This window comes from Eretmochelys imbricata, chromosome 1 (genome assembly GCF_965152235.1).
Source record: "Eretmochelys imbricata isolate rEreImb1 chromosome 1, rEreImb1.hap1, whole genome shotgun sequence".
Taxonomy (NCBI): Eukaryota; Metazoa; Chordata; order Testudines; family Cheloniidae; genus Eretmochelys; species Eretmochelys imbricata.
The window spans coordinates 227429707-227573885 of NC_135572.1; the positions used below are offsets into that span (position 1 = coordinate 227429707).

Sequence of the window (144179 nt, forward strand, 5' to 3'; positions counted from 1 at the left end):
ACAACTATCTTCACTGAGATAAGTGGGTGTTATCCCCATTTTACAGCTGGGGAATTGGGGCATAGAAAGATTAAGGTAGAAAGTGCTCACCAATTTTGAGGGTCCAATTTGAAATATCTAGGCTCTGGTTTTCAGAATAGTTAGCATTATATAGCTCTTCTTGTGTTCAAAGCACAGCTCCCATTGACTTCAGTTGCAAGTGCTCAGCACTTTTGCAAATGAAATATCAGAGTCTCATTAGTGGACACTGAAAAAATGAGGAACATACAACTAGTGACTTCCCGTGAAAAGTTTGGTTTAAGTGACTTTCCCAGCATTACTTAGGAACTCTGTGGCAACAGCAAGGATAGAATACAATTCTCCAGGGTAGCATTCAACTGACTTAACCATGCAGCCATCTTTTCTCTTCCTGCAATCCCGTCTCATTCACGAGGCACCCTCCAGCTTCTGCGACAAATAAAGAAGCAGTCCCATAGACAGTCTTCTTCACTACACAACCCTAATTCATTCTCATCGTGCAGAAACTTTCCATAAAAATTCAACCCATGGCAGATACCTGCCATGGGCAGTTTCAGTCTGAACAGTTAAAGTTTGGCAAAGTTATAAGAAACTGAAAACAGGGGCTTATAATGGGAACACTCGGAGAACCTTATGTTCATGTAGCACTATCGGACTATAGTACTGATTTGTTGATTGGCATTTGTACTAATCAAACATTAACTTTAGACACTCTACAGTAATAAACATACAATTAAAAGTTTGGACAGCACCTAGCACAATAGAGTACTGTCCTGGTTGGCTTCTAGGCACTATACACAACATGAATGTTAAATAATAAAAAGCTGCCCTTAACAATACAGCAGTAATAGCAGGCTGCCATAAGAACAATAATAATCCCGTCTCTGACCACTCTGTCCCTCAACTCCACCCCCTTCAAAAACACCTAAGAAAAATACTGTTGCTTGCAAAATCTTACTTGAAAATTTTAATTTAACTGCTTGGAGCGGCCCTGCCCTACGTACTGTTACTTGGCTGAAAGACAGCAAATGATGGGCAAGAGACTGTTAGGGGTTTGTGCCTATTTAGGAGGAAGATGCCCAGGATCAGTATTGGGTCCATTCTTATTTAAGATCTTCATTAATCAGTTACAAGATGGAGTAAATGGCACAGTATGACTTTGCAGATGATCTACCTTAAGATGGCTGCAAATACTAGCAAAAGCTAAAGAAAAAATACAAAGACTCACAAACATGGATGGAAAATATCAGAGAAAGGGAAAGTGAGGCAGCGATCTGATCACACAATGAAAGTAAAGGTCACTCAGGGACCTAGGAGAAGACGTGGTCATCTTTCAGAGAGGAAAGCTCCATTGCATGTGCCACTTGAGGAAGCACACAAAGGTTAGAGTGGACATAAAGATGGGTTTCTTCTCCTAGAAAGTGATTGAGATATAGAGCAGCTGGCTAAGGTAAGGTGATATAAAAACTGTGTTCATCTGCCAACAGCAGAATGGAGTTTGTGGAGCTGACGGGTCTCTTCATCCTAACAATTCTACATAATGTACTTTTGTAACAAGGAGCCTAATAGTGAGTAGGAAATTTTAGATGTGTAGGGTAAGTAAAGTATCAATAAAGGGTTTTCCCCCCTTATAGTTGGATGTTTATTCTTTGCCTCTTTCATCTGCAATATTGAAGAGTAACAGGCTCCAGAGTAGCAGGCTCTGCCTCCTGCTAGTTCGTAAACGCCATGAGAATGACGTTTCTCAGACCACTCAGGGCATGCCTGCACTTGGAGCTGGGGGCCATCGAGCGAGCGTGATAAACTTAATAGTGTAGCTAGAGTAGCGCAGCCAGCAGTGAGTGGCAGCCCAGGGTAGCTTTTATATAACTTTATATAATTGTCATTGCTACCAACAAAGTCAGCCAGCCCAGTTCAGCCTGATGTACGTGGATAAAGCTCCTATATACTTCAGTGGAAGTCCCGCCTGTTTATTCCAGGACTAAATTGGGTCTAATGTTGTAGGGGTTTTTTTTTATAAAGTAAGGGAAGACATCATATTGCCCTCAGTGTCATTTTCTTCAGCCGCCTTCTGTCTGTGAATTTGAAAGCCGTCATTCCTCTCTTGAATCCCTTTCTTCTCTAGCTGTATCGTCATGGTTCTCTTTTGGGGACCCCCAGCTTGCTGTTAGAGGCATCTTCTTCAAACACCCCCGTCTCTTGAGTACCTTTGAGGAGATGACATCTTTATTACTAGGTTTCAGAGTAATAGCCGTGTTAGTCTGTATTCGCAAAAAGAAAAGGAGGACTTGTGGCACCTTAGAGACTAACCAATTTATTTGAGCATAAGCTTTCGTGAGCTACAGCTCACTTCATTGGATGCATCCGATGAAGTGAGCTGTAGCTCACGAAAGCTTATGCTCAGATAAATTGGTTAGTCTCTAAGGTGCCACAAGTCCTCCTTTTCTTTATTACTAGGAACACCATCTGTATTCATTTTGGTGCCTCCACCAATCACTTAATGGAGTTACTGGCCCTTGAAGTTAAGTACAAGAAGGAGCATTGTCTACTGGCCTATCCTAGATAATTTGTAAGGATTAGAAGTTACTTCGCCTTGAGGCTTCAAGAAGAGGAGATATTAAATAGACATAGGCCCTCGAGTCATTCTAAGAGGGCCTCAACGAGAAGTTTCCAGGTTGGTCCCAGCCTTTAGCAAAACAACGAAGGAGGACAACCCTTGATAAAAGTACATCCTAGCATCATAGGATAGCCAGGAACTCCTGTATGCCACATTACGGTGATTTTTAAGGAAAGCCGCACTTTAGTACATTCTACCCCATCAGGTAGGTGAAGGAAACAAGGAAATAGCCATTCAAGTCTAACCTCAATTCTTGCCTATATTTTGTGCTACTGTTTTTCTTTTCCCTCTTAACTAACCCAGCAGTTTAAATCCAAGAAAAAATAGAAGTGAAAGTCAGGCAGAGGAACAAAGACTGCAAAAAACAACCAACCAACCAACCTATAAAATTGTTTCTATTGAATCAAAGGAGAACCACAACCTTAAATACCCCTCTTCTTACTGAAAGCTACCAGAGCCTTCTAGGTACTCACATGACAACTGGGAAAAAAGAAAAGATAAGGAAATAGGAAAAAGATTTTTTTTTAAAAGTTGTAATTTTGTTATTCTAGTAAATAGCTAAATTAACTAGCAATATATTAGGACAGCCCTCTTATTGGACTAATCACAAAACAATAGAGGAAACATGACCCTGTGCTTAAGACACTAGGCTGGGTCTCAGAGGATCTTGGTTCAATTCCAGTCTTTGTTACAGACTTCCTGGGTGACCTTGGGCAAGTCATTTAATCTCTTTGTGCCTTAGCTCCCCATCTGCAAAACAGTGATAATAATACTTTTGTCTCTCTTGTCTATTTAGACTGTATGCTCCTCAAGGAAGGGACTGTTCCTTACTGTGTCTGTGCACAGTGCCTAGCACAACAGGGCCTAGATCTCAGCTGGGGCCTCTAAATGCTACCTTAATCCAGATAAAATAACAATGATACTGAAATTAAGAAGCTGTTGAAATTTTTTGTTCTCAAACTCAGTTAATTTTTTTTTCTTCCCAAAAAACCATCAACATCTATCCCTTTCCCTTTACAAGACTCTATAGCTCAAGCTCTACACACTGTGGTGATTCATTTCTTTCTTTCTTTCTCACCTCTGTCAAACACACCAAAACTATCTAGAGCATTCAAATAGTCATAGAAACTGATGATAGAGACTAACACGGCTACCCCTCTGAAACCTAAAGTACCAAAGTTCAATGTGTTGGACAAGCAAGTAAATTACCAACATACAAAGTAACAAATGGTTCATGCTGGAAGAAACAAAAAAAAAAAATAAACTGTTTTTTAAAAAAAGCACTCCAAACTTACACTCCAGTTTTTAAAACAAAAAAATTTGCTTTAAAAGGCAAAATCCACACAAACAATATGACAGAAGAGACTTTAAACAAATTTGCTTTAGCCTTGGAGCTTAAACAAACACAGCTAAGCAAAATCAGGGACAGACCTGACCCTATGGGAACCTTTCTAAAATGGCAAGGGTTAAGCACCGAGAGAATGGGATATCTGGTGATATTCACTGAGATGGCGCATGGACAGAGCGTCTTAAAAAGACGAAGTTTCATTTGAATTAAAGCTTATATACCAAGAGAGACTTAGGTGGATGTTTAGGTGGATACCAAGAATATGTAGTAGATACTGAAAAAAGTTTTATGAAGGTTATAAATTTTCATGCTTTGGGATATGAGTCAATCTCTAATTAGTACGGGTTAGGAGAAAATTTTCCAGGGCATAGACTATCCCACATTTGCTTATTACAGAGTTTCTTGTATTTTCCTCTGAAGCTTCTGGTGCTATATCCTCTCCCAAATAGCAGTCTGGACTAGATATACCATGGGCTGGATCATGTACGATAATTTTTATGTTCCGAATATCCGACTGAAATAAGGGAGTTGAGATTTTTTTTCTCACTGTACAGCTCTAAAAATGGATAAATCTCTTTAATATAGCTTTAATTAAAATGATTTAGTTAAAAATGTAGTTAGAGAGAGAATATAAATCCTTACCGTCATTATACCATACCACTTTCTAGTATAAACTTCTATGAGCTAGATCTTCACGTGGTATAAACCAGTCCAGCTCCACTGATGGCACTGAAGCATTGCTGGTTTACACCAATTTAGGTTCTTGTCCTTTAGGCCACGTTTTGCTCTCATTTACACAGCTGTGTATCCAGTGATGTCAGTCTAGATTTACACAGGTGTAACAGAGCAGAATTTGGCACAGTTGTGCTAATTCAAACAATTATTGAACAGAAAAACAACAGGTCAGATTCTATTGTTAGTTACACTGGTATAAATCTAGGATTAATCTCCTTACTTTGATGGCACTACTCCAGATTTCCTTAAGGAAATTAAGAATTTGGTGCATCACATTTAAAGGTATACTGTCAATTTAATACTGTTTTTTTTTCTGAAAATATTGTGCCTACTATTGTTAAAAGTAAAATCTCTGATTTCTATAAGTGAAATAAATTAATCTATTTTTCATTAATTCTTCAGTTTATTTTGTGTATTTGGAAGCAACGTTTGCATAGTCCAGTTTCAGAGATTCACAGTCAGTTTCTCCTACCCTGTTTGTGTGGGATTTTCAAACAGCAAGAGAAAACAGAAAAATGTCCTGTTTCTTTTTAAATAAGAAATTTTTACTAAAACCACAAAAACTGGCAAGACAGCTGAGCAGCATTTGTCACGTCTGAAATTATTTTTAATCAGAGCTGGGTGAATAATGGATTTTTTAGGTTTGTTGGTAATTTTTAAAAGTCAAACACAATTGTCATTTTGGGTTGAATGGACCATTTATACAAAACAAGCGTTCTGTTTTTATTTCAAACATTTTTTTAAAATATTAACAAAAAATTAAAGGAATTTGGAAATGAAAAGTCATTTCAAACAAGTAAATTGAAACATTTTGTTTCAAAATGTCAAAATAATATTTCAATTTTAAAATTGTCTGGTTTTGAAACTATGTGGCAAAATAATCACAGGAATTTGCCATATGTTCATCACTGACTGCATTTTTGACTGAAAAACATTTCAGTCAAAAAATTTCTCATAGCTCTACTTTTATTTCTTTTTTCATATACTAAGTTTTACATTGACGGCATCCTTTACATGTCCTTTAGAACATGCTTGCTATATTTACAGTACTACAAAATGCTCACAGGTTAAATATTTCAGATTCACAAAGGTTATTCTGGTTAGTAGACCTAGAATCTGTGAAGTGAGTGCTACCTAGATGCACTGAGCAGGAATGGACTACCAGAGATTCTCTCCAATAGTTTTATAAAAAGTGTCCAGCTACTTAACCACTTTGAAAGCAAATCATTTAAGTGACTCAAAATGAAGAACTCAAACAGGAAAAAATAAAAAGGAGAGCTAGTATCACCGGGCTTGATTTGCTACCCCCCCCCCTCCACCCTTAGTGCAGTTACATCAGTGTGCGACTTTAATGGAGTTACACCAACATGAAAGGAAAATCATGCATTTGCAAAATAGGCTTTTAATGCATTGGACACAAATTATGGGTCTGATCCTACAGAAATGCAGAGTGCCCTTGACTTCCTTTGACTTGAATGGAAGTTGAAGGCCCTTAGCCCGTCTAGGGAGGTACTCTGCACTTTTATAGGATCAGGCCCTAATTCAGAAACTCAGGAAAAATAAATCTGGAGGAAAAAGTCAAAATTTTCAAATTAAAATCTAATGGATTTTCCCCAAAACAATTTCTGTACAGTACAATGGGCTGTTTTTTTATTATTATTATTATTTATTGGTAGGGGAGTGGAAAGCTTTCAGATGTCAGAGTTTTGCAGATGACATTTGAAGGCATGATTAGTTTTTGAGAGCTGTCTTTAGAAACCTTACATTCCCTCCAGAGATCCTACGTGCATTCCTTTTCCCTGGGTCTTTGAGGTCTCACGACACTCCTAAAAATGTTGCTTTGACAAAACCAAGGATGTGGACAAGTTTTTCCTGTGTGATGTCATTCAGCTGTCCTTTATAAGCCGCTGCAAAAAGTAGGGAACCCATCTGAGGATTCATACTCCAAATATACACAGAGACGGCAAAGAGAGACACACACAGGAGGAGTGAGAAAGTATCAAGTTTCAGATAACTGCACCAGCCACTAAGGAAGGAGCACCATGTCACAGCCCTGTCAGTGCAGCCGCCTGGACTTCATGCTGTTTGTGCTATGCAGCTTCAAGGCTATTGTTGCCTTTCCCAACTTCTCTCCACTGCTGAATCCCAGCTGGGGAAACACAGATAGCCTGTTGCACCTGTACACATTTACTGAGAAGAACAGCTTCCATCTGCAAATCAACCCCGATGGTTATGTTGATGGCACACCTCACCAATCCATTTACAGTAAGTAGTGTACTAGTCACGCAGCCCCCTTCCAAACAGGGGAAAGAGCTCAAGACTTTTTATTGTACAGGGTCTATGGAAAAAATCCTAACTCGGGTTAAATGGGGAAACCTATAACTAGCAACAGGAGACTGAAAGTACACTGAGCTAATATTAAGACCATATGCTGCAGGTGTATTCAGACAATGATAGCAAGGATTAATGAAATGGTTGCATTGCCCCCAAGTGACAAATCAAATTCAGTTAAAATCTTTGTTTAACAAAAGTTAAAGTTGTTTAAAAAAATGTAAACTATGGGATCATTTAAATAGTAATAATGTACTACCCATCCTAGTACCTGTAGCGCTCTGCAGTCAAAAACCATCAGCAGCATCTTCTCTCCAAGATATATCCTTAATTTATTTTGGAGGAATCCAAATTTAAGTCAGACGGTGGCATGTTCAGTGAAGCCACTTATGCCTCTAAGGACCATATTTTTCAAAGAAAAGCACAATGAGTGAATGGATGCAAACTGGTTGTGCCCACAAAACCTGCATTGGTGGACACAGAAGGAGAATTGCATCTATGCAACTGCCTGCCTAACTGCACATTTGCAAGGGCATCTGTGGTTCCTTTCTCTGAAAATTTGCTCAAGAGACAAGTTTTAGAAGTGGGCATCTAATCTGTGTGTGTGTGTGTGTGTGTGTGTAAAGCGCACTTTTGCATATAAAATGGGTAGTTGCACATGCAACTGCAAATTAAATAATGGGAATCTGAAAATGGTCAGATGGTGACTGGTGAGCAGTTAAGTCATTTGAGTTTGCCTCATTGAGTTCAATGCTGTCTGGTGGGACTAAAAGGTTCACAATTTGGCCCAAGGAGATCCATTTTTCTTCCACAATATAGGTACACTTCTTTGGTTGTTGAAAGGTTAACCCTAACACCATAGCTTGTAGAAACCAAAGCACTTTATTCAGGTGTCTTTAATGCTATTTTAAAAGTGCTTTGCCCATTTCAAAACAAACTCTGATCTGCTAGGAATATTGAAGATTGTTTAACATATTATTAACTCATTGCAATTCTACTCATCAAGAATGAAAATCTTCCTATGGACAGGGCGGGTCGGGGGGATGGGTAAGAAAGAGAAAAATTTGTTTTCTGTTTATATAAAAAGTACTGTTGCATAAATTATGACTGTTTTGATAAAACCAGGAAGCAGAATGATTGTATGTTTTTAACTCAGTTAGGACTTGTTGATTAAAGCAGACACAAAAGGGCCTGCATCTCCTCTCTGTTATGCCAGTTTTATATTGAAATTATTCCATAAACTTCAGTTAGTTACATGGCCATAATACCTGTGTGACCAAGTGGAGAATAAGCCCCAATAAGATTACACACTTTGTTAATCTTTTGATAACAAAATTCACCTGTAGCAAGGAGGTGAGCAGAATGGAAAGTGACAGTAAATATTCAAGATGCTGCAGTATCATTAAGATATAATGATTTCCCCTGGGGTGAAATGCAAGATGTACAAATTACCTTTGCAGCTGTGTTGTGTGCATTCAGCCAAATGGATCTCATTGCCACTACACTTTCCTTGTTATCATGGCATAAAAGCGTGGTGCATGCTCCAGAGAGAGAGAGAGAGTGGATCTCCCACTAAGGGTAAATACTAAACAGCCGGAATCCAATTTGGAATTTGCTCAGAAAAAGGGTTCAAGAAATATTTACAAAGGTAAAGCCAAAACAAAACTATGGAAAATGCTCTGTGTATTGGGCTTAAATTTTTAAAGATTAAGAGGATACTTCGCAAAACTGTAGTTAAACTCCAAACACAAGAAGTGGATGCAAAGAAACTGTCAGATAAATTAATACTAAAAGGATCACCTATGCCCCATTTAAGACACCTTCATTTTTCTAAACAGGTGCCCTAATGATCAAATCTGAGGATGCCGGCTATGTGGTGATAACCGGTGTAAAGAGCGGGCGCTACCTTTGTATGGACGTTAAAGGAAATATCTTTGGATCGGTGAGTGCTCCTAACTTTACTAAGACTAAAGTGAAATGCAGAGCAGGTCTCTTATGATTATAGGGCCAGCTCCTCAGAAACCTGGTATAAAGTTGCATACCTCAAGTCAATGGAGCTCTGCAGATATACAGCAGTTAAGGACCTGGCCCTTGTTCCTTTTAGTCATTATACTGAGCTTCACTCTACTACACGGTGCAAGTGAGATCTCCACAAAAGCCCCGGGTGTTACAGTGGAGTAAGCAAGGTCAGAATTAAGTCAATAGTGATTGGCCGGAATTTGCTGTTTGCAGTCAAGGCTGGGAACTGGCTCCGACATGAGAGCCTTCATAAAGATCGTAAAACGTTCATCTGACTTCCCCCCTATATCTCAGAGTTCCTGAGACGGTTTCAGCAAAGATCTTTATTCAAATAAAACTACGTTGTTACCTAGTCTCAATCAGAGACTGGTGAGAGATAAGGGTCGGATCTTGCAATGCACTGAACACATCCTAGAAGGCACCAAGCACGTCAGCTCCCACGAGAGCCAGTGCGAGCTGTCCAAAACTTAACAGCTGGCCCTCCACATCTTGCAGGATAGGGCCTTAAGCATAGCGCTAGGCGCAATTTTTTTATTTATTTGTTTTGGATAAAAAGGTGCAGATTCAATTGACCCAAATGTTTTATGAATTCAGGTCAAATTGTTTTTTGGGGGGGTTTATTGGAGGGGGAGGTGGGATTTTTTTTTTAAATCAAAATGTTTGATTTTGACAGTTTCTAAATTTCATGTTTAAATTTGAAGCACCCTGTTCATTTTGAATTTTACTGGTTTTATTTTTTTAAAAAAGGTTAAAAACACAAAAACAATTTTTAAAAACTCTTCGGTTCACCGAAAAACTTGAAAAAAAAATGTGTTTTGGGTTGACTCCATATCATATTTTCTCTGACTTTTTAATTTAGCCATCAAACTGGACAATCAGTTATTTGCACAGCTCTCCCTAAGGCCCTTGTCCAAACTGAAAGGTCCAATCCTGTACTCCTTTCTCACACAAAACAGCCGGTTCAAGCCAGTGGGACGACTCCCATGACCAATTGTTGCAGGATCTGGCCCATCGCCTTTGCATTTTGTATTGACACTTATTAACAATTAAATCCGTCTGTTAATGATTGTTCTATTTTTGTTTCCCAAGCATTACTTCAGTCAAGAAGACTGCATGTTTAAACAAAGAACACTAGAAAATGGATACGACGTGTACCAATCTCCCAAGTACAACTTTCTGGTCAGCCTGGGCAGGGCTAAACAAGCTTTCTTCCCTGGTATGAATCCACCACCGTACTCCCAGTTTTTGCCCAGGAGAAATGAAATCCCTCTGATCCGATTCAATACACCTGAACCCCACAGGCACACTAGAAATGCAGACATTGATCCTCTCCAGATTTTGATCCCTCGGGGAGAGGCCTTTGACACAGGACCTCAGACTTTGCAGACTCACTTTGCTCACCTGCCTAGAGAACCCATGAGAATCAATCCAAATGATGTGGTCAACCCAGATGACCCACTTGCAATGATGGATGTCAGAAGGAACGGAAGTCCGCGCTTTTACAGTACAAGATAGCCAGGGTCACGCCTCTGCAGAGAGGAAACACAGGTGAATATGTTAGACAGAGAGAACTGGCTAGTATCCTAAAATCTTTTATATTCAATATCTAACGTTCACAAGGCCTATTAGAAACCTGAAAAGCATTGAAAACATTTGAACTCAAGCTTTGTTCTTGTAGATAACGTTACAGGAACATGGAATTGTATGTTATTTTACAGGTGGAGCTTTATTTTACTTGAAATAAGCTGCATTAGCAAGGTAATAACACCAATCAAACATTTTAGGGTCTTGACTCTCCTCTAGCGTACATTAGAGTTATTCCACCGAAGGCTGAGTCATTGACATTATGCTACTGACACATAACTGAGAGAAGAATCAGGTCCTAGAATTTTTAGAACTCTAATGTAGGCAGGGAAGTTTGCTTCTAACCTACTCTTCAAACTCTAGGTCAGGAGGCTGCACAAGCACAGCAGTCTAAATTAGTGATTGTGTATTATACAGAGTACTTTATTACGTACAAGATTAGAGCCTGAGTCTCCTCTCATACCAATGAGACTCAGGAGTAACTCCATTAAAGGAGTTACGCTGGTGTAAAAGTAGAGAAAATGATCAGAGAATTTGGTCCTAATAACTGACATACTAGTCGGGATACAATAGGAACTGGCTCAAACTAAACCCAAACTGAAATTACTTTGAGGTTTGGAAAAACTCAGGTAGCTTTTCTACTTGTTTTGTTCATAGCTCCGTCTAAACTATACAACCAGGTGCCAGAACAGAAGTGCACAAATACAAAGAGAAGAGTTATATTCTTAGAATTTCCAACCAAGAAAGAAATAGGAAATACCAGAAATAACAAATTGTGATAATACTACATTGAACAGATTAGCATATTTGGTGGGCGCACCAAAAACTTCTGTTAGAGAGAATCATAGCTGTCCACCTATGTTTCATAGACCCCATAATGCTAATAGCTAATGGAGATTTTCCTCTAGCTGGAATTGTCAGGGTGGGTGTTTTAGGAATAGGAGGACCTGAGTTCTATCCCCACTGTCTCCATTATGTTCTGAGTGATCATGGGGTGCTCTAGAGTGACAACAGTGAAGTCCCTACATAGCCCCGTGTTTCTTCCGCTTAAGAGCTCCAAGTATTAAGAAAAAAAGCCAACATAATTCTAGACCAGAGAGGTCAGTATACATTATGGATACGCTTGCTCATTGGACTTGAACATCCATCCACCTTGAGTTTTACTCATCTTTAGTTAAGATGTGGACGCACCAAAATCCGTAGCTAGTAAATTCAAGATGAACGCACCTCAAAAGGATCAGGGGGTTGATTGGGTTTAGATAAAGTCTGGATGGTGTGTCTGAATTTTTATTGTAATTGTCCTGTGGCCTTCCAGGCTGGAAAACTCCCCAAACCAGGCTCTTTCATGATGAGATTGTCTGGTCGTCCCAGAATCTGGTTAAAGTAGAAGAGCTCTAAAATTAGTGTGGAAGTTCAGCTATGGGCCCTGAAAGAATCAAGATCAGAGGAGTGAATATATGGGGACAAAAACGGAAACAGGGATTCAAACCTCCAGAAAGGCTGGACTTTGGGTATGGATGATGGATTCAAGACTGTTCTTATTTTATCAGAATTCTGCCATGGGGAAGCCTGCCTAGACATGCGACAGGAAAGGACTCAGCTCCAGCAGGCGGCGTTTCCTTTCCTGACTCAAATGGCAACCTGTACAGATGAGGGAAGCACGGCCTGATACTGCTTCTAAGTGTCTTCTGTCGGACAGAATCAAGTCCCTAGCACCGAATGTGCAGACAGATGTGGAACAAACCATAGCACTACCTGCTAAAATACCAGGAGTGTTTCAGGAAGTTTCTCAGGCCAAATTAATCCATGATATAAATAAACTGACTGTTATAGCAGGGATGAATCTGACCCTGCATCTTTAAACCTAAAGGAATCCATGAGATAAGAGCATTGACTCTAAGCTTTGCTTTGCTTTCCTATTGCTACTTCAGCCAAAATGTCCACTTAAGAAACGAGGCATAAGGAAACCAGAATGAAGTCATCACAAGATCAGCAGCCTTGCTAGTGCTCATCATCAGGAGCTTGTTTTCTGTCTTTGGAAGGGCCTTTGCATGAGAGGAACTGCAGTGCAGAGCTTTTCATTATAGATTAAAGGTCTGATCTTTGGTATAGCTCCACTGACTTCAACAGAGATAAACCAATTTGCACCAGCTGAGGATCTGGCCCAGTGTCTACATATAGCTATTTTCCCATCTCATCATTCTTACTGGCCCTGATTCTGATCTCACTTACATGGGTTTTAAGTCCATGTAACTGCATTGGAGTTTCTCCTGATTTACACCAGAGACAGATCAGAATCAGGCCCAAAGTGCCCTGCAGAAGGGTCTAATGTAATGGATGTTTAATGTTGTTGTTTTTTATTTGTGCATTTTCTCCTCCAGATGCAGATTTATCTACATACTATATTTATTAAATGCATTTAACAGCCCTTTGACATCCTAATAACTGTATAATAGTCTAGACTCTAGGGGAATCTATAAGTTATAGCTGGCCTGATTCTGATCTCACAACTGTGAGAATCAGAAGTTAACTCCATTGAAGCAATGGAGTTACACCGGTCAAGTGGTATCAGAATAAGGACCACTGCTTTCAGTAGAATTGATCTGGATTTACAAGTGAGCGCATGATCTGTCCTGCTGCTGTTTTTTAAATTAGCTTTTACTTTCTTACATGCCTTTACCATAAAGTTTGAGCTGGAACAGACATTGGGCCTGTTTCTGCTCTCTCAATAGTTTTACCCCTGATTTCACTGGAATTACTCCAGCTTTAGACCAGTGACATGAGAGCAGAATCAGGCCCAGCGTACCAAGACTAGGAAAATCCTTTAAATCCACAACAAATACAATTTAGCTTCAAAAGATAAACTCAAGTCTAAAAGGATGTTGGAGAGGTTCTTACCATCTAAATTTTAGCAGGACTCTCTTCCATGCGTCTGTACAATGGGCAGGTATGACTATGTATATATAATCTTTTTAGTAATTCCACTTGATTCCTGTACCTTTCTGATTGGACTTTGCTCCCAGCGAACTCGGGACTGCAATAGTCATTCTGAGACAAAAAATACATGCACATTGGTGCTTTTCCAGAACCTTTAAGTGGAATTAACACTTGCAATATCCTAAAGGAAAAATCATTCTCCCTTAGTGATTTAAGATGGACTTAGAGCTGAGCGTTAAGAATAAATGCATATTCTCATAGGGCCCAGTTCTCCTCTCATACCAATGTAATTCCATTTGCTTTAGTGGAGTTACTCCTGATTATACCAGCGTACGTGATGAGAGAATCAGGTCCATAATCTAAATTAAGGGCAGATAGCGCAGTCCATAGTCACATGAGTGATCCAGCTGAACTTAATGGGGCAGACGTTTAGCTGTGTAAAGTGTCTTAGCTCCGTTGACTACAAGGGGGTCCTCCAGGACTTGAGTCAATGAGTGTAAGGACTCGTGTAAGTAAGGGCTGCAGGACTCCACCCTTGTGTAGTACTACACTACAGTCATACCCACAAGAAATGGTGGGGTGGTTTTTGGGATGGAGAAAAAAAGGGTTGTTTTAATAAATTATTCTCCACCGATAGTCAGGAAATGTAGAATGGCTTTTACATCAGAGCATATGTTTAACCATACAGAACTGAAGTGGGATTTGAGAGTTCGTTGTTCGAAGGAGGTGCTGGCCATCGCCAGCTTTTAAGAAGAAACTACTTGTTTATATTGCAGTATTTATTTATTTATTTGAATGGTTACACATGTAGCAGAATATTTATAATGTATTCAAAGACTGTTTCCTTTTATAAAAATTCCAATAAACTTTTTTCTCAAATGACAGCTAGTGCCTTTTCTTCAAACTTCTGCTTTCATAAGAATCAGAGGTCTTTCCCAAAGAATAAACAAATCTATACGTAGCAGTTGTCATACATGCAATAGCCACGGATCCAAACACCTCAGGTAGAGGTGCTGGAACTAGGGGTGCTGACGCACCCAGTGGTTTAGAGGGTTTAGAGTTTGATTCAATGGCTCTTAGCACCCCCACTATACAAATTGTTCCAGCACCCCGATCTCAGGTCTCACTTTTGACCAAAGACACACCCACAGAGGGAAGGAGTGTCTGTGGGGATTAGCAAGGGGCTCCAGAACCTTTCACCTCTGCTTTGCCAGAACCCTTCCAATCCTGCCCCAGAATGACTATAAAACTGACCAGCTTTTGTGAAGTGCTTTGAGATCTTTGGGTAAATATTAATTTCAGGCACTGGTCTTGCCATCTCATTGCTACCACTGGCCTACATGAAATGAGTTGGGAGTTCCCAGCCCAGTTCCCATGGGATATGTATCCACATCATAAAACCCATTGTAATCCTTGGCAGAATGACCAAGCATAGATAATAGATCATGGAGGTTAAACCACCCACACACCCTCCTCTGAGATGATCCCAGGGCCAGATTGTCCATAAGGCATCTGAGGCCATTCTTAGGGTTCAGAGTGCTTTAAAGCACCCCACCTGAAAAGCTGTGACTGTCTCCATCTCCTTGGCCCTGCCCCAAGCAATCCAGCCAAGAGCTAGCAGGGAGCTCCAAAAAGGCAGGCAGCCTTTGGCCCTAAAGTACACCTTCCTTGCAGTGTTGGTGCCTCTCCTTCCCGCCCCCACCCTAGTTTACACTCTGTACACCACTTGATAGGTACAGAGCATGAACAGGAGAGAAAACTGTTAGTGTGCAGGGTTGCAGCACTTATGTAACTGCTCCTGCCACTCATCTCCCTGACTAAAAAAAAAAAAAAAAATTTCACAGGCTGGAGAACTAAAGCCCGGAAGAAGTGGCTGGAGTGAGCCCAAGAGAAGGACAGAAAAATGGACAGATGTGGTTTTATTTTTTTCCTTTCCCTGGTCAGCAAGTTCTCTCTGTTGTTTTGGTGTGACATGAAACATATAGATCTTAATCTGAGGCCGGGAGTACACTGAGCAAGGAGAGATGCTTGAAAAGCCTGTACTTTTATGGATTGGTGAAGCGTTATCAAAGGAGTTATTTCTGTGGAGTAACCCAAACTATGGGCAGATCATCAAAAAACTACGTTAGTACAGGGTTGTTGAAGAGGACTGTATGTCGGATTATGCCATAGAATGATCAGTGAGAGCTGGAACCATGTTGCTGGCTCAGGTGCTCTCCTTGCAACAGGCATCCCCTATAAAGTGATGCACATGTAAGACTGAAGCCTTTATCCCTGGGAAGGGGGTGTGACTCCTAACCCTAGACCAGAGGTAGTCTGGGAAATGTAGTTTAAGAGCCACATGGCTATTTTGTCCTAGATGTGTCTGTTTGTAATTGGCTAGTTACAGAATGTGATTTTAAGAGTTATTAGGTATAGTATTCAAATGGCAAGATGTGGGTACAGGGGTGACTAGTTTATTAAATGAAGCAGACATTTAACTCTATTAGGTGTGGAGATTGTGTGCAAATTGTAGCAACAAATGGTAGTACCAGGCCCATGACCGTTATGGGTAACATCTGCCTATAAAATAGCTTGAGCTGAACAGTTAGCTCAGAGCTCAAGTTTTACTGAAGGGGACGTGGGAAAGGGCAAAAGTCAGAGTCTAGCTGTGAGGCTCATACCTCTATGCTTGTTTGTGATACAATCAACAGGGGAAACGATTTACTTCAGATCTTATTGGGTCCCCATTAGCACAGTATCTGAGTGCCTCACAGTCTGAAATCTTTGTATCCTCACCACATCGCAGTGAGGCAGGGCCGTGCTATTATCCCCATTTTACAGATGAGGTACAGAGATGAAGTGACATATCCAGGGTCACACAGGAAGCGTGGGTCTCAGGCTAGCTCCCCAGCCACCAGTGCATCCTTCCCATCTGCCCCTGGGTGCTGGCTTCTTCCCACCTTGCATTATTGAATGGAAAAATTAAAAGGAGAAATTAACAAAAGTTCTTATGTTCACTTTCCCAGGTTCCTTGATGAGATTTCCCAGCTTCTTGCTAAATTGGAGGGAGCAGAAAAGCTGGAGAGATGAGTGCTAGTTTGCCAGCAGTCAGCTTGGAGATGGACAGTTTATTCCTCCTGATTCTCCATTGCCTGTACCTTGCATAGGCATTTATACCAGTGCAAAGTGGCTGTAAAATGTTACCAAGTCAGAATGACCACTATCCTCCCACTCTGCACTGGTGTAAGTGAATACAAAAGGTGTAGGGCAAGAGAGACTCAGGTCTCCAAGAATACTAGCATCAATCACCTAGGATGGATTCTAGAAGGGCAAAGGGAAGACATCACTAATTTGCTGGCATTTCTCTTTTCTTTTTTAAATGTGGTTTACTTAAATTCATATTGTTGATTACTTTGGTTGATTAAATAGTGTTGCCGTGGTGAACAGCTTCTTTTTCTCCTCAGCTTCTTTTTCTTTCCGAATGCAAAGAGCACCCACAGCTCCAGTGGACGTCAATGAGAGCTGCAGTGCTCAGCCCCTCAGAAAGTCAGGCCCACGGTGTCTCGGGCCAAGCATCCAAAACCAGGAGGCACTCAAAAGCAGAGGCAAATGGCAGAAAAGTGAAGAAGGCAGGAGTGGAGAGTGAAGGAGCCATGGGGCAGGGAGGGGAATGAGGCAGAAGGGGAAGCAGCCATGGAGGGGAGGGAGGAGAGATGGGGAGGAAGTAGAGGGGTAATAAGGAAGCAGCCATGCAGGGGGCAGGAAACGATGGGAGAGGGGCCATAAGAAAGAGCTATGGGGACAAAGGATAACACTTTTTCAGGGGCAATTTTCCAGTTAAGCTGAGGCCCTGGGATGAAATGGAGGGTTTTCTGTACATTCTGCAGTTTTAAGGGTATTTTTCCCCTGCCTTTTTCTAATTCAAAAATGACTTTAAATCCATCAGAATGTGAACATGACCCTCTAGAAGCTACCCCAGCTTACCTGGGGAAACATCTGACAAATTTCTTCACATAGGTTTATAACAACTATAGAGACCTAGAAATTCACTGCTACTCCCCTGCTGACTGGGAAGTGGGGCGGGAAAAAATATCCAGCCGCTTCCCCCTTCCCCTGGTTTGTACAGACAAGAACCCTTTGGCCTTCCACTGTTATTGATGGGTTAAGAGAAATTCCTGGCCAACACCAGTTACGTAGACCCAGAGATGCCCAGTGATTCTGAATTGTCTCACCCAGCTCTGCTGCACTGTTCAGTGGGAGTGAGTAGGTGAGATGGAGTGCTAAGCAGAACAGAATGGGACAGAGTGGAAGAGCGAACTTATTGTGGAGTGCAAAGAGTGCAGATGGCATAAGTGACAAGAATGGGAATAAAGAAAGTACAGTAATCAATGGTGAAGGTGAGAGAGAAAGCAGGCAAGATCCAAGGGGAGACGAGAATAGAGCAAAGGAGAGAGAAAAAGGAAGGAAGACAGGGGACATACTGTAAATGTTTCATAAAACACACCACTTAATAGATATTAAATATCTTGACATTAAGCTAACTCAATCAAAGGGCAAAAATAGGAAGCAGACACACACAATATGCCACACACCCCTACAGCAGCTTACCGATGGCAACAAAATGATTTGGCCTACACAGTTGACAGATAGTTAAATGCTCCTCAGCCCTCTACAGCTATCTCATATACCTAATAGTGCCAGGACACATTTTTCAGTAGGTTTGGCTTGGCAAGAGAAAACTGTAAAGGAAAACTTATCTGCCTTCCAACCACTGAGTATTTTGCAGAGAGAGCATTCTGTCACCAAGACTGGGAATCTGCAATATATCCCTTCTTTCAAGGCTCTGATGAGAATTGCATGGTAAGTGATTCAGATGAGGAGCCACTGCTTTTTGAGCCAGTAACTGTTTGTGGGTGTTTGATAGGCTTAATGACCTCAACCTGTTACTTCAGGGAAAACGTTCAGTGTTGATGGTCCTGACTAATAAAATCAGAACCTTCCAATTGAAGTTGGATCTTTGGTGCCATAAGTTGGACACAGACACAGCATGTTTCTGACACTTTCCTCATTCAGCAAAGAGGAGGAAGTCAACATTGATAGTGCTCTCAAGTCAGCGATCAGTGAACATCGAAGAGCCCTTCATTAAGAGCTCTCGCACTACTTCCTAGTGCTACCAGAAGCACTTCATTCCCTGGTGGAGAACCCTTTCAGTGTGACGGCTGAGCAGTTACCTGCTGAAGATATTCACGTACAGGAACAGTTTGTCGATATGATCATTGATGATGGAGCAAAAGCAAAACTCACACAGCTGCCTCCAAACCAGTTCCTGTGCTCAGTTGCAAGTGAATACCCACTGGTGTCTGAAATGGCCCTAAGAGTCCTTCTGCCATTCCCCACTACCCACGAATGCGAGAGTGGGTTCTCCAGCCTTCCCACAATAAAGATGAAATCCCAAAACTGGCTTGATGTGAAGGACGACATCAGATGTGCCCTTTCTAACACAAGGCCAAGAATAAAACTTCTTGTGTCAAATAAACAGCATTATCCATCTCACTGATTTTCTGGCTGCAATGATTAATTACTGTCAAGTATTAAAATAAATTTCTACTTAACAGTAACTATTGATAAGCAGAAAAGTTATTTTTAACAATAATTTGATAAAAATGTGTTGTAGTCTTAATTTAAAAGTGGTGAGAAAATTTAAATTCATTTTAAACAATAGAGATATAAATTTAGCATTTAAAATAGTGTTCAACATTAAAAAGGGTGTTTTTAATTTATAAGGGGGGGGTAGGGTCACACTCAGAGGCTTGCTGTGTGAAAGAGGTCACCAATACAAGAAGTTTGAGAACCATTGCCCTACTGCATAGCCTCTAATGCAGTGGTTCTCAAACTTTTATACTGGTGACCCCTTTCACATAGCAAGCCTCTGAGTGCGACCCCCCTTATAAATTAAAAACACTTTTTCATATATTTAACACTATTATAAATGCTGGATGCAAAATGGGGTTTGGGGTGGAGGCTGACTGCTCGTGACCCCCCCCCCATATAATAACCTCATGACCAATGTTCCCTCTAATTTTTGACATGCCGTGTGCACAAAAAATTTCTTCTGTGCAAATTGTTGTGCTTCTGTAAAAATTTTTGTGCACACGGTGTTTCGCCATGTGTGCAGGGTTTATGCTTAGAGGGAACAGTGCTCACGACCCCTTGAAGGGTCCCAACCCCCAGTTTGAGAACACCTGCTCTAACAGGACTAGAACCACAAATACTTCACAAGATTGAGTCTGTCCAGCAGAGGGCAGGGTTGCACATAAACATCAGCCAGCGCATTAAAAACTGCCTGTCAACTTTTCATGTGATTCCCTCCACAGCTGGGTCTGTAAAGTTCTTTTCCTTTCTTATCTATCTGTCCATATTCCCGTCCAAAAACTAATCACACAAAAGGATCTCAAATTTCCCTTTGGCCTCATGCTCTCAGTGTTACATTCACTAGTCCTCCTTCATAGTATCAGTTATTGATTCTGGATTTTTCACTTGCTTTCCACTAGCCACTCCAGCTCACAGCAAAGCCCAGCTATGAAGTTGCTCATAGAAAAACTTAGCACAGCTATCATCTAAGTCTCCGACACTCTCCTACATGGAATTGTTCAGACTGTTCACTGTTGCTTGCCGCGATCCCCATAACAGCATTCGTGACCACATTGCTATGTGGATTTTGATTTTATAGATATTCTTTTCATACGCGACTATGACTTCAAAGGAGAGAATAATGGGAGAAGAAAAGCAGGACCATAGTTTGTTTAATGCGTCTGAATAATGTTTCTTTTGACTTTCCCATATATCACACCCCTCTTAAGACATAGCTTATACAAGTGAGCTCTGATATGTGAAAGGGGCCATTTTCATGTTCGTTGTGCATGAGTAGCTACATGCTAATTATATGACATGTACACATTACACAGAGTGCAAATACCTGAAGTTACCAACTCAGCCCCCCACTAGCCTGTGTCTTACATGTATGGCTTACATACATTTTTGTTCTGTCGGCGCAAATCAGGTCAAAGTCATCTGGTTTGGGTTCTCGTTACAAGCTTGAAATAGCCCAGGTTCATTCACAGGTTCCTTCTTAAGGTTGCCAGGCGTTCAGTCAAAAAGGGGCAGCAAAAACTCTGGAGCCAGCCCTGATGACGACACATAGGACACAGAGTGCAGAATGAAGACACAAGTATGTAACACCAAGAGTGGAAAGCCGTACAGGCTCTTGATGGGGCTGATGGAAGGGCCTATGATATAGGGAACTGATGGGAGGAGCTTCTGTCACCACTCAGGCTCCAGTTCAGGTCCAGGAAGGAGCACTTATCCACACATGCCTCGGGTGCCCTGGCTTCTCTGAAGACCAGTGACCAATATTTGAGTAAAAATATTAGTGTGTGATCATAGGCCTAACTGCTGAGCTACTATAGCATAAATTCCTAGGTAGATAGCAAGTATGGGAGGGAACCTGGGCCAACTTTCAGTTTTGTATTGAAACAAGATGCAAGTCTAGGGAAAAGAAATAGGTGAAAGTTTGTATTTTGAGCAGAGACGTCAATGACAGTTTTGCCTGAGTAAGGAGGACAGGATCAAAACCTCAGTTTTGCAACTAATAAATACGTCAGACATTTGCAAAGCAGTGAAATAGACTGGGCTGCTTCTGTCACCTTCACTGGGTTTTGAAATCACAAAAGCTTGACTCCTCAGTTTATCCTCCCACCGCATTGAGCAGCTGCCCTTCCAGGGACACTGTCTTCTTCAGCATCATCACATTTAATTATCACTGACGTAAAGTCACAGGCTGAGGAGGCAACTTCAGGGAACAGGCATTCTTCTGGTTGTTGTTGGACTTTGTCCCATGCCAAATGCAAGCCACTTCATTATCTGCATCACGCAGGTCATGATTTTGCAAACCACCCATGCACAGAACTCCCTTTGACCTCAATAGGTGAAGGAGGCCTTGCAGAATCAGGTCCGTAATCACCAAGCCAGACCTAGCTCATCCTTCACTCTGCCATGTACAGCAATACCTAACAGTAGTGAGAGGGCATACATGAAACTCAGAACCAGTGGATTTCTACAAAGGAAACTTCATTGAATTCCCCCCCAACTCCTCACCACAGATTTTTCCTGAGTAGGGATGCTCTGGCGGCTGTTAGAAAATTGGCTGCTACTTGGTAGCGTTGGCTCTTCACGGCCTTAGGCACAATGGAAAAATTGACAGCCACCCCGCCCCCTACCGAATACCTAGACACCTACACACCCTCTAAACAGTTACTGAACTTTGTGCTGGTCCAAGCAACCACCATTTCTTCTGTTCTGCCCTCTCCATCAATGTTGTTTGCAGCCAGCTGCCCCATCCAGTTTTTTCCTTCATAGGTGCCCATATCTTGCACATCAGAGAACTTAAAAAAAAAAAAAAAGATTTTTGGCCTGATTGCATCCTTTTTGGGAGATAATGGGCCCTCATGGAAAGTCCCTGCTTATGTGAAGAGGCAAGGGGCCGACATGGATGATTTATGCTGAAACAGCAAGACCAACTATCTTCTGCACTTGTTTCACTTAAATTCTCATGATTCCCACATGGATGAATGAAGCTTTATTTTTACGAGTCCGGTGCATTTGCCTGCAAGGCATGAGACCAGGGTGGAATGTCAACCACAGCACTCACAGACTGGGGGGGAGAGGAGCATTCTAAAGGCACAGATGGGCTGTAGCATTAGATAGCATAGAGAGCGCTGAATTTACTGGCTTGTGTTAATTAGTGTACTCACAATACAGGAAGATAGGATTTGCCATATTGAATCAGACCAGTGGTCCTCATCTAATCCAGTATCCTGTCTCTGACAGTGGCCAGCATCAGATGATTCAGAGGATGGTACAAAAACCCCTGTGGCAGGCAGTTATGACCCTCTGAGGAGGATTCTTCCTGAGTCCTATGAACTATTCCACCTTGTCTTGTCTTCCAAACAAGAGTCTGGGAGTGGGCTGGGCAAAGCTAGGTAAGAACTGATTGGTTTTGGAAGAGTGTAGAGCTATTTTTACAAAACAAAAAATTGTAAAATTATCAGTTGTACTTAGGCCTCAGTTTTTTCATCTTTCTGGATTCATTGCTCAGGGCCAGCTCAAAGGTCTATGCAGTCCCACTGAAGCCCTATTTTGAGGATTTAAGCAGGGCACAGGACTTGTGCTGACTCTCTGCACAGAAGTGAATTTCACCCCCACTGAGCTTCTTCTGCTGAACCTCTAAGGTGAGTAACATCCCCAGGGAGATGCAGCCTAGAGACAAGAATTACTTACACTTTTCCTAAGTGTAAAAATATTGTGCACGCAATCCAAAGACTACCTGCATGTAAAACAAGGACACTAACTACTTCTCTGGTTGGATAGCCAGAGCCACAGCCACCCCCTTCAACAACTCCTTATGGGCTTTGTAATCATCAAGAGGTGGAGCAACAGCCTCTATCACCACCTCATCGGGGAACAAAGAAGAGGAAGCCAAGGGTTGGTGAGGCTGAACCTCCTCCAGTTCCTCCAGGGGTGACTCCTGAAAGCTGGTATTCTAGAATATTCTATTCTATATTCTGGTACCATGGGTGGGTTGACTCTGGTGCAGGTGCTCGCAAAGTGCAGCTAAAGAAGTGGGATGTGACATGTGTGGGGATGGCCTAGAATAAGGAGGGAAAGCTCAAGGGTTCCAGAAAGGCCACTGATATGGCACTGGACCCCAACTATGTCTGGGCCATGAATCCTTGTGACATGGGCCATGCTTAGACTGCAGCCGGTACCATGGTAGATGGGCATTTCACAGGAGCTGTTGAAGTCTCTGAGCTGTGACACAAGCACCAACTTTGGAGTCCAGTGAGTGTCTGCCTCTTCTGACAGGGGGAGCTGACCCCTGTAAGTACTGGGAAGATAGGTTCAGAGCCTGGAAATGGAGGTTCTTCCTCGCGTGATTGCACATGTGTATTCCATTCTCGGTACATGCACAACCCAAGCACAGCTGCCAGAAATTTTTCTTTCAGTGGTACCTGTTGGGGCGGCTTGAGTGCCCTCTGGTGCTGCACGTTCATAGTGCTGGTATAAAGGGCCCAGCCAACCCCACGCCGCCTCAGTTCCTTTTTACTGCCCGTGATGGTCGCTGGAACTGCTATTCTTGCTTCAGCGAGCTGTCTCTCTCACTGGTTTTCCCAGTTACATATCTGTACATAGTTAGTTTTAGTCTGTTTTCTCATTTTTAGGGAAAATTTTAAACTTAGAGAGTTAGCAGAGTTGTCATTAATTACCCAGTGCCAAAGCATGCCTCAGTCACCAGGCTTCAAGCCCTGTGCCTCCTGCAATAAGGTTATGCCCTCACACTGAAGTTGCCTGAAGTGCCTGGGAGAAGCTCATGTTGGGGACCACTGCCAGATCTGCAGGGACTTTAAGCCTCACACAGAAAAGGACTGGGAGGCCAGGCTGAAGTTTTTGCTCATGGAGGTGGTATTAAGAGCTCCCTGCGAGCCAGGCCGGTCTGATTCAGCACAGAGTGCCTCAGCGTCAGTAAGGAGTGCTCCTTCTACCGTACCAGAGTCCCGGCACCCTTCACCGTCCCCAGTACCTGGAAAAGGCACATGAAACAACTGGCCGAGAGGAGTTAATCCCTGGCACCGAAGACGGCCAGGCATGGGGACCAGAGTAGAATGCAACCTAAGTCAGGCCACTCCTTTGCTTCAGTACCACAGAAGTTAGTACCTACGCAGGCACCATTGAGTCCAGTATCGGATGGACCATCTGTGTTACAGCTCAGTACCAATACTATCTCGATGACAACCGTGCGGGATAATAATCAAGTGGGGGTTCTGTCTCCAGCTATCCTGACAGCTCATTCCACAGATGTCACAAGCATCCCAAGCAGCATTCGGAGTGCAGATCCCTACCCAGGACATTTGTAAAGCAGTGACTTGATCACCAGTGCCCACGGTTTCCTCTTCTTACGCCATCACTCAGCAGTCAAGATGATGCCAGATTTGGTCAATGTGTCCTGCAGTACGTGTCCATGAACTCTGATCCTTCCACCTATGCAACTGCTCGGGAGTCACCTGTAGTGGAATGCAATGTGTAATCACTCAAAGAAAAACCTGTTACTAACTTCCTGTAACTGTTGTTCTTCCAGATATGTTGCACACCTCCATTCCACGACCCTCCCATCCCTGTACATTGGAGACTTCTGGAAAGAAGGAACTGATTGGGCACAGAGTCAGCGGGGCCCTTTATACTGGCGTGGCTTCAGAGGGTGCCTGAGCCGCCCTGACAGGTACCACTGAGGGGAACATTTCTGGCGACTGTGTTCAGGCTGAACACACACTTGGAGCGGAGTGGACATGTGCAACACCATCTCGAAGAACAACAGTTACAGAAGGTTAGTCACCATTTTTACTGGTAAGATCCTTGGTGTTTCTCCTCATCAGTACCAAACTAAGAGGCATGCTAATTGTCATGCTCCTGCCCCAGGTATGGACTGGCTACAGAGCTTCCTTCTGAGCAGATTCACACCAGATGTGTTCATCACAAGATCCTTTCATGCTCTGCCCGCCTTACTGAGATTAGCTGAAATAAGGTTGGCTATACACAGTACCACCTAGTGGGTGAACAGTATAATACAGTTTAGCATGCCATTCCAGTAACTGGCAGGTACCTTGTCGAAGCTGGAGCCCGAACAGTAAACATTGATAACCTTGGCACTGGTGCCGGGTGAGAGTCCTGAGCGCACTGAGACACCCCCACCCCCAGTGGCCACTGAGACATGCCAGTCGCTTCCGGGAGCAAAGTGGCGCGGAGGGAGGGAGGCAGAGCAGGCAGGGAGCCGCCTTAGCCCTGCTGCTGGCACGTCTCTGCACGCCCCTTGGGAGGAGGGGGCAGTGGGTCTCTGTGTGCTGCCTGGGGTGGGCATGCAGAGACGTGCCAGCAGCTGGCCACTTCCGGGAGCAGCTTGTAGCCGCCGGTCACAGCATGCAGGCAGCCTGCCTGACTGAGCTCTGCTGCGCCGGCAGCCGGGACTCAGGGGCAGATTGTCAGATATGTGTCCTGCATTTTGGGGGCCTCCCTGTTGTTGGGGGCCCCGTGCCACCGCATGGTTTGTTTCATGGTAAATCTGCACCTGCTAGTGGTCACATAAGCCTTGGGTATGGACAGCACTGGGAAAGACTCTTGGTCCCAAGATACTGATATCTGAGCCAGTGAGGTTGAGAGAGAAACTTTGGAAGTTGGTCTTGACAGGCCAGGTCCTTCTTGGAGCGGGGCTTAAACCCCTACAAATGTTAAATTTTCACTGACATAAGTTTCACGCAAGCTCTTAAGACAGAGGGGGGATGGGTCATAGACAGGCATTGTTGGTACAAAGGCAACTGGACTTGAAGCCTAGAGACCGAGGCATGACTCCAGTACCAAGCACTGGTACCCAGGCAGGGAGTGGCCCATCCAAACTAGTAATCTAATCCCAATATTAAATCTAAACCATGCTAACAAAACTTCAAACTATTCTATAATTAACCAATGGGTACTGAATACAAGAAGAAACAAAGGACTTGTAAAGGCAAGAACAGCAGCTGCAACAACCAGCATGGTGGGGTGGGGGGAGAGAAGGAACTGAGGGTCTGGCGGGGTCTAAGGCAACTTTACCCTTTGTACCTGTGAGGAGTAGCACAAGGCAGCAGAGTGTGCTCAGGTTTCCCCAATGAGTACCATTGAGGGAAAAATCTTTAACAACTGTGCACTGGGTACACACACACATTACAGTAGAATGGACATGTGCAATCACAGTGTACTTAGATTTCCAGAAAGCCTTTGGCAAGGTCCCTCTCCAAGGGCTCTTAAGTAAATTAAGTTGTCATGGGATAAGCGGGAAGATCCTTTCATGGATTGAGAACTGGTTAAAAGACAGGGAACAAAGGGTAGGAATAAATGGTAACTTTTCAGAATGGAGAGGGGTAACTAGTGGTGTTCCCCAAGGGTCAGTCCTAGGACCAATCCTATTTAACCTATTCATAAAAGATCTGGAGAAAGGGGTAAACAAGGAGGTGGAAAAGTTTGCAGACGATACTAAACTGCTCAAGATAGTTAAGATCAAAGCAGACTGTGAAGAACTTCAAAAAGATCTCACAAAACTAAGTGATTGGGCAACAAAATGGCAAATGAAATGTAATGTGGATAAATGTAAAGTAATGCACACTGGAAAAAATAACCCCAACTAGACATACAATATGATGGGGGCTAATTTAGCTACAACTAATCAGGAAAGAGATCTTGGAGTGATCGTGGATAGTTCTCTGAAGACGTTCACGCAGTGTGCAGCAGTCAAAGAAGCAAACAGGATGTTAGGAATCATTTAAAAAGGGATAGAGAATAAAATGGAGAATATCTTATTGCCCTTATATAAATCCATGGGACGCCCACATCTTAAACACTGCGTACAGATGTGGTCTCCTCATCTCAAAAAAGAGATACTGGCATTAGAAAAGGTTCAGAAAAGGGCAACTAAAATGATTAGGGGTTTGGAACGGATCCCATATGAGGAGCGATTAAAGAGGCTAGGACTTTTCAGCCTGGAAAAGAGGAGACTAAGGGGGGATATGATAGAGGTATATAAAATCATGAGTAGTGTGGAAAAAGTGAATAAGGAAAAGTTATTTGCTTGTTCCCATAATATAAGAACTAGGGGCCACCAAATGAAATTAATGGGCAGCAGGTTTAAAACAAATAAAAGGAAGTTCTTCACACAGCGCACAGTCAACCTGTGGAACTCCTTGCCTGAGGAGGTTGTGAAGGCTAGGACTATAACAGGGTTTAAAAGAGAACTGGATAAATTCATGGAGGTAAAGTCCATTAATGGCTATTAGCCAGGATCGGTAAAGAATGGTGTCCCTAGCCTCTGTTTGTCAGAGGGTGGAGATGGATGGCAAGAGAGAGATCACTTGATCATTACCTGTTGGTTCACTACCTGGCATTGGCCACTGTCAGCAGACAGGATACTGGGCTGGATTGACCTTTGGTCTGACCCAGTATGGCCATTCTTATGTTATGTTCACTCAACGAATCTTTAGATCCACCACACAAACCCCTGTCACTTGAGCTAATGGAGTAACTGGTAGCAGTAGAAGGTTTAGTAGTAGGTTGTGGGTTTCACAGACATTTGCTGATAGCAGAAGAATGAGGAGACTCAAATCTTGAGCTCCCTTCCAAGAAAGTGTGCTCTAATGTGCACAGATTCTTCTGCCCACTCCCTCTCAAGCTTGACCCAATCTGCTCCAACCTAGCCTTGCTACAGTCCCGTTTCTTCCCCAGCATTGACTTCTTGACCCAGTCTCATTCCTCTCACCAGGACACTTTCCCCCAGTCCTGCTTCTAGTCCCAGTTCCCTTGCCCAGCTATTCCAAATGCCACCCCATCCACAAACTTTGTCCCCAGTCTCTTTGCTGAGCTGGTCCCAATTCCTCCCCCACACCCTATTTCCTCATGAGACTTACCTCCCTACACACACACTTCCCATTACTGGCTCATCTGATTCCATTCTCTGCTCGACCCACTGGGTCTCATTTCCCAACACTCTGATGGGAGACTATGTTCAACAAAGGTTACAATGACTTGTGGGATACAGCTGGTTTCTACTTGGGGCTTCCATTTGATAAAACCTTACCTGTAAGAAGTGGCAAACTGATAACTCACTTACTTGTGGCATCAAAACACAACACAACATGCTGGAAGAAAATAAAATAGACCTGCTGTCAACTGGTGGCTGACAAAATATAGGACATGGAAAAGCTCAACCTATTTAAAGCACCAAGAAGGAAATTCTCTTGATATTTGGCTACTAGTAAAGATGATCACCACCACAGACAAGTTTGAGTCTGGATTACCTATTTTTGAGTAACTGTCTTTGTATCAATGTGTTTTTAAGATGGATTTTTTTAGAATGTAATTTAAGTTTTTAATAAAGTAAACTGAAAAAAATGTCCATGTGGAATCATACTGACAGCTCAGCTAGGTCATCTGGAAGGTTCTAGCCCACAGAACAGACCTCTACCAGTTGAGTAATGTAGCAGTAGTAGGCCCTTATATCCTCTATGCAGATCAACACTAGCCTGGGAAGAGATTTTTGTCAATGTGTTTCACAGCTATTTGCTAGACAGCAAAGGAATGTTCACACTCCAGAATCCTGGGTTCATTTCCAGGTTTTGGAAGAGATTGCACTCTTGTGGTTACAGACCTTTCTGCTCATGTTCCCTTCCACCCTTATCCCCTTTAGTCTGAGTCTTCCTCCCCACTTGGTTCTATCCCAGTCCTTAGCCTGACTGGAAGAGGGAAGTTATTTCTTTCTCAGTGCAGCCTGGGTACCACAAGGAGCACCACTAAAAGCACAGAAGAGACCATCGCCATGCTCATTACCACAGCAGCCCTTAACAGCCAGTAGAAGCTAAAGTAGAGAGCCCTGCTCATCCCCAGCATCCCTGGGATGGAGAATTCTCAGTCGCTTCATGGGGATGACACACGGCTGTCTGGTCTACCCAGGGGAGCTCTGTGGGGATGAAACACACTCAGTGCACACAGAATCTTTGGAGAATTTAGTTGCCAGCCTCTAACAAACTTATTACTTAGCATGTGCAAATTGCTATTTCCCCCCCACAGAAGTTATAACTTAGCCAAATTCGGGAGGGTTTTCATAGGGACAGCAAGAGACATCCCTTACACCAGGGTAACCTTCTCCATCCATAAAGGTTCAAGTCTCTGCTTCAAAGCATGGGTGCACGAGAACTTCAATGAAGTCGTTGTAAGAATTAGAAAAGATATGGGCAAAACAATGTATTTTCCTTTAATTTCATTTGTTGAAATGGCTGCATCTAGTTTAGATGAAACTTTAAAAAAGATTAGACTGAGCCAGACCCCCACCTTTGAAATTTTCAGCCCAAAAAGTTAAAGTTGTAAGCAGCTTCAATTTTAAATATTGCAACATTAAACAAATTTCTGTGTTAATGCTTAGGTGTTGATCAGTAAAGCACTTTGACACATACAAGGCCCCTTTAAAAGACAACTTGACTAACATGTTAGAAAGTAGCTCTGTTGGCAGTTGTACAGTCAATCCGAGAGACCACCCTCTAATAGTTCCAATATAAGAAGATACTTATTCTACAAGGCTAAGCACAAATCCTGTATCAAAAATAAACCTTGGGGATGACATATGGCATGCTGAAAATCCAAGAAATTCTACACATAGAGCTTTAATGATTTTATTTACAATCTTTTAAGATATGCAAATTGCGAGCATAGTTTTACTACAACATATACAGAGTCATTACATGTGCACTCATACATGTGAATAATAAAGACACCCCAAAAGGTGGAAGAACATACAGTATTACCAGTAACCACAAGCACTCATTGAGTGCTTATAGCAGCCTAGACCCTGCAAACGTAACCACTCATGAGAGTCCCATTTAAACCATTGGGACTCTAGCTGGACACAATGTTCCATGTGCAAGAATTCCTTTTCAGGACAGAGGCCATAACTTTGGCTATGCGCAAGTTAGCACTCCTCACCCTACTAACAGTTTTAAACAATCAACACTGCATTTTTACAGATGGGAAAACAGACATGGAGAGATTAAGAGACTTGCCCAGGGTCTCACAGCTAGTCAGTGGCAGAGCCAGGTCTTCCCCAAAACACCTACTGTTCCATGCTCTTCCCACTAGACAATGCTCCCTCTACTAGGTTATACTATTACATTAAAATAGGAACACATTTACATTTATAAAAAACAACTTACATATATAAAGTTATAACACAGTAGGTTGGAGAAAAAATTAACTTCCTTAGTTACAGTATTTCTAAACTCTTTGTCATGTAATACCTTTGAAAAACAGCTGATGATATCCATAACATTTTTGATAGAATGGTAAAAAGATATAAAAAACACTATAGCAACAGATATCCAGGAGTCCTGAATAGTAATATCTTTAAGTTCCTGTTCATAAAGAATACGTTTTAGTATAATTTTTACAATACTGAATTACTATCAAGCACTAAGGTCATCTTACTGTGTATATTATTGTAAAACAGGTTATTACAATTCTTCAGAATCTTGCAGTACAGTGCCAATAACTGAATTCAAGTCAACCCAATTAACTATTAAGACCAATTTTCCAAATATAACATGAACTTAGTCAAGACTTCTTTGCTAATTAAGAGTATTTTTTAAAATAAATTATTTCTCATGCTTAAATAACTTGACTAAAAATGCTATAAAATACATTTAATATTGCTAACATTTTAATTGTTTGAACTACACATTTTCAGTATTCACATCTGCTAAATGATCATCTCGATTAAGACAAATACAGCTGATTTCAGGTTTCATCACATCTCCATTTCCAAGGTTTATAATGAAGTGACTCACTCCAGTATTAGGGCTCACAGAAGATAACTGAGACTTTTTTAAAGCTGATGGTAAAGTGCACTTTAGATCCAAAACAAAATAACCAAACCAGTTTCTCATGTATGCCCCATGACTCACCACCAATATATTGGGATTTAACATTTTTGTATCTTTGTCAGTATCAGAATTAAGTTCAAGTCCACAGCAGCGGTTTCTCAAAGGGAAAACTGGTTTTCCTTCCAATGTTTCCAAGCCATTGTCTGCCATACCCAGAACAGCTTGTTCTTTCTGACACTCTTCTTCAATAGAAAGTTGACACAGAAATTCAAAGAAACTCTTTGCACGTGCCCTTACCTAAAAAGTGTTAGGAAAAAAGAATATATTTGTGATGACTGCAATAACTCTGTCCAGTGAATTTACTGGTTGCTTTTTAATGGCTTTATAATTTCACTGTCAATTATTTTACGACACATATAAGTTACGTAACCCACAAAGACTGACTAGAAAACTTAAGTAGGTGTATCAGACAAAGGTAAACGAGCTTCCACATGGCAGTTACAGTAGCAGGTCAAAGTACTAAACATGGAGATGATTATTAGTTCTCAGCCCTCTAAATCCAAGGAGGTTGACGGTGAAGATAATTTCTCATTTTCATTAAGATAATAGACTAATTTATCATACAGCTATCCATGGGCTAATTTTAGATTTAGGGGAAAAAAACCCAAATCAATTGCCATTGCCATCAGGTCTAGTTGTTTCAGGTTGGATGATGATTTCAGGATGATGTAGCCCCCCCATGGAATAGGACAGAAAACAAAAACACAAACCCAACTGCAGTGCATACACACTAAAGGTACCAAACACAAAGTCAATTTTGAGCTCAACAGGTTTCTGTACCGATCACTTGGGACACAAAGCTTTTTAAATTCAAATGTAGCCAACTGACAGCTATCTGCATGATGATTCCAAATAAACATATCAAGACTAAAGGAGAATAGAAAGACAGTATTTAAATCCATTCTAGTAAAAGGGAACACAGTAGAATGGAACTGATAAAAGACACTTCTGGTTGAGCTATGCCTGCAATAGAAAAATTTACTCCTGAGGGCATTCTACGCCAAAAGAATTAAAATTTGTGCACAATATTTTAAAATTCTGCAAATTTTATTTGTCAAATAAATGTGGAGGCTGCAACAGGTTGAACAGCACTCTCACTCCACACCAAATGTCTGAAGAGGTCTGTATTTGTGCTATTTCATTTAGTGTTAGTTTCTCCAAATAAGTCATTTTAAAGTAATCATGCATTTCTAATTTAATTGAGGAGCACAGGACACTGGCTGCACAGAGGTGGGTGAGCACAGTGCAACTTCCCATGCCCATCCCCCCCTGGGGTCATGGACTCTGCGGTGAGGCTGCATCCAACCCTGACATAATACAAGGACCGGGCCTGCCCCAGAAACACCCCAGTGCCCTGCCCCTCCATGCCAGACGCACCAGGTGTGGGAGGCAGGCTCAGTAAAGCAGGATCCAAATGTGGAGGGGCTTAGTGTGGGGTGATCCAGGTATGCAGGCAGTTCAGTGGGGAATCCGGGTGCAGAGTGGATCTGGATGCACAAGGGTTTGTTGTGGGGTTCTGGGAGCAATGGTAATGGGACTCTGAAGGGGATTCAGGTGAAGGTGCTTGGGGCTCAGCAGGGGGGAGTGGGTCTCAGTGGATGGGGATCCAGGTGCAACTAGTTGGGTCTCAGTGGGGTGGGGATCTGGGTGCGGGTGGCTCGTCGGGGTTGTGGTGCTCATTGAGGGGGTCTGAGTGCAGGAGGGTGAGGCTTGGCGGGAGGATCTGGGTATGAAGAGGTCTGGATGTACAAGGGTAGGACAGATGGGGGAGCAGCTTCCTAAGCAGGGATACCTGAGGAGTGATGGGTGCAGGGGGGAGATGGGGAGGAGTTTGAAGAGCTTCCTGTAGCCAGGGAAGAAATCTGGAGGTGGGTCTGACTCGGCCCTGGATGCAATGCAGGGTCTTCCCCAGTCCCACCTCCTGCCCCACCTCCTGAGTGATTTACCTCTGAGCACCCAAAACATACTGCTGGGGAGGGTCGCATGACTGCTCCTGTGGCTTCCTCATCAGAAAGCCATTTTTCTGCAGGGAAGCAAAGAAATCTGCAGGGTACATAAATTCTGCACCTGCGCAGTAGCAGAGAATTCCCCCCAGGAGTAATAGCAGCATTCTTTCATTAAAAATACAGAGGTGTCAGCACTAGTATAAAGAAAATGTGTAAGGTAACATGGAAAATGGGGCCTGAACAAACAAGTGGTAATACCATACCTCATCTAGTGTTTCTCCTCCAGATGGTGTAAACGAAGGACATTGCTCTCCAGCAGCCTTTGCCATTGCCTTTAGGTCACTCAATGGCCTTCCTTCAGCAATCCCATATTTCTAGAAAAGACCATTTATAGAAAAGGATTTACTAAATATTAAGAAAAATTCAGTCATACAAATTCAAACTCAAACTTCATTTAAAGAGTCTGTTCCTGTTTCCCTTTTAATATAGGCAACAGGTTGAACAGCACTCTCACTCCATACCAAATGTCTGAAGAGATCTGTATTTGTGCTATTTCATTTAGTGTTAGTTTCTCCAAATAAGTCATTTTAAAGTAATCACGCATTTCTAATTTAATAAAAGAGCCAACATTTGAAACATTAGCATCTACCTGAAATTTATCTTGGGCTGTTCTTGGTCTATGTGCCAGAATTTTTCTATCATTCTTGGTCACAAAATCCCAATAAAGGTTATAATGACCTATGTAATGTTATACTGTAAAGGTTACAATGTAGTGTTATAATGTAAAGGTTACAATGACCTATGTCATCACTTGTTTGTAATATAAACCTTCAAAGTCCAAATAGAAAGCATTGGGATTCTGCTGTAGCTAAGTGATACTCAACATACAGGGACATTTTCAAAAGTACATATGGTCACCCAACTGTCCTCTTATGCCTTTGAAATCTCTCCCATAATTCACAGAATAAAAATCAATTCAGAAAACTGGTCATTGGGATTTTGTTCAATATGAGCACTCTAGCTGTTAAAAATACTCTTGGAGCATCCAAAAAAAAGGCTATATTTCACAGGTATGGGCAGGTTAGTTTGGGTTCGTTTTTTTCTTAAGATTAGAAAAAAAAGTACTTTAATATATATTTTTAGTTCTCTGACCCTAAGAATTTGTAACCATGTGTTAATTATAATGAGTTGGCTGAGATTATAAAAGCCTCAAATGCTAAATTCACAGCAGAAAATGCAGACAGAATCCCAAGCACATACCCCCTTGTTTCTCAGTGAAACAGACCAAACGTCTCATTGTAAAAGTAATCTTTATCATCTTTATCAGATGTTGCATATAGACATTCAGTACACATTGTATTATACACCTTATATTTATAGAGCATCTTTCATCCCAAAGGACTTTACAAACAACACAGGAATCAATTCATCCACCCCAAAGGTGGAATGCAACACCACCACATCCCCACACTACATCACAGTATGTGAGAACAGATAATATATTTAAGTGAAAGACAGGTTTACTTCTATGTTACTAGGCATCATGATGGTGAAATTGCTGTAGTAATGCTTACTATTTTGAGAAAACAGGCAGGGGATGCTATACAGTTAAGAAAATGCACAAATGTATAATCCCTCCCTGAGTTATACAAATCCCTGCACTCTACTTACATAATCCCTACAGTGATTTCAATATCCATACAGTGAACAAGCAAATCTCCATTACTTACTATATCAGCTCTTCTCTAATTTATTCCCGTACTCAGAATTGAAGTTGTTTGTTAGCAACAAAAGGTACCTCAATATCTTACCCCCTTCAGCCGAAGCTGAAAGGCTCAAAATTGTCCATGAAAGAATTCACAAAAGCAAAGAAATCAGGGTTCTGAAACTTCTGAAAAGGAAGACACTTTACAAAGCCCTTTAAAAAAAAAGCCTTAATTTTCTCCTTCCTCTCATTCCCTTCCCTCCAGTAGGGCTTATCACCGGAACAACTGGTATGTGTATTGTATATTTGAAGAATGCAGCCTCCGGAACATGACTGCATTGCAGCCATCTTCTAGGGAACAAAAGCCTTCCTGATTCTTCAAGGAAGAAGAAAGAGAGGGGGAAGTGAGGAAATGCTACAGCTTTTTCCTTCTTTTAACAGGGTTACCTTTGGCAGTTTGCTATCTTTTTTTTTTTTTGGTAGTGTCTCCTTTCATTTAAAATTAAGCTGAATGTACCAGTACTATAACAACTTGAGTACACCTTCCTGTTAACGTTGTAACAGCCATAACTTAGGTTAAAACATGCCTCAGACTCAGTTTATTCTGTTCAAGTTATAGTTAAACTCATACAAGAGGTACAATTATGCATTTGTGTAGACCAAAAAAAAAAAAAAAAAAAAGATTAATTGGGTAAGTAAAAGAGTCTGCAGGTGATTATATAAGTTAGAGTTAAAGTCAAATTCTGCCTAGTATGAATGCAGAAAGCACTGAAGCAAATGAAAGCCTCCGTATACCTGATGGCAGAATTGCAACTTTCATAATTACAAAGGATGAATTACCAAGCTACCTAAGCATTCACATAAAAGAGAAATTTAAAATATTTGTATCATAAGTGGTAAGTTACATTTACAAATTATTCAGTTTAAAGACACGAACTAGTAACTTGGCACTTACCCTCTCTCGCAGTCTTGCATCATACTGTATTACAATATCTTTGCAAAACTTATTTTTTCCTATAATTGTGGATGCAGTCTGAAAAAATAAATGTACAAAGTCATATAAAAATACCATTTTTGGATGTTAAAAGGATCCTCAGGGAAAAAAAATAGTAATTAATTGTTAGGAAGGAGGTGGTTAAGTGATGTAGACAGGTTCTGCCACACAGCAGGAGTTGCTTGTGATACTAAGTTGTGATGTACCAAGGAAAGCAAACATTATACATGACATAACCAATATATTAAGATTGCAAAGTCAAGCACTCAGAAGTTAAAAAATGCCAGAATTATGGCTGCCTGTGCATCTGCATTATGATACCGTCTTTAATTACATGATTGCATTTTTTTTCATGGCCACGAATTTGGTAGGGTCCTATTAATGTGCAACAAGATCATACAAGTTAATAAAGTTAACCTATACTACAACCATTCAATTTCCTTTATTTGCTATCAAAGAAAATAGTTAAGTTGGTTTAATGTTATGTTTTTGATTAACTTGTGGGATCTACAATTTTTGTTTTCCACTAAGAGCACAAATATTGTCTTGTGAAGCAACCAGGTATTAAAGTTAAGCTTGTTAGACTAACAAGGTCCCCCCTTCTCTTTCTCCTTAAATAGGCATTAATGCATGTTAGCCTATTACCAGTCACTTGGGAATTCAGTCCATTCTCCACAAGTTCTCAAAGATACCTGGCAGTGGTTTGGATACTTAGAGCCCTGCAGAGACACAAAATTTATGTCCGCGGATGCAAGTATCCATGGATATAAATCGGTATCCACAGAGCTCTAAGGGCTCTACCTGGAACCACAGAGGTGAAAGCAGCAGCATGTCAGGCCACTGCTCCCAGGAGCCAGCAGCCTGTGCTGGCAGCTCCTCCGGCATGGCTGTACCACCCTGCAGTCTCACCCCCAGCCCCGCTCACTCGCAGACACCAGGCTCACCGGCAGCTGTCCCTCGTCAAGTTAACGTGTGCAAGCAGCTCACATGCTCCCGGACAGCAGTCCCTTCCATGCAGTGGTCTGAGTCTCCTAACCAGGAGCGTGCAAGCTGCTTGCACACACTAGCATGATCAGGGACAGCTGGCAATGCGGGGTGCTGGCTCCTGGGAGCAGCGGCCCGATGTGCTGCTGCTTTTGCCGCTGAGATTCCTGGTACAGCCCTGCAGCTCTGTGGATACCAACTTATATCTGTGGATATAAATTTTGTATCTGTGCAGGGCGCTATGGATACTATTTCTACTAAATCCTTTAGAGAGTTAAAATATTAATTTTGTTGGGTCCTACTGTCTTAATACCTTCAAATTATTTCAGTACTGTTTATTTTTTACCCTTCTGTTTTATGCTTCTGACCTCTCCTCTTTCACCATTTTGTTACTGTGTTGAATATCCTCTATTAACCATATTAAGTAAAGATGGAAGTGTCACTATTAAGCTAAAAAACTGATGTAGTTTTTAAACCTAAACCACTTCTTAGCATATTTTTAGAATTAATTAAAAAAGATCTTAGAAGTTCCTATATAGTGGCAGCCATTGCCCCTGAACTTTTTGCTTCTGGTCTCTCTCAGTTAATTAAAAACTTAATGGGTTACTACTGGCAATGTCAGCTGTTGATCTTCTTATAAACAGATTTTCCTTGAACATTCACCATCATCACAGCCAGATTCTCTTGAGCTCCTATCACCACTACCTGAGAGGAACTTATGTAGCAGAATTCCATGGTTATGTATATTGAAAAAATACCCATGACCCCTAATGTACAGTGTTCCCTGAAGATGCAAGTCATGGCTGATGTATGTTAACTCAGTGGTATCTTTTAAGCTTCCTTCATTCTTTGGAGAAGAGCTCACCTTCTACATAAAACATTTTAGTTCCAAACTTACTCCCTCCTTCAAAATTGCCACTGCATTATATTGCCCCAGCCCCACAAAGTACTGAGATTTAGATTTACTTTCAATTGCCTGAAAAAGTACTTGCCTGCTTTGCTCGAAGGAGGTCACTTGAGAAGACATGAGTAAACTTTACATTACTAAGAAATATACCAGCAGCATCTGCTTGTCTGAAACCAGTTGCAGAAAGGGGCTCATCCACACCTTGTCCTGAAAAATAAAATTTTCCCAGACAATTTAACATTTGAATTTTAATTAATGTATGATTAATTATATGTAATGCAGTAGCATTCAGCAAATCCTGTCAGGATCGGAGTGCCATGCAAACATGAAGACCATTTCTGCCCCATTTCCCTTTACTGTGAAACTCAGAATTCAATCATCATGCAAACTAAATGGGAAAGAACAAAAGTAATAACTCTAGGAACACACAATGATTATTGGTAAAGTGATTATTGGTACAGTATTTAAATTACAAAACAAAAAAGTTAGCTTACATATATCAAAGTAAAAAACATGTATGCAGAAGCCTGATTTTTCAAGAGTGACTAGTGAATTTGAGTCCCTTGGCATCCATAATCAGTAGCTATTTTTAAAAATTTAGGCCAGAATGTTCTTGAGACAAAGCCAAGATAGTTTGATCCCCCTACCTCCACACCATTAAAAAAGATTATTCAAAGTTGTTTTCCTTTATGTATTCTGTAAATACATTATACTTCCCCTGCTGTCTCCCACTCTTTCTGACACCAGAAATCCCCCTTGGGGAAGAGTAAGAGGAGGTTCCATATCTGAAGAAAGTAGCCAATAAGTGTGTTAAGATGACCAGAATGATCTAAGGGGGGAATTTATAATGCTATGGGGAGTGGCCTTCCCAACAACCCCAAGCCTCATCTCCTTCTCCCCTGGTCCACATTCTTACCTGAAAATGGCATTTGGGGTCGAGAGGCCGGGGTATGTGTCTTTCCTGTCAGATCAGAATAAGTGGAGAACAATGCTACAGAGGTGGTTCTCACGCAAAAGAAATCCACCAAGATTTCATCCTCTATGCCTTCAGTGGCAACACAGGCAACAGGACCTCAAGAGATTGCAATTTGGTTTCTAAATATCTGTATACCTGTATCTGGCCAAGTGAGAGCTTATGATTTTCATTTCTTTGCAATTTTGATAATTATCAATTTTTATTTAATATTTTCTGATTGTTAATTTTGATTTTTACCCTTGCAGTAAGTTAAGTGGGAGTAGGACGGGGACAGGATGGTGCTGACAATGGGGCTGCAGGGGGCTCTCTGTGCAGCTGAGGGGCCCAAGGCATCAGGGTGTAAGGTGTGAAGGCGACTGCAGACTTCGCCCAACAGAGCAGACCCCCCACCCCACCCCTGCAAGGAGGAGGACAAGACCCTGGCTGAAGGAGAGACCACCTAACTGCTGAATGGTTCCTGTCCAGGGACAGCTCCTGCACTCCCAGCTGGTGAGTGAGTGGGGCCATGACAGTGGAGCTGCAAAGGGCTCCCCACATGGCCAGTGACGCCAGATCCCTACAGGTGCAAGGGGAAGTGGTGGTCCTGGCCTGATGCAGCAGAAACCCCCCCATCCCCCAGGAGTATGAGTGGGAGACCACACCACTGCAGAATGGCTCTTGCCCAAGGACTGAGCCATTCAGTAGTGGGAGGGCCTTCCCCACAGCCAAGGGCTCTTCCTCCTCCTCACAGCACTGGCCAGGGGTCTCTGCTCTGCCCCGCCAGTACCACAGTCTTCCCCACACCTTGTGCCTGCAGGGATCAGTGTCACTGGCTCTGCCACAGTGCAGGGAGCCCTCTGCAACCCTGCTGTCATGATCCCGCTCTCTTGCTCCTGTGACAGCAGGGCTGCAGCAAGGCCAGTGACACCAGATTCCTGTAGGCACAAGATATGGAGGAGAAGATGCACTCACCCCAACTACTACCAATGGAATTTTTTCCCATCAATTTCAGTGTCAGATGAAACGGATGTTTACCAACCTCTATCGACTTAAAGTGAATCCTGCAAAACCTAGTTATGGCCACCCTGTAGGTTTTAAATATTAAAAGATTCTCTTTAGTTGCATGTGGGAAGGGTACCAAACAACAAAGTGGTAATATCCAGTATACAATTTCAAACTAGTGAACAGTAAAAAGAGGTAGTCTAAAAATCAACTGACAGATGTGGCTGGAGACAATCAACGTGCTATTAGATAGTGCCTCAGCTGGTACGCTGTTTCTTTTCCATCAAATATCTATGAAAGTAATCTCATCAGCAAATTTTTGTGAGCAACTTAAGATAAAGTTCTTACTAAGAACATGAGCATGATGAATTATATTTATATTATATACCACATGTTACAAGAACTTCACAGTTGCAAAGTAAAACATTCAGAAGTTAAGAAATGCCAGAATTAAGGTTGCCTGCACAAGCTTAATTCAGCCCCCCTTATTTGCATGCATTATGATAGAGTAATTACATGATCACATACTATTTTTTTCCACCAAATCCCTTCCTCAGAGTACACAGAATAAACAATGCTCACTTACTAAGCAGCTATAGAATAGCTTGTTTTATACTCATTGGTCAACATGTAGATCCATGCAATGTTTACTGTACACTATTCAAACCCTTCTCTGAATATAAAATTATTCCTTTCCTCATGGGTTTTTCTACAATGATCATATCTGAGTGCTTCACAAACAGTTTATTTTCACAACACTCCTGTGAGGCAACAGGGTATTATATCCCCATTTTACAGATGTGGAGCTGAAGCACAGAGATCAAAAGTATTCACTAATTTTGGGTGTCCAATTTAAGATGCCTAGGGCCTGTTTTTTCAGAGTTGTTACCATTATATAGTTCTTTGTAAGCTCAAAGCACCACTTCCATTGAATTCAGTTGCAGCTGTGAATGCTCAACACTCCTAAAAATCAGACCTCAGGATCTCAGGTTGTGCATTCAGATAGCCAGAAACACAAAGTTAGCGGTCACTGCTGAAAAGTTTGGTTTAGGTGACTTATCTAGCATCATGTAAGAACTCTGACCAGGGACAGGATCCACTTCTCCCGGACAGCATGCAACTGCCTTAGCCGTAAGACCATCCTTTCTCTTTCTGCAATTGTCCTCCTCATTCACTATACACCTTCCACCTTGTGCAACAAACAAGGCAGGGGTCCTACAGACGACAGCCTCCGTCACTACACAACCTTTATTCAACATCCCCAACCCTGCAGTTCCTTGCCTAGCCAGTCCCAGTATTCACCCCTCTGGGCTCCTCATCCTACACCCAGTCTCTCCCTCTGAACTCCCTGTCCTAGTCCCAGTCTTCTCCACCCCGGCTCCCAGTTCTCACCACCCTCCTCATCCAAGTTTCTCTCCTTGATCAGTTAATCCCAGTCTTCCTAACTGCCCCTGCCCCCACAATCTCAGAATATCAGTCGCTTCTCCTCTCCCGCTCCCAGGCTTTTTACCTCAATCTACTCTCTCCACCAACACATCCCTTGCACTGTCTGGATCTAGTTGCTTCTGCATTCCAATCAGGCTGCTTCCTCCTTCACTGTGCCTGAATGCCTACAGGTGAAGCACCCAGCACAAGAGTGTTCCTGCTCTCAGTGCCTGGCACCACAGCAGTCAGAAGAAGCAACTACAGGGAGCCTTACTCAGCCCATGCAGCCCTGGGCTGCAGCATGCTCGGTACAGTTAGAATCTTCAAAGAATTTAGCTGCCAAGCTAACAACTCTCTGAGCACGTGCAAACTGATTTTTTTCAAAAAAGCTCATAACTTGGTGTTGCCATTGGAAAGAAAACAATCCTCCCAACTTTGGCAGAAAGGCACATCCCGAGCACAAATTCAATTCCCTTACCAAATTTTAAGCCCTTGTGCCAAAGCATGGAGGCAAGAGAGCTTCTCAGCAAACAGCCATAAGAATTTTTAATATAAGCAAAACAATGCTCTCTCTCCCCTCAATTTTCTGATGAACAGTATAGTCACATCTCCAGAAACTGTTTAAAAAAATTAGCCTGAGACAGACACCTAAGTTTAGTACTTTTTTGCTAACCAGGAGGATACAATGCATCTATACACATTTATTTAAGTAATTATATGGCTTAAAATAAATTTAATTTTTACATTCATTTTATTATGCTGCAAAATGGTGAATGACATTTACTAGATGATTAATTCTTTTTTAACTCATGATTTGCCTCAACCTGCATTTGGGTGCAAATTGGAATTCAATTAAAAATGCATGAAAACAGCTTTTTGTTTTAGTTAAACCACCTTAAATGTGCTGGATACATATTAAAATAAGTTGATCAAAACATGTTTTGCATTTGAAACTAAATGATTTTATTAAACAAAGGATGTATTATCAGTTGTTTGTGAATTGAACTGATTGTTTATGATCACCATGATCTTTAAAACTTCAGAACAAGTAGAGCTCCTCTCACCTCATTTTTATTTAGTCTGGGAGAGGAAAACAAGCTTTTCTGCTTTTTCAATTCCCAATCAGCTTCTCAGCTTTGAAGGAACCAGTAAGTAACTGAACTGAACTACATACACTGAAAAGAAAATATTCTCACTGCACCTGCAACAGAAACTACTACTGTTACAGATGCTTAGACAGTTACTTCCACTAGTTTGGTGGTCTGACTTCCTTTAAAACTTGGGCTTCAAACATATACTACTTGTACTTTTTTTTAAAATTTAGTATATATTAAAATTGTTTAAGTTACGCTTAGGCCTTAATATAGATCATCATAATTTCAAAGTTAATTTTATATAGGTTTATTTTTTTAAAGAAACATGTACTTAATTTAAATATTTAATTTTTTTTAAGTCATCCATTTTTATCCATCCTGATATTGGTAACATTTCAGTTAACCATAGGCTGCCCTCTTGCATAGGTATATGTAATTATTTAATCTCTAACAACCTAATGGTCATAGCAGGATTGACACTAACCTTGAAGTATCTTGTCTTTGTTGTATCTTGTTTCTCCACTGAAAGACAGAAATATTTCAGACAAAGAAGAACAAACTTGTCTAAAAATAGTCAGTCAAAATTTAAAAACATTTAGATACCAGACGTAAACACCTCATCAGCTCAGTACTATAAGGGGACCACATTGCTGTAAGTACAATATCTTGTTTCAGTAAGATGTGCTTAAAGCTCTCACAGTAACACTTCAGAAGCTTTTTAAAATAATTAGTTCCAATTACTCCTTCAGTGCTCATTAAGAAAAAGCTTCTTTGGAATCAAGGTAAATGTAGTTGCTTAATTTCATAGTTAACTCAGCACTATTTAGTTATCTATTAAAACCTTATCTCCATCCTAAGATAGTCATTTTATGGAAAATGCACACCATTCCACTTTTTTCAATCAGACACCTATGCTTTGAAAGTGAGCCTATACAAAACATAACAATAAATCTGAAAGTATGAAAACCAAAGAAGGAAAATAATTTAGGGGTACAAAAGGTGGAGGGACATAAATAGAATTAAAGAAACAGAAAGGAAAATAAAAGGGTTTATCTACACATGAAAATTAATCCAGAATAAGGTAGGGTGCGAATTTGAAGCAAATGTGTGGATGCTCTTATTCCGAGGCTTAAAATACCATAAACAACACTTTCCTGATAGTGGAGCCGAAGGAACCCTGCTTTGACCACTTAAATATACTGGACAATGCTTTTGAGTATTTTATGGGTAATCTTGTTTTGGCAGAGGGACAGATTAAGTCTTTCCATTCTCCTATTTCTACATTTTTTACTGAGATCTCTGGATGGTTTTCAAAATAAAAGAGATGGAAGCAGAAGTTTGAATCATTGCAATATAAAGCTGACTTTATTCAAAGGTACAAATAAAGCCCCCCCATCATCCAGACAATAACACTTAAGCATACTGTATTGACTTCAATGGACCTATCACATGAGTAAAATGACATGCCTTATCATTTGCAGGATTAAGGCCAACGAAAATGCTGACTTTCCAAACAAAGAATTATTTATTGACAATGCTGTAACAGAGGTTCTCAAAATGATCTGGACAGATGGTTGGTCACACATAAGGCTGGCTATTTCTCCTCAATAAATTACACATAAATACTTTCCACATAAAACAACTGCTGTAATTGCCACAGAGTTTATGTGATTCTAAAAAGGAGGGCATCTGATTCAAAAGACAATCATTCTAATAAAATATGGTCAACACTACAAGACAGCAAGAACTCCCCACAATAGCACATACAATAAGACTGCCAAGTAGACAGTGAGGATGGGATTTTCAAAAATGCTCAGAATCAGCCTAAATCTGTTCCCATTGAAGTCCATGGAAGCAAAGTCAGGCCAATGCAGAGTACTTTTGAAAATCCCACCATAATATTTCAAATTTTCTAAAGAGAACCGTGGTTTCAATCTGATGTATTTTCCTACTGACCAAAAAGGGAAGACTGCAGCTGGATCACTAAATCAGTGGATTTAGATTTTTAAAGGAAAACAGGAATAATCGAAACCAGAGGAAAATAATTAAAATCCACATTTGGGGTTGCATTGTGCAAGCATAAAACTGTATTATGCAAAGTAAACAAAGATTACTTTCCCCCCAATATTTACAAATATTTTGTTTGAAAATAGCCTTTAAACATCTGAATCAGGGGTATGGAGGTGAAATTTGATTTTGATTTCTCCACACACATGCCCACACTAGACAGTACACTATTCATATTACACAGAAGTCTTTTCACAGAGATCCACTGTGACTGAGAGAAAAAGCTAAGGCTATATATTTTGAAGAAGTCAATGATGTCAGTGCTTGTTTCCACAGTACTATCTTATTACTAAATGAACTCTCTACCACTGCCAAGTCAGAGTATTTTTGGCAAGAGGTAGGTCTTATGACCAACCAAGCTGGTCTATAAATAGCCTTAACTAGCCTCACATGCAACAGTGCCCATTATGCAACATCAAAAATCATTGATATAATCAGTCTTTATCTTAATGGGTTACTAAAATACAGAAGAATAATTTCGAATGTTTAGTTCTAACAGAATATTTACCAGATGCAAAATTTTCAACAAGTATTTCCCAGAATGTTACCACAGATGTGTCACAAAATTTGTTATAACAAAGAATTATGTTAGGTTTTATTCCAAAACAGTTAATAGGTTAAACTACTACATCTCGTGAACGTTATTTGAAACCACGGCATGTCATCTTTCTGTATCACAACATTTTATTCTTGATATGCTGTAAATAGAGAAAGGCAGACGTCTGCATTTCAGTCCCTTCTGTAGTAACTTTTGTTAAGTTTTAAGTGCTTAACAAAATAGAAGTTATCAGGAAAAGTTCAAAACCAAAACTCTTTAGAATTATAAAACAATGTACATTTGATACAATCAGAGTAGTTTGTAAAGGAAAAAACTCCAAAAAAATGATGTCAAAGTTGCTAAAACTTCTGCAAACTTTAGCCAAAGTGCTAGAGAAGGTAACATCTTTAAACAGGCATTCTGTCCTTAATGCATATATTTTTTCTTACTTTTGGCCTGGAGTTTAGAGGTTAGCTAATAACTGCACCTAAGTTTGTGTAGGTGGAAGGGTCCATTATTATATGAAGCTTTCTTTTAAATGCCTGCTATATTTGTTAAAGTTCAAGACTTAATAAAAGAGATGTGACATATATACAATACGTTCAATTTTATGGCATTTAGACATAGCTCTCAGACCCCAGCAAGTTGCCAATGCCATCTTCAACTGGGAAAAGTTTGGGGACAGATGCTCTAGCTGTAAATTAATTTTAAGAACAAGTCTCAACTAGGAGATAAAAGGTGTCTCTCAGAATACAGTTTAAGAGAGAGGCACAATGATAATCGTTTCACTGCTATGTCGCTATATTGTTACCTTATAGTTAGAGAATAAAAGATCTCTATTGGGGTTTGAACAAATGTTCGTTTTGTTATTTTCTGATTTAAGTGCCTCACAGTGGAAGCTTCACCTTTATTACATAATGCAGTTCCCCAGGTATTTAGAAAGGAAAAAAGATGGAGGGGAATTACCTACATGTTTCTCTAAAGATATAGTTTAATTAGAATCCTACCCTTGGGTCTTGTGCTTCCCTAGCACTCAAACATTTTTAGACTTTATGGTGATTAATAGTTATACCTCCTGAACAGATGAAATGTCATTATCTTCAGAGTGATAGATTATAAAGCCAGAAAGGATCACTGTGATCATCCTCCTGTATAACAGGGCCAAAGGACTTCCCTGAATTGATTCCTGTTTGAAAACATTCCCTTCAGTTCACTGATGAGAAGGATGCAAAATGCTCCCTAATAACTATATGACAACTATCAGAAGCTGTAAAGTAATTTTTCACATCCCACCTCTAACAGTGGGAAGGTAAGAATCCACCCAAATACCTCAGTATTGCACGTGTCCATATATGAGCTTTGCACAAAGCATAACAAGCAACAGCACAAGAAATATCACGCTTTCAATTAGTTAATAGTTGTCCCTACCAAAGACTGAAGTAGAGCTGTAATTGTTAAGGCCAGAAATGGAAATTGCCTCCAAACCATATTAAGATAAGAATCTCAAGTGATTCAAAAAGTCCCCAAAATAATTAGCCAAAAAGTTTTAGTTTTCCGATAGGCAGGGGTAGTTGGCCTAACATCCTTACTAGCTCACTCACATTTAGGTTAGCATTTTGGATCTTCTGCCCACCCTGCAGCACATCGTTACTGAAAGTAGTAACATGTCCTTGGGTGCATTTCATTGAATAATGGATGTGACAGCTATAGAAACAGCAAGAATCTATATTCCAAAATTTAGCTTATCCACAAAAGAAGAAGCTCCAGTGTTTATAAAGTGTAGAGAAATCACTTGAAAATAGAAATTAAATAAAGTACCACTTTATAGTACAAAAGGAGTCTTCAAAGTCATCTTGAACCACAGCCAGAAAAGAAATTCTGTCTAGTCTCCTCTCAAGAAATCAACCATTTTGAATTCCCTCCTCAGAGAGTGGTGGAGAGAGAAAGGGGCAAAGCGTTTGGACATTAGCTGAAATGTAAAGATATGAGCAGATTGCAAGATTCAGGGTCAGGTACCCTTAGGGCACAGAAGCATGGATTTTGGGTTTCTGGCACTTTCCAGGAGTCCACCGAGATGGTACAAAATTGTCATTGAACATTATCAAATGTGTATTTCCTGTAAATAAAGGGGAGGGAAAGAATGGGTAAATTCAATGGCATCTTAAACACCGTGCATGCATCCAAAGCTACTATGTCTGGGAATCTTTGTAACAGGTAACTACGATACTAACAATGACCACTGCAGTAACTAATGGATGAGGGAACATCCATTCACAGTAGTGAGGCAAAGCTAATGCCTAGGCAAGCTACGACTCAGGATACGTCTACACTACAAGAGCTACAGTGGCACAGGTGGGAATTCTGCACCACTGCACAATGCAGAATTTTGTAGAAATTAATGTTGTGCATGCAGAATTTCCTCCCCCCCCCACAAAAAGGGGCTGCAGATATGTCCGACGCCCCTTGCTATACCTGGCAGAGCCCAGCTTGCAAACAGAGGACAAGGTGTGGGGGAGGGAACTGGAGAGTTTCCCAGCACACCCTGAAGGAAGGAGACAGCGGTGCACAGGAAACCCAGCTCAAGCCTTGGAGCCAGCATCAGGCAGTTTCTTCCTCTAGATCCCTGGGCTCTGTAGAGAAGGGGATGTGAATGTCTGGGGTGAGGGCACAGCTGGCCCCTGGGGGGAGTGGAGAGTGAGAGTGTCTGAGTTGGGAGGAGCTGTGGCTGGGCTGGGAGCAGGGGAAGTGTCTGGGCCACCAAGGTTAGGCTCTATAGGGAAGGGGGCTGAGAAACAGGAACTGGGTTATCATAGGGCGTTTCTTCAGCTCTCTACTCCTGGGGGAAACTTTGTGTGTGTCTGTATTGTCGCAGACATACTTGCTGACAGGTATTTTGAAATAAATTACCAAAATAATTGAAACCGGTGTGATTATATAGCGTTATTTTGACACATAAAATTTACAGAATAGTAAAATATTCTGCACAGAAGTCTTAGGTTTTGGGCACAGAATTCCCTCAGGAGTACACTATGGAGCAGGCACATAGCACGTTGTGGGAAGGGGATTTTCTGTAGGTAGGTTAACAGAGGGATTCTTCCATTGTCCCAGCCGCACCTATACCAGGGGTCAGGTTGCCCTAACCACGGTGCAATGTTTTGCCATCGCCTTGCGGAGAGATGCAACGTTGTAGGCGCTGAACAGGACCAGTGTACGCCCCCACAGCAAGTCACCCACCCTGGGGCAGGCCGGGGACTCCCCGCCTTGCTTTGCCGACTCGAACGCGGTGTCGCCTCCTGCCCGGGGGCCGCAGCCCAGCTTTGGCGAGAGACGGGGGGGAAGAGGCCGGAAGTTCCTTTCTCGCAGGGGGCCGCAGGCAGCCCAACAACGAGCCCCGCCAGACACCGGACAGCGGGACGCAGCGGCGAGGGGCGGAGGCGGTTCACAGCCAGACTCGGGGCCTAAGGAGAGCCCCAGGCCCCTCCGGCCCCCGCGACTGCCCCGGGCCTCTTCTCCCCCCAGCAGCCCGTGCCCGCCCCCCGCGGCTCCAGCGTGCGGGGCCTCGCTCCATCGAGGCTAGCGCGGGTGGGTGCAGCCGCCCTGCCAGGGGAGGGACGCGCCCCCTCCAGGGTCCGAGCCGGAGCCCGGGGACCTGCCGGCGGGAGCGGCCCCGGCCCGGGAGCACGGAGCCGGCCTCGCCTCGCCGCCCGGGGGCGGGGGGAGGTTTCTCCATGGGGGCAGGCGGCGACTCCGCCACTGCCAGGGCAGAGGGGGGGGAAGGGACTGGGGTCCGGACTCTCGCTTTCACCCCGCCCCCCTGCCACTCACTGCCGGACGATGGTCAAGGTGAACCGCACCATGATCCGGTGAGGAAACGGCCTCCGCGCGCTCCCTCCAACCGGCTTCTCGCCCCCGCCCCCTTACGCGGCGACGCCCACCCCTCGCTCGCCTACTGGCTCTCACGCTGCCTGACGTCACAGTTCTCTTTAAACCGCTCCACCAATAAAGCGTTTCCTTCTCCGCGCCGTTCGCGGTTGGTGAGATCTCGTGCAGCGCCTTCAGGAGGAGGGTGCGCGCGTGCGTGCGCGCACAGCGGAGGCGGGAGGGCGCAGGCGCGCGCAGGTGGAGGTTGGAGCCGCTGCCGCAGTCAACGGTGCCTGTGCGGGTGGAAACCTGTTCGCCGCCCAGGAGGGGGGGAGGGGCGAAACCGCTGCTGCTGCTGCTGCTGCTCTGTATAGCGCCTGAGGGCTCAGTGGTTATCTCAGGCAGCAGGCCGAAGACTAGTCTCAGGCGTCACACACCTGTGCCAACTGTCAAAGCTGCCCCGTGTGTAGCAAGCACGCCTTGGTATGTGAAAAAAAAACACCTACCTGCGCTTTAAGAACAACTATTCATTTACCCCCTGGAAAATCAGCTCATTAATATTTGTGGAAAGCCGTTTGCCTGTGTAAACACGTTTCGCTTTCGTATGCACCGAACCACCCCCAACCCATGTACGCGTAATGGAAAATGGCTACGTGCAAAACTCTTTTGAATGGGCATAAGCGCTTGTTTGTGAATGAACACTCATTGGCTCATGGACAAAGAGTTGTTGCATGTGCGAAAACTCAAAACAGTCACAAGTAGGTGCCTAGCAGCACAGTTGCGCACCCAGCTTTCCCAAGTGACCGTTTCTCAGGCGTTATGTCTTAGTGTATGCACAGAGTGCTCAACCATTTGATGGCATCATCATTCAGGTGGAGAGCCAGTCTCCTGCCACTGAAATAAGTCAGTGGGTACTTGTCCAGGAGATGTGATATAGTCTGAAGTTGACCGTAGCTGCATTGCGGGTCATCGCACCATCATTGGTGCCTTAGTTATCAGGCGTTAAAGTATGTTTTTTGAGGTTGCAACAGATCTTTACCTTCTCAATATTTAGCTTAGGGTGTGTGTGTGTCAAATAATTACATGCTTAATATTGTCTACTCTTAGCATTCAAAAATATAAGTCAGAATCCAGAAATTATGAGATTGGCTCAAAAATCAAGAGAGTTTAAAAATAATAAATTCTGAGTTTTTATTTGTCCACTGCTTTTTGAGACTTCGGGGTTCATGTTTTCAAGCTTTTCTTCACAACCATTTTCTTAAATGAAAACAGAGATTTTAATGTAATCAGAGACTTCAAGATGTGGGTCTTTCATAAATATGCCAAATTACATATGATTTGTGATAAAAATGTGTGAATGAACAACACTATGCTCAGAAGTGCCAGTGGAAACCTGTGTGAGGGCCAGGGCTTGGCCAGGGCAATAGGTGTGATAGATACATTGCATTCAAATGAAGGCGAACAGAAATTACAAAGAACTAACCAATGGTGTCACATTAGCATTGTGTGACAGAAACCCAAAGGCTGTGCCTATTGTCCATAAAATGGGGCTGATTGTTGCCACTCTCCTCTTCAATAGGCCTTTGGAGAATATAAAAGTTATTATTCAGTGCAGCTTGGCTGCTTGGATCTAGATGGGATATTATGTTTCGGTATCCATTGCCTTTGGGGGCTGTCTTCTCTGTAGTGAAGGTGAGGTAGGTTGCTGGCCAATTTGTAGAACTCTTTGGGCCACCTTTGCTCTGGAACTATTATCATTTTTGTGAAACAGGAGAGAGGAGGAGTGGGGCATAGAAGGCAAAATGACCATTGAATGAAACTTAAAAGGGTGCATAGCTCTATCTGCACCGTTCCCATGAATGTCAATGGACGCTCCATGCACTGAAGCTTGCAGGGCCAGGTCAGTTTATCTGTAGTAAAGATGACAAACAAACTAGCAGCCAAAGACAAGAGCTAAATAAACCACAAACTCTATTTTCTTGCCTAGAGGTTGTTTCTTTGGGTCCCAGTTGAGGCACATAGGTGGGAGGACAGCGTACATTGAAGCTTGCACTGTTGTTGCCTATGCTGAACCTGTTCTGTACATAAACAGAGAGGGATTTTTTCTGCAATATTGTCAGTCCATCACCTTTTACTAAGGAACTGCAAAAAAACCAATGCAAAGCAAAGAGACAAAATAAATGCTGATTGCATATATAGATTCATAGATTTTAAGGCCAAAAGGGACCACTGTGATCATCTAGTCTGACCTCCTGTATTGCACAGACTATAGGACTTCCCCAAAATAATTCCTAGAGCATAAAACATTCATCTCAGTGAAGAGAAATTTCTTCCAAGAAAAATTACAAAGGGCTGGAATAATTGACTTTTGAGTAAACTAAATATGAGATTTTAGCCAAATGATAACTATGGGGTAGAATATGATAACAGCTGCTATGTATTTGAAAGGTGTACAAGACAAAGAAGGGGGGAGATTGTTTAGGGTAATGAAGGTGATCCATGGAGCTTTAATTAGGAATAATAGGATGAAACTGAGAAAATGATATGTAAGACAAATATCTGAAACATTCTGTAAATGTGAAATCTATTAGACATGTAGGAAAGCAGTGGAAATCCCATTGCTATTTAAAACCACTGGTAACTGGACAGAGCATTGGAAACTATGATAGGGAACAGTCCTTCATTTTCCTCAATGGCTGGATCATGAGATTTTGTAAGTCTTTTTTAATATCTATGATTCATTTAGTAATGGAAATTATTCTTTATTCAGATGGAAACAGTTTATGCTTAGAAGCGAAGGGCAGTATTTCCCTAAGGATTTTATGAAAGTGTGGGAACAAAGGCCATCTACATATTAAGAGCTTGAAAAAATATTCTAAGTAAACGAGGGACACCCCCATATTCTTTAATTAGTTTTGATTTAGTATCTTATGTTAAAAAAACTCATCAACTTTCCTTATTAGCTTGTGTGACACAGAAACCCATTGGTAGTTCACTACTCTGTGTCAGCAACTCGTCAGGCCTGACAAACTCACTACACCTAACATTGTTATCATGATATACCCAAAAGCTCGCCTGGATAATTGGAAAACTAACTACTCATTGATCAGTAATATTCTTGTGAGATTAATGTACAGGGTGAGTACAAAGAGTTATAAGTATTTGCTTGAATTATGTTCTTACAATGTGTTTGGCAGGCAAAGCATAAGCCCAGTCTGCCTAGACAAAGGAATGTGTATTTGCTTGTCTGACTATTCTGGTCATTAGACGGAGACAATGAAAGTAAATTTACATATAAGATAAACAAAGATATCAAGCTAACCAGCAGTGGAGAAGACAGCATGGGATCTCCCCTCCAGCAGGAGAGAGATGCTTTGTCTGGGTGTACTTTTCAAGGAATACATTTCAGAGGATTACTGGACTATAAAAAAAATGGAAGAGAACCCCATAGTTGTCCATCACTTGAGAGATTCAAGGGATCAGAGTGCTTGAAATCACAGAATGATTGGGTGCTTCAACTAAGGAGGGTAGAAATCTCTTGGAACTGAATACAGGTGAGAAACCTACCTAGGCAAAGATTGTAGCTTGCTAAAATTAGGCTTTAGTTTTAGAATCGTATTTTTACTTTTTTGTTTGTTTTGTTTTTTTTCTTGTAACCCTGTCTTTATTCCCTATGCTTGGTACCACTTAAAACTATGACTTTTTGTTTAATAAACTTGTTTTACTTTTACTACAAACTAATTCAATCCTGTGATTGAAATAAGAGTTTGTCAACTTCCCGTTAAATTAATGAGCTGTAGTGTATTATCTCTTAATAGGAGCAATGAAATTACTAACTTCTTTGAGTGCTCCTGGAGAGGACTGGACCCTGCAGGGGCGCCTCTTGGAAACTTGTGAGTTGGGGTTCTCTATTTGTTACCTGCAAAGCAAGGTTTGGACTGGTTAGAGCTCTGAAGAGTTGGCTGGCAAGGCAGACAAGCTGGTGTGTCAGGGAGTTGTCACACAGTTTAGCAGTAGCAAAAATGAAAGCTTGCTGAGGTTGCAAGGAACAACAAAGTAATTCACAGTTCTGGGAACCCCAGCAGATTGTCACACTGGCAGACAGTTCTGCGGAAATTCAGGAAAGTAACTAGGCAGTGGAAGTCAGGGTGATACCTGCATCCTGGCGAGGCTGGCTGTTGGTGTCCAGGCTGTAAGCCACAACAGCATAGCACTGAAGGCACCCAGAGTTGGAGGGCAGGCAGTGACCCAACCCCTTGCTGATCTGGGTTAAACCCCAAAGTGTCACATCTTGGTGTGTCACTTTTACACACATTATAATGACAATATTTACTACTACAGTGGATTTCGGTTTTTTCTCTTTTCCTCACAAGCTGAACTTGGTAGTAGCTGTGACAGAGTCACATTACTACCACCTTGTGGCTTACAATGAAATATGCGCAGAATCTTTTCAACTTCAGCCTATCATCTGTATGACACTGGAAGGTTATTGTTTTCCTGTTCCCTGTAAAAAGCCACCAAATAGTTAAATAGTTTGTGACATTGCTGGAGGATTCTCTGCTCCTTGAAGTCTTTAAGTCCACGATTTGAGGACTTCAATAGCTCAGACATAGGTGAGAGGTTTTTCACAGGAGTGGGTGGGTGAGATTCTGTGGCCTGCATCGTGCAGGAGGTCAGACTAGATGATCATAATGGTCCCTTCTGACCTTAGTATCTATGAATCTATTGTAAATAGTTAAAACTAACTATTATGAATTACAATTCTATTCTGTTTAGAAAGAAGGTAAACAATATCTTCTGATTGAGACTGGCTAACCTAGTGAGGCAGGTTTTAAAGTAGGCTTGATGGGGGCAGGAGACAAAAGCCACAGATAAGTCCAGAACATGGAGACCTGGATGAAGGATCAGAATCTGGGGGGAACATAGGCAATCGCACCATGGACAAAGGAGAGACAAGAAGGAATATGGAGGCTAAATCTAATGAACATCTTTCTTGGTCTAATCTTTCTTACTAATGCCAGCAGTCTAGGGAATAAACAGGAAGAACTGGATATACTAATGAATAATCACAATTATGATATAATTGGCATCACAGAGACTTGGTGGGATAATTCACATGACTGGAATACTGGTATAGAAGGATACAGCTTGTTGAGGAAGTACAGGCAGGGGAAAAAGGGAGCAGTGTTTTCTAGTATATCAAGATGTATATACTTGCACTGACGTCAGGATAGAAGTGTGAGGCAGACCTGTTGAAAGTCTCTGGGTAAGGATAAAAGGGTTAAAAAACAAGGGTGATGTCATGATAGGGTTCTACTATAGACCTAACCAGAAAGATGGATGAAACTTTTTTTAAAATAACTAACAAAATCATCCAAAGCACAGGATTTGGTGGTGATAGGGGACTTCAACTACCCAGATATCTGTTGGGAAAATAATACAGCAGGGCACAGATTAACCAGCAAGTTCTTGGAATCCATTGGTGACAACATTTTATTACAGAAGGTGGAGAAAGCGACTAGGGGAGAGGTTGTTCTAGATTTGATTCTGACAAATAGGGAGGAATTGGTTGAGATTTTGAAGGTAGAAGGCAGCTTGGGTGAAAGTGATCAAGAAATGATAGTGTTCATGATTTTAAGGAACAGTAGGAGGGAAAACAGCAGAAAAAAAGACAATGGACTTCAAGAAGGCAGACTTTAACAAACTCAGAGAATTGGTAGGTAAGATTCCCTGGGAAGCAAATCTAAGGGAAAAAAGAGTTCAAGAGAGTTGACAATTTTTTAGAGACAATTTTAAGAGCACAAGAGCAAACTATCCCAATGCGTTGGAAAGATAGGAGGTATGGTAAGAGACCACCCTGGCTTATCTTCAACCTGAAACACAAAGAAGAGTCATATAAAAAGTGGAAACTATGTCAAATTACGAAGGATGAATATTGAAAAAATAACAACATAAACATGTAGAGAAAAAAATCAGAAAGGCCAAGACACAAAATGAGATTAAACTAGCTAAAGACATAAACGGTAATAAAAAACCCCCACATTTTACAAATACTTTAGAAGAAAGAAGATGACCAAGGCCAGAGTAGGGCCGTTACTCAATGAGGGAAAAGACAATGACAGAAAATGCAGTAATGGCCAAAGTATTAAATGCCTTTTCTGTTTCATTTTTCACCAGAAGGTTTGCAGTCATCAGATGACTAATACAGTGAACATCAGTGTAAATGGAGTAAGAACTGAGACTAAAATAGAGAAAGAACACGTTAAGAATTACTTAAGGTATGTCTTCGCTACCAACGTTAAAGTGCTGCCCCTGTGTAGTCACGGCACTAGCGCTGGGAGAAAAACCCACCCCCACGAGGGGAGTAGCTCCCAGCACTGGGATTGCAGCTCCCAGCGCTGGTGTACTATCTACACTGCCACTTTAGAGTGCTGAAACTTGCATCGCTCAGGGGTGTGTTTTTTCACACCCCTGAGTGAGAAAGTTTCAGCGCTGTAAAGTAGCAGTGTAGACAAGGCCTTAGACAAGTCAGTTGTGTTCAAGTTGGCAGGGCCTGACAAAATACATCCTAGAATACATAAGGAACTTGCTGAAGAGATCTCTGAGCTCTTAGCTATTATCTTTTAGAACTTGTGGAGGACAGGAGAGATCTCAGAGGACTGGAAAAGGGCAAATATAGTAGCTAGCTAGAAAAGGGGGAACAAGGACAACCCAGTCATCTTAACTTTGGTATCTGGAAAGAATGAAGCAAATAATCAACCAAGTCTGTAAGCACCTGGAAGAAAATAAGGTTATAATTAAGAGCAAACATGGATTTGTCAAAAACCAACCTAATATCCTTTGATAGGGTAACAAAGTTTGTGGATGGGGGGAGCAGTAGATGCGCTATATCATGCCTTTACCAAGGCTTTTGCTATTGTCTCACATGACCTTCTCATAAGCAAACTATGGAAATGTAGCCTAGACAAACACATTGTAAAGTGGGTCCAACTAGTTTGAAAACCATACTCAGAGAATAGCTATCAATGCTTCATTCAAGTGGTAGGGCATATGGAGTGGGGTCCCACAGGGTCCAATTCTACTCAATATCTTCATAAATAATTTGGATAATGACATAGAGAGTACACTTATAAAGTTTGCAGACAATAGCAAGCTGGGATGGGTTGTAGTGCTTTGGAGGACAGAATGAGAACTCAGATGATCTTGACAAACTGGAGAAATGGTCTGAAATAAAAAGAATGAAATTCAACAAGACAAATGCAAAGTACTAAACTTAGGAAGGAATAACCAGTTGCACAAATACAAAATAGGAATGACTGCCTAGGAAGAAGTACTGTAGAAAAGGATCTGGGGGTTACAGTGGATCACAAACTAAATATGAGTCAACAATATAACACTGTTGCAGACAAAAGCAAACGTCATTCTGGGTTGTATTAGCAGGAGTGTTGTACACTAGACACAAGATGTAATCCTTCCACTCTACTCAGCACTGATAAGACCTCAAGTGGAGTACTGTGTCCATTTCTGGGCACCACAGTTTAGGAAAGATGTGGACAAATTGGAGAAGGTCCAGAGGAGAACAGCAAAAATGAGTATAGGTCTAGAAAACATGACCTACAAGAAGAGACTGAAAACACTGGGTTTGTTTAGTCTATAAAAGAGAAGATGGAGGGGAACATGATAACAGTCTTCAAGTATGTACAAGACTGTTATAAAGAGGAGGGTGATAATGGGTTTAAATTGCAGCAATGGAAATTTAGGTTAGACATTAGGAAAAATTTCCTATTTGTGAGGGTAGTTAAGCACTAGAACAAATTACGTAGGGAGGTTGTGGAATTTCTGTTGTGTAAGGTTTTAAAGAACATGTTAGACAAATATGTTAGGGATGGTCTAGATAATATTTAGTCCTATTTGAGTGCAGGAGACTGGACTAGATGTCCCATTGAGGTCCCTTCCAGTCCTACATTTCTGTGATTCTGAGTGGCTTGACCTACATACAGCTAAAATGTGAGCTATCTTTGAAGAACCCCCATCTGCCCCCCATAAGCTCCATATGATGTAAAGAAAAGTGAGGGGATCATTTTTAGAAATACTGTATATTATGGTGATATAAGGTAAATACAATACAACCAGGCTTCTCTAGGTCTCAAGGGACACCCAAATCCTTGGGTTAAATAGTTTCTCTTATCTAGGGGAACTGGTTCAGTAGCTTCTGTACTCTGGGGCTAGCGAATTGGAGCATAGCCTATTTCCCCACTCCCTTGATGCCAGGTCGCCTGCTTTGGTTTTGTGAAACAGAGCAGAGAAAACTATGGTATAACCTTGTACAGCTGTAGTACCACTGTGCTCCAGTTCATGATTTAAGGAGCAGTCCTGCAAGTGACTTCACATGGGTGCAGAAGTGCCTCTCCATGCTGTCAATTGCATGATTAGGGCCTTAATCTCTCCATGTTACATCCCCATTTAACAGCAGGAGAACTAAAAATACTTCCTTTTTCCCACCTTCTGTCTATGCTGTCTATTTAGGCCCCAATCCCACAGTGAATTACACAAGTGCTTTACATGTGAGAAGTCCCATTGACAGAGTGGGATTACTCACATATGTAAAGTTAAGCATGTGCGTAAATTTTTGCACAATTGGTGCATTCAACTGGGGAGCTCTCTGAGGGCTGTTGCTTACTATGTGTTTGTACACTATCCAGCACAGTGAGGCCTTGATTTTGGTTGGCACCTCTAGGCACTATTATAATATGAATAAATATAAAGAAAGGGCTTTATCTGTCATTGTTATGCTGCAGGTTTAGCATCCTACCAAGAAGAATGGGGGAATTCACACATGTCTCAGCGCTATTGTTTCTAAGATATCAATACATCAGGTTAAAATTGGCTCATGCTTGGAAGGTTTTCTTTTCAGTTGTAAGGACCAGAATGTCTCTGATCTGTGTGGACCTCCCACTTCCTGCATGGAAGTGGTGGTTCAGCTGCCTCTGATAATCCCTTCCCCTCAGTATCCATGTTGTGGACTGAGGAAAGCAGTGGGCACTCCAAGAAAAGAGTGGGGCAGGCAAGAGAAGAGTTGGAAGGTTGGGACGGGAGCAAGGCAAAAGTGAATGCTTGTCCTTCCTTTCCCAGTCCTTCCATGCCCAGCAGAGTACCCTAGAAATGTGATATAGCCAGAGACTCAGTCACACTTCTGCAATCTGCTCCATGCAGTCCTTTAAGTGACGTCCTAAGAGTAGACACAGCCAAGGAAGCCGCTGGTAGTGCAAATCCAGTAGAGCAATTCTGTAAAGGAGTGGGATCAGAGCTACAGATAGATCTTGCATATCCACACTGTTTATGAGCCACACTTCACTTTTTCTCTGCATTAGTATTTCCACACGGATGGAAGAATGCAGAGGAAACTCACTGGGAGTGGGAGAGGGGAAGACTACAGACTTACCAACTCCCTATAGGTGGGGTATGATCAGGCCCATGTTTTTCTTTTCTCCTACACTCCCTTTTTTAAACGAAAGCTTAGTTCAGAGCACAATTCTGCATCAAATTCTACAGCAACAGAATCCAGAAACACACAAGGCCCTGAGTAGTTTGCAAGCCTTCCCCTCCCTGGAGGTTTTAACTGGTGTTTTACATTCACTTTGCATTCATTAGTGTAAATGGTAACTTAAAGTGCAGGACAAATTGGGTCCTATGGATCAGTGCTACTCAAAGTGGTGGTCCACGGACCAGTCCCAGTCTGTGAGCCATCGGCTGCCGGTCTGCGCGCACATTGGGAAAAAAATTTGCCAGTCCCCCACATCAGATAGCTTGAGAAGCACTGCTATGGATGAAAGCCTGGTTTCATTGAAGTCAAGGGCAAAACTCCCAGTGACTTCAATGGGGACAGAATTTCATCCTCATTGTTTGCATATCTGATACATGCTCGAAGTTTTTCATTTTTACTTGAAAAAGAAAAGGGTGTATAATGGTGTTCAGAAGTACCCTTGCTTTGGTTCCGTTGGAGCAGCATGAAGGGAGGAGTACACAGATGGTTAGATGCTGTGTTGAGAAACATACCACCAGCAGTAGGAGTGTTTGAAAAAACTCTACAGCAAGTACTAGGACTGCCCTCCATGATTTAGGAAAACAAAAATCATAAAAGAAAAATCTCTGCCTTGATTTTTTAAAAATAAAATCAAGTTTCTAGTCCAGGCAATTATTGCTTGAAAATATAAACTGATATAATCCAATCACTGGGACTGAAAGGCAGAAGCAACTGGAATCCTCTTATTCATTGCGATGCTAAAGCATTCTTGCCTTCCTCTCCACAATTTTTTAAAATGTAAAATTAGTCAGTTAAGTTTGAAATATGTCCCAATGAGTCAGCTCACTATCCTATCCCTCCCTAAAATCCTTAGGCTGTCCTTGTGCAAAGTGATGTGATCCTGATGGTCAGGTGTTGCCTACATTTGGGGAAGGGGATCATAATTGTTTCACATGCCCTGAAGTACTAAAGCTGTTTCCTGACTTTTAGCACTTCACTCAGCTAGAAGAAGAAAGTAAACTGGTCAGTGTCTAGTGAATTTCATTTTTTAGATCTCAGGCACTCATTTGTTTAGATTGCAAATACATTATTTTTATAAACATGTTTGTTAAAATTTAAAAAAAGAAAAATAGCCTTTTTTGTTACTATAGGTTTGATAAACTCTCTCTTTAAAAAACAGAAAGGTCCTGATTCTGATCTCACACTGGTTTATATTAGTGTAACTATAGACGTTTCAACTGTTACTGCTCATGTACTGCACACTAGTGTGAGAGCAGAATCAAGCCCCCAAACCCTAAATTGAAGGCATAAAGCATCTCTTTAAGCTGCAGTTTGAATACATAAATGCGAGTTATAAAAACAACCCTTAGCTTGTTTCCGATCTGAGGCTTGATGGTGATATGTATTGAGCTGCATGGACTAAAACCAGACATTGTGCAAGTTGTCTGAAATGCAGTTTAACCAGCTGACAAAAGATTTCTTCATAGTGGTGTGACACTGTACTTCAAAGTAGCACCCTGTAACCCCCATATTCATCATTCCTATGTGGTTGTGATATTTCTAACAAAGCATACCATGTAAGATACCATATGAAAGGTCATAATCTGCTGAAACTCACTGTTCTGTCAAAATATGTATATTTTTAGTGTAATATGAAGTTATGAGATGTTGCTATATGGTTATTATTGAAATACGTTGTGAGTTTGGGAATCACCCACTGCTAGTTCTCCAGTGACAGCAAAGGAGGTGACCCACACCCAGGCAGGTGTTGAAAAACCCATGACCAGCAGGGGAATTGTAAACAAGAGATCTACAATTCAGTAAGGCCTTCTCTATACTACAAAGTTTTGCTACAGTTATACTACAAAACAGTGTAGGTGTACACACTACAAAGCTACTTTTGGTGGTAAAACCCAGGCAGGCAGGTAGAGTGGATTGCTTCTGTCAGGATGGGGGGAAAGACTGCTGTGCAGAGCAGAGCCAGGAGCTGATGTCTCAGGATAGGTCGATCAGCCTGCTGTCCCGACCCCATCCCGTACCACCACTCTCAAGAAACCTGCATCATGTGACACTATACATTCCCCATGAGGCATTGCAAACCCTTCCCAAAGCACCTTGAGGCCAGCTGCATAGTGGGATAGCAACCCAGTGTACTGCTCTGTATCTTTGCAAGAGCTGCTAGTGTAGATGTGCTCCATCAACATAAGGCGCATACTGTGGACATGCAATAGCTATTTTAATTAAAGCACTTTAATTAAAGTGGCATAACTTTTGCAGACAAAACTTTGTGGTGTGGACAAGGCCTAAGAGACAGTTGTGCAGCACACAATGAGGATTGCTCCACTCTGTGACTCAGCAAGGCCCACCAGGACATGTATTGAGAGTACAAAATAAGGTGCAGGGGCATCATGAGATCATCTTTCTCCACGCCCCCTCTGCTGAAGACGACAAGAACACTGGGAAGAAAAAGACTTTGAACTGAGACTGGTCCCAGGCTGAGAAGGAAATTTTTCCTGTGTATTAAGAACTGTAACCTACCTGCACCATCCAGTGGGGTGGAAAAAGCTGTTTGATTCAACTCTTGCTTAGTCTAAAAGTTTAGGATTTAGAATGCATGTTTACTTTTTATTTTCATAACTACCTCTGATCTGCCTAACACTTATAATCAATTATAATCAATTAAAATTTATCTTTCTGAGATTAATAAACTTAATGTAATGTTTTATCCTTACCAGTGAGTTTGTCTAAAGTGCTTGGGGAATCTGCTCAGATTACGAAGCCTGGTGCATGTCCACTTTCCTTTGACAAAGTGGCAAACTAATTAATGAGCTTGCACTGTTCAAGAAATGGTCTTGAGCAGTGTAACATGGTATATTTCTGGGGTGCAAGGCTGGCGGCTTGGGAGAATTGCTAGTGTTTCCCTGTGTATATAGTTCATGAGTGGCTTGGAGAGCATTCATGCAATTTAGCTGGGTGTGCCTCTGCATGCTGGTGGCTGAGGGATAACAGCGTCTGGAGAGGTTTGCTGCTTGTCACTGGCAAAGCATTGTGAGAGATAGCCCAAGTTGGAGAGTTAAGGGGGCCCACAGTTCCAGGCTGTACCCCGGGGATCCCGTCACAAGTGGTTCCTCATTTAGTGATGAATCTTGATCCTCCTTATGGGCAAACAAGACCTGAAATGCTGAGCCGAATTCACTCCTGCCATTAGCAGGTGTAACTCCAGTGAAGTCAATGAAGGTATGCCAGCAGATAATTTGGCCTGCTGTTTTTACTGAATAGGCAGTGTAAAGGCCACTCAGAGATCATGAAGTTTTTGCAGTGTCTCTTTAATAAGGCACTGTGGAGTGGGGGAGAAGGGACACTGTGGTCACACCACACAAGTGAATGGGAAGGAATGGTCAGCTTACAGTATGTATCCATGAGCTTAAAACCCTGCATGTGAGTGTGAAGGAGGTGGTGGAACCTCAGAAGGTTGTGGTCAGTTCTCCTGCCCGAAGTCTGAAGCAGGAGATTTGTTGCCTGGAAGCCCATTTCTCCTCAAATTCTCCATGTCTTTGTCCAACACAAAGCCTTTTTTTTTTCTTTTTTTTCCCCCAAATTTTGCACAGTACTTATGGAAAAGTCCAATAGAACTTAAGTTTTCTGTAGGTTTTTCTTGTTTTTTAAAAACACCCTATAGAAATGAGTAGAGAATTAAATAAACTGCTATAGATAGAATTCTATAGGCTGGTTTGGAAAACAGACAGAAAAGTTTTCTTTTTCCAATAAATTATATACGTTTTTAGAGAAATGTCTGTAGACCACAAAGAACTCTTAAAACCCACTTTTTTTGTGTGGTTTTACCTCTATCAAATACTACAGGACCTTTCCATGAGAGAAACATAGCAGAGTCTGGCTGTAAGTCTTCACTAATAAGCTAACTTTTAAAGTAGGTCTATTTTACCATGACACTCAGTTAAATATGGGGAGCCATTTTACATGTACAGTTTACCTACATAAGTTGCTTTGCTGTGGAGAACAATTTATGAAAAGAGTACTGGGCTCTAGAAATGCACCTCTTTTTACAGGATTTTCATGCTGAATAACTAAAAACAGGACAGGCAGTTCAGGTCAAGGTGAGTTTATTGTCCATACAGCATACCTAATCCCGCCAAAACACATTTCTTAAAACCATCTTTAAACTAGTCAAAACAACAGGTTATTAATAAAAATGACTTAACACTGAACAGAGACGACCTTTTAAAAGGTAATCGAGACTACACTTTATCAGAATCTTATCCATCAAAAAACAATCTCACATACTTTCTAAATACTTTTTGTTTACACTGATCATGTCTACTACCGCACTCTCTAGCATCCCCTGACCATATAAACATCCACACCTCTTAAAGAGCACATTGTGAGAGGATAACTTTGACTTGATATGGCATCACACTCATTAAAGCAAAAAAAAAAAAAAAGTTTGAGAAGAGAAACTGTGCAACTGAGAGTGATTTCTGAGGTACATGATAACATGGTAATACACATAGTGGAAAAAATCCAGTGGCCGGGTGAGTTGCTGGGAACTTTTGAGCTGTCCAATTATTCAAGCAAAGACCAGCAGCATTAGGTTGGGATAATAGCACTTCCCTACCTCACAGGGGTATTAGGAGCATGTATACATTAAAGATTGTGAGGCACTCAGATACTATAGTGATGGGGACCATATAAGTACCTAAGACAGAAGATAGATAGAAAAACCAAATATTCCACTAAAAATGACAAATATTTGCCATACTATATCAAAGATCTGGGAAGGTACAATCTGCAAGGCACTTTTTTCAAAGTGGGCTGTAGAGAAAAAGGCTGGATTATGGTATTTGAAAAAAATCACACACTGGTGCTTTGAGATAGCAGTTTTTGATGCCAGACAAAAAAACAACAACAAACCAATGTTGACTTTCTTGTCCTCAGTTTGAAATGAAAATTGTGCAAAACGTACGATAGTTTTCATTTTAAGTGATATTGTCAAGTTGTTAGGACCCAGATTTTACATACTTTGAGTGCTCTGTATTATAATAGTAAATGCCCTCTTGATTCTAACCACATAGTAATTGTTTATTTTTTACTACACCACTGCAGCATCAAATGTATTTGTTAAAAATGACTGCATACAGTGTAGATCCTATGAAATAAATTGTGCATGTGGGCTCCAACTGTACTTTTTATGTGTCAGCTTTACACAAAATAAAGGACTACATTATTTAACTATATCATGCTCAGAGGCAGTTTTTAAAGGAATACTAAGGTACAAACAAAAAACTAACGCTACATGGTAATGCAGTGAGGACTTGATTCAACAAACACATATACCCCTGAATAATTTTCCAGTAGTCCCATTGTCAATGGGAGTACTCATACGGGTGAAGTTCTCACATGCACAGGTTTTTGCAGGATAAGGCTCTGAGTTATAATCTATCAGGTTCTTTCGGGTGAAATTCGCCCATGACTGCATAATGCCTGAGTAATTGTGCTATATGCAGGGCACAAACCTGGAGTGAGGGGGATGAAATTCATCCCTAATCTACTGACAGGTCAAAAGCTCCTATGTAGCTTCTCCACATCCCTTTTTGGAAACTAATCTGTGTATTCACTTTCCTGTCCCCAGAACTCTCTTCAAGCTGGCCTATTCCAAGATGACGTGAAGACCCCTCTCTGCACTACACGGGGTACAGAAAGGCAGTTTGCCCTCCATAACATAGGGAATTTCACATTTACATCTCACTCCTGTAATCAGATCAGCACAAGTGGACTTCAGTGCCTGCACTGAGTTCCACAGAAGTCATTTGGGCTCCACATGGGTGCAAGAGACTGCTTGCACAGATCTGATTGCAGGAGAGAGGCCTTAATGATGAACCTTTCAAGGAAAACGTATGCACTGCAGGAAATGGTGCTAGTGATTCAGCAGACAGCACTCTTCCTTCTGAGTCCATAGCGAGCCAATGCCTAGCATGGTGCTAGAAGGAATTGTACTTCGGAAAGTGCTGTTTTTTGAATGAAATGAAAACCAAGGTCCTGACCATTGTGGTTCTTAAAAGTCCTATGATACTTTTCACAATTCTTAACCTTGCTGTCCTTGCCAAATTCCAGCGTTGGGTAATTATGTTCCATTCTGCTGGCCTACATTCTCTCCTTACAGTTTCAGTTCTACAAACAGTTTTTTAGTGTTGCTGGCACATGACTGCTGTGTTCCAGACCAGAAGTAGGTGAAGTGATCTCCACAAACAGAGTGGCCAAATACTATGTTGACTTACACATATACAGCTCCTCTAAAATCAAGGGCGTTTTAAGGGCACAACTTAGCACAAAATTTGGTCCAGTCCATAAATCACTTTGGTATATGTCCATATGAAAGTTCTATATGTCACAGTAAGATCTTATAAGGAGCAGGGCTGTGCAGATTTTTGGGGGGCATAATCTCACTTTCCATGATTTTTTCATAATATGAGTTTTTTGTACCAGAACCTGCTAAATTTCATGTTTTTAATGTGAAAATGTTTATCTTTGTAAGAACTAAATTCCACAATTTGGAAAATGTCAAGGTTTCTGTTTAATTATATGGCCATTTTAGAGTGAAAATTTTACTGTTTTCACTTGCTCTATCTTTTTAAGCAAAATACCTAACATTTTGCAGGACGTTGGCTGTTTTGCAAAATTGGACTGATTTCAGAAAATTGAAACAAAATACAAAAATCTCAAATATCTCAGGGCCTGATGCTGCAAACACCTTTGCATGGACACACAGCTAAAATTGCATGGAGTGCCCTCCAAAGGAATTTGTGGGAACTGGAGCTATGTTTTCTGTTTTCATTGAGAACACTTAACATAGCCCTAACAAAAAGGTGTTTCCCGTTATAATATGCAGTGTTAAAAGCATGTAAAATCTGGGGCTCAAAAAGCCTGGCAGTATTACTTTAAGACCATTTGTTTTGTCCTTTGATACCCAGCCACTGAGAGAAGACTGTTGGGCCTAATCCTGTAGTCCATACTCAGGTAAAACTCCCTTTGAGTATTACAAAAGTACTGGGCTGATTATTTCTAAATCCACTGCAAATTAAGGGCCTGATTCCACAAACACTATTGAGCTAAGTGCTTACTACCACAAGTAGCCCCATTGATTTCTATATGCCAAACCATGCTGTGGCTAACTAGCAGTATGACAGGCAGCATCGTGAGCAAGGAAGCAGGCACCACACAGCTGAACAGCCCCCTCCCTACGCAGGTGGGTAGAAAGGGGGAGAGCCCCAGCTCCCCCACCCTCAATGTGGCCAGCCATGTAGCTGCACTGGTGCATTGTGATGCATACGCTGCACCGAGTATAGACCTGGTGCAGTTTATTCCCTTTTTGAAGTAGACAGGAGACCAGGCGGGGACTGTGACTTCAGGGGTCATAATCTGTTTTCTGGACTGCTCTAGGGGCAGCTTAACAATGCAGACAACCACAAAGTCATGATCTAGCCCTGTGGGATTACTTATGGTAGTAAAGCATTACATTAGGTAGCAAAGGTTCAAAGTTCACTGTCCAGCTCCTTGAGTAATCATTTGCATCAGGGCAAAGTAAGCGTAAAATGCTCCCAAACCAGAATTTTCTACTTATGTCTGAGGTAACATTTTAATATCCACAAGATACTCATTTTGCACAAATACAAATGACTAAATAAGGTGACATACAGTGGAGAATCAGGTCTTAAGTGCTTCCAGGATTGAGACCTATACGTGCAGAAATCTTTGCTGAACGGATCCCTCATGTTAATGTATTTTTTCCACTATGAAATGGACACCTAAGACCAAACGGGAGCCCAATGTCCCTGCAATCTACAACTGTTCCCCTACACAACTGAAGCAACTGTGCTTTGCTCACCAAAACACAGGCTTTGGCTGCCTTTTGCACTGACCATTCCATGAGGCTCCCAGCGGAAAGAACTGTAAAGTTGTGAGGTATTGTGAAAATGGGAACCTTTTTTGTCCAGTAAACCTGAGGTAAATATACTGTCTTTGCAGGATGTGATCAGAAAAATAAAATAAAATAAAATAAAAAAAAAATCATGAGCACGCTATTAGAAAACAACTGTACAGGGCATTTCCAGTAAATCTAACAACTCATCTTATCTCCACTTAACCGTCTACTTCAGGATTTGAAATTTAAGCAGTAAAATAATATATTATAAAAATGTTTATAAAATAGCAGCACACTCAGTGAAACAATACAGCTAAGTACTGTTAATGTGAATAAGAATGAAACAAATCATAGCTTCTTAGCAGCGCAAAAAAAAAAAAAAACCAAACAAAATAAACCCCTTAGATTCTTACTCCATTTTCTACCCTCATCTAGCCAAATATGGCAGAGTCCATTCATAAAATATTCTTCAAAGTAGCATGTTCTTTCTGGATTTTTATCTTTAAAAAAATGCAAACATTAACATTTCATCCAACAGCTTCAAACTGTATATTTGCAATCTGTTAATACAATTGTGCAAAAAAAAAAAAAAATTGCCCCATCTCCTTTGCCATCTAAATGCCTCTTCTTTACAGATGGAGCAGGAAAAATAAATTCAAGTACACTGAATACACCTTTGTAATAAAAATCAAAGTCACGCACCTTGATGTTTACCATTTGTGTCTTTTGCACCAGCAATTTTCTTTCATTGTCCATAGATAAGCATGCGGGTGGTATTAAGATCCTTCTGACACTGAACAATACACAGAATTGTCAGACTTTCATCCGGAATGTTGTGACAGGAATGTCATCCGAAGCAGGTGTTGGAATTTCCAGCAACACCAGAACTAGCAAAGTACATCAGATACTGGAAAATATTGACTATTAAAAGCTATATGCATTGCTGCTTTTTTTTTTTTTTTTTTTTTGCTCAGCACAATTGTCATAAACCATCTCATTTATCCCTTAGGAACAATTTTCAAAGTGCTTTTCGAATGAAATGGTTTATAATAATGCTAACTGTGGACCAGTAAAGTTATAAAAATCTGGAAAATGTGTTTTCTGGAGGGAGAGGGGGGATCAAAGGAAATCACATCTTCTTTAACACAGTGAGGATATGTTAAAAAGGAAGATGGGCAGAGCATCATTTAATTGCCTTTACACCAAACTAAGGAGCTGCCAAAAGTTAACATTGACGTGTAGCATTAGCATTGTGAATGAATATAATGCTTTTTCACAGATGATCCACTGCATCTAGGAATCCAAAGTTCTGAGGTGGTCTGATTTGTTGACAGGTCATTTTTAATCTGTATATTTCTGCCATCTAATGCAAGCATTCTATACTTTGGCTTGGACCACTGCTGGATAGCAGGATCAGCTTTAAGCCAAAGATGCTGTTGTGTTTAGAATGAACCATTTCTGGAGGAAAAGTAGGAAGCAGTGGTGGGGGGCGAGGGGGGGAGGGGGCGGGCGAAGAAACACCTGCTCTTCCGGCTGGCAAAATAAAGCATCTTCTTTCTTAGGTAGCAGCTACCACAGACAGCAAGAGTAAACAAAACTAACTTACAGAGATCCAACAAACAGTTCTGACTAATAACAGAGGTGATAGATCAGCAAATCTCTTCTGCATCCAAAATGGTTCAATCACTTCAGGGATCTTTTCCCACTTTGCCCTAACCCCTTAATTCTATTGCTTTGCAATCTAGTCAAGCCATAACATCACACACACAATTCCTTTCTTAAGTTTAAAAAAGGGTGTGTATGCACTAGGTCATAATGCACGCACAAAAAAGTATACTCTACTTTGTTCCCACAAATGCAGGCTTACATTTATCTAGCTACTTTTTATGCTTTTATAAGCACTTAATATCACCGATACATAATCAAACAGCAATTATCAAATATATCGTGGGATTCCCTTCTGTAGAACATCACAGGCACCAAATGCTTTTTTAAATTACTCATTTTTTTTTGTTTTGTATCTAAAAGAGCTTTAAATACGTTCTATGTGGGAGCAGATTAAAAAAAAGATTTCACTCTAAAAAAGGGGGGGGAGCAAGGGGAGCAAGCATGACTGTCTGGGCTGACGTCCTCACAGGTTGATGTCTCTCACATCTGTGGGAGTGCTGGCCTGGTCCAGTTCATCCACCATCTTTGAAGGATTGCTTTGCTGTTGCTGCTGCTGAACTTGCCTAAGGTTGCTTACTAGCACCGACTCAATCTGTTCTTGGCAGGCTTTAAGGCAGTCCTAGAGAATAGGAAGCAAAGTGATCTGTTAGTGAATCTTTTCCCACTGTGTCAATCAAAGCTTCAAGACGAGCAGAAATGAGGAAAACCAAGATGTTCAGAGGCTATGTGAATGGAAATCATGCATTCACCCTAGAATCGTGCTATGAAGGGAAACAGGCTGCGCATCACTAGAAGCAGCCCACGTATGCAGTCCTTTGGGTGGAGTAAAGCAAATACCACATTTGTTACGATCTTGGCACCTTAAAATTCTAACTCTCCTGCAAGAAAGTAGTGCCTTTTGGAATGGGAACTCAAGGTATTCATTGGCAATATCCTGCACGACAGGTATAAATCCAAAGGCAGGACTATACCTAGCTCTGCAGTAGCTCCTGCATTCCATCTGCAGGGCAAAATGTATATCATACCTGTGCAAGAAGAAACATGCCTTTAATAAAATCAAGTCTACAGTACTCTACAGTAATGGTCCAAAGTACTACATCTTACAGCACTGCAATGAAGTAGGCCGTTACTATAGAACACTGAAGTATTTTCTTTAGAAGGGTCAGCAACGAAGAGGTAAAAAGGAGATGCCCCCTAGCTCAGAGAATCTGTATCCAGACTCCCAAAAATGTAATCCTGCCTCCAAACACTGCTTGATAGTTGAGCTTCATGAAAGACAACCCTGGTAGAAAAAGGACAAATGCAGTTGCGAAGCGACCCACTAGACAATCCAAGGCACAGAGCACCAAGACCATTGTCAGCAGTTTGCATGGACCATCTTCCACCCACGGAGTAAATTCAAATTGAAACAACCAAAATGATTCCAACAACAGGGGAAAGAGCAGGCCAAAGCTAGGACACCTATGTCTCACTGAAAATGGCACACTTATTCAGGGTGCAGGCAAAATTAAAACAGTAACAATAACAATACAGTAGGACCTCAGAGTTACGAACACCACAGTTATAAACTGATCAGTCAACCGCACACCTCATTTGGAAGTGGAAGTACACAATCAGGCAGCAGCAGAGACAAAAACAAAAAACCCACCACCACTATCACCAAAATAAACAAATACAGTACAGTACTGTGTTAAATGTAAACTACTAAAATATAAAGGGAAAGTTTTAAAAAAAAGATTTAAAAAGATAAGGATATTGTTTCTGTGCTTGTTTAATTTAAATTAAGAGGGTTAAAAGTAGCAGTTTTCTACCGCACAGTAAATTTTCAAAGCTGTCTTATGTTCAGTTGTAAACTTTTGAAAGAACAACCATAATGTTTTGTTCATTTGAACATTTCAGAGTTATGAACCTCCATCCCCAAGGTGTTCGTAACTCTAAGGTTCTACTGTAGTAATATCAGAAAACTACAAATATCCATAACCATGTTTCTGCCACAGACCTCAAAGCACTTTGCACAGAGGATTAGATAAGTATCTTTATTCCCATTTCACAGACTCAGCAACTGAGTTACAGAGGAGAAGTGATTTGCATCAGGTCACACATGGAGTCAGTGGTTGAGTCAGGAACAGAACAAAGTACTGCAGCACAACGGATCAAACCAGGGACCTATCTGGCAAGCCCCCTCACTCTCACCCACATAGTGGCAACCAGTAGAGTTTGAAGTCTGCACACAGGTATGCTTCATCCCTGGCCTGCAATGTACATCTGTTGTCCTAGCCTGACTGGGAAAGCATAAGTCATGTATGTCTGGGCATGTCCGCTCCATAGGTGACATTTATGTGCTTCATACAATTTGTGCTGGTGTGATTATTCCAGGTGATAAAATTCATTCTGTGCCAGGATTACCACTTTGTGTTGGACCCTGGAGACTCAATGCTAGCAGTAAAGTCACATCCTCTCTCTGCAAAGAAACTACCATGCCTATATCCTGGAGCACCATTCCCAAACATTATTTGTACATATATATATATATACCAGCAAAAGAGTACAAGAGGATGGTTTGTTATGCTGATCAGATACAAGGAAGAGTGGATTGGATGAGACATTGGTCCTATCATGAACAAGAAACTTACCAAGGATGTGGAGGCCACTACCCAATTCTAGGTTTCAGAGTAGCAGCCGTGTTGGTCTGTATTCGCAAAAAGAAAAGGAGGACTTGTGGCACCTTAGAGACTAACAAATTTATTAGAGCATGAGCTTTCGTGAGCTACAGCTCAATTCTAGCATCAGTAAGCTAGGTACAGAGCATGGCGGCACCATTAGAACATCAGTAACAAGAGGCCAGTTCATCACTATTGCCTGGGCATAACTGGACCAGGATGGCGTCGTATTTTCCAGCTTAATAGTCAAAATCAACTGTTATCAAGAATAACGTTGATCAATACCATTGTTAGATCAGTAGCAGAGAGCAAGGCAATACTTAAAATCTGTGTTGCAGTGTCATGCCCGTGTGACATGCAGTGGGTGGATTGTTACTTCTCTGTGTTTGTCATAGCTATGTGCTTCTTTAACCCATGGCTCTGTGCTCCAGAGATGGATGCCCTAACAAAGATCGGTGAGACTGATATTAAACACTTAACTATAGGTGAAGAAAGTGGGGATTCCCATAATTCAAGTTGCCAAACACTTTCCATTATAAGCCAGTGCTTTCAGTTGCTTGTCACTTTGCCAAACTTCTATTCCTTGGGCTGAAATTTGCCATGTTTACTCTGTGTCTCAGGCTGAATTGATCTGGGAAAAATTCAGCAAAAACAGCTCAGCCATTTCCAAGAATGAGGCTAGGGAAAGCAGGTAGTTTGACAAGAGTTAATAAAAAATCCCAACAGTTTCTCTGAAGAGTTCTAGCACCTTCAGGATTTGGAGCAGGACCTTCCAATTTGGATTAGGAGAATTGTGGGGTCAGGTGCCGTATGCTCTCCCCAGGAACATACACCGAGACATAACCAAGTTGTAAGCCTCCGAAAATTGTCATTTGTACATACTCAGTAGAGCCCATGAGATCCTTGCTGCTAAAAGCCCCAGAAAGCGCCTTGACATACCAACTACACTGAAACATGCCTCAGGAGTAGAGCTAGAGTGCTAGATTTAATGTGGATGTAACAGAGGGAGTAGCAGATGCTGTGGCCTCTAAGCCTAGGAGAAGGCAGAGATTAAAGTGAAGGGAAATGACATTCTCCTTGGCTTGAGGTGCCAACACTCTACCTCCTGTTTCAATATACTTGCTCCACTGGAGGAAAGGTGTGCTGGGCATCAGGGAGAAACCATAAATTCTACTGTCATCTCTTCCACTTATTGGTGTTAATAAGCCTGTGCACTTCACAGTCATTACTGAGCAAGGCCTCATATCCCTACCTTAAGGAGGCAGGCAACTCCCATTCTCCCCATTTTACAGAAGAGGAACTAAGTTTACACAAGGTCCCTTTGGAAAAGCTTTGGCACAGAATTCAGGGACCAGATTCTAGGCTGTATGTCACATGAAGTGCAGTGGGGACAATGATGTCTTTTAAGTCACCTTTGCACTATGCAGAATCTGGCCTGCTCTTTGGCATCACTGTAGCCCTTATCATAAATTAGAGGAACCCCAGAGGCATGCACTAGTTTATGGCAATCTGTCTGAAATAGCAATGTGCCCCTAATGACAGATACAGTCACTCTGTACTGTTCTGATTATGAGACAGCCCTCTAAGATGTACCCTAGCCTCAGAAGAAGGAGAGTGTAGATCATGTATTCATTCCACAGCATACTCCTTTTAATTTCCTGGGGTCAGTTTTTCTTAGGACATCTGACCAGAATGTAATTCTTCATCTTCACTTTTCATGAAACACCCTTATTTCTGTCTCTCTGCATTCATACCCACACTCTGTGTATAGTCCTGTTGTCCTCTGGAAATTAGAGGTATATTGTGGGCACAAAAAATGAGTAACAATGTAAGTTAGCTAATACTCAGATGCACTGAGCAACCACAACTCCAGTTTAGTCAATGGGAGCAGAGGATGCTCAGCAACTTAGAAACTCGAGATAGTGCCTCAAGTTGGAACCCCCCCCGAAATGCAGTGCCTAAAGTGAGAGATCGTGTCTAAAAATGCTGGCCTATGTGACTTGCACTAGGCCACACAGTGAGTCAGTGGCAATGACAGGAATAGAATGCTGATCTCTTGACTCATGGTCAAGTACCCTATCCACTGGACTACATGTACTGTCGGCACACTGGATCAGTCACTGAATGGACATGTTTCAAAATGCTAACTGCACTCCAACAACAGGTATTCGTGCACACTATCTATGCACCATACCAGAGCAAGAAGGCTTGCCCGTAATCCTGTATTAAGAATTCATGTAGAAACCATGCCAGCAGGAATTACCCATATTAAGACGCTTAATTACCAAAACTACGTTTTCTCTGGTTTTGGTAAATCTACAAAAGACTTCGCTGCCTTATTGTAAAAGCAGTCCTGTTGAGGATAGCAGGCTACGGTTGCCAACCCTCCAGGATTGTCCTGGAGTCTTTGGGAATTGAAGATTAATCTTTAACTGAAGATTATGTCATGTGATGAAACTTCCAGGAATACGTCCAACCAAAATTGGCGACCCCATGTCAGGCCTAAAATTAGACCTCCTACCAACATTTTTGGTATGAGGTGCATTGTACTGTCTATCCCTCCTTATACTCTGCATACATGCTACATTCTTATCAGAAAGCAAGGGACTGACACCTACAGGATTCCTGCTCTTGGAGAGATGTGAAGTTTGAATACCCGGTTTGCTAAGAATGGAGCAGGAAGACTGATGTGAAGGAGTACCGTACATGTCACTGAGAAAAAGAAATTAAATACCCTGGATTTATTGGTGATGGGAGGTGAAGCAAAAAAATCTGGATTTTTTACAATGCTGCAGCCATTACATGTTGGGGTATTTCTAATGGGTTTTTTTGCAAGAGGTGTGTAGGGGGATTGATTGTTTTGTTTTTAATGGTCCTGCTGGTGATGACAAATCTGTCTAGTTATTTTAAGGTGAGAACTTTTGCTTTTATTCATCTTGCTGGGAAACGGATGGACGCTTTCTATAGTCAGGGAATTGATCATTTAATGGTGAGGGCTAGGCCTCTCGCCCCAAATATATTTCTGCCAAAAACCCTAAAAAATTCAGATAAATCCCATGCTCAAGAACACATGTGCATTCTAGGTCCATTACCAACATTCACATATTTAAGAGGTAGTAACTGTAACATCATGTTCCACCAGTTAGTAAAATGACTGGTTTTATGTTAAAATGCCCAGTGAGTCCATTATAGCATATTCCGGCAACTGCTTGTTACAATAGAATTGGGTCTTCTGTTTCTGGTCTGTTTCCCTTTTCCATAAACTGGTACTGATGTGCTTGTGTTCACTGGACAAGACCTAAGCAAATGCATATAAATGTATCATCAGACACAATATCTCGTTTTCAAACAGCTTTTGCAGATAGATTGACAGAAATGCAAGGTAATCAAGGGATGAGCCCCAAGGTCACAAAGGAGTTTACTAGCACAGATGAACCCGCCACATTAGGAAGATTTCATTGAGTGTGTACATCTCCCTATCACCAAACAGAAGTTTCCAGCCATGCTAACCTTCCTTCAAACAGGGCCTACGCTACTCTCATTGAAGTTGATGGCAAAATAGTGCAGATCAGGCTCAGACATAAAAAACTGGAAGAGTGGGGATAACCATTTGCAGAATATCATAAAACGTTGCATTTATAAAGCACGTTTCATACAAAGATCTCAGTATGCTTTTAAAACATTAAGGGCCAAAGTTGCAAAGCAGAATGTCTTTCTAAAACAAATCAGGCATTTGCACAGCCAAGTACCCATCTCAGTGCTTTACAACCCAATTCTCTACATAACTGCAGAGTTTTTGCATGTAACGTAAATCCTGAAAATCTTCACCCAGTTAAGTCAGTTTCAGAATACTCTTATAATATTATATACCTTTTAATAGTAATAATTAATAGCAAAAACAAATAAAGATCCATTTAATTTATGCAGAGCCCTAAAATGACACTTTCCAGGGCTGTGAGGCACCCTGCCCTTAGCGGGAGGAAGTTTTGTCTGCGTCTGCGGTGGATCAGCTCCCTGAAATCACCAGTCTCTGGTAGCACAAGTACTGCCCCCAGGCCTCCACATGTCTTGCTCTGTAAAGGTTAACAATAGGCACACACCAACCCCAAGTTCTCCGAGCATTCCCTGTAGAGTCCAGCCCCTTATCCACTGAACTCTCCCAGAATTACCAGGCTCACTGTTTCCAAAGGAACTGTACACCGCAGCTCACTAGTTACACCTTAGAACACAGCTCTGCTGAACACACAGCATTTAGATGTATTTATAGTGAAAACAAGAATAAATTTATTATCAAAGAACAGAGATTCAAGTGATAGTGAGTAAGAATACTGGAAACAAATGGTTACATATAAAACAAAATAATAACATGCTTTCTGAAAACTAAACTTAACTAACAAGGAATGTCTATCTCCTGCAAGAAAGCGTATCCCAAGTTCTTTTCCCAGCATTTTCAACCAGTCTGGCAGAGACTCGTTCTCATAAAAATCAAGCCCGCTGACAGCTTGTCCTTACAGACTGAACAAATATCTAGAGGTTCATCTGTACCTTGGGTACAGTTTCAAAAGTTCTTGTATTACCCCTAAACAAGCTGATTTCTGTTTACCTCTTCTTGTTAATTTTCTCTCTGAAGATTTCACAATCCTTCATTAGCATGCAGCCCGATCTTTTGAGTGGAAGCCTACTGTGAACCATAAAATACTTAATTTACAGGTAAACAGCCAGACAGATAAACATTCCTTGTCTGAAAGAAAACCTGCTTTTCACTGTTGCTGGTGACCACTCCCTTAATGCTGACCTTAAGAACATAATTTTCAGTGCATATACATAACTCCTTACACAACATCTGTACATGCATTTCGCAGTGATATTGAAGACCAGGGTGACACATAGTCTTTGAGTCCTCACATGACACTCTTTGGTGAACTAAAAATACCAGACCCTGGGATCCCTGTAACCCATATGCACCTGTTATACCCTCTGCCAGTTGGCATCAAAAGGTCTCTGGGTCACAATTACATCTGAGGCCTGGTCCACACTATATAGAGTTAGGTAGACATAAGCTGCTTTACTCTGTAAGTGTCCACACTACAACGTTGCTCCTGTCGACGTAACTCACCCGCTACGTCAACCTAATAACTCCACCTCCACGAGAGGTGTATCGCTTAGGTCGACGTAGTTGGGTTGACACAGTTGGCAGTTGTTTGCTTGGTATGGAAAACTCACATAGCAACTGCCCAGCTGACCATGCCGGCTCCACCCAGCAAACGCCCTCCTGCCTGGAGTTCACAGGAGGTGGTCGATCTCCTGGGCCTGTGGGGAGAAGAGGCTATGCAAGCACAGCTCCGAACCAGCTGTAGAAATGTCGACATCTATGAACGGGGGGAGAAGGGCTACAAGCGGGACATGCAGCAATGCCGTGTGAACATTAAGGAGCTGCGACAGACAAACCAGAAGGCAAGGGAGGCAAACAGCTGCAGACATGCCACTTTTCCAAGGAGCTGCATGCCATCCTCGGCAGTGACCCAACCGCCATCCCCAAGACCCCACGAATACTTCGGGGAAGCTGGAGTCACAGGCCACCACATTGAACCCTGAGAACGAGGTGTTGGACAAGGAAGAGAAGGAGGAGAATGGGGAACAGGTGACCAGGGGATCCAGTGGCGCTGCATCACTGCAAGTGAGGACCTCTTTTTGACTCCTGAGCAGTCAAGCGAGTCCCAGCAGTCCAAGGCTGGTGAGCCTGATGCAGGGGAAGAAACCTCTGGTAAGTATGTAGTTTGCTTTGACATTGCAGGGACACATCTGTTCATTTACTCTTTTTCAGTCACGTTGCAAGAGGTAGTGAAATAACCAAGAGGTAGAGTTGCTATCTGCTTCTCAACAGTTAGGCAGAGGGAGCCCTGAAGAACAGTTTGTTTATGTGCACTGAAGGCCTGTGAATCCTCCACAGAGATCTCGAGGAAGCTTTCCTGGAGGCAGTCTGCAATCCTCTGCCAAAGGTTTCTGGGGAGGGCTGCCCTATTTCTTCTGCCACAGTAGGATGCTTTCCCACACCACTCAGCAATTACTTCAGCAGGCACCACTGCAGTACACAGGGTAGCACCCTACAGACCCGGTCTGCACCGGATGGGTGCAGGAGCTGTTCCTTTTCAGCCTCCGTTACCCTCCGGAGTGAGATATCAGCTAAAGTCCCAAGCAGAAGTGAGAATGTAGGGCTTGTAACTTGTGTGATCAAGCGGAGTGAATACACTCACAATAGTACCTCTGCCCACTGTTTCTGTTGCAGCGGCGAAAGTGGCCTTGAGGGTCTCTCCATCCACACCAGCGGAGCGGCTCAGCCAGAAAAGGAGAAAGAAGAGGACAAGGGAAGACATGTTCCAGGAGATCCTGAAAGCCTCAGTGCGTCAGTTACCAAGTATAGGGCTTGGAGGATGAAGTTGGAGGACAAAATGGACAGGGATAGTGAGGACAAGATAAATGGGCAGCAAGAGATAATAACCCTTCTCAGGGAGCAAACAGACATGCTGCAGTCTCTGACTGACCTTCAGGCGCAACAGATCCGTTCTTGTCTCCCCCCTGCAGCCCACAGAGAACTGCATTCCAGGACCTCCCTACACACCCCTTCCTTTACTACATGGCATCCGGGGCCAGTGCCATACCCCTACCACTCCACCCTGGGGGAAAGTACAGACAATCACAGCTGCACATACATCAACTGTGTCTCTCACAGGTCAGTCTATGTGTGTTTGTGAAATGGAAATTACTTTTCTTTCCTTTTCAGAGGTTCTTTCCTATGTATTTATAAAGTTTCATTCAGTTTTAAATACGTTTGTCTCATAAAACTAGGTGACTGGGCAACAAAATGGCAAATGAAGTTGAATGCTGATAAATGCAAGTAATTCACACTGGAAAACATAATCCCAACTAGACATATATAGTGGTGGGGTCTAAATTAGCTATTACCACTCAAGAAAGGGATCTTGGAGTCACTGTGAATAGTTCTCTGAAAACATCCACTAAATGTGCAGCAGTAGTCAAAAAAGCAAAAAGAATGCTGGGAATAGTTAAGAAAGGGATAGAGAATAGGACAGAAAATATCATGTTGCCTCTGTATAAATCCATGGTAAGCCCACATCTTGAATATTGTGTGCAGATCTGGTCGCCCCATCTCAAAAAAAGATATATTGGAATTGGAAAAGGTACAGAAAAGGTCAACAAAAATGTCTAGGGGTATGGAACAGCTTCCATATGAGGAGAGATTAGTAAGACTGGGACTTTTCAGCTTGGAAAAGAGATGACTAAGGGAGAATATGATAGAGATCTATAAAATCGTGACTGGTGTAAAGAAAGTAAATAAGGAAGTGTTATTTACTCCTTCTCATACACAAGAACTAAGGGTCACTAAATTAAATTAATAAGCAACAGTTTAAAACAATCTAAAGGAAGTATTTCTTTACACAACACACAATCAACCTGTGGAACTCTTTGCCAGAGGATGTTGTGAAGGCCAAGACTTATAACAGGGTTAAAAAAAGGGCTGGATAAGTTCATGGATGATAGGTCCATCAATGGATATTAGCCAGGATGGCAGGGATGTAAAATCCTCTATGAAGTGTCCCAAGCCTCTGTTTTCCAGAAGCTGGGAATGGGTGACAGGGTATGGATCACTTGATGATTACCTGTTCTGTTCATTCCCTCTGAAACACCTGGTATTGGCCACTGTCCGAGGACAGGATACTGGGCTGGATGGACCATTGGTCTGACCCAGTATGGCCGTTCTTATCTTTGTATGGGTTCAGAATAAAAGTCTATTTATGGAAACTTAATTCATCTTTATTAGTTCATAATATATGCTGGCTCGGACTGACGTCATTCATAAATAATAGCAATAGGTGCGTTTGCAATACTATATTACCACATACAGAACACTCATTACAATGTTCATACTAGGGTGCCAGGCACAGCAGATTACAGCAACATGCGTTACTGTGGCTCATTGTTAAAATGGTCCTTCAAAGCCTCCCTGAGCTGTATAGCCCCCCGTTGATCTCTTCTTACAGCCCTCGTATCTAGCTGCTCAAAGCCATTCCACCTCCACTCCTGCAGAAACCGCTCCCACTTTGCTTCACAGATATTATGAAGCACACAGCAGGCAGTTATCACTATAGGGACATTTTCTTCACTGAGGTCTAATCTTGTGAGTAGACAGTGCCAGCGGCCTTTCAAATAGCCAAAGGCACATTGAACTGACATTCTGCACCTGCTGAGCTTGTGGTTGAAGCACTCCCTGCTTGTGTCATGCTGGCTAGTGTACGCCATGGGAGCAAGGGGTAGGCTGGGTCTCCCAAGATTACTATTGGCATTTCAACATCCCCAGTGGTAACTGTCTGGTTTGGAAAGAAAGTCCCTGCTAGCAGCTTTCTCTACAGGCCTGTGTTCTTTAAGATGTGTGCATCATGCACCTTCCCTGACCAGCCCGCGTTGATGTCAGTGAAACGACCCCATGATCCACCAGTGCTTGCAAAACCATAGAAAAGTACCCCTTTCTCTTGATGTACTCCATGGCAAGGTGGTCTGATGCAAAAATAGGGATATGCGTGCCACCTATGGCCGCACCGCAGTTAGGGAACTCCATTACTGCAAAACAATCCACCGTGTCCTGCATGTTGCCCAGAGTCACAGTCCTTCGTAACAAGACACAATTAAGGACCCCACACACTTGCATCACAACAACCCCCACGGTGGATTTTCCAACACCAAATAGATTCCTGATTGATCAATAGCAATCTGGCGTTGACAGCTTCCACACAGCTATCACCACTCGCTTCTCCACTGTGAATGTAGCTCTCAATTTGATGTCACAGCGCTGGAGGATTGGGGTGAGCTCCATACACAGCTCCAGGAATATGTCCTTAGGCGCCGAAAGTTCTGCAGCCACTGCATAATGATGCAATCCCACCAGGCAGTGCTTGATTCTTAGGCCCAGAACCGGCGGTTCACTGTGTGAAGTTTCTCCATGACTGCCAACAACAACCTTGAATTGTTTCTTTCCCTGGAGCACAGCAAGGCAGCCTACAAGGAATCAACATATTCCGCCTCATGGCTCTGGAAATACTTCAGGATCAGGCATGTTGTGGTCGTAACGCTCATCACAATACTGAAGAGCAGAGCAGTGCAGGATCCATGCTTCTCGCAGAGATGGTGGATGTGCAGGTTTGCAGAGCTTTTTAAAAGAGACGCACATGGAATGATAGGATGGAGAAAACTGCATCATGGGACGTTGATCCCATGTTCCCAGTCACCCCCGTACCACTCAATTGCTCCCATGATGCACTAAAACACTGTGTGCTACATGATGGCGAGATGCACAGTGGGATAGCTACTCCTGGTGCACTGCTCTCTGCATCGATGCAAGCGCTATTAGTGAGGACATGTACCACCGACACCAGGAGCGTAGTGTTGACATACAAAATCGACATAGTTACTGTGACGGCTGTATGTCAACTTAATTTTATAGCATAGGCATGGCTTGAGAATCTCAAAGCACTTAATACAAAAAGTGGGTCAGTACCTCTGTCCTCATTTTATAGCTGAAGCCTACAAGGTATTTCAGAATTTGGACTACTATTTATGTGCATGGCTTTTTATATTATACTGAGACCCACAATAAGGTTGATGTTAGTGTTTCTGGATATGGTGTTCAGATTGAAGATTGGTTTTAACACAGTAATTCATCAATGAAATCCATAAGACAAGGCCTATACTATGATTCAACTATCAATATATTGTCTGTCAAGTTCTAACAACTTCAATATAATTTACTAATCAAAATAGTAATTTTTATTTATTCATATCTATAAAGCACACATCCAGGGGTTGAACCTGGCTAGCCAGTGCCAATTTACCAAGCTGGGACTTCATTTTGGAGGCTGTCACCTTGTGTTGCAGAAACGAAGTGTTTACTTTAAAAAAAACAGGGCCAGATTCACCACTGGAATCCAGCTGCTTAGCATTGCTGTGGCAGCAAAATCGACTGAAGCATACAAATGAAACTCATCCTAAATCACTGGCACTTATGGTTGAGAAGATACACTCAAGTTCACAATCTGAAGGCTAACTGCTGCAAGGACTGTCTGTCTGACTGTGCACAGAGCCTGAAATAATAGCTCTGAGAAGTGTGAATTGCCACTATTCATGTCAATGGGATGCTAACTATTATGGGAGAAAGGAAAAGAATGAACGTATTATGAAGATCTGCAACAATTTACTGAAGTATCTCATTTTGGTGTATCAAGGAGGTGGGCTTGGTTTGTGGGTGGAACTACCACTTCTTTCTCACTTTCATTCGGACTCTGCTCCTATCCAAAGTTACTGGTTACAGAATTAAAAACAACTCAGCAGGGTCAATAATCAGGCTTCCAATGATGCACAATGTAGTTTCTCAAAGCCTGTGTTGCTTGCTGTGTTTGTATGTAATTTATTTCTGGATTTTATTTTTAACTGTTGCAATTTTACTATGTACAGCACCCAGAGGTAGGGAATGCTGCTCTATAAATTAAAAGGAAATAAAAAAATAGAAGTCGGGGAATTTCCTTTAAAAACAACACTATAGCATACTACAGTAATGGTCCAGAATAGTATAATAATTCTATTGTAAGATGTGGTAATTGTGACCATTACTGACAAATACTCTGCGGTTTGTTTTGGTTGTTTTTTTCAGAAGGGTTGTTAAGTCATGTGTCACATGGATCAACTTCCTCATTTTTCTTTCTGGTCTAGTAGTTTAAACTATTAAAATAGTTCAGGTAGTTTCCATTCCACAGTTTTATTGTCATCATAGCATGTGCAGAAGAAAAGAGCACTTAATTTTTTCTGTGAAACTTCACAGTCCTTGGGCAGTTTATTCCAGTTATTTTTTTATGTTTGGAAAAAAAGATGATGTTTTGTGCTTGGCAGCGAGTAACCTTTGCATAGTGATGGAAATTCACATGGAGAAAACAAACAGGAGGAGAAATATATTGCACTATGTCACAATTTGGGTTATTCAACATAGAAAGTCCAGGTTCTGAATTTCCAGGCACAATAACCTAGAAACAGGGTTTAAGCATTTGGAAAGGCCTGGTACTATATGCAAGTCATTTCTTTAACTTTTCAGCACCAAGTTAATACATGTTCTCGCTGATTTTTCCATATTTTACTTTTTTAAACTTAAATATGTTTGTACCGCTGTTATGAAGATGTTTGCGTCTGGCAATCTGGTATGTGAGCCTCCCATCCATCTCCGCAAATAGGGTCCAACTTTGCATCACTGAAGTCAATGGAATTTTGCAATTGATTTCAATAGGCGTTAGAACAGGCTGGTACAGAACTGAACTTGCATGACATTGAGTGCCCTCAACTCTCATTGATTTCACTGAGGTAAGTAGGTGCAGGAAGAACTCAGCACCTGGCAAGGTCAGGCCCAAAGTCAAAAATAAAAGCTAAAGAAGGGAAAACACAAATAAATTTGTATTGTTTCAGCAGCTAGTTTATATGAGGCTGATCTTGAAGTCCTCTCTCAAGCCTCTTTGGGTCTCATCCTAAGCCCACTGAAGTCAACGAATGGAGTCTTTCAACTGACTTCACTGGCCTTTTGCTGCAGCCTTCTATCCACAGAACACCATGGGAAGCAGCAATGCCATCTTAGCCCCTAAAGAATCACAAGAGACACTGTCGTCTAATGCTGAACAAGGACCGTTATCAGAATAAGGAAAACAGTTTTATCCCTAAATCTTTTCGCTCACCTCCTGCCTCACTTTACTGTGAGTGTGTACACATACTGCACCCACTGCCTCTGGGGACAGGGTTCTTCAGTAAGAACTAGACTGGGATCACCAGATTCATTTTACATAGGCCATCAAACAGTCATCCAGTGGCACAAAAAGATGCTTACTTTTGGTAACTGGTGTTCTTCGAGATGTGTTGCTCATGTCCATTCCATTGTAGGTGTGTGTGCTCACCACATGCGCTGGTGTCGTAAGTTTTTCACGCAGTGGTAACTGTAGGAGACCGGCTCTGGCGCCCTCTGGAGTGGTGCGCTTATGTGCTGGTATAAGGGGTGCTGCCAGCTCCCACCTCCCTCAGTTCCTTCTTGCCAGAATGCCAACGGAGGGGAAGGAGGGGGAATCATGGAATGGACGTGAGCAACACCTCTCAAAGAACAACGGCTACAAAAGGTAACCGTCTTTTCTTCTTCGAGTGCTTGCTCATGTCCATTCCATTGTAGGTGACTCCCAAGCAGCACCACCAGCAGCGGGTCTAAGTTCATGGACGTGTCGACTGCAACACAGCTCTTCCAAATACATTGTCATCTCTAGCTTGCTGGGTGATAGTGTAATGCATTGTAAACATGTGTACCGAAGAACATGTCGTGGCCCTGCACATGTCCTGGATAGGGACATGCGCCAGAAAGGCAGCCAAAGATGCCTAAGCTCTAATCGAGTGAGCCTTCATGATCAGTGCAGGCACAGCCTGCCCCAACTCGTAACAAGTACGGATGCAGGTGGTGATCCAATTCGAAATCCTCTGAGATTTCAAAGGCCCTTCAGCCTGTCAGCTGTGGTGATAAAGAGCTGTGTCGATCTGTGGAAGGGCTTTGTGGGCTCCAGGTAGAAAACCAGGGCACGCCTGACATCTAGAGTGTGCAGCCGCCTCTCCTCATTGGTCATGTGAGGCTTTGGACAAAACACCGGGAGGAAGATGTCCTGGTTGGCATGGAAGTGCGACACTACCTTTGGCCAGAAGACCGCACAGGACCTCAGCTGGACCTTGTCCTTGTAGAATACCCTGTGCGGGAGCTTCGAAGTGAGGGCTTTAATCTCGGAGACATGTCTCGCCAAGGTAATAGCTACACGGAATACAACCTTCCACGACAAGTGGGAAAGGGAACAAGAAACCATAGGCTCAACGGGTGGACCCGTGAAGCCTGGAGAGGACCAGGTTGAGGTCCCATTGGGGATCCAGGTCCCAGACCGGAGGAAAGAGTCTTTCAAGGCCTTTCAGGACCAGCTTGACATCTTGTGCGAGAACAATCAAGCTCCTCCTGCCTGTTGACATAGAACATGGAAGCCGTGTTGTCCATTAACACCTGCACCACGCGACTGGACAATTGGGGAAGGAAGACACTGCAAGCCAGACAGATGGCTCTCAGCGTATCTCGGTACACTGAGTCTGCAGTGTACTGAGATACAGTCCCCAAACGAGGTTGGACACATCCGAAATGGAATGGACATGAGCGAGACCTCAAAGAACTTTCAGTCACTACTGAACCAGCGTGAATCTCTATTGGCAGCTTAGGACCCAATTCTGCCATGTCCTGAGCACCTTCTGGGAGGTGCCTACCTCCGTTAGGGCCCACTGACTTCAAATTGAGGGGTGTCAGTACTTTTCAGGACTTAGCTCTTGATGAAAGTATCTTCAGTTTGTTTCCAACCTCTCTGTGCCGTTTGTCCCCTGGAACTTTTTTATTTTAATTTTCTTATGTCCTTTCACTTCCTGGGGTAGGAGTAGAAATACCAAAAGAAAGCCTGTCCCAGCAAGATTTCTGGCCTGTTTTTTTTTTAACCAAAGATGAGGTTTAGAGAAAAATCTGAACTTATGGAAACTGATCTGAACCTCAGAGCCTTTTAGGCTTGCCCATCAAATAGTCAGAGAGTAAATACATCTGGGAATATGAATGAGGCATAATGGAAGTAGATAACATGCTATGGAACATTGTCTAAAAAACAATCCAGAAACTGTAGGTCTATTGATGCAACAAAGTCTAATTTTATTTATGCTCATCCGTGTACACTGAAAGCCTATTAAACACCATCCTCACTAGGCAACGGTCTTCATCAAGAAACCATCACAAAATATCCCCAAATGCTTTGAATACAATTTTGTTCCACTTAACCTCTTCTAAGCAAATACTTTTGGTCTGACTATGAGAGATCACTTAAGAGAGGTGTCACTATATTTTGGAAATCTAACACAAAACAATTTGTCTAGTGTTTAGAGCAGGTTTAGACAATCTGGTGATAAAAATGCTTGCAGCCAATCTACGTTAGCACTGAATGAACAATGTTATTTTTGAACTTCTTGCAAATCAAACATCTGCAAGCAAACCACAATTTTTGCCCTGTACAATAACTAGCTGAAGAACAACCTTAGAGTGGGGGTTTTTTAATTTGTTTTTTTTTTAAATTAAATTATCTGAAAGACACCACTGAGCTATAACTACACACCCCTTTGTTTATACCATTACTTCACAGTTGCTGCTGAAGCTCAAAAGCTTAAATCCAGAGTTGGGATGCTTTGCTGAGTGATAAAATTCAGCAATCTGAAAACACTGAAAAATTCACAGGACATCTCTGTGCAAAAAAAAGGTGGGTTTTTCCTAAATGTTTGCTGGTACTTGAAGAAGAGAGCTGTTAGCCTACCTTATGACTATTCAAATGTCTCTGGTTCTCTTAAACAACATTCCTGAAAAGGAGCTCTTTTAAAAAATTAAAGAAAGAAAAAAACAGCAGGAAAACAGGAGAGGTGCTTCTTTCAAGAAAGAGGCGATATGTAACAAATGTAAGGGGGTGCAGTAGGTGATTGCTGTAACAGTGCTGGTCTCCTGTTATTTACACTTTGCTTTGAGAGCACAGGAATGCAACTACTCATGCATTTAGGAATAAGGATTTGCATAAATTCCAGCACAGAACGTGTGATCCACACTGCTAAGGACAAAAGATGACTGGATTCCCACTTGGTCCACATTTGGGCCCCAATTCCTGAAAGCCCTTAAGCACATGATTAACTTTATGGAACTTTGGCATGTGCTACCAGCATAGGGATGCTTTCCTGAACTGGGGACTTGATTTGCAGTACAAGGGTCCCTAACTCTGAGACACTACTGTCTATATAAACCAAGGGCTTGAAAAGTGACAATGTGAAAATGCCATCCTGTGTTTCATGTTGTTGGTGTCTTATTGATTCCAGATCAAATTGATTCAGTTTACTAACAGAAAGATGCTTTTTTTGGTTGCTCTCACTGGTGATGAATTATTGCTACAAAGTTTGCTTGTATACCCCAGTTTACCCATCTCTATACAGGGGAAATAATATTTTGCGCTCCCACAGTGGTGTTGTGTAGGTAAATTAATTTAAGGGACATCATCATACTTAAATAAGTAAAATCACACTTCTGCCAGAATTTGTTTACTTACTGTGTTACCAGGACTGCCTAAAATGACTGTAACTGAAAGGGATTAGGGAAAACAAGTCTTTTCCTCCTCTAATTTTTTAGTTTTATTAGTTCATTTGAGAACACTTTGTTTATATTCAGTTCCACTGTTTCCCCAGAATAGGCGGTTTCTCCTGTTGTTCGGAGGGGAGGAGGGGTGTCTTTCACAATCGAGAGAAAAACTTTTTTTTTAGGAAAACGTGACTGTAAAGCCAAAAAAATTGGCAGCGGGAATTCAGGGGCATATATCACACCTCAAATTAACTCATTTTTTAAGCTGAATTGAGATTTCAAGTTGACAGTGGTCCTTTAATGGTAGAAAAATACTTGGAGATCTTCAGATGACAGAAGTGCATATTAAATAACAAACAAGAAGAATATCAATAATAATATCAGAGTTTATAAAAATTGGGATTCCTAGAAAACCTACAATATTTGTGTTGCATCAGACAAAGTTAAACTAGGGCTATGTGGATATATGAGAAGGAATCTTTGCTAGCCATTATCAGTGTCTTCTATCAGCTTGAACAGGTCACACATCTGCAGTTGTGCAGGTCGGGGCAAGCCTCCAACCAGATGATCACAGTCTATCACCAGTCCATGAGATCTGACAGCTATGTTTGTGATGGAGAGCTCATTACTTGGAGGCCTTACTTCCTCTGCAAGCTGGCTCGCTTTCACAGCACTGCACCCTTCTCTGTATTTATGAATGGATTTGACGGAACTCCACTATTAGCCTACAGTGTAACTGCATCACCCCATTGTTACTACACACGCACAGCACTCACTGGAGAACAAAAAGCTGAATGAGCTAGAGCAGCTGCCAACTCAGGCAAAGACAACTTAGGAAACTATCTCATTCTTCCTTTCTTTTGAGGCTATTTTGTCTGTTGTTTCCTTGCATACAAAATGCAGCCTGCAACAAATAAGGCAGGATAGGACACAGCAAGCCCTGTTACATGGTTCCAAAACCACAGGCCCTAAACCCTACAAAAGAGGGAATAAATGACGTATGTGCCTTAGGAACAGTGCTCAAATGCTATCTATTCTCGATAGACTGCCAATGGATATTCCATCATTTTATAATGTAGTTCAACAAAAACTTAATTCTAGAATGTGGCAACTCTGAACTTCAGTTAGATCTAGAGATTTGAAAGGATCTGTGTGAAAGTATTATCAGAATTATTTCTTTGTCTGAAAAGTAATATACATAGCAGATTTAATGTAGGATGTTTGAGGAAGGGCAAGAAGAGAGTGTTTATGATATTTGTGGCAGCAGTTGTCATTTACTATGGGCCAGATTTTCAAAACAGATCAAAGCCACATTTTGAAGGGCTCAGAACCCACCAGTCAGGCCAGAGTTTCAGAAGTGCTCAGCTTCCAGCAACTCCCATGGTGACACTTCATAGACAGATTTTCAAAAGTCCTCAGCACCCACCCTGCACCAAACAGGCTGATCGCTCCTGAAAATCTGTCCACTTATTCTTGTGCCTAACCTCCCCAATTTTGAGGGCTGAGCTCTATGGAAAATTTGTCCCTATATATTTGTACAGAGGCAACCACAATGGGGCCACTATCTGGTTGCCCCATAGGTGGTACTGAGGCACAGAGAGAGTAAGGGTGGGATCCACAAAGGTACCTAGGCACCTAAATCTGAGGTTTAGGTGTCCAAGTCCCAGTTTTGGCTACACTGCTATCCACAAAACTCCCACCAAACTCTGTAGTCACCTAAACTCACTGGGTGACTACATTTCGGGGTAAATCTCCCTCAGCGCTTATGTTTCAGCTTCTGGGCATGTACGCTGCTGATACCTTCTGGGAGTCCAGATGCCCATCTCCCCACCGAAGCCCCAGAGTGATTCACAAAACAGGGGAAGATAGGTGTTTGTCTGACTACATCACATGTGGAGCCTGATCCTGTACGCATTCTCAGAGGCTGCATACCAGATCAGGTCAAAAATCTGGCCAGAAGAGGAGATGCTCACCTTATAATGTTTAGCTCACATTCAATTCCCCCCCTCACTACCAGAGGGGGAGCAAAAAGGATTTGTACTGGGGTGTTCCATCTCTCAGGAAAGTGCTCTAACCACTGAACTATGGGATATTCTGATGTGAGGCTCCCTCAATCTCTTCTGTTGAAGCTTTTCAATTGGACATAAATAAAGAGTTATTAAATCAGGGGGACTGGATCCACGGTCTCTCATGAGGGTGCCCTAACCACTGGACCACAGAGTCATTCTCTCATGCGCTCTCTCTCTCTCGCCTAATGGCTATTTAATATTTATCCACTGTGGAAAAATCATTGGGCAAGAAAGGGAGAATGATTCTGAAATCTAGTGGTTAGTGCACCAAACTGGGAGGTGAGAGACCCTGGGTCCAGTCGCCCTCCTCCCACCACTCTTATGTTACTTAGCCACAATAGAACAGCTTCAACGGGAGAGACTGAAAAAAACCCCATACCAGAGTATCCCATAGCTCAGTGGTCGGAGCACTCGCCTGAGAAATGGCAGACTTCTGTTCAAATACTTTCTCCTTCTCTAGCAGAGAGAGGAGAATTGAACCTGGGTCTCCCACATCCCAGTGGAGTGCTCTAACTGTCGGGCTAAAAGTTGTAAGATGGGCTCTACCTTCTCTAGCAGCCATTTTGTGTGGAGCAAGGCAGTCACCTAACTCATTCCAACAAGAAACACAGTTTACGTGCTTAAGCCACCTGACTCCAGGACAGGGGGTGCCATTCTAGTATTGCTAAGCAGAGCTGGCACCTCCGTGCAGCCCAGACTTAGGCCCTATATCCAAGGGGGTGGGCTTGACACCGCCCCCCCTTTTGGTTGGCGTCTCCCGTTGGCTAGTTTAGGTGACTCCCCACGTAGCATACTAGCTTTTGTAGATCTCTCCCCATTCATTGTACTAGACGCTGAGGTGCTTAACACGGCTTTGTGGATCACAGTGTTGTTCCTGTGATCTTCTAGACTCTCTGATGTTCAGCATTGCAACACCTAAGTCCCTTCATAGATCCCACCCTAAGCAACTTGCCCAACATCACATAGAAAGTTTGTGGCAGAATACAGAAATGAACTCAGGAATCCCAAGTATAGCACCCTAACCATTGGGCCATCCTTTCTCATAGTTCATAACTGTTCACAATAGGGTTTCTTGCCCCTTCCTCTGATGCATCTGGTACTGCTGGAGACGGGAAGCTGCAGTAGGTGGAATGTTGGTCTGGTCCAGTATGAAAATTCCTATCTTTTCACAGGTTTCAGAGTAGCAGCCGTGTTAGTCTGTAGTCGCAAAAAGAAAAGGAGTACTAGTAGCACCTTAGAGACTAACCATTCCTTTTCTTTTATCTTTTCACAGGGTTGCCAGGTGTCTGGTTTTTGACTAGAAAGTCTGGTTTGAAGGGGACCTGTACAGTCTCTGGTCAGAAGTACTGACCAGACACCAAAAGTCCAGTTACCACAATTTTCCAAGGCCGTAACTAAGGCAGGGAGAGAGGGGCAGCAAAGAGCTACTGCGGGAGAGGGGTGCAAAAATGGGGTGGCGCAGGATCGGGCCCAGCAGTGTCAGTCCAGCCCAGTAAGATCGGGCCTCTGATGGGATCAGCTGGAGCCCGGGGCAGAGCAATACCTGCCAGGCAGGAGCAGGGAATGCAGGGACGGGCCGGCCTGCCCCTAGGCTGGCGGCACATTTGGTTCCACTTTGCCCTGACCTCCGAGTGGGGCTGGCTCGGCAGCTGCCTTGGGCCTGGAGGAACTGCTGCCAGGGTAAGAGAGCAGGGCCTGGCCCCTTGCCAACAGCTGGGTGGGGGAAGGATCCCTGAGGGGAGCTGAGTGGCCCAAGCAATTCTGACCATAATTGTAGTGCAGGGCTCACCGGACGGGGCGGGGAAGGCAGGGCACGGCCCTCCCACTTATTACCTGCCTTAAGGGCGAGCGGCTGAGGGGGAGGGGGAAAGCACCAGGTCACCAACCCGCACCAGCCCCTGCTCAGCTGGGGCCACCTTCTACCTGCATCTCGTGGGCAGTCAGGCAGGCTCCACATCAGGCTTGCAGCTCCCAGCCCCGGCCCAGCGGGTGGCAGGTGAGTAGTCCCCTTACGGGCAGAGGGAGCCCAGCTCGGGGACGGAGAGGGTGGGGAAGAGGATTGAGTGACGGGAGAGAGGGGAGTGCAGCAAGCGACGGGGGAGAAGGGAGAGAGAGGAGTGAGTGGGGGTCGGGTCTTGGGGGGATGAGGCAGAGCAGGGGGTGGAGCTTCAGGGGAAGAGGAGGAACAGAGGATGAGGAGAAGTTCAATACTCCTGCTGTAGTGTCTGGTTTTGAGACATTGGAAAGTTGGCAATGCTATCTTTTCAAGTTGTTTATTCTTCCATTGCAGTGATCAATTGAGGGATGGAGAGAGCACTCCATGAACGTCATGTGGATAGAGGTGGGGGGTTTTAAACTTTTCCCCAACCAGTTACCACTTTCACAAATAACAGAAGAAACATTCCTACTCTGTTGAAGAAAATGATATCACAGTAGAGGCCCACAACCTTACAGTATCACATACAGCTGTGTGAAACCACTCTGTACTAGCTACTATCTTCTATTTGGAAAAAGCACTTAAAATGTACCACACAAAGGTAATTTCACTACCCATAAAACTGTCAGGCTTCTCCACTTCTCATTAGTATAAGGTCCTGATATTTATTTTGGTAGCCAGAAGGAGCAATAAAGCCTAGCTCCCACATAGCTCAATTATTCCCTCATAGAGTGTGAAGGTCACAGTTCCTTCACACTGCATTTTATTTTTTGCCAAATGTTGTATAGCCACTATTTAGCAAATAATCTTTATCAAATGGTACTGGCATAGTATACCACCACTATGTAATGTAACAGCTATTGGGCCAGGTTCTGATCTCACTTATGCCAGTGCAAATCCAGAGTAACTCTCATGAAGTCCATGGAGTTACTCCAGATTTACACCAGACCAGTACACTAGTACCTTGCTCTCTGTTTTAGAAAGAAACACTCACATAGTGAGAGTTTATTTATTGAAGTGAAAGGAGTCTAAACTAAATTCTCTTCTTTAATAACATATTTTGGCCTAATTCATAATGAAACATCTATTAAAAATATTAGAGCACTACATACCAAATTTTCCTCTTAGTTATGTTATAGTAAAGACCACTGATTTTGGCATTTGAGTTTATGCAGCTCTGGTACAGTTATTTCCTTGTAAACAGGAAGCATCCTCATATACTTCAGCAGAAGCCTAGGAGAGTCCATTATAGTTAAGGCTACATCAGCCTTTCATTATAACCTTCTATTTTCACATACTCCTAACCCTGGAGCTGAAATTTTTCATGTTTTATCTCAGCTTTTGATGAGTGCTTTTTTTTTTTTTTCAAGCTAAAGCAAAATCCCTTTGGCAATTTCTGAGTTATGCAAGGGTTAAAAAATATGCTTTTTTTCCTGTTAAGAAAATAGTAAGATGCTACTTTGCATAACTCAAAAATGGCTGCAGTTTAAAATCTGAAATGTTCAGGGTAGCTAGTCCTCACTGAGAATTAGACAGTTAGTTCTACTAACCATTACATCTATGACGCTAACTGCAGCAGGAAGAGACCCATGCTAACCTTTTCAGAGGGTAACATAACCCAGCAGCTCACTGCTCAGGGGCCATGAATGGGATTAGTGCTAAGTCTGCTGCATGCTCCCTCCATCCCCTCCCTTCAGGTACTCTGCAGGGTTCTGAAGGTTGTTGCTTGTGTTGGCAGGGGGAGAAGTTTTTCATTTGCAGAGCCTGTAACCTCTGCAGGATATTAATTATTATTATTATTATTATTATCTATTTAAATTATCATAGTGCTTAGGAGCCATAGTCATGGCTGGGACCCCATTGTGCTAAGTGCTATACAAACATAGAACGGAAAGACCATCTCTGCCCCAAAGAACTTGCAATATAAGAAGGATCTTTTACCATATGATGATGCTCCTGGAGCCTAAAAGTCCTCCGTTCTTCCCTCCTCCCCGCCCCTTTTGAAAAACAGGGCAGTTCACATAGAAAAGCTGAAGTTATTGTAACATTACAGTTACAGGTTTAAGTGATCACAAATCAGGAACTGAGAGCAAACTATGGTTGTATGGACAACTTTAACTCTGCCCCACTGCAGGACATTACGGTAGTCTTTACCCTTTACTAATGCAGCTTGATACTAACCCTTAAACAATGCAAAGATAGTACATTTTTTCTACAATAACAGATATGCATTATAGGCTGTGGTGGTAGAATCACCTACTAAGGTTGCTTAACGCTTCCCATTACAAAACTCTGTTTTCAGTTGCTTATAACTTTGCCAGACATTAATCGTTTGGGCTTAAATTGACATACTGGGTGTATGGAAAACTTCAGCCAAAACAGTTCAGCCACTTCTGAGAATGACGGCAGGGAAAAATACACTGTTTTGCTCATGTTCTAAAACTCTAGGGACCTTTTCTTTGAAAAGCTTTAGCAACCACATGCTTTGGAATAGGGACTGGCAATTTGGTAAGAGGATGGCCTCTCTGTCAGGAGTGTGCCCACCCAAATTAGGCCAATTTATAACTCTTTGTAAAAAAATCACCATTTGCACATGCTCAGTAGAGACTTCTTAGATTTTTAGCAGCTAAATTCCCCCAAAGAGTCCATCCACACTGAGCATGCTCCAGCCAGGGGCTGAACAGGACCTTCCTTACAGCTGCAACTCTGGGCTGCTGCAACTGTGCCGGGTTCAGGTCCCGTCATCTAAAGTGAAAGCAGTGAGCCTGTCTCTCCTATGCCCTTACTGAGGCCCCTGCTGGGTCCAGGCAGTGCACAGAAGGAAGTTGCCAGATTCAAATGCAGTGTGGGTGGGAGAAAGGGTACAGTGGGAAATGGAGCCAGGGAAGGTGGAGAGGCTGGGACTGGTAATTAAAGTCTGTATTTTAATGTATATGCATAAGGGACGCAAATTAAGGTTGCATAGGCAACCTTAATTTTGAGTGCTTGACTCTGAAACCTTAATAATATTTTTAACTCTCTCTTCCCCACCCATGGATTCTCATTCCACTCCCATTCTCCTCACCTGTCCAGTTCCAGTCTCCGCTCTTGAGAGGTTGTCATCCCAGCCCCAGTCTCACTCCTCCAGATTCTCAGTCCCAGTCTGTCCCCCACCCCCAGTCTCCCATCCCAACCATTCCCAGTTCCTCCCACCAATCTCCCAGCTCCTTGTTCCCAGTCTCCTTGCTCACCAGTCCCTGTTTCTTGCTGGCTCCTCATCCTCTCTCCCTCACCCTGACCTCCAGTTACCTCCCTCTTGTCCAATCTTGTTGTCCACCCCCAGCATCTTGCCCCAGTCTCCCCCTGTTCCCAGTCCCAATTTCCTACCTGGCTCCTAGTCCTAGTCTCCTTGCCCAGCCTCCTCAGTTTTCTCCTACCCCAACTCCCAGTTCCCAGTTTCTCTCACCTCCACTGCTAGCCTTTAGTCCCAATCTCCCCGCCAGGCTCCTTGTCCCAATAAACTCCTCTACCCTCCGCAAATCTGGTTATTGTCCTCTCTGCATTTGAATCAGGCAGCTTCTTCAGCAACGCTGCCTGGGCCCAGAATGGGGGTGGGGGTAGTCAATGAGAGCACAGGAGAGACAGCTCCCTGCTGTCAGTTCAGGTGCCAGGACTTGGACCCATCCTGCCCTGCAGCAGTCCAGAGCATGGAAAATTACAGCCTAAATAGTTAAAGTTTGGCAATTTTACAAGCAACTAAAAATAGGGTCTTATAACAGGAAATGTCAGGCAACTTTAATAATAGGTGGCACTACTGTAGGGAACCACATGCATTAAAACATACATTGACAATGTCAACTGAAAAAGATGCATAGAACCTCCCTAAGCCACCAGAGTAAGCCAAACCTTCCCCTCCCTCTCAGGCTTGGTCTTGGGTATACCCTGCAACATGCCCTGAAAATCAATTAATTTGGGCTCTGTGCGAATAAGGGGAAAGGAAACTCCACAGAAAAGGACACTTCACTGTGCCCTTTCTCCAGCCAGCAAAAAGGCACATGGGGAGATTCAGCCTCTAAGGCAGCCAGAATTCCAAGGCAAGCAGGGCTTTCTAGGTGAAATGCCAATACTTTGAATTACATCTGGAAATAAATAAAAATGATACAACAATGTAGCCTGCACTAGTGGGGTTTCTGATTGTTTTTCAAGGGTAGAGTGAACCGCAATAACCAGTCTGGAGGTGACTAGGAATAGATTACTGTAGCAAGGGCTACATCAGAAAGGAATGGTCACTATCTCTTTGCTTGCAACAGTGAAAAACATGCTCTTTCCTCATATCTAGGAATCCAGGAGCAGCTAAAGGTTCTGCAGCACCCCTACAACTGCAAACCTTGTTAACCCCTACAGGGTGAGTACTGCCCCTCCATCCAGGGAATAGATATCCCCTCTATACAATCCTACCAACATTTCTCCCATTCTACTAGTGTCATTTCTGTCCTATCCAGAATGAGCTTTAGCCAACTAGCAATCTTCCAAGCCACAATCTTGGCTAGACGCTAGGTCTGCAATGTCTGGGACAGATGAAAAGGAGACACAGAGCTGAATATTGTCAGCATACTGATTCCACTGCAACCCAAACCTCCCATCCATGCTAAACAAGAGGAATGATGGAAAAGATCTCCATGGCATCCTGCGCAAGAGAAACCTTACAGCAGATGAGCAACTGCCCAACACAGGACTCATTGAGAAAGAAGAACAGAGCCACTCAAAAACAAACCCATCTAACGTTACCAGGGCCCACAGACACATCAGCAATATATCCGGGGCTCTTTCCCTCCTTTGACGAACACTCATTACTATGGAAACAATATCCAGAGCCTAGATGGAGTTCAGTGATAACTGAAAATGTAGTCCTGTGACAGCCTAGGCAGCAGCCTGACGCCTCTCTTCCACTAAGTGTCACCAGGGAAAAAGCTCTGAACGCGGATGAAGACTCCAGTTCTAAGATATAGGGCTTGGTGGCTGCACTTGTTTCTGTTCCCAGAGAAAATACTTCAAAAATATGATGGGGGAATTTTTAAAGGCACGAAGAACAGTGAAGTGCTCAAACTTCCACTGAATGTCAATGGGAGCCAGTGCCTTCCTTAGAAAAGTTCCCCCTAACCTTTTAAAACGATTCCTTCTCCATGGAAAGGATAAGCAAAGACATGACAGGAAATGTAAACAGACAGGACCTAATCCCAATCCTAAAAAATGCTCACTGCATACAACTACAAATAAAGTTGGGAGAAGTAGAAAAGTATTACTGTAATCCTTTTAAAGAGCACAGGAACTGCAATAGCGAATCAGATCCATGGTCCAATATCCTGTCTCTAACATTACCAGATGCTTCGAGGGAAACTACAAAAAGCCCCACAGTAGGTAGATATGGGATAATGTATCCCCCATGAAGGCCTCATCTTAATCCCTATTAGTTACAGTTTGTGGTAACATGACGTTTTATTTCCCTTCTGATACTATTTTTTTCCAGCACTATTACCAGGGGAGTACACACTTTGCAGCTTATGTAAGACAAACTCTCTGCATATACCAGGGGTTCCTTTTGTTCCTTCTTCGCCCCCACAAACTCCCTGTGTGCCACCCTCCCATCCCTCTCTATCTCAGGGACCACCACCCACACCCCATCCCTCCAAAAGCTCTGTGTGCCCCTTCATCCCCCCGTATGCCAAGGGCGCTGTGTGCCTCCCACTGCCCCTCCACCAAATGATAAGGGTTGTGTGTGTCCCCCATTGCTAAAGGAGCACTATATGATAATTAATTTCCACTTTTACCGGGCCATGCAGCCTAAATAACATATGTGATTTCTCTTACTGCATTATTCTGCTGCATTCTGCTATATATCACTCACACAGTCTCTTGCCCTACATGTGTCTATAATAAAGATGTACAAAAAGCAACAAATACTTTGTGTAAAAAAGTATTTCATTTCATTACTTGACCCAGTAACTGAGTGTGTGAAATTTCCACAACAACAACCACTTTCACCTAAAAAGCATGTGAAATTCAAAATGTTGCCTCTTTTCTGTGCAAAGTGGTTTCCAACTAAAAGAAATTCAAAATGTCACATTAAAAACAATGAGACACGGGGGGAAAAGTAAAAAATTCTGCCAATTTTTTTTGCAAAACTGGACCATTCTTGGAAATCAGAAATGAAATGCAAAGACTTCAATTTGCTGGTGAAAAAACAGCAGGGCTTAAACAACAATGCATCCAAAAATATAATAAATGCACATAATTATTTTGCACATCTTTTGCAAGATAAAAGAAATACAACAATTTATAGTTAATACATGTTAGGATGGCATGCTCTAAACAGATGGGCTTATGGTAGAAGAGTGTCATCTTGTCAGAAGCCAGCACGCATTTTCTTGTAGTTTGAGTGCTCGTGAAACATGCTCAATTAACAATCCTAGAAGTGAAAGTCCCATGTTTATCCACAGACGGGGTGCACCTTGGACAGCAGCAATGAAGCTCCCCCCAGCATAGCTCAGCCAAGAACTTGTGGGACCCACCTCTATGCCCAGGGTAGGTCATTCTCAGTGATCTTTTCACAGTCCTTGAACTCTCTGCTGAGACTGCCAATAAGAGTGTGGGGTTCTGGTTTGGGTGATGTACTCACTAGAAACTGACCTGAGACCACCAAAATCATTTCACATAGACCATCGAACAACTGCCAGATTCCCCTCTGTTATTTCTGAGATTTTCTCATAACCTAAGAAGCATCCTCAATGAATTTATAGTAAATGGAATAAAAAGAGAACTGACTTCTTTATCTGGATATACTGTACACAGTGCATGAAGACTTTAAATCAAGGACCTTTAAAATAGGTGCATCAATGAAAGATGAAAATAACAGATGCACCATCCATGGACAGCAAACACAGACCCACATTTGACCAGTCTTGCATTGGTCCCTGGTATCAGAGATGGAAAACTTCATTCCCGGGGGATCTCAGGGAAACCCAATGCCTTCTGTCTGCTCACATCATCACCCCTCATAAGGATGTAGGGTGCACTCTCCTCTGTGACAGGCCTGCTTTGCTGGCCACTGTTGATGGGAGTCAGGTCCAAGGCCTTCTCCCAACTCCCTCTGGGGTAACTAGCGTTCCAAGAGACACCAGCAAGGACTGCCAGATGCCCCCTTGTTGCACCCACTTCCTCTCTCCAACAAACACACCCCTTGTGCTTTCACAGAAAAGCCAGGTAGAGTGTGACTTAGGATATGTGTACATTGCAGTTAGACTCCTGCAGCTGGCCCATGCCAAATGGGATCGGGCTAAGGGGCCATTTAATTGCAATGTAGATGTTCGAGCTTGGTCTGCAGCCCGAGGTCTGGGACCCTAACCCCTAACATCACAATTAAACAGCCTCTTAGCTCAAGTCAGCTGGCATGGGCCAGATGGGGGTTTTTAACTGCAGTGTACATATACCCTGAGAGTTTTGGGCTGATTCCAAAGCTTTGTAATGGTGTCTATGAGCTCAGTTCTGCAAGTCCTCTGCCCGTGGAACTCCCATGGGCTAGCAGGATCAAGAAAATTATGTTGATCATATTTTCCACAGCTTTCTCAGCAAAGAAACAACAATGCTTTCAGGACACTTACCACATCTGTGTTTGTGATCTTGGCCAGGAGTTCCGTTAGGCTGTCACCGGACAGTGAACTTTCCCCATCATCAAGCTGAAGGCCACAGATGGCTGCTCCCACGCTTCCAGTTGCTATCATTGATGGTGGATACATGGCGAAGTTAAAATCTGCAGAAACGGACCCAAGAATTATTCCAAGCACAGACCAGCAAAGCTGTAAGACACAGAGACTACCAGCCAGAAATACTGAAGTCCTTTCTGCTCTGACTGAGCAAGAGAAGCTAGATGCAGATAGATGAGGCTTAAAGTTGACCTGCAAAAGAAAAAGAAATTGTGTTTGTGCCCTTTTTCCCTTCCTTGTGATTAGGCTTGGCAGAATTCAATTTTTATTTTTTTATAATTTCAACAGTATTTAAACACTTCTATTTTTATCTAGTTAAATTTTCAGTTGTGCATAATTATGGGTTTTATTCATTTTTTCCCAATTTCTAGTTATTTAAATTTTCAGTTGCAGGAAATTACTTGGGTGAGGAGGTCAGACAATTATTTAATAACAACAGACATTCAGATTCAAAAAGTTCAAGCTTTATAACCATTAAAACACAAATTGTCAACATCACAGGTCAAATATACAAAATAAATATCCTTAAATCAAAGTTCGCAAGCAGCATTTTTCTTACTATACATATTTGTAAATTTTGATTATTATCAATGGAAATATTTTTCGGGGGGTGAAATCGACATTTGCCAACATTTACCAATAAAAATCTATCTTCCAAACCCACTTATGATGGAAAAAGAAGGCCTAGATGGTTCTTCCTTCCCCCCTTTTTAAAAAAGAGGGAACGAGAGATTTCTGCTTGTTTTTTACATTAACAATTCAGGTCTCATCTACCCTGGATTTCTATGTATAACTGGAGAACTAGTTGGAATATGAAATCAAAAGGAATTGAAACCTAAGCAGTTGAGACAGAAGAGGTTTTCAGTGATGACTATTTGTGCTTGTTTTTACTAACACATAGGGCTGTCAAACGATTAAAAATATTAATTGCGATTAATCGTGCTGCTAAACAATAATAAAATACAATTTATTTAAATATTTGTGGATGTTTTCTACATTTTCAAATGTATTGATTTCAATTACAACACAAAATACAAAGTGTACAGTGCTCACTTTTATTTTTTATTACAAATATCTGCACTGTAAAAAACAAAAGAAATAGTATTTTTCAATTCACCTAACACAAGCACTGTCGTGCAATCTCTTTAACATGAAAGTTGAACTTAATTTTGTAAAATTATGTACAAAAAACAACTGCATTCAAAAATAAAACACAGTAAAACTTTAAAGCCTACAAGTCGAATCAGTCCTACTTCTTGTTCAGCTCCTCGCTCAGATAAACAAGTTTGTTTACATTTGCAGAAGATAATGCTGCCTGCTTCTTGTTTACAATGTCACCGGAAAGTGAGAACAGGCATTAGCATGGCACTGTTGTAGCTGGCGTCGCAAGATATTTACTTGCCAGATGCGCTAAAGATTCATATGTTCCTTCATGCTTCAACCACCATTCCAGAGGACATGCTTCCATGCTGATGAGGGGTTCTGCTCAATAACAATCCAAAGCAGTGCGGACCAATGCATGTTCTTTTTCATCATCTGAGTCAGATGCCACCAGCAGAAGGTTGATTTTCTTTTTGGTGGTTTGGTTTCTGTAGTTTCCGCATCAGAGTGTTGTTCTTTTAAGACCTCTGAAAGCATGCTCCACACTTGATCCCTCTCAGATTTTGGAAGGCACTTCAGATTCTTAAACCTTGGGTCGAGTGCTATAGCTACCTTTAGAAATTTCACATTAGTATCTTCTTTGTGTTTTGTCAAATTTGCAGTGAAAGTGTACTTAAAACGAACAACATGTGCTGGGTCATCATCTGAGACTGCTATAACATGAAATATATGGCAGAATGCGAGTAAAACAGCAGGAGACATACAGTTCTCCCCCAAGGAGTTCAGTCACAAGTTTAATTAACACATTATTTTTTTAACAAGCGTCATCAGTATGGAAGCATGTCCTCTGGAATGATGACTGAAGCATGAAGAGGCATATGAATCTTTACTGCATCTGGCACGTAAATATCTTGCGACACCAGCTACAACACTGCCATGCGAATGCTTGTTCTCACTTTCAGGTGACATTGCAATTAAGAAGTAGGCAGCATTATCTCCCATAAATGTAAACAAACTTGTTTCTCTTAGCAATTGGCTGAAGAAGAAGTAGGACTCAGTGGACTTGTAGGCTCTAAAGTTTTACATTGTTTTGTTTTTAAGTGCAGTTATGTAACAAAAAAACTAGATTTGTAAGTTGCACTTTCACAATAAAGAGATTGCATTGCAGTACTTGTATGAGGTGAATTGAAAAATACTATTTCTTTTGTTTATCATTTTTATGGTGTAAATATTTGTAATCAGAAGTAATATAAAGTGAGCACTGATCACTTTGTATTCTGTGTTGTAATTGAAATCGATATATTTGAAAATGTAGAAAAACATCCAAAATATTTAATACATTTCAATTGGTATTCTATTATTTAACAGTGCGATTAATCATGATTAATTTTTTGAGTTAATTGCGTGAGTTAACTGTGATTAATCGACAGCCCTACTAAAACATATTTAACTCAAATATGTGGTAAACTATTTGGAGAAAAGAAGTCTTTGTTAAATTTAATCATATCTCTTACCCCCCTGCCCTTCAGTCTGCCACACCTTTACAATTAAGGAGTGAGAAAGCCCATAATGCATATTTCAGACCTCTAATGAGCCATCTAGCAAAATCAAGGAAGACCGGACTGACATTCCTGATACTTTTAATAAGGAAGCAGGAAAAAGATTTTTTTAAATCTTTTCTAGAATTCTTTATATGTCAGAAAGAAACAAAAGAACACAATCCCAATTTGCTTTGTCCTTTATAAGTTACCTTTCTAAGGCTTTTTCAGCACTGATATAGTGAATGGTATATCCAAATTGCCTTTACAAACTCCTGTTTCCAGTTTATCTTAATTGCAAACCACTGCTCAAACTGAAACTTGGTTTTCAAGACTTTAGTTCAACAGTAACTTAACAAAAAACATCTTTTTGCTGGTTTTTATTCATAGGGATTGGAGGAGAGTTTAAACAAGTGGGTGGGAGGAGAAAAAGTATTGCACGTTTACAATCAACTTTTATTTTATTATTTAGAATGAGTACTCTCAAAACCCAATTAGTACATAGTGTGAAACAGATCCTTGTCAATATATTCAGTTTATTTACAAAAATAGAGACTGGCCCTGCAAACTACCATGGTGGAGATCCGAGCCAAACCTTCAGCTTGTGTAAATGGGTGTTGCCCCATTGACTCAGTGAAGCTATGCTCATTTACACCAGCTGAGGATTCGCCCTCTGGGTTTGATTCCCTGTATCAGTCCCTCACACACTGAGTTGGCTGTGACTGGAGTAGCTGTGGTGACACCATGCTCTTCTCAGGGAGGAATGCATCATTTGCTCACTAGCAATCCCTTGGGTCAATTAAAGAGGACAGGGTAAGAAGGGACTGGGAATCTGGTCGGAATACTCAGCCAGAAAGATGGTGTCTGTGACACAGCGGGGCCTCAGGAAGGAGGAAGAGAGGTGGTATGACATGGATTCCTCATAGGGCTCTATCTGGAACACAGAGGATCATTGGAGCAGGGGAAGTTGTCATCTGAAGGCCAGCCAGCCATTTCACACAAAATATGTTCTATAAAGCTCACCGCACTTTCCCTCTAGCAGCTCAGTGCACTTTACATTTTACAAACAGTAGAGAACTATGTCTCACAAAATTCCTGTGTGGCAAGTAACTATTGTTTTATCCCATTTTACAGATGGCAAAGCTGCGGCACTGAGAAATAAAATGATTCACCCACAGTTATGCAGTAAGTCAACTGGAGACCAGGAATTCCTGCCTCCAAGTCTTCAGAGCTAGACACAATGATCTTAGGTGTACCAGCATATATCTGAAGTGACTCCACTGAAGCAAATGGAATGATACGAATGAAATTCAGATCAGAGTCTAGCACGCTACTTCCTTATAAGGACTGTAAATGCACGTATTCATAATGGATCAAACCCTGAACGCCTTCCTCAGGGCCGTAACATGCAACTGAACTTCAAGGAGAGCTCCCTATTGTCTTCCACAGGGAGTTCTCCTTAAAAACGGATGGCACAAATGAAGGAACACAAGACTTGCCCACTGATGCTATAGCAGCGCTGTACTATGGGCAGATATGGTATCTTCTAAGAAGAAGTATGTGAAAGAAGGGCTACAGGGCCCCAAAATCCAATTTAAAAACAGAAATGGCTCAAAAAAATCAGGAAAATCGGTGTTTTAAAAATGTGTAAGGATTTATGTGCATGAGTGACTGTCCAGGCCCCACTCCCAGTCTAGGGAGCATATAAATGTTTATAAGATTTAAAAAGTGTGCAAAACCATATTTACACGATAGAATTAGTGCCCAAAGTCTGCTCTCATTTACACGGGTGTAAATCCACAGTACATCCATTGACTTCAATGGATTTACAAAGGTGAAGGCACACTTTGGCTCAATGGGCCTGATTCTCCTTTCATATGTACTGGTTTTACACTGATCTAGTTCCTTGGGGCTGGCTGATGTAGGCCCACTGACTGAAGTGGGTTTAATCTGGATTTACACTGGTGTAACACAGAAGTCAATGGATCTGATTTACAGCAGCTGAGGATCTAGTCCATTGAGTACACTGGAGATGCTCCTGATTTATCCCAGTGTAAATGAGAGAAGAATCAGGCCCAATCAGGCTCTTAACAAGGATATTAAAATACGATAAAGAACATAGGACAAATTCTGATATTAAGCAGATCAGTGCAAATCCAGTGTAACTCCACTGAAGTCAGTGGGGTTAGCCTAGATTTATATTAGTGTAACTTGGGATAAGAATCTGGCCCTAACTTTAAATTACCAAATTATGTCATTACTACTTATACAAATAACAGGTAGTTTATGTCTGTAATATAGTGTATCCCTGCCTTCCTCCTTTTTGAGGAAGTCACGGTGCTATAAACAAAGAAATTAAATCCTCTCCCTGAAAATCAAGTCAAATACCATTAGACATCTGACTTGTACACAGAGACGCAGAGATTCAGAGTTCAGAATGAAACTCTGTCCTTCTCTCACCCTCCCTGCAGTGCCAACAGTAGGTATTGCAGGAGCCCTCACACCTTGGAATATCATACATACTGTGCCCTATGTTTCGGCACAATGAGCTAAGTGAAGGGTGGAATCCCAGTCTTCACTCTGAATTTCCTTGCCTCCTAGGGGTTTACATCGGGCCCGTCACGTTATCTGAATGTAGTTTTTCTCATCGTTTATTTTATATCTATGAGTTATGTACTCCCAGAAACTCTCCTCCTAGGAAGCCGAATAAAGAGCCACAGTGCCCCTGCCAACTAGCACTGCTGTAGGTCTGCTTCCACGTGTGGTCGGTCACATGAGAACATTTCTATGCCCAATAACCTTGTTAGTTCCCTTAATGTCATTCATAATGCAAATGAGACAGCTCGCGAATGGCCAGAGGCCCAGAGTGACTAAAGCTCAGCATCCAGAAAGTCTTACATTGCTTCTAGCTCTACACTAACTTCCCTCCATAACAAGCACCATAAACTTGGCTATCAAAGCTACACATGCCCAGTCTTTGTTGTACAACAGGCAGCGATTTGTATCACTGGCTTCTATTTTTAGCATATTAATTAACTACTGCAACTGGTAAGGCAAGTGTCTCCAACTGAAGAGTGTGGCGCCATTGTCTGAAGTCATCACCTCATCTCGCGCTATTGAAAATCATGGCAGTGACCTTCCTGCTGATATGAATTTAACCTGACATGCCCACAAAGGAATGGGGGGCGGTGCACCAATTTTGTGCACATGGTTCTCCACATCACCCGGGACCCTATTAGCGTGGAAAGAGCTCATTCAAAGAAAAGAAGCCACATTGTGCTGGGCCACCTAGAGGGTTGAATAGAAAAGGCTGAGGAAAGGAGCAGACAGCAGAATAAAGGCTGTAATTAACATATTTCCATATTCAAGCAAAGCAATAACTACGTGAAATGTTTGTCAAGGTGCAACCAAAACATAAATATTAAGCACCATATCTGCAGGGACGCAGGACCCCCTCCAAGCCCCTCACATTCCAGCAAGAGATTTAAAACAAGCTTTTTGTACAATGTTATTTTCAACTTACACCCTCCCTCCTTCCCCTACAATTGACACTGAGCCAAATCCTGACAACATTTACTCAGTTTTTACCCAGGCAAAACCCCCATTGGGGTCAAGTCAACAGAACTGCCTTGGGGGGAAAAAAGTAAAATAAAAGGAGTAAGGACTTCAACATTTGGCCTGAAGAATACAGAGGAGTGTTTTAATTGCTTGGTCGAGATGATGACGATAGCCATATCGTGGAAATCCTATGAAAGCACTCCCTGCGTGATACCCACGTCAATGCTATGAGCCAAATTCTTCTGTCAGATGTAGGTGTGGCTCTCATGGAAGTAGTGGGAATCTAGCACATGCATCCAAGGGAAGAATTTGGCCCTAAATCTTCATAATGATTTATGCGATTGCAAAGCAAAGTACAAAAGAGGGTTAATGATGGCAAGGGCATTATTTTGAAGTGCTACAATATGTCTGAATAGCAAAAAAGTATAAAGAAAAGAAGCAGATTAGGAGAAACCACAAATGGTTTCACTTTCTATTCCCACCCAGGGCAAAATCCACATGGAGTCATATTCTACCTATCATCAGTGTATATAGGAGCTTATTCCACAAGCCCTTTAAAAACTATGGGTCTGATCCTGCAAGATACTATTGACTTTTGTGGCAACTGTCAGAGGACAGCACCTTGTAGAATCCAGGATGCAGAGCTATTCTGCTGACTCAGCTGGCATCCAGGCCCCCTGGACCTCATTACCAACCTAGGAAAATGAAAGGTTGAAAGTCTCTCTCAATCAACAGGGACATAAGGGCTGAAACAGAGACATCCTGCAAGTCTGAACAATACACAGTGTGTACGTGCACACTGTGTCAGGAGCAATGTGGGAAGCCTACCTACTTACAATTACCTTTTGTGAGTGTCCTGGTTTCAGCTTTATAATAAGGTAGATTTCATTTCTAGGATATAGTAAAGAATTTTTTCTCAGTGTTACAAATGAAGAGTCTGCAGTTCCTGTCTTGATGTAGGTAGAATTCCAACTGAAGTCACTGGAAGTTTTACCTACAACCAGGGTGGATAAAAATCAATGATTTTTAAATTTAAATCAGATTTTTTTAATTTAAATTGGATTTTTTTGAGAAAATACTTTCTGAGGAAAAAACCTATCTAAAGATATCTCATCATGGAATAGGGATCATAAATTATAATTCTACAGTATGAGACAATATATTCATGTAATGTTTAAGAAAAGTTTTGTAAATGAGTTCCAATAGTTAATTATATTTAGGGACCCAATCTTATCGGGTTCCAGGAACTTCTGTATAGATTATTTAGGTTAATCTTTCTATCTACCCAACGGGACTCAGCATCAGAGATCCTTAGTTTTGCAGTTCTCAAACTGTGGATTTCTGTCTCCAGAGATAACATGCTTGTTAACAACAAAAATGTTTTTAAATAAATAATATAGAGAGTTGGGAAATAACAGACCTCAACCCTATTGTCCCTCTGAAAATTTGTATACACAGAGTCAATCCCTTACCACTCTCTAAAAGTGCAAAGTTTTAAAACGTTCAGTGAATAGAAGATTATTGGGGGCGGAATAGATCTGGACAAGGAGAAGACGTCTGGAGTTAAATTTGAGAAGGGAGGGACAGGCGGTAGAAACAAAAGTGAAACTGTTTGAGCAGCATATTCCAGAAGTCTTGAGGTCTTTCTGAGTGTGGCCTTCATTGATTTGAGATCTACCATACATTTCTCTCACTAGAAAGGAAAACCTATAATGGCTGCAGGCCATAAAAGAGACCCAGTTTGGGAATATTTTAATGAAGTTCCTCTACCTGTGAAGAATATGTATTAAGGTTATCACAACCAACAAGAATGCACTTTTATGTAGAAATCCATGATTAAATCGAGTCTTCCTGACTAGTGATTTAAATCATGATTTAAATCAAATCTACCCTGCCTACAACAGGACTACAGAATCAGGTCAGCAATCTATCCAATTTGAAAATTATATTTACTCTCCAAAACATAAACGGGCTAAATGAATCCATCATGAAACTCCACCCAGCCAATGCTGTAACCCCAGAGACATACGTGGCCCAGTATTTGAAAAAATAAGTTTGGAGGAAACGAGAGGAGGAGTCTAAACGGTATGTTTAATTGTTCCAGGTTCTGATCCAACTTCAGTTGGACAGTATGTGTATTGTTTTCTTTATTATGCATACATGTTGTGAATTCTACTGTGTTCGTCAGTAAGTTTCTTGCTCTTGTATTTTTAGTAGACATAGCATTTATATTTTCCACGTTAACTACTTTGTTTTTAAAAGGCAAAAACAGCCCATTTCTTAGCATTTTTTAGCAATTACGTACTAGAACCACGTACAACCAAACAAAAGGCTATTAAGCAAACATGACACCGATTTAAATGCTTCATTCCTTTGTGTAGACAGGATGGACGGAGACCAAATTCTATTTGCCTTGAAGAGTCCCAGTGACTTCAGTCACTGATCACATAAATAAGACAAATTAGATATGACCCTATATTGGCTTTGATCAGAAATCCCCAAGGAAAGTCTGACGGAATATTCAAGCACCCTGAATACTAATGTTTGGAGTCAGTACCACTGCCTTTCATAGGAGATAAATGGGGAAAAGTATGTTTAACATGATCCAAGTAACGATGTATAATATGGCAGCTTAACAGAACATGCTGCTTAGCAGATCATGAGCTCTGTTTTGTGGATGGTTATTCTGCTTATTAATTATTATTATTATTCATATTATTTATTGTGTTTTGGTAGCAGTAAGGAACCCCGATCAATGATCGAGACCCACCTTCTGTTAGAACCTCTACAAATGAAAAAGCTAGCGACCAGAGCCATAATTGGTGAAAGTCAGAGCAGCCCCACTGAAATCAATAGAATTATGCCAGTTTACGCCAGGGAGGGTCTGATACAAAGGGTTAGCAGCAGAAGGATCCAGTCCTCCACTTCCCCCCAGGCATCTTCCCAGTAACAAGTCCAGCAACTCAGGTTCGGAGCTGCAGGGAGTGGGTTTGCCCCTAAATGCCACACTATGCCTCTGTATTAATTGTATTGACCAAGATATGAAAGCATTATTGTATACTCTTAATCAATTGCAACACTGTTAGTGCTGGCTAGAGTTGGGGGGAGTGGGAAAGGATTCCATATGTGGTGATATTCTATCTGCTGCGTCTTATCTGATTCTTCAGATGTAGTTATACCATATTTGGAGCCTGATTCTGTGCCCCAATGAAGCTAATGGCAAAACATTAACAGCAGCAGGACTGTGCCTTTGTTTGTTTTGCTGTGAAGCCTGATATGTTGCTATATGCCACCTTCACCTGAATTATCAAAAACCCTTCTTTGTGTCCCAGCAATGCTGTATGGCTATGCCTCTTTCAGACCCCATTATACCAGAAATAATCATGTAACCATGGCCACTTCACCCTGTATGCTTTTTTCAAAAGATTAATATCTGCAGCAAAGCGTTTATTGTATCATTGTTTTTTCCACTGATTTTAGAAAATCCAGGCTGCTGCTGAGAGTTACTGCATAGCACCATGTATTCTCTTTTGAAGGGACAGCACCTTACACAGTTCAGCACAATGGCCCTCAAAACAGGCAGAAAGAGGGAAGGCTGGGTGAAGACTGAACATAGCAGGGGTGCCCAGGGCATGTCCTGAGGCACAGATACGGCCCTCTCTCACAACAGAACAACCAAGCCACGTTCTCTTCACTGTGATCTGGGGCTCATGACTCGGCGCTCAGCATATCCAAAGCCTGGTCTGGCTGCCTCCACTTTCATCCAAATATCTGTTTACCTGGAGGCCTTGGAGTAAATGGGGCAGCACTACCTTAAAATACTGGCACTTCCTGCCTCTCATAGGCGAACATAACGTAAGGTGGGAGCCAGCAATCTGGACTCTGACAGACCTGAAAGAGGGGGGAACAAATGGAGATTTCAAGTCAACGAAATGCTGACTGTTCCTCTTTCCAGCCACAGTTTGGGATGTCCAGCACACAGCTCTGAAACGAATGCATCTTTTGGCTCCGCAAGGAGCCATTCCATGGCTTGGAGTGTGCTAGCTCCAAGCAGACAGGGTAACGCAAGTAGAAGAATAACTCCAAACTGAACTCGGGAGCCTGCAAAGGTGAAAGGATAAGCGATGATCTAGTTCCACTCTGTGGAGGGAGCATCTGGACACAGCAATCTGGCACCTATCAAAATGTACAGGACCACTGAAGAAGGGAAGTATAGATACGACAGGAAGTGATTAAGGGATGGAAAAGGATTTAAGTGGAGGCAGAGTGTCAGGGTAAGGGTGAACTCTGTGTTCAGGAGGTGGTGATAGGCAGATTTAAAGACAAGAAAGCCTTGGAAGGGAAACGAAAGTTTGGGGTCAAGGAGGACCCTGAGATTTTTGACCTCAATTTTCAGGCTAAGGTCTAGGTTACAGAGGGTGTGACCTGAGTCAGAGAGGAGGAACAAAGAGAGCTTTTTATGCTCAAGATGAGCTCCGGTTTTTCAAATAATTCAATAGCAGGATGTTATAGGGCAGCCAGCAGCAAAGAGAGGGATGTGTTCTTATGTCTGTTGCACTCATGTAAATCTGGAATAACTCCACAGACTTCATGGAGACACTCTGGATTTACGTCATGCAACTGGTTTCAGAAACAGGCTCCAGAGTCAAGACAAACAAATAGATGGGAGACAAGGAGATGAAGGATTGAGTTAAGGGGAAATATAGAAATGGGTGTCATCTATAGTATGTCATCTAAGGTTACTATCTAACCCTAGGAGGAAAAAGTTAGATAGAAAAGAGGGCAGAGTTCCTCTCCATAAGAACGGCTATACTGAGTCAGATCAACTGTCCATCTAGCCCAGTATCCTGTCTTCTGACAGTCGCCAATGCCAGACGCTTTAGGAGAATGCACAGAACAGGGCAATTAGCAAGTGATCTGTCCCCTGTCATCCAACTCCAGTATCTGGCAGTCAGAGGCTTAGGGACACCCTGAGCATGGGGTTGCATACCTGACCATCATGTCTAAGGCATTCTCCAAAGAAAGCAACCCTAATCACCCATCACAATCCAACACTCCACCACTGTCCACCCTGCACTCCCATCCAAAACTAGCTGTGGTTGCTTGCTGTGACGCCAATCCCTTTGCTGACACAAAGGATTATGGGACTGCGAACAGGACAAGAGATCACAGCTGGTCACGGCTGGAGAAAACTTGAAAACCTTAAGAGCTAGGATTCAAATTAGAGGAAGAAAGTGCAGGAGACACCAGTTTCTTACATGAGACACTCAAGAGGAGAAAGTGATTGATAGTAAAGAAAGCTGCACTGGGGTCAAACAGGAAGTGAAAAGAGAGGAATCTATGATCCACAGTCAACGGCAAGGTCATTAACCACCCACAGAGGGTCAACCTTGGTAGTGGGAAAAGGTCAAAAGCCAGGCAAAAAGTGGCTAGGGAAGGTGTACTGTGAGAGATGGTCATAGGTTGGAGGAGGCCACCGTGCTCAGAAAGGGTAAATGGCGATATAAAAGAGTAGGTTTTACCTGAACTGAGTAAGATGTTTTGTGTGAGAAAGGGAAAAGAAATCAAGTGACGATGGAGTGGTTGATGATAGCTATGAAGTAAAGAGCAAGAAAAGGTGACAAGGACTAGAGTCGGAAGAAAGTCCAACAAGAAGGAACTTTTCTTCATACACAAGAACAATAATGCTTTTGAGGAGAGAAGCTGAGAAGGGGAACTATAACAAAAATGTGGCATTTATTGTAAAACGAATAATACACTAGATTGCTAGTAAATCAAGGGGGAATGAGGCCCCCAATCTTGAAACTGTAGTGAGGCTATGTACATGTTTTTGATTCCTGAAAAGCAAATGTAATCATTTCCTCACAACAAATTGTGGCGAACGGGATGGGAGGAAAAGAAGGTACTCCACTGTCCACAGCCAGTCCCATCAGTGTGCACAGTGATAATCCACGGACTCTGAAGAGATTATATACACTACACTGGGCTTTCCATATCTCCTGACGGACAAGGAGCTCTGATCAAGCCAAGGGAATTGAATTCATGAACAGGATCCATGCACAAAAGAACACAGAAAGGGTAGGAGGAGATACAAGATAGAGGAAGGTGCAAACTGGTCATTGGCTGAGTAAAGAATAGGGTGATATACATCGATAGTTGCTTGGGAGGGAATGGAGTCAACAGACAGAGAAGTCGTTGAGAGAGAATGGAGAGGTACCCAGGCTTTAGGACACTGGTGCACAAACTACGGCTGATGGCCCTCCACGGATCTGCAGTATGAATAATTTTGAGAAGTAGGGAACTGGAGACTGAAGTCTGGTCATCTCTCTGTCACAAAGTGCCCTGATGAATGAAAAAGCTGGAGAACCACTGCTTTAGTGGATGAGTGCACCAAAGCAAAGGCAGGAACAGCTTGGTTTGAGAAGAACAAAACCCAAAGTGCCGAAGGATTGATCACTGATGGCAGAACCAAAGCTACAGCGAGGGTGTTGTAACTACTGGATGTGTGGGCAGGAGAGCCTGTGAAACACCAAGAGCTTCCAGGAGAGAAAAGAAGTCAGGGATGTTAGGATTAACCCCCTAATGCTGACACTAGAAGAGGTGAAGCCAGTATATACATAACAACCGATAAATCCTGAAGGAAAGAGTTCATCAGGCCAAAACTGGCTGATAAATGACCAAGAGTGCTCCTGCAGTCCTTAAGCATTACTCCCATTGAATTCAATGGAGTCTTGCCCGAATAAAGGGTCTGATGGCAGCAGAAGAAGGTCAGAAAGGTGTTTAAAAAACAAAAAGGATGGGTAGTTATGAGTTGAGACTTACGTCTCGTGAACACTCAAACTGAAGCTGACACAGCTACAGCGCTCAGGGGTGTAAAAAATGTTGACCGGACCCCCAGTTTAGATGTACCTATATCGATGGAAGAACGCTTCCATCAACCTAGCTACTGTCGCTTGGGGAGGTGGCGTTCCAACAGCAATGGAAAAACCCTTCTGCCAGTGTAGGCTGCATCCACGCTACGGGGCTATACCGGCATAAATGCTATATAGCGAGGCTGCTATAGTCCCCACAATGTAAACACAGCATAAAGAAAGTTGAAGTCTACATTTGACAATGTCAGCCATGGGTCTGTCACATATTGTGTGCGCGCACAGGTGTGTGTGTGTATTAGTCGTGTGTGTGTGTGTGTGTTAATCTCAATGGTTAAAAAGTTAATCAAATTTAAAGCATATACATTTATATAGTCCATAAAATTAGTATTTAAAGATTAAAATCTATACAAGTAGCAGAACTAGCCTACTGTGCAAAGGACGGTTATCAACTCTCAAATGCCATTAAATAATAGTAATTATTTATATTATGGTAGCACCTCAACTGCCCAGTCTAGACTCCACTCTGCTACATGCTGCACAAGTTCATAGGCAGAAATAATCCCTGTTCCAAAAAGCCCCGTACATTCCGTCTGTAACATGACTGATTGTCACTGAACTGTATGTAATTCTGCCTCCTCCTCAAAGAACTAATGACTAGACCTATTGTAAGCAACTGAATCTGAATCAACAACAGCATGATGCAGAATTTAATAGGGACGCTGTTAAGTAGTTTAAGGCTCAATGTCTAGGTTTTATTTTTGAAAGAAGGATTTTTACATAAATTAAAATGACTAGAAATACGTTGAAGATTTAAATAAATAAATGTAAAGACGAAATTAAATTTAATTATTTAAACATTTCCATGGTGTATGTTAAACCTAAACACAGGAGAAGCAGAAAATACGACTGTCCATAAACACAAAGTGAAAATGACTGCCTAGTTTCTTGGTTAACTTTGGAGTGAAGTAAAAAAAAGCGTTGTTTTTTTTTAAAAAGTGTCACAGACACAAAACAAATGTTGATGTTGTTTCCATTCCTTCTCCTTCCATAATCTAGTGGTATCACAAATAAGACATATGTTTACATATAATATTTCACCTTGGCAATGTCATTATAACATATATATTTGGCAATTTAAAACAAAAAATGCTCTCCCCAATTCATCTTTTTCCGTACAATACTAAAGAATGAAGTGCCTATAATAATACATGAAAACATTCAGAGAACAAGAGACTTCATAAAGAACCTGTTAACATTCCATCGCAGCTTCTGATATTATTGGATGTACCATATCTGTCCCCAGAAACCACCTATGACCAATTAAAAAATGAACAGATAAAGCAGAAAAATCAAAGGTTCTGATCCAGCATCTACTGAGCTCAATGGCAGTATTTCCATTGACTTCAATGAAAGCTGGCTACAATCAGGCCATAGTGATTTAACTCATTATTGCTGTTCTCCAGTGCAAGAATTCTGCATTAGCAAACATACGATCTCAAGGCCTGATCCTGCAGCCCTTATGTGAATAGTCCCATCGTCTTCAATGGTCCTTCCCATGTGAGCTAGGGATGTAGGACAGGGCCCTATGTATCACCATTGGCTGTAATCTATCTTTCTCAGACCACTAAAAGCAGGAAGCAGTGACTCAAAACACCTTGTCTTACCTGTGGCACAAAGGGCAATAAATGTTTGTGCATGCTTCCGGATCAAAAGCAACTTGTCTTTAGGTAGAGGCAGTTTTCTTAGAATGTGTTCAATGAAATCATGTGGAGTCACTGCTGCAAGATTCCACTTCAACTTTCCCAGCACCACCAGCTCCCACTCCTGAAGGAAGAAAAAAAAAGAAAAACCATAGGCAAGCCTGACGAAAAAGAACAAAAAGCTTACTCATTTTACTGATTGTAATTATATCACTGCTAAATTGGTTTTGCTTAAACCTTTTTTCAATATGCCTCTGAAGCTTTGAAGTTGTTGACTTTGCTTTTCCTTCATTTTTTTTTAAACACTGGAAATGTCAAGCTACACTGAAAATAATGAGGCCTGGCAGCTCCTGCCAAGATTTTACTTTTTTTGTATCCAGTTTTGAATGCCCACCCATAAACTTTATCCTGCAATTAGATATTGCCAAGGTCACTGTGGTCCTTCCCTGGTAACTTATTTTAAATGGCTATAGTGCTTAATTTATTGCCATTTAAAGCCCAGTGGATAACTATGCACGCAAATAAGCAACACATACATTTTCTTTTTCCACTGGAAAAGTTAGCAACACGGCATTTTCTCCACAATTGTTTTAGAGATGTCCTTTGCTTCACATGGTATTTCACCTATGCCACAGCAAGTTTTGCAGAAGGGAAATGCATACGACACATCCAAGAAGACTGTACGACATCTGACAATGTACCACATAGGACCCAATCCTGCATTCTTTGCACACACAAAACTCCCAGAGAAGTCACAAGAAGTTTTTAGGTGCACAAGGAATGATGGTTCAGGCCCTTAAAGTGTGGTTATACTTCTAAAAGCAGTTATATATAAAAATGGCACCTTCTCAGGCAACAGATCTGCTCCTTGGGTGCCTTCAGAGCCATGTTTCCTTCCTTTAGTCTCTAAAATAATTTTTTCATACATTTTACTGCTATCAGTCCTACAGAGGCCTCATAGATCAGAGAGAGGGAGCTGGATTCCACTCCACTTCATGCATCATCAGAATTATTAACGACATTCCATTTATAGACTCTTTAATCTCCAGGATGCATGAGCCTGCAGAAAGCCAGCAGCACTTGCAGAGCCCAGGTTGAGTTTGTAGGGCTGGCGATTGGAAAAAACATCTTTTTTACTTGTGAACTTAGTCGATCTGAACTGGCATCTGTGAGAGACAATAAACATGGAACCCCACAATGGCATTTTTACAGTCACTTTTCAGAGAAGAACCCTACTTTAATAGATAACAGCTGCACCAGAAACACTGCTATTCAGATAATACAGAACCCTTCAAAACCTGGAAATCTTCTACTAAAACGTTTCCATAAGGATAACCTGAAACCAGTCCTACATAATTTCTCAAGGAAAATCATAAAATATTTTAATAAAATGACAATTAAATTCATGAAGGACTGATCTTTCTAACACTTATTACCAGACACAAGCCCCAAGTCAGGAAAGCATCTTTATTCAGCAAAGCACTTAAGCATGTGTTTACCTTTAAGCACATGCTTAACTCCCTCTGAAATCAACCAAGTTAAGCATGTGCTTAAGCGCTTTCCTGAATTGAGGCCACAGTATTTATTGAAAATACTACTGGGTATTTATTGAAAATACTACTAGGTAGAACTACTGGGGGAACTACTAACAGTGCATTAAGCACAACAGCATTTTTGGGGCAAGGCCCTTCCTTCTAGATTGATTTTGCAACTTTTCCACAGGTGGAACTCCACTGGCTTCAATGGGTTTTTCACATAAGAAGTACTTGTGTGAATTCAGGGCCAGATCCTACAAATTAGGATCTGTGAGAATAGAACTATTTGACTGAAATATGCACTCTTATAAACAAATAATACTTAGCACGTAACACAGTACTTTATATCTTAAAAGCACTATGCAAATATTATTTAATCAGAAAGCATTTAAAAAAAAAGTAACTTTATTCAGCTCTCTCACCTTAAGATCTGAGCCTGAGCTCCTCACTGCGGAGGAGGCCCTTCTTTGCAATTACGCTTAACAGAGCTGAATTTCGATAAATTTCACCCTTATTGAAGGAGTACTTGTGGCACCTTAGAGACTAACCAATTTATTTGAGCATAAGCTTTCGTGAGTCTCTAAGGTGCCACAAGTACTCCTTTTCTTTTTGCGAATACAGACTAACACGGCTGTTACTCTGAAACCACCCTTATTGAGTTAACACTGGGAACTACATGTACAAAAAAGGCACAAATGCTACCCATGATTTTCTAAGTTATAAATTTGTCACTTGTACAGGCAATTTGTTAATTTCACAGTATGAAGCACTCCATCCTACTCTCACTAGAATCAATAGCAATATTCCCGTTGACTTCAATAGGAGCAGGATTCAACCATAAATGAAAGAAATTTAGAAACACGGCTTACTGCATCAATAGTGAAAAAAGTCTGAAAGCAAATTTTCCAAAGGGTGATAAAAATCCTCCTGCATATTTATTTTATTTGGTACCTAACCTGAATAAAGCCAAGTGACATAACATGGGTTTTTAAAAATTTCCTCAGATTGAAGACAGCTCCTTTAAAACTGAAAGCAGAAAAGAAACTACAAACAGAAGAGATTCTGGCAATGGTTCAAAGATGAGGTCATTTCCAGTTGTGCATGTCTGACACTGGATGGCAGTGCAGCACCAGAGCACCAGAAAGAAAGCACCTTTACAAAGAACCCAGCTCAGAAAGTTTCTTGCCCATTTAAACACATGTACATATATGTATGTGCATGCTATCAAAAAGAGATCTTCTGCTAACTATATATAAATCTCTTAAAAGACACAAACAGTAACCAATGCCTTCAGATTCCCTTTGAGGGCATTTGCTAACCATTGTGTTAAATAAACAGGAAAAGGACAAGGCTATTAAATATTAGGCAATTATACACAGGACATTCAAAAGGAATGGGGAGATCTCCCCCACAAACAATGATGCTATTTTCATACAGGAAACTTATCTTGATCACTTTCTATCAGTGCAGGAAAATCTTTTAACACCTTCAACTTTTCAAATATTGTTAAAAAAATTATAAAGGGGCTGAGACATGTATCATTTGCTGGGCCCTGGAAGGAGGGGGGAGGTTGACAGGACAAGCGCTGATGGTGGAGGGGGAGGGGGGGCACACTGGAGGTAGAGTGGGGCTGCTTACCAGCAGCTCTTGGGGTTTGATGGAATTGTCCGTATATATGCAAAGTTTCTCTGCAGTAAGGGGGATTGTCTCTTTCAGCTTGGAGGCCAAAAACATGCAAACTGCCCCCAGCAGCTGCAGATGGCACTTTCTGGTGGGCACCACAGCTAGAAATCTGTCCAAGTAATTCATGGCTAGGGGGAAAACCTCTTCTTCACACTTCTGCTCTTCACAGACCTGCAATCAAGGAGTGGGGGTGGGGAGGAAAGCGAGAGAGAGGGAGAGAGAATGAGTGATCACATGAAATTTACCAATGGTTCTAAATGATTTTACTTTTTTTTCTTTTTTTTTTTTTGCTAGATTGGGGGGAGGGGGCGATCTCTGGAGAGGCTGGGAAGGCTGTCAATCGGCTTTCACATTCCTTTGGTTCATTCAGTAAGAAATGAATTAAGTCACAGTGTGGGAGCCGAAAGCCCATCGAGCAGCAGCAGCCGCCTCAGACTTTGCGACCCAATTTTTTCTTGGGTGGTTTTTTTTTTTTGCCCTTTTTGGATTTCGTCATATTTTCAAAAAATAAATAAAAATATCTACACCGCCCCGGGGCCCCCTGTTTTTGGAGCGATGGCATCCCCAGGCACCCCCCTATCATTCCCGACAATTGTAAAAATTCCCCAGCGGGGTGTTCCCCCAGCCCTGGGCCCGCGATTCGGCAAGGGGGGGAGGTGGGGTGGGGAGAGCCTAGATCCTCAGCAGGAGAAAATGGTTTCAAAAAATGATCAAAAATCCAACCCAGGGGGGAAAGGGGCAAATTTCACATGAAAACCAAGAGGAGGGTCTGGGCTTCCCAGCCTGGGGGGGATGGGCGGGGAGGGGTCCCCCCAAAGCTAGATCTTAAGGGGAAATGATGGGGCCAGCGCAAGGCTGCAAAGTCTGGAGGGCTCTGGGCCCACAGCCGCCCTTGCAGGGTAAATATTGGGGAGAGGGAGGGATTCCCCGGCTCACCGGGCGCCCCAGCAGCCTCCCATCAAGCTGGGGTCCAGCCGTGCTGAGAAGGGGGTGTATTTCAGATCTCTTCTTTTTGGGGTGGGGGCGGCTCGGCGCTTCTGAGCAGAGTTGCATGCAAAGCAACATGGCGAAAAAATGGCACGTCCTGAGCACTGCATACGTGGGCACAGAAATACTTGCTGGGCAAAAATCGGGGGGGGGATCGGTCACCCCTTGTTTTTTGCACGGCATCTGGACCAGCTCCCCTCACCATAAAAGCCTCACTCGAGCAGATCCAGTAGCCTGGGGGAAGAGGAGGGTTTTCTTTTCCTTGTTTTGCAAACGACTTTTGCAACTTTCCTTCTCCCCCATTTTGCACCCCTCTTTGCAAAGCAGCAGCCCCGGAAGGGCAGTTTTCTTCACAGGTTCGCACTCAAACGACCGAGACACAACCATTTCACATCCCCGTCTGCCTCCCCCCCTCCCCCCTCAGAAAAGCACTGAATGAATTAGCAAAAACCATGATCTGGGGCAAAACACTGCAAGAAAAGAAGGGACAAAACAAACTCAGGAGCTTGCAAAAGGGTGAGTTCTGCAGCCACCACCCCGGTGCAAAGGAGCCCCCTAAAATCCCGAACCGGGAGCAAAGAGGGGAGACAGACCGATTGGGGGGGAAGCTCTGCCTCTCAATTTAATACAAACCTCCAACATCCAGGTCGCCACCATCCTCCTCATAAAGGGCTGGATGTCCTTCTGGACGCATTTGAAATAGGAACATTGGGGCAGATACCTCTCTTCTATGGTTAACAAATTGTGCAAAACGCGGTCATCATAGAGCAAGTTCGGGTCTGGCAGAGCTCTCCGCATGGGATCCACCTCGCAGCACAGCAGCTCCATGTTTCCAAAGAGATCTCCCTCTTTCTCTGATGGAAAAGTTTTTGGGGGGGGAGGAGGAGGGGAAGGAGGGGGCAAAGGAGGAGGGGTAAGTGGGTGGGCGGCAGGCTGCAGGGCTTTCCAGCTCCCTCCTGCTTCCTTGAAAGTTCTCTCTCCTCTCTCTCGCTCTCTTGATTTCTAGCCTAAAGTTGAAGCAAAAGTGACGCAACTCACTAGGGCAGGCAGTATTCTCTCTTGTTATTATGGAGAACAGCAGCTGGTCAGATGTAACATCAAACGCGTTTTTTCCCCCCTCTATAAGCTAACAAGGAACCAGGAGGCCCTTGTATAGGGCACACACACACATACACACAAAATGACAGCTTCTCTTTTTCTTCGTTACAGCGACCAAACAAAATCGCTCCAGACTTTCTGCTGCACCGGGCAATCTGGATCCATATAAGTTTTTTTTATTTTCTTTTTAATTGCTTATTGCAAGAACAGAACCGAGTGGCTCACTAAATATCAGCCTAGTTTTGTGCGTGTTAACCATGACATTTCCTTGCTCACTGGAGATCCTCCTGCTTCTTCCAGGTTAAACAGAAGGTTTCGGATACCCCTTTCCCCACACACCCTTTCTCCCTCCGTCTCCCCCCCTCCCGCCCCCAAGCCTGCTGACCTGCAACCAGGAGGAAAACTTTGCTTGCCAACTAAAGACTGAAGGCAAAACAGAGACCGTACAAAAGAAGATTCCAAAGCTGTGTGCTTGCTGATGCTTGTATATTTTGCAGAATTTTCACGCTGGTGTTTGGGGAGATCTAGCAGTGGCCACAATGCAACTTCCTCGAATATGTCTATGTATTTCTGACTAACAGCCAGAACGGTGTTAGCACTGCATGGTCACACTGATATAGCTTTCTAGGAAATATAATGGGGGTGGGGAAGCAGAGGGGCGGATTTGTCCCGCACTTGCTCTGTGACTTTCAGCCTTCAACACTGCATTTTTCCTGCTTCAGTTATTCTTACTGCTGTCCTTTATATTGCATTTTAAAAAATTGCACTAGGCAATAAATGTGATTTTCATCATGCTTGATTTGCTATGAGGATCATTCGTACCCTTGCTTTTTTTTTTTTTTTTTTTTTTTTTTTGCATCTATTATTTTAGCCATGGAGTTTAACTTTTATTCTGGGTGGTTTTTAACCTTTTACAGCACACCTCAGTTCTTGCCACTCCTCTGTGCCTCCCAGCCTATGCAAGGCAGCATTTTGTGAAGTGTGTCAAGTTTGTTAAGTCTCTGTTGCAACCTTGCTGGAACCAGAGAAGAGGAACTGTATGCCCCTAAAGATGGGTTTGCGTGAAAAGTAAGATGGCCAAGCAGAAAATAAAGAGGTGTATGTGGCTAGCACCCCTTCCGTCCCCCCAGTAAAATGAAGGTGAAGTTGAGGGAAAGAAAATATCACTTTAAAAGTGTGAGTTAAGAGTTTGGGGCGCTGCTTCCCCTCCCTCTATTTGCATAGCCAATAGCTCTGGGGCTTTTGCTGCTGCGCGCTGATTGTTACTGGGCAGATTATATTTTAAGGAAGAAGCATTCCTCACTACATCAAAAGAAACCAAGGAGGGGAAAAGGGGGGGAGACACACACACACAACCTTCTGACCTTATCAACTGGGGGAAATCAGTATCCGGTCTACTGTAAAAAAATTAATAAAAGAGCAAAGAGCAAAATTGCTGATTGGAAATTAGCAATCACCCCCGAAGCCAAAAACAAAATAAAAAACCCACCCACCCACAACCCTCAAATTGCAGTTCAAAACGAAACAGTATGTACTGAGGATGAAACTGCCTTGGTTTAGCTGCATGAGGAATAAAGTTACATTTAAAAACAAAACACAAAAAGTTTGAGAGGGATTTTCCGAAACTGAGTAGATATTTTAGTCAGTGACGTGAAATGTTTAACCACCAAAAAGACAATCTGAACCTTTTCTACAGCACCTTTGATACTTGCTAATGAGTAGAGCCATCATAATGAGGTATACACTATTCATATTATCTTTCATCAAAAGTCATCTACCTCCTCCCCCCAAAAAGCAAAGAATCACATGTGATTTCAAATCCATGCGTCATACAAACTATGGTTTAAATCATTTTTAGCTTCTTATCACGTCATTGTCTGAGAGCTTATCAATAAAGGTCTGCAATAGAAAGCACTGGAAACATATCTACTTTGCAAATTTTGTATTTTATTACGGCATCTGGGGAAAGGAAGGGGAGAATCCCGCGCCCATGCATATACATTAATGTCTATGCTACTCAATGAAAGGCTCTTGACTTTATCTTCCCTCATTCATTTCCCCTTCCTATTGCCTGGCTGCTCGTGTAAACAGGGAGCGCGTTGTGCCAATGAACTCCCCACCCACCCCCCAAATCTTAGTGAATTCATAAACTCTCGTCTGGCTTTGTAGCCCCAAAAGCCCGTAATTGTGATTATTTATTATTATTTTCAAGGAAAAGGGAGAGTGATATAATGTCCTATTGGCGCAAGATAATTGACAAAAGTTTCTAAGTTTTAAAAGTTGATAGATTTCTCGTTGGATTGGAGATAAATTAATACTATGTTGTTAGAAAGCAGGATTCTTGTAACAGAGAGATAAATATGCTGGAACCTTCACTTACAACAACGCCAATCATCAAGGGGAATAAACTAAGTGATCATTTCCCCAACTGTATATACATCTTTCAGAGCTTAGAGTCCAGGTATGCTAATTCAGCTTTTATTTTTAAGTAATGCGTGATGATGGAGCATTTCAGAATTGTGTAAACATTTTGTTCATTTTTTTTTTTTATAAATAAAACCCCATGCAAACTGTGGATCAGCAACGTGGCTTTTACCTACTGAGGTGTTGTGCAAAAAGAGTTACCTAAATTCATTCCAGTACAACCGCTTAAAAAGCATTATTATTTTAAGTAACCGGGTTTAACTCCCGACGTCTATTCTTTGAAAAGCTAACGTTATAAAAGTATAAGAGGTTCTCCTTTTCCTCCATTAGGGTATAGAAGAGGCTTTTGCTTTGGCTGCATGTGGCGATGAGGGTGGTAGATGCACTTATGTGCTGCATGAGAAATCCCGTCATTTCCCGACTGCTTTGTGAATTATCGGTCGGTTTCAGAATAAAGCAGCAAAAACAAGTCGTCTCTTAATTTTGTCCTTATGCCCGGGGCGCTTCCCTAATAAGGCTACTTAAAAAAAAAAAATACCGCTTAACATTTGGAGACAGCAGATGTTTTAACAGTCTCAATTTAGAGATTAATCGAGTGCCATATGTTGAATACCACCCCTGTCCCAAAAAAACTTTTCACATACGCTCCCTCTTCTTCTGATGAGCTGGTCTGGCAGTCAAAGAGCAGAAAGGATTAAACCAACCACTGTTCGTATTTTTTTATTTATTTATTTTTTTAGACAGACACGCATTATGTTTATGCCCACACCTTGCAAAAACGACACCAGTTTCTGCAAAGGCTGGGTGTGCAGCCTCGGGCGGCGGGGGCGGTGGGGGGGGAATCGCTCCCTGCAGCGATGCCCCTAAGTGCAGCTGCAAGCCGCAGACGCATGCTGGATTTTCGCGGAAATGTAACGTCACCCTGCCAACACCACGCTGGAAGCATTTCTCCCGGGCGCCTCTGCTGCCGCGGCTCCCTGTCCTGCGCCCCGGGAAGCCGCGCGCTCTGCGCTAGGGGGGGTGCTGCGCCGCTGTGAGCCCGGGGGCCGCGGCTTCAAGGGCAGTCCGGTCGACAGGGAGTTGTCGTTAGTTGGAGGAGCTTTTTCCTATACGCTAGAGTTCTTTATATTAATCATGATCATGAATAGAGTAGTTCTTTTTAATAGGAAAGTTCTAGGGAGAGGCTTCATTTTGTGTCTTGTACAGCCCCGAGTTTATCCAGGAGTAATTCAATTCCCTCCCCCCCCCCCCCAGCTTCTCCTTTGGGGGAAAAAAATACGGGAACTAAGCAGCCTGAAGATATTTCCAGGCACACTGTCAGATCAAATGGGAGGTTTCAGAGGAGCAGCCCTGTGAGTCCCTATCCGCAAAAAGAACAGGAGGACTTGTGGCACCTTAGAGACTAACCCATTTATTCCAGCATAAGCTTTCCTGAGCTACAGCCCACTTCATCGGATGCCTTTTCTCCAAACCAAAGACTAGCGGAAATGAGTGCACGCTTTTTTTTTCTTAAAGCCCAGTGGAGAGAGGGTTATTTAAATAAAATAAATAAATAAATAGTCCCTTGCAGTGTATTTTTAACATGAACACTGGAGCATGGCTGGGGCATTAGCATCTGAAAGTGAAACTGTCTGGAAGCAATCCACCCTTCTCCCCTACCCCACCTCCACCTAAAATAACCCCCTTCCAGCTGTATGGGGGTTTTGTTCACTGTGGGAGCTGAGAGAAATGAAGAAAGTAAACAAACAGGGTGAATCATAACATGTAAAATAGATGTAAAAATATTTCAGTTTCAATCATCTCAAGTTTCAGAGTAACAGCCCTGTTAGTCTGTATTCGCAAAAAGAAAAGGAGGACTTGTGGCACTTTAGAGACTAACCAATTTATTTGAGCATGAGCTTTCCTGAGCTACAGCTCACTTCATCGGATGCTGTAGCTCAGGAAAGCTCATGCTCAAATAAATTGGTTAGTCTCTAAGGTGCCACAAGTCCTCCTAATCATCTCAAGTGTTATTTATGAGCTCACCTTTTGTTAATGTGATTTTTAACTTTTCAAAGTTGTGCTTTGTGTGTCCATAGTCCAATTCAAAGTAGGTAGCATAGTAAAAATGTACTTTTCCACCGCCTCCCGTTCTTGGTTATGTGTGTGAAAATTAGGATTTAGAAATCATAGGAACTGAGTGCACCCCACCCATACAGCTACAAAAAAGTTGTAATTGTACTGCTAATTTTAGACTCTTAATTCTTTGGGCAAAAGACTATATCATTTGAGATATTATACTTACATAAAAAGAAAAGGAGTACTTGTGGCACCTTGGAGACTAACAAATTTATTTGAGCATAAGCTTTCGTGAGCTTATGCTCAAATAAATTTGTTAGTCTCTAAGGTGCCACAAGTACTCCTTTTCTTTTTGCAAATACAGACTAACACGGCTGCTACCCGAAATCTATACTTACATAAAATCACCCATGCAGCAAGCAACATTTGCCCTCCAATAAAATAGTGTCTGCACCTGGATGGTGCTTTCATTCAGGCAGAGCAGTTAGACTGATAAACAGATGAATTCCAAGGTGAGTGTTGTAATGAATTTTTAAATGAATTCTTCCTTTCCATTTTATGCAAAATTCACCTGTTAATGTCTTCTCTTTAATTAGTGGATGTTCTTCAGGGCAGGGACTTTCTTTTACTATGTTTGTACAATGCCCAGCATGCTGGGGCCATAATCCTTATCATAATGATAACATTAGTTTGGAAAGGGGTTCACTAAAGCGCTACCAGACTGTTTCTAGATGTGGAAAACATGCCTTATAGTGGGAGACTTAAGAAACTCGTTATATTTAGCTCATCCAAGAAAAGCTTAAGAGGTCACTTAATCATCATGGTATACAAATATCTATATGGGTAAGAGATTCATCAGATGGCTCTACAATCTAGCAGAAGAGGATCCAGTGGTTAGAAAGTGAAGGTAGACCAATTCAGACTAGAAATAAGGTGCACATTTTTTACACCGAGGATAACTAACCATTGGAATACCTCACCTAGGGATTTGATAGATTCCCCATTAATTGAAGTCTTTAAATCAAGACTGGTTAGCTTTCTAAAGCTGTGGTTCTCAAACTTTTTGATTGGTGACCCCTTTCACATGGCAAGCCTCTGAGTGAAACCCCCCTTGTTAATTAAAAACAAGTTTTTATATATTTAACACCATTATAAATGCTGGCGGCAAAGCAGAATTTGGGGTGGAGGCTGACAACTTGCGACCCCCCATGTAATGGCCTTGTGACCCCCTGAGGGGTCCCGACCCCCAGTTTGATAACCCCTGCTCTAAAGTATAGGATATACCTTAAACAAAAGTTATGGGCTTGATGCAGAAATTGCTGAGTGAAGATCTATGCATTGTGTTATGCAGGAGGTCAAACTAGGTTATCATAATGGCCCCTTCTGGCCAAAAAATATACATATCTATGAATTTATAATTGCCAGTAACATAGGTAGATGAAGATATAGGGCTCAATCCTTACTCAAGAAAAAACTCATTGAAGGCAATGAGCATTTTGCTGAAGGAGGGCTAATGAACTGCATGTTGATTGCCACCGCTATATGATACCTATGGAATCTTTGATTGTATTGGCTTCTACTTAAGTTCACCAGTTTTATGGCTTGATCCCCATAATGTTGGTTATGTGTGTACTGCAAGGCATTAGTGACTTGATCTTTCACCCACTGAAGTCAGTGGAAAAGCTCCAGTTAATACCAGGGGGCAGGATCAAATACTAGGTCTCCTGAACTCCCAATGAAATCAGCAGAAACTGAGAGCGCTCAGCACCTTACAGATTTTGGGCCATTGGTGTGTGGAAACTTGTGGGAATTCCATTCTTCTTTCTTTGTGTGTGGAAAAGTTCATTTTGCAGCAGAGAGTTGAAAGCAGAGCAGGTACATGTGTGAAGGGGTAATTATGGAGGGCCACTGATATTATTTGTCATGATTATTAATTAATAAATAATAATTTACTGACATACTTTGGTGCCTACTACATTTAGCATAGTGATGCTTTGGTGCTTTATTTTTACTAATTATTGATTTGATATTAGTGATCACAGAAGAAGGAAGGTCCAATGGTTAGCACACTAGTCTGCACTGGGGGAGACCCAGGTTAAGTTTTGCTCCCCCACAAATGTACTATATTGAAGTTAATGGGAGTTTTGCAAATTACTTCAGGAGGGTCAGGATTTCACCCACAGGGGCAGATCGTCTGCTGTTATAAATTGTCAGAACTCCATTGACTTCAGTGGAACTATGACAGCTGACATCAGCTAAAGATCTGTCCCACAGAGTTTAATAGAGTGAGATTTATTATATTGATTTTTTAAATAATTCTATTAATAGAAATGGCTATAGTGGATCAGACCAGTGGTCCATTTAGTTCAGTATTCTGTATCTGACAAAGACCAATAGCAGCTGCTTCAGGGGAAAGTGCAATAAACCCTGTCATAGACAATTATTGAATAACCTCTCTATAGACAAAATTCCTTCCTAACTTCCATCATTTGGAGGCTGGTTTATACCCTGCAGCATGATGGTTTATCTCCCTTCCAAACTGGCAGACAGATCATTTTCTTTTAAATTCTGTAGGTGAGTCCAAAAATTTATAGAATAGTCATTACTTTCTATTAAATTCCAAATGACTTTTCTATAAGGGTTTGCTTGTCCCTATCTATTATGTTTTAGTAGCAGTCGCTAAAGAGCAGCATGATGAAGACCAAAGAAACTATGACAAGAGGGAATAAGACTGACTATTTTTAGCCACTTTTCTGAACTTTGGTAGATGGGAGATATTAGTTAAATCCACATCAGCCCTAAATTGTCCTTTATTTTCACATTCTTGGGTGCAGAGAGTTTGAGAGTCTAAAGAAGTTTAGCTTCATCAAAATGTAAAGTCTTGTTTCTTCTCTTTTGTCAGTTTTACAACAGTGAAGTTTAACTGATTTCACTCTTATTATTTGCTGCCTAAAATCCCAGGTGTCATCTGGGCCCCATTATGCTAAGAACCGAACAAACACAACCCCCACTCCCCGCCCCTTGCCTTTTGAATCTTGTACTGATTGTAAGCTCTTCAGGGCACGAGATGTCTATGGTATTACATGCCTTGTACAACACCCAGATATAGTTTGTGTTTAACAAATAATAAGCAATGACAATTTCACTAGATCACACTCTTGATTGAGCTTCCATTCATTGCTGTCCTGACAAATTAGGTTGCATTTTTCAGGTTGAAACTTATTTGGTTATTATTAACCTCTCAAAGTCCTGTTGTGTTATTACTCTGCCCTCTCCGGCATGTGCAACATCTCTCACTTTTGAGACTTCTGCAAAAAACAAAACAAAGTGTTTTTTCCCCCTTTTCCCAGATCATTAACGGGGGGGGGAGGGGTGTGGAATAAAACACACACACCCCAAAAACAAACCCATGGGTGATCATCAATCTTTGCAGCTCCTTGCTGCATACATCCCTCCAATTGGGGTGGCTTGTCTCTTTCTCATAGCATATCATCCAATATCCAATGCATAAGGTATTGGTTCTATTCAAGCCAACATTGAATTAGCATTTATTTTTATAAATGTAAATTGAAAGAAAGATTGAATGTAAAGCTACAAAATAAATCAAAGTTCAAAGAACACAAATTCTTCAAGTAGTGGGTTGGGAAGGAATGTTACAGGAAACATTTAAAAAGGGAATCACTCCCACTAAATCTAGTATGTTACATGGGAGGGAAAGAGTGGCTGGAAGACTATAAAGATCTTTTCCCCCAGTTTTATTTTTTGAGTGTATTCAAAATTATGAGTGGGTGGATTTTTCTTTTCCTTTTTGTTATAAGATCCTAGAAATGCACAATTGGAAGCTGGGTGGTAAATAACTGTGATATCATCACAAAAGGCCCAACTACCTAATCAGATAATCTGCGATAATCCAGACTCTAACAATAGTCAGTGCTTTATGAATATTAACTACCACCACTGGGAGGTAGAGAAGTAGCGTGGGATTTTCCCAGGTGCTCAGTGTTGACCTACCTCTGCTCTCATTGAAGTAAAAGAAGATTCCCTTTTACTTTAACGGAAGCAGAATTGGATCGATACCGAGTGCTTTTGAAAAATTCCATCCATAAGTAATATTCCTACTTCACAAAAAGAGAAAGCTATATACAGAGGACCAAAGTCATCACTGGCATAAGAAGGTGTGACTTCTAACAGTGTGAGTTGTACCTATTTACATCCAAACTGAATTTGGCCCAGATACATTAAGTGACATAGATTGAAACTCAAGGGTTTCAGATTCCCAACTCTGTGCCTCACCCAATAGACCACATTGCTTACCATTAACCCATTCAGTGGAACTGTTCACAAATATGGTGATGTTAGTTGTAGTGTCCCAGCCAAATCACAACTGGTATAATTACATTCTGCCTCCCTAATTCTCTCTGGGATTTCACTTGCATCTGTTACTCTCTTTCTCTTACTACCCTAAATAGTTGTGTAGTATTTCTGTGAGCTATTAAACAGTTGTCATGTTTATTCCGAGAAGCAACTGTATTTTAAAGGCAAGTAGAGTGATTCTACTATTCTGCATGGTTATCCTGCCACTGAGCCCTGCGTGGAGTTCGCTACTGAAGTGAATGAGGCATCTTGCATAAAGACAAGTTGCAGGATATCTTATAAAGAGTATTGCGATCCTCCAAGCTCAAAAGTGTTACAAAAATGCAAGGTATTTTGGTGCTGCCATGTGAATCATTGAGTCTAAGGATACTATGGTACTACATACTGGGGACAAATTGGACTTTTCCCGATTTTTTATTTTGTACAGAAGAATATACAGCATGCAAATGAATCATGAAAACGAGTGGATTTTCTGAGGGGGAGAGGGCTTTTTGTTTGTTTTTCCACTGGCATTTGGATTATTTCTGTTGCAAACTTGATAAAAATCCATCTGTTGGAAAATATTAGTTTTATAAAATATTCTGGCTTGCTTGACCATTGGGACAATACTATAGAACTCCTCCTTGCATTCCTGGAACCATGGAATCCTCCCTGATTCTTTTAATGTAGGTCTTATCTCATTAACTCAATAAAACATCAAATAGAATGAACAAAGTTTAATTGTCTAACCAAAAAACGAAAAATAACCAAGGGACATAAAACATTTAAAAAATAAATAACCTGTGTCAATGTGAACAATTAAATCATTCATTGCTGTTTGCAGAATTAGCAACTCTTATTAGAGTTAAATATTTGAAATACTTTGCTGTTGGGAAATGAACCAATTTCAGAAATGTTGAGTGAAGTAAACGAATAACGTTTGCATGTAATAATAATGTCAGCAATATTGTTTGCTTCACTCATTTTTCATGTGTAATGTAATGTTTTATTCTTGTGGCTTCTACGCATTACTGTAATACAAAGTAAGACTAAGAATATCATTTTAAAGTTAATTATAAAATAAAAGCATTTTAAAACGCTGTGACTCTTGATGGTGATGTTTACAGCCAGATATTTCAGTTAGCTGGCAGTTGGCCCCATTGGGCATTTCAGTGTGCAATTTATAGACATAGTAATCAATCTATGTATGTAAGGTGAAATCCACCCCATTCACAATATCCGATGCACTCTGTAAGCTCTTAGGACACAATTCTGATGTCTCTGCTTCCTCACTGATTTTGGTGGAAGTTTGCCTGAGTAAGCGCCTGTGTTTGGCCCTGTGTTTAGCCCCTGAGCAATGCAGTGAATTCCTCCCTTAGTTCTAAACTCTGCCCTCTGTTACATCTAGGCAACCCCCCCCCCCCCCCCTCCGGTTTTAGATTCTGATCCTTGGGGTTTAGAAAAAAACATTTTGAGTGCAGGTATTTTTAGGATAAGTGTGTGTTTAGAGGTATAGCTTTCTCTCCTGTGTGGTGGGCCAAATCCCAAATACCTTTCTACTCCCATTGATAGCAGTAAGAGTTTTGCTTGAATAAGGATTGAGTAAACACTAAGATTTTTCCCAGTGTGCAGGAAATTAAGGCCCATTACAGCCCTTGTGCTGAGGTGAGACTAGATCCCCCACAGGATTCATTAGAGCCAAACCCACTGCTGCAGGCCTCTTGGGAGTTACATAGACTGCTCCATTGTCCAAAAGGGAAAGATCTCCTCAGCAATGACGGCGGTAACAATGATTTTTGTGTATTGGGTTTTTCTATGATTCCCTTTTCCCAGAGCCTGTGGTAAAGACCCCGCCGAATCTGATGGCCCTACTTGGGAGAATGGTTCTGTCCTGATTGACTGAATGCCCATCTGTTAGAGATGACATTTGATAAGGGCTGTGTGGTTAGGAAAGTTCTGTCTCCATTGGCCTAGGAAAAAACTGGTGGTCCTGGAGTAGTCAGAAGGAAGGAGGTCACCCAGCTGAATTCTGTTGGGAACACCTACCTGTTTGTCCTGATGGGGGAGCTTCCAACCAAGAACAGCCCCAACTGGGGATCAAGAGTTCTTACTGATTGCTCCATTCTTCCCAGATAAGTGAAAGAGATGGTCTTTTCCCTACCAGGGCCTTTTTGGAATAGGCTGGAGTAACTCCCATGGGCTGCATGATTGTAGCCTGCTGGGAGACAATGTGATATGGGAAAGGACTGGTCCCAGCCTAGTATAGGGAGCTGTGGTGCATGGGAGTCATTCGTACGAACAGCACCTATGTAATACGGTGATTGGCACACTGTACGTTCCCTAGAAGAGAGACCTCACCTTTCCTCCCTACCTCCTCCCAGCAGCTCTACTACTTCATTTGGAGGAGCCAGGATTTTTCTTCTTGGCCTGTAAATCTTTCCCCTTCAGTACAGTTCTCTCCATTCTGCCGTCAGCATACATGGCCATGGTTTGCCAAGAATGACCCATGCCTCCCAGTTGGCTCTGTCTCTGTTCATCTGCAAGTATTCAAATCATTCTTCTGAATGCTAAATGTTGTTCAACTAGTTTGAAATACAATATTTCCATAAGAGCAGAATTGATCTTGCAGTTTACAAATGAGCAGCTCTAAAAATGGAACAGAAGATCTGTAGGATTGGGTCTTATCAGTGAATGGAGCTAAGCAGAATTGCCATTTTTACTAACACCACAATTAACACTGAACCAGTATCCTCTCTTCTTTAATCAGACCTCCCATTTATCTCCACTTGGTTTCAACCTTGGTTTCTTCCTTGACCCTGAATTGATCTCCTCCCACATCTCCTGTATCTGCTAATCTTCCTGTCATCACTGGCATAAGATTATCAGTGTTGTTTACCTTGTCTCATCTCTACCTCTGCTGAACCCTCATGCAGGCCTTCATCTCCTCTTGCCTTGACTATTGCAACTCCCTTCACTAAGGCTTTTTAGACTCTAGGCTTTTCAAGCCAGAGGCTATGTCTTTCTATGTGTTTGTACAGTGCCTAGCACAATGGAGTCCTGATCCCAGCTGGAGTCTATGGGTCCTTTCTTAACACTACTAATAATTTAATACTGAGATTCAAAGCGGGGGTGGGGGGGTGGGAGGGGGGAGGAATCCATCTGTTCTTTGGCAGGTTTTCCTTTTTATTCATAGAATTTCTGATACCGCTCCCTCCAGTATCTGCACACCTTACGAGCTTCAGCAAGTTTAGACTCACAACACTTTGGAAGCTGGAGAAGCATTATCTGCATTTTACAGGTAGGAAACTGAGGGGCTCAGATATGAAATAAAGTATTTAATGTCACATAGGAACACCAAAATAGACCTTAGAATAGAACCCTGATCTCCTGAGTCTTGCTATAATGCCTTACCAAGAAGATCATCATTCCATTAACAGTGGGGTGTAAAGAGAAAAATCATGTAGTCATCAAGGATACATAGGCTAGCTGGGGCTCAACAGGTCTCCACCCCCTTTCCATTTTCCATGGGGGACAGAGACAGATTGAGATTTGCTGACTCTGGCCTTTAGAAGTTAGTGCAAAGAACTTTGTACCTGGCTCATACTTTTCTGCCCCTGCTGGCGATTATGGCTTCTGCCCTGAAGAGCATGAGATACCTGGAGAAATGCTGCTTCTTTTCCAAGTTTAATCACAGTTCTAATGTTTACTGACAACTTTCTGATGCTTATTGTAACTATAGCTATTTTTTTCTCACACTCCAGAAACAGCATATTCTTGTCATGCAGCTGTTGCGTGCTGTGTCTTCATTCTGCTTTGGTTGGATTTTCCCATGTTCATATCCATAGCTTTTGAGTCCTTCTGTCACCGAACAGCTGCAAGCTGATATTAGATAGAGCTGAATTTTTTTCTTTGCTCATACACAAGTTTGTGAACAAAAGATTTTTAAGAAATGCTGATAAATGAACAAGGTCTTTTGGATGATGCAATGTTACCAACATTGCAGACAATAAAAATCCTTGTACTTTTACTCTTTCAAAGCAAAGAAACTTCATAACTCAATGTATTTTATCTGTGAGCCTCCAAGTTTCTCTATATAGGCTTGGGAGGGGACATTCTTTCATGTATCTGCAGGAGGAATATTATCTGATAGCCTATTGCTTGCTTTTCTTTCTATCATTTAACTTGACCAAATATTGATAACAGGAGTTAACAGTTTTGGTTTGAATGGGTAGAGCATATGTGAGAGAGCTAGGACTTCTGGGTTCTGTTCCTAGCTCTGACACTGCCCTGTCATTTGGCCTTGTGCAAATCACTTAGCTTCCCTGTGCCTCAGTTTATCCACCTGCAAAACGGATACGACCATATTTATTTACCTCTCAGGGATGCTGTGAGGTTTAATTAAAGTTGGCAAAAAGCGTATTGGGATCAACATACAACAGGTGGTATAGAAAGGAAGGATGGTCTAGTGGATAGGTCACTGGTTTGGGAGCCTGGGTTCAAATCCTTGCTCTTCCATAGATGCCTTGTATGACCTTGGGCAAGTTGCTTAACTTCCCTGCCTCAATTCCCCATCTGTATGACCCCAATAATAGCACTTCCATACCTCATAGAGCGTTGTGGGGATAAATACATTAAAGACTGTGTGGCATTTAAATGAAAAAATAACTAAAGGTGGCCATATAGATAGAAGAGTGAAGTACATATTTAATATGGTTTTAATAGACTAAAAGATTGCATCCAACCTTTGTCATGTATCACACTGATACGGTCATTTCTCTGTTTATATACAGTATATATTTGTAAGGAAGAGTCAGGCTTGAGAGACATTTATCTTGCAGTGGACTGAATAGGTGTTTCTCCATAGGCAACGTAGGGGCTAAATTAACTCTCATATACATGTTCATAAATCCAGACAATCACTGACTTTGATGGAGTCATTCCAGATTTACATCACTGGAAATAAAGGCAGGATTTGCCCTCAGGTAGTTAACCAGAAGAGATAATAGATAGCAGTAGTGGAAAGCCAGTCTTGATTGCCCAATTGTAAAGTTTTCCAACAAGCGCCTTTATGCTTTCTCCCAAGCCATATGAGATGGGAGCTCTTGGTAAAAATGTACATACATTGTCCTTCAGGTTCCTCCCTAAAATTCTTGTTTGCCATGATGCCTATTAAAAAAAACTTGACCACGATTAGGTATCTGGTGTGCTGTGTGTGGACCTCTGCCTATTATGCTGACTGGTATAATCTCATTGTTTCCTTGCTCCCTTGTTCCCCAGTCTGTCTGTATCCACCTGTTGTCTAATTTTATGATTAGATTGTAAAATCATTGGGGCAGGCCCCATCTTTGTTACATGTTTGCAGAGGGGGCCTGGTCTCTAGGCCCTGCTGCAGTACAAATAATAATCATATTGATGAAAGTATATGAGAAGGCTGGAGTTGTCCGAAATTCTTTTGTACTGTGACAAGTGCTACATGGGTCTGGCTTAACACAGGGGAATAACATGGTGAAAGCAAGCAAGAATTCACACATCAACCCAACCAAAAAGTGGGGAGTGAGCTTAGGTAAAGACAGGAGGAGAATCGGAGAAGCAAAGCTGGACAAACAGGAGTATATCAAATGGGTGACGGTCTTAGGAACAAAATATCTTTGGCCAACTCTGTGAAAAGTGGAGGCATGCAGAAAAAAGTGCAGATTAGGCTCTGCGCAGGGTGCCCTGCCAACAGGAGCTAATCCACAACAATGGGCGCTGAGAGAATGTGACAGCTGCAGTTTAAGTCGAGGAGGGCTTCAGAGCCATCTTCCATCATATTTTGACAGGCTGCAGCATGGTACTTGCCTAGCGATATTGTATCATGTCAGTTGACGTGATGAGGAGTTAAGAATTCTGGCAGGAATTTTTGCAAGCCAAAGATCTGAGGCAAAGGAACATTGAATCAAAGGGAACTGATAGTCATTAAAATGTTCTTTGGGTAAGGTTGAAACAAAAAAAAAAAAAAGTGCATCGGGGGATTGGGGGAGTAATCATAGATCAGTTAGCTTGGTTAGAGTAATTATGATAGAGCAAACTTTATTAGGAGACACAATGCTCTGCAAATATGCAAAATGAGAGGGTACTGAGTTACAATAAAATAAAAATGAATGGATGGGCACCAGGGTGGCAGATGAAATTTAACATTGACTAGTGCAAGGTAGTGGAGAACGAAAGGAATTCTAATGGGATCTGAACAATCCTGCAGGTTACTACACACCTCCTGTGATATGCTGAGCACTCTCCAGTACAATACAATTTCAAACACCATAATCAACAATAGAAAAGCAGATACAGATCTAAATCATATGGCTAAAAAGGGGGTGGTGGGGGAGGTTTTCTGTACAAGAGGCAACCATGAAAAGCCAGTACCTGCCAATTTTTTCAAAAGCCTGGAGAGGGACAGGCTGAGGTGGATGTGCAGGGTGAGAGGGTGACATGGGCTGGGAGCTGCAACTGCAAAAAAACATGATCCCCCACTATCCTCTGGCAGCACAGCTGCATGACAGGCAGTATCAGGGGACTGATACCTAAGGGAAGAGTCTTGCATATAACCTGGGTTTAAACTGTATTAGAGTGTTTCCTTGTAGGTGGTGATGGGTGAGAGGCCAACAGAGGAGATCCGAACAATTCCGGCATGCACAGTGCTCCAGTCTGATTTTTGTAATAGATTGAGCACCTCCAAAGCGTGGGTGTATCCCTAGGTACTCCAAAGGCAGCACACCTAATGCAGTATCTTGCGCTGATGCATGAATCCGGCTGTGAACACAGTTTCCATATCCATGTTTCTGGCAAACATAATTAATGTTCGACCCATACTCTGATCCTTGTGTCATGTGCCCACTTAAAGGCTTTTATCTGCCATTGTTCTGGCTGACCTCGCCTCCTTTTTTGAAGTTGACACAGCATAGTCCATGTAGTGAAGCAACGACTCACTGGTGCGGCGCCTCCTGCTGGTTATCCAGAGAATTAGCTCTTCCAGCCTGGAGCACCCTCTGCAGGCTGGCGTCTCGCCTGCCGCTGGCCCCCGTGTCCGTCCCAGACCCCGGTGCCCCTTTACAGTACACCCCCTGGCAGTACACCCACACTCTGTGTCTCCACACGCAGGGGAACCCCCAACCCTCTATCTCCACCTTGCCTCAGTGGCTACTGCCAGTCACCATCTAGCCCCCGCTCCCTGGGGCAGACTGCAATCTGTAAACCACTCATCATCAGCAAGGGGGGTTTGGACCTGCTGCCTTTGCCTAACCCTGGGCTGCACCTCTGCAACCCCAGTACCTTTCCCGGCCCTGAGCAAGGCCTGCAGCCTGGGGGTTCTCCAGGCTGGAACTCCCCAGCTCCTCTTGCCTTTCCCCAGCCCTGCTCCACTCAGGTACCCTGCTTAGCTCCCACGCAGCCAGGTCCTTCTCTCTCAAGAGCTAGAGAGAGAGTCTCTGAGCTCCTGGCTCATAGCCCTTTTATAGAGCCAGCTGTGGCCTGATTGGTGCGTGGCCCCAGCTGTGGCTGTTTCCCCAATCAGCCTAGCCTTTTCTCTCAGCCCTGGCCCTCTCCAAGGGCCAGCTTTTAACCCCTTTTGAGCCGGAGCGGGGTGACCGCCCTACTACAGTCCAGGATATCAAACTCAGAGCAGCACGGGTCACTTGCAGGTTTAAAGTAGAAGAAAGGGTGGATTCTCCGTAACTTGAAGTCTTTAAACCATGATTTGAAGCCTTCAGTAACTCAGCCAGAGGTTAGGGATCTGTTACAGGAATCGGGGGGAGGTTCTGTGGCCTGCAACATGCAGGAGGTCAGACTAGATGATCACAATGGTCCCTTCTGTCCTTAAAGGCTATGAGTGGAGAGGGATGAATTTCAAGCTTAACTATGGTCTGTACGACAGTATAAATTCAGGACTATATATTCTTGACAGTGCATAGTGGAATGGCCCTCTGATGTCAGTTGAGTGGTTGCACAAAGATCAAGGGGAGAATACAGCCTTTATATAGTAACTGCATATTTACTATTATTTGTTCAGTGCTTTATTGCTGTATTCATCACTCAGTGGGATAATCTGCTCGCCTTTAGGCCACCACTGTTCCTGCCTTTTGTTTCTTCTCTTTCTCTCTGCTTTCACTGTCTTTGTGAATCCCTCTGTTCTTTTCTCTGCATTTCCTTCCCAGCAGCAACTCCCTGTCCCCAAGGCAGTGTGCTAAACTTTACTTCCATCCCATCTACTAAAGTGGTCACTGATTACATTCCTGTTGACATTGAGGGGTTACTTTGAAGTGGATAGTCCAATCAGAAGAGCCAGATGCAGCCCACTGTATGTTTCATGCCCCTGGCATAGACCAATGTAGTTTGCTTCCTTCTCTCTTCTCATGAAGTCCGAGATATGTCTTACACAGCATACTCAGCCTGGGCTCTGACTCAGGTTTGAGCCCAAGCCCCGCTTCTGTCCATATACAAGTCAGTCTGACTCAGGTTAGCAAGCACTCAGGACCTAGTCCTAAAATGCTGCTGGGAGGGAAGTCAGAGCCCAAGTCCAACCTCTCCTTCCACATGGAATCAGATGTCAAGTCCACTAAGAGACTACAAGTCATACCCAAAATATCTAGATAAGAGAGTTTGCCTGCTCTCCCCTGCATCCTTGTGAGTTCAGTTATAGGGCTGTTTCTGCTCTGAAAAACCAGTAACCCGATCTTTCCTCAGTACCTGAGTCACAGACTGCTTACTTAAAGAATCAACATGGAGACATTCATGTTCCAGCAACATTGTTTCCCCAACAAGCTGGTTAAGCTTATAGGGCTGTTTAAACTTCCTAACAATTTGGATTCATACACATTTGAAAGACTTTTCCCGTTAGACACCAAACACACTTTCCTCAGAAGAGAGACTGTTTACTATCAACAACGGCCCATTAAGAGTCAATGGAAACAATTCATTTTCACAGACTTCAAAGACTTCACCAAGAAATTCCTTTTCTTTTGCAGTATCATGCACTGCAACAGATTCTTTCTGAACTTTATTTATGTCCAGAACTGACTTTGGCTCAACAGACAAATCACCAAACTCCTTTTGAGTTTCACATACATCCAGAATCACCTCTGGCCCATTAGGAGAATTTTTACACAGATTTTTTATCCCTTTCAGATAAACTGCTAGACTTCTTAGTCAAAAGAGTAGAAACATTCTCTTCCTTGTTACAAGTTTCCACACTGTCAGCGGGTAACATAGTCAAATCACCTTCATGCTTTCCTTATGCCCTGGCTATGATATCACCCTGATCAGACTAGGTTGTCATATCTTTACCCAGCCACACACTTGCAACAGGCAAAATAAAAGCACCGTCCTATCTTTTCGTGTGCTCTGGGGTCTAGTTATGACACCAACTGGATGCACTTGCAGGTTTAAAGTAGAAGAAAGGGTGGATTCTCCGTAACTTGAAGTCTTTAAACCATGATTTGAAGCCTTCAGTTACTCAGCAAGAGGTTAGGGATCTGTTACAGGAGTCGGGGGGAGGTTCTGTGGCCTGCAACATGCAGGCGGTCAGACTAGATGATCACAATGGTCCCTTCTGTCCTTCTGGATGCAACGTAGTCACAATGTCATTCTCCCTAACAGACACAAACTTAGGAACATTCCCTTCCTGGGCTTTAGTTAAATCCAGATCCAACTCTGAGACAACTGATAAATTTTCAACAAGCATAAACTGAGAAGCACTTTCTGCCTGCTCCACTTTTGCCTTAGTTTCTAATTCCTGCAATTGAATATGCCATTCTTTGTTCATGTTCAAAACACAGGCATTCTCTTTCAGCAGCTTCTCCTTCCATATCAGCTATTTTTTGCTTTTGTTCAAGTTCTAGCTGCTGGTTTCTCACTGCAAGCATTTTCGCTGGGTCTGCTTCCTTATCACTGGCAATTAACAAATTTTTCAGTTCCTGCTCTAGGGCCCTTTTCTTAAAAGACAACCTGCTCTGTGAGCACAATTCTTCCAGGCTTTTTCTGTCAGGATCTGGATCACAGGTCACTCACTGTAACTGATCTTTAACCCTTAAACTCTCCAGTATCAAAATTAATTTTTGACAAGCATGTGGTTCTGATCCAAAAACCCAGTTAACTTGTGGTAATGTGTATCCTGCTGACTACGCCACTGTGACCATGGTCCTAGTGGGGAGCCAGCTGTGGTCACTCAACTAGGGTGAACTGCAAAGAATGGGGCAGACAATCCCCATAAAGCTTGTGGCTATTCCAATATTTAGATTTACCAAGACAGCATAAAGCAGCTTCTTTATTACCTTACTGGTTACTTTTCATGAAAAAACTCATGAAGAAAAGAATAAATGGACACAAATCAGACATCAAGAATTGTAACATTCAAAAACCAGTAGGAGAGCACTTCAGTCTCCCTGGACACTCAATAGCAGACTTAAAAGTGGCCACTCTTCAACAAAAAAACTTCAAAAACAGACTTCAATGAGAAACTGCAGAACTGGAATTAATTTGCAAACTTGACATCATCAAATTAGGCCTGAGTAAAGACTGGGAGTGGATGGGTCACTACAAAAAGTAATTTTCCCTCTGTTGATACTCACACCTTCTTGTCAACTGTTGGGAATGGTCCACATCCACCCTGATTGAATTGGCCTCATTAGCACTGACCCCCCACTTAGTAAGGCAACTCCCATTTTTTCATGTGCTGTATATTTATACCTGCCTACTGTATTTTTCACTCCATGCATCTGATGAAGTGGGTCATAGCCCAGAAAAGCTTATGCCCAAATAAATTTGTTAGTCTCTAAGGTGCCACAAGGACACCTCGCTTTTTTTAGTTCCCTTAAAGTGATCCAGCCTCAGGCCTCAATCCAGGTACCCATGTCAAATATGATGAAAATTTCTGTAAATCTCATTTCACCATATAAAAGAAAAGGTTCTACCAATCCCAAAGGATTGGACACATTACCTCCCAGCTTGTTGCATATTCCAGATCTTATCCAAATACACACTACAGCCGATTCTTATTAACTAAACTAAACGTTCTTAAAAAACAAAAGAGAGAGAATATAGTTAAAAGATCAATATACGTACAGACATGAGTTCGATTCATTCAGGTTCAGATTCATAGCCAAGATGCTGCACTTTGTAGTTACAAAGAGTTCTTTCAGAAATAGTTCATAGGTTATAGTCCAATGTCCAAACATCATATTCTGGGCATACCAGCATAACTGGGACCTCAGTCTTGCAACTCAAACTTCCCCTGATGAAGCCTAAGCAGATCTGAGATGACAGAATCAGGACCCAAGGATCTTTTATACAATGTCATGGCTTTTCACAAGTTGGAGTTCCTCAGGGAACAAAATGTAATTAGGATGACTTTGAAGGAGGTCGATCACTGGTACTTAGCTATACCAATTAACGTAGGGCCATTTAGTTGTTCCTCCATCATTCACAGTACATTTCAAAGAGAGATGATTACTGAGATATCCCGTGTTTACAATTCATTTAAATGCTAGGATGTTCTTTTGATCTCTGAACTATCAGAATACAGCATAGACAGGGACTGTTGATTACATTGTCAAGCCTACTCATACATATGTAAATACACCAAAACACAAACATTATCTCCCCACATGTATTTTGAGGGTTATTTATTTTGCAGGACGTTTTATCCTTTCTGGCCTGAAAATCTCAACTGAACATTTCAGTTAAGCACATTTTAAAAACTAGAATTAGCTTTGCATGACCTGCATATGTACTGCTTTAGACTGTGACTTCATCTAGTGCTGGTCCTAGTTGCTATTTGAGTGCGAGACATTCAAGCAAAACTCAAGATGATTGAGGAAGTGGGGTTGGTGAGTCAGAAGATAGCACTTTCCCCTCTGGCCATTACTAAGAAAGTGTGCCATCGGGATGTAAGCAGACTGTGTGCTGCTGAAGGGACTGTCTTTCAGATGAGACATAAAGCCAATGTCCTAACCACTTGTGGTCTTCAAATATCCCATGGCTAAATTCCATAAAACCCAAAATGATGAGGATTGATTCAGACAGGAGGTGTGGGGAAAACATTTCCCTAGACCTCCTACATTTTGAAGGAGAGATGTGGTAGCTGACTAACATTGTATACAGACGTGCTTAGGAAATAATGTTAGATCAAATCATTTCAGCAAGGTTGCTAGACTGGATCTTGACATGGTAGATATGGTATTGCCACCCCAACACCTTCAAAAGTAATGAGCCAGGCCCCCCCATGTAATGAAATTCTTTTCAAATCTCATGATTTTAAAGCCAAATGTTGGGGTCTTTTCATTTGCCTTTTGGATTTTTTTGAGCCTTTAGGGCTCATGTTTTCAAGCTTCTCTGAAACCAGGATGGCCAGAAACTTACTCGTTTTTTTAAACAAAGAATGAGATTCCCACATAATCACATGACTTGAGGAACTGAAGTTTTAAGAAAAAAACAGCAAATATCTCAAAACTCTTGAAAAAAAAATTGCACGAGCTGGCAATCCTATAGATGTTGGGACAGTGAGGGAGGATTTGTGCCATTTATTCTACATTGGCTATTAGAAAGGTTGATCCAGCAAGAGTATATTTGAACAGAATGCACCAGCATAGTAGTTTAATTTAATGGCAGGCAGTGTTGGAGCTTCTAATGAGGAGGAAAGAGGGTAGTGAAGCAATCACAGGATTGCCATTTGCCAGCTCTGGTGGGCTGGCAAATAATAGGAACAACCTACACCGTGCTTCAGGTGGCCTAGTGATGAGAATCAGAAGCAAGGGCTTCTTGCTCAAGGTTATTGCAGGCCCAGCCATGGGGAACTATCAGTAAAGTCATTTTATTATTTATTATAAGAATGATGGATTGTAGCGTCAAAAAGATGCTAGGCACTTTTCCCAACCAATTCTGTCTTTACACTTGTTTGTAAATGTAGACAGAACCGTTTTCGACATGAAAATGAAGTTTCATCAAAATCAGAATGCTTTTCAAAATGGTGTTGATTCAGCCAAAATGTAGTTGGGGCAGGGGAGACAAAAACAGGAAAAATAGTGTTCCAGTGTTGAAACATCCCATTTTGACATTTTTCAAATGAAAAGCTTCAATTTTTTGTTTTGAAATGACTTTTGTTTTGGCCGTTTAACAATTTTGTATTATAAAATAAACTGAGTATGGATTAAAATGAAACATTTTGATCAATCCAAACTGAAATTTTTTTGGAATTCCCTTGGAATATTCCTTCGGAGAATTTCAGAAGTTTCAGTTTTTGTTTTGATTTGAAGTGAAGCCCAATTTAAAAATCCTTAATGAAATGGAATTGTTGTCCTCTGGCCAACTCTTTCTGAAGACAAAGGATCTGCCCCAAGGAGCCTCTAATCTAAACAGACAACAAGCAGGGGAAGGATGCAAATTAGGAGCAACAAGAAGTAAGTTAAGGAGGACTTGATCCAGCAGGGTACTGAGCACTCTGCCTCTGATCCAGCGAAGCACTGGGGCAACACGCTTAACTTCATTGTCACTGACTTCAGTGGGACAACTCGCCTGTTGATAGTTAAGCACATGCTGAACAACTTTGCTGGATTGGAGCCTAAATTCTCACCACTCTCCGGGACTAAGGTTAAGTATTTAACCTGTTAATTCCAGACTTTTCCCTCTGCACCACCAGTGCTATGGTTCAGATTCCCCACCTGATTCTTCTTGCCCCCGCTCCCTCATTTTCCATGATCATGGCACTCGCACAAACTGCTAACCCTTTGTACTTTATAACAAATTCCTTGCTGCCTTTTTGCACCCACTCTCCCAATTTATCATCATCTGTGAATTTCACAAATGCACAGATCCTTCTCACAGACTCTTCCAGATAATTAAGAAAGATTTTTAATAACACGTAACTGGTTTTAATACAGATTATTTTAGTACCACAGCAGACACCTCCTCCTAACTTGATGCATTGCCATTCATACGTACCCTTTGTTTCCGGTCTTCAGTTTCAAGCCAATCTGGATTAATTTTCCCTCTTACAATTTCATGGGACACAGTGTCAAACACTTTACTAAAATCCAAACACATTGTATCTACTATGTTCCCTTCACCCACTACTTTTGTAATTCTGTCCAAAAAGCAATCAAGTTTCCCTGGCAAAAATATTCTTTTAAACCCCTTGCTGCCTATTGCTCATGATTCTGTTACCCTAGGGATGTTGAATGATAGTTTGTTTTTTTTCCTCATAACATTTGTTCCCTTATTTTACTTAGGATAGATGTTAGACTTGCAGGATGAAAACTGTTAGAGTCACTCTTCACTGCCTTGGGGCGTAACTCCTTTGGGAACAGAATGCTGTCTGGAAGGACCTATTATTGGACACCTATGTATAGTGGGGTACAGCTGCCCAGTAGCACCACCTGTTGGTCAATTGTGGCACTGCCAACACTCCCTGCCTCAGTTTCCCTCCTTGAGCTGGGGCTCCTCAGCTCTCCACATGCTGGTCTGTGCTGAAGATGCAGCTTAGCCCTTCCACCAAGTGATAAACAAACTTAACCTCTTCTGGGGTAGCAAATGGCCAAACTAAAAAGTCCCAACAACCAAAAGATTCTTCTCCGCATCAGGGCTTCTCTTCAGCTCACCCTTTGAGCCTTGTTACCAGCCCCTTTCTGGGCTGCACTTGGTCTCCAGGCTCACTACCCTGGAGTACTGTTCTGAGCCTCTACTGGCCTCTGTCTCTTGTTTCCTTACCTGCTCTGGTTCCCCTGGTTCCCCTGGAGTAGCCAGCCTCCTGCAGACCCTAGCTTGAGACATTCCACAGGTGTCTCCCCACTGCCTGTGGCTCCTGCTCCAGACTGATCTCGCTCTCTGTCTTTTACTGAGGTCCAGTTGTCCATTAATCCATCACCTGACCCTCCTTAGCCCTGTTCTCTCAGGCTGGGAAGCGGCTAATTAAGGCCCAAGTGTGGCTGGCTTTGTTTCCCCTTCAAGGTGTCAGTCATCCTGTGACACCATGCCAGATGAAATGATCTATAGCCAAGTGACTAGTAATTTGAAGTACCTCAATTTTTGGTTGCCCAACTTGAGACACCTTGAAGGGCCTTGATTTCCAAAGTCACTTTCTGAAAATCAGGCTCCTCTAAGGTGTCTCAAGCTGGGCAGCCAGAAATGGAGGCACCCAAAATCAGTGGTCACTTTTAAAAATTGTAGCGCCCCCCCGATCCCACAGTCACCATCTGAACCAAGTTATTAGCTTGGATGGATTAATTGTAGATCATTTAATTTTGTATGGCTAAAACAATGTACTGAAAAACTGATAGTTCAACCAGGAATACTAGATGATATTTTGGAGAGAGAATTCTATCAAGATACTAATGAACCTTCCTCTAAAAGGGGAGTCTTAAGATAACAGCCAGTGGAAAGAGAGGGAAGAAGTTCTTTTGAATCAGTACCAAATATAGTACCAAATATAGTAACACATTTGGATCAAAAGAACCCTTTGAAATTGCGAAATGTACAACTATACAAATAGTGAGGAAAAGAAGAGATTCTATGAAAAGAAAGATTGAACTTTAACAAATATGGACAATTGTAAGTGGGTTTTACAGCCAAGATTTTCAAAACTGACTAGTGATTTTGGATGCCTCACACACCACAGGATAGATAAGAGAAGAATGAAAGAGAAAATGAGATCAGTTTGCATTTGGCATTTTAAATTGTGAGAATCCTCTCCATTGACATTGGTGCTCTAGACCAGTGGTTTTAAAACTTTTTTTCTGGCGACCGAGTCAAAGAAAATTGTTGATGCCCGCAACCCAACGGAGCTGGGGGTGAGGGGCTTGGGGGTGGGAGGGGCTCAAGGCTGGGGCAGAAGGTTAGGATGCGAGAGTGAGGGCTGCGGGGTGAGGCTGAGAATGAGGGGTTCAGGGAATGTGAGGGGGCTGTGGGCTGGGGCAGGGGGTTGGGGTGTGGGAGGGGGGCAGGGCTCTGGGCTGGGGGTGCAGGCTCTGGGGTGGGGCCGGGGATGAGGTGTTTAGGGTACAGGAAGGGGCTCCAGGTTTGGGGGGGCTCAGGGCTGGGGAAGAGGATTGGGGTGAGGGCATACGTTGGGTGGCTCCCAGTCAGCGGCACTGTGGGGGTGCTAAAGCAGGCTTCCTGCCTGTCCTGGCACCATGGACTGCACTGCGCCCCAGAAGTGGCCAGCAGTAAGTCTGGCTCCTAGGCGGAGGCATGCAAGCTGCTAGGTGTGGCTCTCGCCCTCAGGCCAACCAATGGGAGTGCGGAGCTGGTGCTCAGGGTGGGGGCAGTGCGCGGAGCGCTGTGGCCCCCCCACCTAGGAGCCGGACCTGCTGCTGGCCGCTTCCGGGGTGCAGCACAATGTCAGAACAGGTAGGGACTAGCCTGCCTTAGCTGGGCAGCACCACTGATGGGACTTTTAACGGCCCAGTCAGCAGTGCTGACCAGAGCCGCCGTGACCCAGTGCCTTCCATTCCGCAACCCACTGATCTAGCAATGTCACTGTTACTTACAAACCTGTATTGATTTATCTGTACTTATGAATTTTGTTTTGGAAACTGTTAATACTAAATGGATAGTGTATTGAACCTACCAGTACAAGTGCCTTCTGAACTCACTAAGAGAGCTTCAACATTATAATGAAACTGTAAGCTGAAGTGATAACGGCTGTTTAAACACAACTGGTGTGACTATACTTACATACAAATAGGATTCTCTGAGACCAAGGATTGAGGCAGGATCAAACTACAGCTGGCTGGGAACGTCCCATTGGAATGATTTTTCAATGGAAAATGCAATGTCCACAAAAACTAAATTTTTCAAGAGAAGATTTTCAGTTTTCTTGAAATGTTTTTATTTTCCTGATGGAAAATTGAAATGAAATATTTGTGTTTTGGGTCAGTTTGACCCAAATCAGAATATTTTGGTTTGTTGAACGTTTTGCTTTGAAACAGTTCAACATCAAACTGATGTCCCTACTGTGGTGCATTGCCTCATGGGAGCTGTAGTTTGGGCCCTGTTCTCTCCTGTGAGGTTGGCTCCCTGGCTAGACTACATCTCCCATGTTGCAAAGTCGTCTCCCCTCTGACCAAGTGGCATGATGTATCATGGGAGTCACCTGGCTGTGGGGACATCAATGGGAGATGTAATCCAACAAGAAAGCCTAACTAGTAAGAGAGAATGAGGGCAACTCCCAGGAGGCACCATAGCACCATTTTGTGATTGACTGGCTCTGAATGAAACGGGTAAGGTCAATTCAACAAACCAAACCAAAACATTTTGATTCAGGGATGTGGAAATGTTTTGATAGTAAATGTCAAAGTGAATCAGGTTGCCATATCTAAATTGTAGTTTTTCAGAATATTTTGTTTTATGAAAAAAATTGATATTTCTACATTTTGTTATGATTCAAGTTGAAAATAAGCATTGAAATATTGAATTTTCCATTGAAACAGAAATTCCTGTTTCCCCTTAGGACTAGATCTAACTGAACCACCTTTCCACAGCATGGTTATAATAATAACTTTGCCTGGCTGCTGTCTTTTAACATCAAACCTCAATTTCTTTTACCTCCACACTTGGAAAGAGATTTAGGTAATGTTTAGGGGAAGTATTTTGTTTCCTTACCTTAAAAAATAAAACTGTGAGTTAATCCTAAAGTCCTGACTTAGTTTTTACCCAGTTCTTTCTCCTGAAAACCTCCCATTGGCTGAACTCCTCCCTATGTTAATACATCATTAGGGTTACACAGTTAAGCACTTGGAAGTTAGGAAACAACACAGTTAAGGTTGAACACAGGTTTAATTCTGCTTCTTAAGTGTATATGTTATAATACTGTGCCAGATCCTCAACTGATGTAAATCGACACAGA

General features: G+C 42.1%; 3 protein-coding genes across 7 annotated transcripts; 1 reads left to right on the plus strand and 2 right to left on the minus strand.

Moving 5' to 3' along the window:
* The first annotated feature begins 6760 nt into the window (after positions 1-6760).
* FGF23 (fibroblast growth factor 23) lies at positions 6761-10583 on the plus strand. The gene is made up of 3 exons (XM_077807409.1): positions 6761-6983; positions 8888-8991; positions 10158-10583. The coding sequence occupies exons 1-3, from the start codon at positions 6761-6763 to the stop codon at positions 10581-10583; spliced, it is 753 nt and encodes a 250-aa protein (XP_077663535.1).
* Positions 10584-29864: 19281 nt separating this feature from the next.
* Positions 29865-48656, minus strand: TIGAR (TP53 induced glycolysis regulatory phosphatase). The gene is made up of 6 exons (XM_077825163.1): positions 48575-48656; positions 42629-42666; positions 37754-37875; positions 35739-35816; positions 33342-33452; positions 29865-31369 (listed from the first exon to the last, which is right to left on the minus strand). The coding sequence occupies exons 1-6, from the start codon at positions 48604-48606 to the stop codon at positions 30923-30925; spliced, it is 828 nt and encodes a 275-aa protein (XP_077681289.1). The 5' UTR covers positions 48607-48656; the 3' UTR covers positions 29865-30922.
* A 13581-nt stretch (positions 48657-62237) lies between these two features.
* CCND2 (cyclin D2) lies at positions 62238-118044 on the minus strand. Of its 5 annotated transcripts, none has more exons than XM_077825176.1 (6): positions 117861-118044; positions 117011-117231; positions 115346-115561; positions 112137-112296; positions 97302-97450; positions 62238-68356 (listed from the first exon to the last, which is right to left on the minus strand). In XM_077825176.1, exons 2-6 carry the CDS (start codon positions 117203-117205, stop codon positions 68201-68203), a joined length of 876 nt encoding a protein of 291 aa, XP_077681302.1. In that variant the 5' UTR covers positions 117206-117231; positions 117861-118044; the 3' UTR covers positions 62238-68200. The 5 variants fall into 5 exon arrangements, with proteins under 5 accessions (XP_077681302.1, XP_077681309.1, XP_077681329.1 ...); XM_077825183.1 differs by having other exon boundaries at positions 117011-117384; XM_077825192.1 differs by lacking the exon at positions 62238-68356 and adding an exon at positions 95675-96109.
* Between the last annotated feature and the right edge of the window lie 26135 nt (positions 118045-144179).

Excerpts from the sequence above, each read along its gene's own strand:
- FGF23 (XM_077807409.1), top strand. The coding sequence starts at position 6,761 with ATGTCACAGCCCTGTCAGTGCAGCCGCCTGGACTTCATGCTGTTTGTG. Across the intron at positions 6,984-8,887 it reads ACCTCACCAATCCATTTACA|GTGCCCTAATGATCAAATCT; the intron begins GTAAGTAGTGTA and ends TTTTCTAAACAG. Across the intron at positions 8,992-10,157 it reads AAGGAAATATCTTTGGATCG|CATTACTTCAGTCAAGAAGA; the intron begins GTGAGTGCTCCT and ends TTGTTTCCCAAG.
- TIGAR (XM_077825163.1), bottom strand. The coding sequence starts at position 48,606 with ATGGTGCGGTTCACCTTGACCATCGTCCGGCA. Across the intron at positions 42,667-48,574 it reads ACCTTGACCATCGTCCGGCA|TGGAGAAACAAGATACAACA; the intron begins GTGAGTGGCAGG and ends TCTGTCTTTCAG. Across the intron at positions 37,876-42,628 it reads CAAAGACAAGATACTTCAAG|GACAAGGTGTGGATGAGCCC; the intron begins GTTAGTGTCAAT and ends TTTATTTTTCAG.
- CCND2 (XM_077825176.1), bottom strand. The coding sequence starts at position 117,205 with ATGGAGCTGCTGTGCTGCGAGGTGGATCCCATGCGGAGAGCTCTGCCA. Across the intron at positions 112,297-115,345 it reads TCAAACCCCAAGAGCTGCTG|GAGTGGGAGCTGGTGGTGCT; the intron begins GTAAGCAGCCCC and ends TTCTTCCTTCAG. Across the intron at positions 68,357-97,301 it reads AGATCACAAACACAGATGTG|GACTGCCTTAAAGCCTGCCA; the intron begins GTAAGTGTCCTG and ends CCTATTCTCTAG.